Raw genomic sequence first — 144,179 nt, forward strand, 5'->3', positions numbered from 1 at the left:
TATTGAGCGGATTAGTTTGGTGTTGGCACGAGGTCTCTTCCATGCACATATTGTGGTGTTGTGGCACAAGGTCTTTGCCGTGCAACTATAATGATAGTGTTACTGTTTTGCATGAGTATATTATATTGTGCAACGTGTGGATTTGGATCCACCCCTAGGTTTGCCCTCTTATGTTTCTTTCTTAATGGCGTACACGAAGATTATGGTAAATTGACTAATGTTGGTGGATTCTAATATAGAATCCGATGATGGAGAATTTTAAGCATAAATGTGGAAGCTTTGACCATGCAAGTGAATCCTTTATGCCTTATTAGGCATTTTGTGAGCTTTTATGTTGAATTTTAACATGCTACTATATGCCTCTATTATTTGTAGATGACTCGATTGTCAAGGTTGATTTATCTATAATGAGTTGATATCTCTTGGTTTGGTAGTGATGCTATTACATCTTGTTATATTCTTGTTGTGAGTATTATAATTGCACAGATTCTTGATTAGTGAGTATAACGTGATTTTAACCTCGTCACTACTCCACCAAAGTTGGTCTTGATACTTACTAAGTACACGTTATCCCGTACTCATATTACGCTTCTGCACATTTTGTGTAGATTCGGACGTTGGCAGTAGCGGATCTTAGGAGTGAGCATTGTTTGCTAATAGAGAGGATTTAAGGTAGTGTTGCATGATCATTGCAAACCCTTAGAGTCACCTTCCTTTATCTTCATACTATTATTCATATATTTAGACAATATTTTACTATTGAGACATCTCCTTATATTCGGTTGTAAAGCTCATGACTCTATACTACCTGGTTTTGAGAATTTGATATTATGGTATTTGTGTATTAGCTATTGTTGAAGATTTATTTCGCTATTTATGTTATTTTGGCCATGTTATATCTTGTTTCGCTGTTTTGCATCTTTATTTCATGTTGGCTTACCTAGTCCAAGTCTTATATTGGGGGTAATATATATGCGAGGTGACGAGCGTATATGTGTGCACCGTGGTTATTTATGATCCCAGTAGATCTCAGGTTATTATATGCCTTCTTTAGCTATCGTGCTTCTTTGATATCGCATTTTCTCAATTTGTATGACTACGTGAGTTGTTATTCATGCTAGAGATCATATCTAGGCTATTTGCTTATTTGTTGAGGCGTGATAGGGCTATTTTTGCTATGTTGAGCTATTTGCCTTAGCCATAGTCATACTTTTCAGTCATGATATTATATCCATGTGTTATATCTCTATCTCTATATAGTTTTTATATATTATCTCACATGTTGTTGGTATCCTTGTGCGGGACACGAGTTTGAGTTGAAAGGTAACACGTTGGTATATTTCGTGTGGTATATTGAATTATATTTCTGTGAGATGTTGGCATACCGAGACTTGAGCAGATTGATAACTGATCTTGAGTAATAAAGTCGTGTTGATATTGATAGTGAGGTGACATGTACGCTAGTCCCCATAAGAGGTGACGCGTATACTAGGCCCCATATTGGGCTGAGTGATATTGACCGTTGACTTAGATCTGATCAATACTTGGACTAGGATCTGCCTCTCTAGAGTCAGGTGATAACCCATGTTACTTTGCCCCCGGAGTAATATGTGCTTAGTGAAGGGCTTATGCCTCGTACAGTGCTGATTGTGTGTGTGTGTGTATGATACAATCCAAGGGCAATTTGCCAGGCATCGTGAGAGTGCTAAGAGTATGATTAAGGGATACTTGTGTTAGACACTATGAATGTGCTGAGTTTGTGTCTATGTGATGATTTAACCGTGGAATTATTGATTTGGCATGTATATTTGATATGCAGGTATAAAGTTATGTTTTTCTCATGCTATTTGGTGTTTGATGTCTCCACTTGATGTTTAAGCTTGAAAACCATAGTTTATCTTGATAAATCTCTGTCTGAGTGTTTTATATGGAAAAAGCTGATGCCTTAACTGATATTCCTGAAAAGCATGTCTATTTCTCTTTTATTGTTTTAGAGTTGAAGATGTTATTATCTGAGCTACTTCTCCCTTATATGCTTTTATTCTGCTGTTATTGTTGTTGTTGGCTGTGGAAAGTAAGCAACGGACCTTGGCAGGATTGTCACTACTTTCATCCCGATGTTAGGTTTGCTGCTTATTGAATGCATGGGGTCGCTTGTACTTATACTATACTCTACACTTCATATGTAGATCATTGATCGTGGTAGTTGCCCGTGAACCGGATCCGGACTAGTTGGAGATTTCGAGGTAGCACTTCTATTTCGTTCGCAGGCCTTGAAGTTCCTTTCTTTATTTCATGTTATCACTGTTTAGTCTTTTCGGACAATGTTATATTTGACTCAGACTTTGTATTTACTTATTCTATAGAGCTCATGTACTTGGTGACCCAGATTTTGGGACGATTTTCAGTTATATCGCTATTTTGACTTCATTTATTTACATTAATCTGTAGTTGAGACTACTTAATACTGTTATTGAAATTTATTTATACGTATTGGTTGTTGGTTTGTCTAGCAAGCAGTGTTAGGCGCCATCGCGACTCCGATAGAATTTCGAGTCGTGACAACTTTATATTGTCCCTTACCATTTTTTTTGGTAGGAGCTATAAGGCCAATCACTTCATTACCAAATATCTAAAAAATCAAAATATTAAAATCTTAAATTTGTGTTATTTAACAAATCGTAATAAAAGTATTTGGTGTTATGTTTTATTTATTTTTAGTATTAGGTTATAAGGATCTATGGGGCATGATTTCTTTCTTTGTTGAACTAGCAAAATGGGATTAATATTGATCGTTTTTGGAAACTTATTTTTTTTAAATTTATATTAAAACCCAAACACATTGTTTCAATGCATAACAATTATGTGATTTTTTTAACGGCAAAGGGCTAAATATATCCCTTTACTTTCAAATATTGTTTGTTTGTACCCTTCGTTATACTACTGGGTTATCCATACCCCTACCATCATACTTTGGAACAAAAATACCTCTATTGTCATACTTTGAAACAAAAATACCCCATATTGTCATACTTTGAAACAAAAATACCCCTATTTTGGATGGAGTGCCACGTGACAACACTAGATTAAAACGACCCATTTCTTTTTTTTACCCGATCCGTTTTTAAAAAAACCCACAACCCAACCCCTATTTTCATTTTTTTCCATTTTTTTTTTTAAATTTCATTTTTTTAAAAACGAAAATATTTTGTTAAAAAACAAAACAAAATAAATTCTGTTTTTACAAATTTGTTTTTCCAGTTTTTACAATACAAAATTCTTTAAAAAAACTGAAAAAATGAAAAAAAAATTCAAAAACGAAAATATTTTGTTGAAAATAATGTTTTCAGTTTTTAAAAAACGAAAATATTTTGTTATAAATAAAGGATTTTTTTATAAGGTATATGAAATTTTATTTAACATATGAAATGAAAAAGAAGGTAGAGAGTGGTGTGTGTGTGTGTGGGGGGGGGGGGGTAATTTTGGGTAATATAGCAAAATTAATGTGTATAAATATGGGGATAAAAAGAGATAAAACAAAAAAAAATATTTTCGTTTTATAACAAAATATTTTCGTTTTTTAAAAACTGAAAACATTATTTTTTCAGTTTTTTAAAAGAATTTTGTATTGTAAAAACTGGAAAAACAAATTTGTAAAAACAGATTTTTTTGTTTTGTTTCTTAACAAAATATTTTCGTTTTTTAAACACTGAAATTTAAAAAAAAAAAACTAGAAAAAAATGAAAATAGGGGTCGGGTTGTGGGTTTTTTAAAAATGGATCGGGTAAAAAAATGGGTCGTTTTAATCTGGTGTTGCCACGTGACACTCCATCCAAAACAGGGGTATTTTTGTTTCAAAGTATGACAATAGGGGTATTTTTGTTCCAAAGTATGACGGTAGAGGTATGGATAACCCAATAGTATAACGAAGGGTACAAGTAAATAATATTTGAAAGTAGAGTGGGTATATTTAGCCCTTTTCCGTTTTTTTAATAATTGTATACTCATTAAAGTAAATAGAAAAAGTTCAAAAAGGGAAAGAAAAAGAGGAAAAAAAGAAGGATAATTTGCAAAAAAGAGGAGAAGAATGGAGGGGGAAGAAAAAATATGAGCACCCTTTTGCTGTAATCCCCAATTAACTTTGCTCGCCGGCTCTTTCTCTGGTTAAAACCCCAGCGGTCTTATCCTTCTTCTTCAACTTTCTCAGAAATGGTACTACTCTCCCAATTTCATGCGCTATAACACCAACGTCTTAGCCTTCATCACCGCCCTATTATGTATACTACTGCTACTACTACTCCATTCTTCACTTCCCCTACTCCTCAAAATCCATTCTTCTATCGCCCTAATAACCGAATCCGCTTGAAAAAATTTCCTATTAAATCTTCCTGTGAAGGAGATAAACCCAAAAATTCTCTTCCACTTCCTATAACTTCAGCTCCAGCTAGACTTCTTCTAGAGTGTTCTATCACCAAAAAAGACACAATTATACCAGATAGGTATAATGATGACCAAAATCCTCTGAAACCCATTGTAAAGCCTTTAGTCTACACATTATTCTCTATTGCTTTTGCATTCTGCCCCATTCTAGGATTTCAATTGCCTCCTGCTATCGCTGCTCCGCCCGCCGCAGCTGAGCTGATTAACAAAACAAAAAAGAAAGGTAGTAGTAAAGGGGAAGAGAAGGATGGCACTAGACATGTATATTCACATTGTACTAAGAGATTGTTAGAGACGGTCTCGGGTTTGCTTAAAGTGATAGAGAAGGTGAAGTCCGGTAAAGAGGATGTAAAATGTGTGGAGGGAAAGCTAAAAGATGTGAAGATGAAGAGGAAGGAGTTGCAAGAGGAGATCATGAACGGTCTCTATGTGGAACTGAGATTATTAAATGGAGAAAAAGGCGTGTTGGTCAAGCGTTCAGAGGAGATTATTGATGTAGTGCTGAAGATTAAGAGGGAGGAGGAAAGTTTATTGAAGAAGGCTAAGGGCAATGAAGATGCAGTAGTAAAGGGAAAAGCTGCGATATTGGATGAGGACGTGAGACAGAGTGAGGAGGAATATAATGGATTGTGGGAAAGGATTGCTGAGATAGATGATGAGATTATGAGGAGAGAAACACTTGCATTGAGCATTGCTGCGAGGGAGCTTGCATCTATTGAGAGGGAGTGTGAAATCTTGGTCAAGGAGTTTCTAAGGAAAATGAGGCTGGAAAGTATCACGAGGTAAGACAATATTGAAATTTTAGGTCTTTGCTACAAGTAATGATAGCAAAGCAGCTGTGCTTCTTTTAATCTAACACCTGATATTGGCATGAATTTGGCATGGAGCTCTTTTGTTTTATCTGTGCACTCAGGTTCAGGGAAAATCTGGGATGCAACTGCCCCTGTGCACGTACTAATTTAGTTGGCACCTAAAACATATAGCTCTGTTGTGAACTGATTGTTTTTTCTTTCTTTTGAGGATTTAACCTTGTAAATTGTTCTGGTGTTTTCCTGGAATACCTCATCTAGACATTTTATTGCTTAGTTTGCTATTATATTAGCTAGAATTTAAGTCCATCTCCAATTTTACTTGTTCCCTGGTCAGCTATTCTACTTTATGCTGGTGACTAAATAGTTGACATTTAGCACGTTATTCTTGTAGGCTGTAGATATCCTTTTGTTCTTTAGAAGAGGTTAGTTTTGTCTAATACTATTTGTAACAAAACTTGCTATCTGATATTGTTTGTGAACTATATTGTTCCAATCATTTAATATACTTGTGTTCTATGTGTTTGCAGTGTGCCTAAAAACTCTCTCACCAAGCTTTCTAGATCTGAGATAAAAGAAGAGCTGCAAACTGCCCAAAGACAATTATTAGAGCAGATAACTCTACCCAGTGTTTTGGAAAATGAAGAGAATGTACTCCTTTTTGATCAAGACTCTATGGTATTTGCTCAGCGAATAGAACAAACACTTAAGAACTCCAGAGAGATGCAACAGAGTCTCGACAGTCGTATTAAGAAAAAATTGAACAGATATGGTGATGAAAAACGTTTTGTTGTAAACACGCCAGTGGATGAAGTTGTTAAGGGTTTCCCTGAGATTGAATTAAAGTGGATGTTTGGAAACAGGGAGGTCGTAGTTCCAAAGGCCGTTAGCCTCCATTTGCATCATGGTTGGAAGAAATGGCGTGAGGATGTTAAAGTAGAGCTCAAGAGGGATTTGCTGGAGAATGTTGAGCATGGTAAAAAGTACATGGCTGAAAAACAGGTAAGTTTTGCTGAAATGCTTAGATATGCCTGCTTATGTTAGGTAGTGCAATCATCCGCTTCTACTTTTGCCTTTCTATTACTATCAGTTTGATAATTTATCATTAAATTGATCATCTTGGAATTCCTCTTGTGGCTCATCGCAATCCATAGCTTATCTTTTCCTCTGTAGTAAGAGTTACTTTGTATCTAATTAGCTAGTGTTTCTCAGTAACTGTTTGTCTCATATCTTGGCTTCGATTTTGTGATCTTGAAGTGTGAGACTCTACATAAGTGAGGGGTTGGTACATTATAGATTGTGGGGTTGTGGTCTCATGTCTAAATAGGTGCCTGTTAGGTTGGATGATTTTCCCTAATAAAGTTCACTTCTACTCTAGGGATAGCTGTTTTTCCTGCCAAAACTGCTGTATTGGGTATCAGCAATCAGGAGAGAACATGAAATACTGCACCTTTAGAACTTGTATTAACCGATTTCATGGTCTAATCTTGAATGCTCCATTATGTGCCCCAATGAGGATAGACAGAAGAGCAGTCTAAAAAAAATAAGGATAGGCAGAAGAGAATCACATCACCAGTTATTTTTATGCTCTGGAGCAACTTATAATCAGGTTTCAGTGGTAGAATTAGCTGAATTTATGGATACTAACCTATGCCTATGCCATCCGGCCCTCTCCCCAGAGGAGAAATAAAACCTAGCTCATTAGGAATGCTTACAGGTTACAGTTGTCTTAGCATGAGATCCTTCTGTTTTTAATTTTCCTGTTTGTTGGGCTGAGGGTGGGGATTACCTTCTGTGAGATCATATAAATGTGCTCAGATTGTGACTGGTACATGCTGAGGATCAATCTATAGAATTTTCTAGTCCTTTTTAAAGATAAATGATGCTCCTGCAAAACACCAATTGACAGAACTAGAATTGCCGACGACAATAGTTCATTTTTTTTTTCATTTTGTTACAGGATTTTTGGGGCTTTTGTTCCTTTGATATTTCACTTAGATAACTCTACAAACCAGGTTTCTTCATTTTGACTAAGTTCACCCTCTAAACCATTGAAGAATCCGTTGTTGTGCGCTAAAAGGTACTTACAAATTTTTGCATCAAGAACCCTCTTTGTAGAGAACCATATTATTTTGTGGATTCGCTGCAATTCGGTGTACAGCTTGCCTATAGGGTTTCCCTAGTTATTTTATTTGCCTTATATGGAAAAAATGAACGTAGCTCAAGAAGGGGAAAAGAAACTTTGCTCTTTTGTTATGACGACTATTAAGTGTTTATGATTACTATTTAACTTGCAATAGACTTTGAACTGTTTATTTTTTAGTTTTTAAATCGGTAAAGATAACTTCTATTTTCTCTGTCCCAATTTATGTGTCATACTTTCTGTTTTAGTCTGTGCCGAAAAGAATGTCATACTTCCTTATTTAGAAATAATTTGACTTTAAAGTTTTTATTTACCCTTAATGAGATGATTTATAGCTGTACATATATCTATGGTTTTTTGATAAGGTAAATTGTATTAATCAAAAGGGAGAGAACTCCCGTATACAAGAAGTATACCAAAAAGTAGAGAATTTACATTAGATCATGATTCTCTACAAAAGACGCCCAATCTTCTATACAAATAGGGGCTATAAGAGTGCCTATGGCTTATTTTAAACCACAAGTTTAAAAAATTTTCACTTCTTTCTTAAACTTCGTGTCCAATCAAACACCACCACATAAATTGGGACAAATGGAGTATATTAAGAACCAACATTGTCATACGGGTACTACTAGGAAACATAAAAACAAGGCAAAATGAGCTCTTTACAAATTATGCAACGAGCAAATGAAGTTAAACATGGTGGTAGGGTCAGAGACATTTATATCAGCCATGTTACACCAAAAATTAAGCCCCCAAAAAATGTGTTTGACATGTATAATAGTTTTCTTTTTGTCGTCAAACAACCTTCTATTTCTTGCTTTCTAGATGCACCATAGCTGGAATAGTCTTCCATTTGTTGTTCGAAGAGCATTGTGTACCTTTCCCGTGCCATCACGGCAAAAATGATACGACTTTTTTGGGCATACACCAATCAATTCCCAAGATGTTAAGAATAAAATCCCAATTTTTTTTGGTAATTTGTAATGGAGGAAGAGATGGGTGTTCAATATGCTCTTCACATAAGAGACATCTGGTACAAAGCTGCAGCCCTTTTCTGCTGGTTGCTTTGCATGAGACAAGCCTCTTTGGCCACCAACCAAGAGAGGCACTTCACCTTGAAAGGCTAAACCTTTCCAAATGATCTTCTAAGGCCATATGACATTCTGAGGGGATGTATGAGTAGATATAGAGTACAAGAACTAATAGAGAAGTTGCTTTTTGGATGCCCATTAAAGATAATCAGAGTTGAAAGAAACCAGAGGATATATGCTTAAACTTAGAATGTCTAATAAGGATAGGTACCTGTATAATTCCCAATTATTTAGATTCCTTTCGACAAACCAGCCATTGCCAAATATCATGCCAAAATCTTGTGCTCCTACCATCGCTTACATTTAGAATAAAGTTCACAAAGGAAAATTCCCATTTGGCTCTAATTTTTGTTTCCCCATACCAAGTGGGGGAGGGGGAGGAACATATTTGGATATTCAGGGATTGAGAAGTCCATAATTAGTGCATATTACGACTCTCTAAAGAGCATTTTCTTCTTGATTGTACCTCTAAATCCACTTGCAGATCAAACTGTTGCGTTGTTAAGTGCCTTCAATTCTCTAACCCCCAACCTTCCTAGTTTCTTGCTTTTTGTGACGGTCTTCCACTCAGCCAAATTGTAAGCCTTCTTTTCTCGATAATCTGGCCATAGGAAATTTCTCTGTATTATATCTAACTCCCTAGAGGCCTTTTGAGGCATAAGAAATAAATCCGTGATACTACCATAATATATATGGGTATAGTATCTGACACACGGTAAATGAGAACTAAGTTACCTCCCAATGAAAGATATTAATGTTCCAGTTTGGCAATTTCTTATTCGAATGAATAGTTGGTAAGATTTAACAAACTACTTGCCATTACATTTCAAGCATTTTGAATGACCTGCTTGTGATATTCTTAGTGCTGGTGGGTATAGAAAGAGGTAGTAGTTAATTAATAGATATGTTGAGCTAGAAGGTTGTCTAGGTCCCATACAGGCTATTACAAGTTGTTGGCTCCTATCATCTTTGTCCCAATAAATACCATTGCCAGATTAGCCATGCAACTTCATCCTATTAATTGAAGATGCTCCATTTTAAAATTTCTCCGAGAAGGGATGGGGGAGCTATTTTAAAGAGGTCAGGAAAAGCCATGTTCTATTTACTTAATGGAGAAAGAAAATTGAATTTCAGGATATTTGGGGAGCTTTTGAGCCTCGAGATCCTTATTGGGTTTTTGCATCTAGTAATTGGTGTCATCAATTATTTCATGACTTATATAATGGAAGTTTGTTGCCGTAATCTTTTGGTTCTATTTGATACTTTTAAAACTTTGTATGAAGAACTGGAGGCCAAAGGTGGGGATAGGAAGTTGTACAGGTTGCTAAGGTGAGAGAAAGCAAATTCCGCGACCTGGACCAAGTGAAGTGCATCAAAGATGAGGACGGCAAAGTATTGGTGGAAGAGACACTTATAAGACGAAGATAGCAGGCATACTTCCATAAGCTCTTGTAGGAACATTGTGTTAGGTGATTTGGAGCACTTTGAGAGTCATCGAGATTTTGGATATTGTAGGCGTATTAAAGTTGAGGAGGTTGTGGGGGCTATACGCAAGATGAGCAGGGGTAGAGCAGACGAATTTCAGTGGAGTTTTGGAAGTACGCGGGCAAGGAAGGTGTGGAGTGACTTACTAGGTTGTTTAATGTCATTTTTAGGACGAAGAAGATGTCTGAAGAATAGAGGTGGAGTATGATATTTCCCTTCTACAGAACAAGGGCGATATCCAAAATTGCAATAACTATAGGGATAACAAGCTGCTAAACCATACTATGAAAGTTTGGGAGAGGATGGTGGAAGCGAGGGTGAGGATGAATGTGTCTATTTTCGAGAACCAGTTTAGATTTATGACTGGGAGTTCGACTATGGAAGCAATTCACCTCGTTAGGAGATTGGTGGAGCAGTATAGAGAGAGGAAGAGGGACCTTCATATGATGTTCATCGACCTAGAAAAAACATATGACAAAGTCCCGGGGAGGTCTTATAGAGATGTCTGGCCTCCAGACGTGTTCCTGTTACTTACATTAGGGTGATTAAGGACATGTATGATGAAGCCAAGACTCAGGTAAGAACGGTGGGTGGGGACTGAGAACACTTCCAAGTTGAGATGGGGTTACATCATGAATCAACTCTTAGTCCTTTTTATTTGCTTTGGCGATGGACGTTTTGACACATCACATTCAAGGGGAGGTGCTATGGTGGATGTTGTTTGCTGATGATATATTACTGATTGACGAGACGCGAGGTGGGGTTAACGCAAGGTTGGAGGTTTAGAGACAAACCCTAGAGTCAAAAGGATTCAAGTTGAGCAGGATCAAGATGGAATACTTGGAGTGCAAGTTCAACGACGTGACTCATGAGGCGAATGTGGACGTGAAGCTTGACTCACACGTCATCCCCATGAAAGCTAGTTTTATGTACCTTCAGTAATCTAAGATAATGAGGAGACTGATGATGACGTCACATATCATATTGGAGCGAGGTGGATGGAATGGAGGCTCGCATTCGGTGTTTTGTGTGACAAGAATTTACCTCTGAGACAAATGTAAGTTCTGCAGTACAATGATTAGATCGACTATGTTGTATGGGGTAGAGTGTTGGCGTGTAAAGAAATTCCACTTCTAGAAGATGAAAGTGGTAGAAATGAGAATGGTGAGATGGATGTGTGGGCATACTAGGAGAGATAAAATTAGGAAAGAAGATATTGAGGACAAGATGTGAGTGGTCTCCATGGAGGACAAGATGCGGGAAGTGAGGTTGAGATAGTTCAGGCATGTGAACAGAGGGGACACAACTGCCCTAGTTAGTAGATGCGAGAAGTTGGTCGTGGTGGGTATAAGCAGAGGTAGAGGTAGGCCAAATAAGTTGTGGGAGGAGGTGATTAGGTAGGACTTGGCGCAACTTCAGTTAACCGAGGACATGACCCTTGGTAGGAGGGTGTAAAGGTCGAGGATTAGGGCAGAAGGTTAGTAGATAGTTGAGCGTTTTTCTTTGCCATACCATTAGCATTATTGATCTTGTATTCCCTTATGCTTAGTTTTCTATTACCACATGTTCTGGTTTTTTAATACTATCCCTAGTCTTGCCTCTTTCGCTTCGATTTATCTATTATCATGTTGTTGGTATTGCTTGCTGATATTGCTTTTTTCTCATATTTTCTCGTGCGGAGGATCTATCGGAAACAACCTCTTTACCCTCACAAAGGTAGATGTAAGGTCTGCATGCACTCTACCCTTCCCAGATCCCACTTGTGGGATTTCACTGGGTTTGTTTGTTTTTTGTTGTTGTTGTTGCTCATTGCTTGTCTTAGTGCAAGATACCATGCCCTCTCGTAAGGTGGAATTTTTTTAATAATTATTTTCAAATGCTTATTATAGGAAAGGATCCTCCTGGATCGGGATAGAGTGGTGGCAAAATCATGGTACAATGAAGAAAGAAATAGGTGGGAGATGGATCCTGTGGCTGTTCCCTATGCTGTGTCCAAGAAGCTTCTTGAGAGTGCTAGAATCAGACATGACTGGGCTGCCATGTATGTTATGTTGAAGGGAGATGACAAAGAGTATTATGTTGATATCAAGGTATGATGCTCTATCTGCAGTGATTTCTCTTTCTGATGTAAATATCTGTCATTGGTTTTTAACCTCATCATTTTTATTCCAGGAATATGATATGATTTATGAAGATTTTGGAGGTTTTGATGCCTTGTACCTGAGAATGCTTGCTTCAGGTATCCCAACTGTGGTTCAGCTGATGTGGATTCCTTTCTCAGAACTGGACTTCCGCCAACAATTTCTCTTGGTCACAAGACTCTGTCTTCAATGTCTAAATGGATTGTGGACTCTGAGAATTGTTTCTCGCGGAAGAGACTGGATTGTGGAGAAAGTTAGAAACATAAATGATGACATCATGATGATGATTGTTTTCCCTACTGTGGAATTTGTCATCCCTTATCGGGTATTTATATAGCTTTCAACTTGACCCTGTTGATTGTTTAATCTTCCTTCTTGTTTATTAACCGTGTTTTCAAAGCAGTCTCTTGCTGTTGTGGTGTAGGTGAGGATGCGGCTGGGTATGGCTTGGCCAGAGTATGTCGATCAATCTGTTGCCTCAACTTGGTACTTGAAATGGCAATCTGAGGCTGAAATGAGTTTCAGATCAAGAAAAACAGATGAATTGCAGTGGTATCTCTGGTTCTTGATTAGAACTGCAATATATGGCTATGTATTGTATTATGTGATACGCTTTATGAAGAGGAAAATTCCGCAGCTTCTTGGTTATGGACCTTTAAGGAGAAACCCCAACTTACGGAAGCTGCAGAGAGTGGTATAATTACCTCCTCTACTCATTTATATATCTAGTGTCTAGACAAATGTATGTTTCTGTTTATGCATAGTACAACTTCTTTGCTATGTTTATCTTAGTTATTACTCCCCCATTGATCTCTCCAGTTTATGTGACCCTATTTCTCTTTAGTCTGTTTAAAGAACATGTCCACTTTTAATTTTCTCATTTTACCCGTAACGAGAATCTTTTATAGCCACACAAATGTTATGGCATGTTTAAAACCACAAGTTTCAAAAGCCTTATAGCCGCACAAATGTTTTGGCATGTTTAATACAACAAGTTTTAAAAGTCTTCATTTCTTTCTTAAACCCCGTGCCCAATCAATTAGGGTCATAAAATGAAACAGAAGGAGTAGTATCTTTACTGCAAAAACTGTCATTTCTGTGCTGCTTAGTACCCTCTCCAAACATCATGCTGTCAATGCCTTTCTGTTCTATTTTAGTGGTGCTTTGCAAAAACTTATAGGCAATGAACTTTACTTTATTATTTTATATATATGTATATGTATATGTATATGTGTATATATGTTGGTGGAAGAGGCATGTATTAGGCGCAGGTGACGGACATACTTCCATAGACTCCTGAACGAGGATGGGGACAAGAGCATTGTGCTCGGGGAGTTGGAGAACTCAGAAAGCCAGCGAGATTTAAGGTTTTGTAGGCGTATTAAGATTGGAGAAGTTGAGGAGGCCATGCGGAAGATGAGTAGGGGTTGGACGACCGGACCAGACGGGATTTTGGTGGAATTTTGGAAGGACGTAGGCCGGGCAGGCTTGGAGTGGCTTAGTGGCTTACTGGATTGTTTAATGTCATTTTTAGGACAAAGCGAATGCCTGAAGAATGGAGGTGGAGTGTGATGGTCCCACTGTACAAGAACAAGGGTGTTGTCCAGAATTGCACCAACTATAGGGGTATCAAGCTGCTGAGTCACACCATGACAATTTGGGAGAGGGTAGTGGAGAGGAGGGTGAGAAGGAGTGTGTCTATTTCGGAGAATCAGTTCGGATTCATGCTGGGGCGGTCGACTACAGAAGCCATCCATCTTGTGAGGAGGTTGGTGGAACAATATAGGGAGAGGAAGAAGGACTTGCATATGGTGTTCATTGAGTTAGAAAAAGCATGCGACAAAGTCCCTAAGGAGGTTCTATGGAGATGTTTGGAGGTTAGCGACGTTCCAATAATGTTCATTAGGGTGATTGAGGACATGTACGATAGAGCTAAGACTCGGGTGAGGACCGTGGGTGGTGATTCAGATTATTTTCAAGTGGAGGGATTGCATCTTGATCAAAGTAGCCCAATTTTATTTGCCCTAGCGATGGATGTGCTGACGTGTAACATCCGGGGGGGAATGCCATGTGTATGTTATTTGCATATGATATAGTGCTTATTGACGAGACGCGCGACGGGGTTAATGCTAAGCTGGTGTTGTGGCGACAGACCCTGGAGTCTAAATGTTTCAAGTTGAGCAGGACAAAAACAGAATACTTGGAGTGTAAGTTCCGTGTCAGGACGTGTTAGAGATAGCTATGTAATTGTCCCACATTGGAATATGAGTAGTATCCTCTTTGTATAGAGTAGCTATAAATAGCACCTCTTGTATTGCATCACATACAATATATCAACATATATCATATTTTCTCCCGTGCCTTCTCATACGGTATCAGAGCTATCGTGAGAGATTTATCGCTGTGCATAAATTCCAGCGATTCCGGGAAGTAAAATCAGTCACCAGAACCCTTTTTTCCGGCGACTTTCAAAGTTGTTTTGCGTCTGCTTTGTCTCGGTCAGTGTTGTGCACAAAATCCAACACTACCACAAGAGTAGTCACTGTCCGGCGACCAAGTCCCAGTGAAAATCTCCGGCGGTACTGTAGCTGTCCAAAGAAAATTTTCCGGCGAAGTTCCAACGTTGCGTGGGCCACCTTCCGGCCATTTTTTGGCGACGACTCTTCAGGACAGATTATTTCCCTTGCAATTCCGAGCCTACCCATCCAGGTTACACCAAATTCCGACCACTTTTTTATTTTTCGGCGTGAATAGTGATTTCAAAAAAAAAAATGGACTTCCGACCATTTTTTGAAAAAGTTCCTTCAGAACAGTTGGGTCTTCTGGTAATTCCGATCCTACCCCTACTGTTTTTATTTCATTCCGACCACTTTGAATATTTTCCGGCTGCAACAATAACTTTCCAACTGCTACAGTAGTTTCCTATTCTGGTTCAGTGTTCCTTACTCTATTTTCAGTGGATTACAGTTGATTATTTCTTTTATTTGGTAATAATTTACAAGATGTCTTTGGGAATTGATGTTTTTGGGTCTAAAAGCATGAGTTCTAGAAACTCTAATGTTATGATTACCTCGGAACCTTTAATGGGAGGTTCAAACTACTTAGCTTGGGCTTCATCTGTCGAGTTGTGGTGTAAAGGTCAAGGTGTGCAAGATCATCTGATTAAACAGTCTAGCGAAGGAGATGAAAAGGCGATAGCGCTTTGGGCAAAAATTGATGCTCAATTATGTAGCATTTTGTGGCGTTCTATTGATTCTAAGTTGATGCCTTTGTTTCGGCCATTCCAGACATGTTATTTGGTTTGGGCAAAGGCTCGTACGTTATACACTAATGATATATCTCGCTTCTATGATGTGATATCACGGATGACAAACTTAAAGAAGCAAGAATTAGATATGTCTACTTACTTGGGTCAGGTACAGGCAGTCATGGAGGAATTTGAGACATTGATGCCAGTTTCTGCTAGTGTGTCAAAACAACAAGAGCAGCGACAGAAAATGTTTCTAGTTCTTACACTCGCTGGACTTCCTCATGATCTTGATTCAGTACGAGACCAGATTTTGGCGAGCCCGACTGTCCCTACAGTTGATGAATTATTCTCTCGATTACTTCGCCTTGCTGCAGCACCAAGTCACCCAGTGATTTCATCACAGATACTTGATTCCTCTGTTCTTGCATCCCAGACAGTGGATGTTCGGGCATCTCAAGCTATGGAGAATAGACGAGGAGGCGGTCGTTTTGGGAGATCTAGACCCAAGTGTTCTTATTGTCACAAACTTGGACACACTCGCGAAATGTGTTATTCCTTAAATGGCCGTCCACCCAAAAATGCCTACGTTGCTCAGAGCGAGACTATAGGTAACCAGTGCTTTTCTGTATCTAAAGAAGAATATAATGAGCTCCTTCAGTATCGAGCAAGTAAGCAAACATCTCCACAAGTAGCCTCAGTTGCCCAGACTGATACTCCTATTGCTGGTAATTCTTTTGCTTGTGTTTCCCAGTCTAGTACTCTTGGACCATGGGTCATGGACTCAGGCGCTTCTGATCATATCTCTGGTAATAAATCACTTTTGTCGAATATTGTATATTCACAGTCTCTTCCTACTGTTACTTTAGCCGATGGATGTCAAACTAAGGCACAAGGAGTTGGACAAGCCAACCCATTGTCTTCTATCACCCTAGATTCCGTTCTTTATGTTCCTGGTTGTCCTTTTAGTCTTGCATCTGTTAGTTGTTTGACTCGTGCCCTCAATTGTGGTATATATTTTATTGATGATTCTTTTATTATGCAGGACCGTAGTACGGGACGAACAATTGGTACAAGTCGTGAATCAGAAGGTCTTTACTACCTTAACTCTCTCAGTCCTTTCACAACATGTCTAGTTTCAGATCCGGAAGATCTAATCCACAGACGTTTAGGACATCCGAGTTTATCCAAACTTCAAAAGATGGTGCCTAGTTTATCCAGTTTGTCTAGATTAGATTGTGAGTCGTGTCAGCTTGGGAAACATACCCGAGCTTCCTTTACGCGTAGTGTTGAGAGTCATGCAGAGTCTGTTTTCTCCTTGGTTCATTCTGATATATGGGGTCCTAGTAGAGTCAGTTCAACCTTGGGATTTCGTTATTTTGTTAGCTTTATTGATGATTACTCAAGATGTACTTGGCTTTTCTTAATGAAAGATCGTTCTGAGTTATTCTCTATATTCCAAAGTTTTTGTGCTGAAATCAAAAACCAATTTGGTGTCTCTATCCGCATTTTTCGCAGTGATAATGCCTTAGAATATGTATCTTCTCAGTTTCAGCAGTTTATGCCTTCTCATGGAATTATTCATCAGACATCTTGTCCTTATACCCCTCAGCAAAATGGGGTTGCAGAAAGAAAGAATAGGCACCTTATTGAGACTGCTCGCACACTTCTAATTGAGTCTCGTGTTCCGCTGTGTTTTTGGGGCGATGCAGTTCTCACAGCTTGTTATTTGATTAATAGGATGCCTTCATCTCCCATCAAGGGTCAGATTCCACATTCAATATTGTTTCCCCAGTTAGCCTTATACCCTCTTCCACCTCGGGTTTTTGGGAGCACATGTTTTGTTCATAACTTAGCCCCGGGGAAAGATAAGTTAGCTCCTCGTGCTCTCAAGTGTGTCTTCCTTGGTTATTCTCGTGTTCAGAAGGGATATCGTTGTTATTCACCTGATCTTCCTAGGTACCTTATGTCAGCTGACGTCATATTTTTCGAGTCTAAACCTTTCTTCACAACTGATGTCACTTCTGCTGACCACCATGACATATCTGAGGTCTTACCTATACCGACCTTTGAGGAGTTTAGTAATCCTCCTCCACCTTCAACCACAGAGGTTTCACCCATACCAACTTTTGAGGAGTCCAGTGTTATCCCTCCTAGTTCCCCAGCCACAGGAACACCACTCTTGACTTATCATCGTCGTTTGCGCCCTACATCAGGCCCATCTGGTTCTCGTCCTGCACCTGACACGGCCACTACTGCGGATCCTGCTCCTAGTACACCGATTGCACTTCGAAAGGTATACGGACCACACTAAACCCTAATCCTCATTATGTTGGTTTGAGTTATCATCGTCTGTCATCTCCCCATTATGCTTTTATATCTTCATTGTCCTCGGTTTCCATCCCTAAGTCTACAGGGGAAGCATTGTCTCATCCAGGATGGCGACAGGCTATGAGTGACGAGATGTCTGCTTTACATACAAGTGGTACATGGGAGCTTGTTCCTCTTCCTTCAGGTAAATCTACCGTTGGTTGTCGTTGGGTTTATGCAGTCAAAGTTGGTCCCGATGGCCAGATTGATCGACTTAAGGCACGTCTTGTTGCCAAAGGATACACTCAAATATTTGGGCTAGATTACAGTGATACCTTCTCTCCAGTGGCTAAAGTGGCATCAGTTCGCCTTTTTCTATCCATGGCTGCAGTTCGTCATTGGCCCCTCTATTAGTTGGACATTAAGAATGCCTTTCTTCATGGTGATCTTGAGGATGAGGTTTATATGGAGCAACCACCTGGTTTTATTGCTTAGGGGGAGTCTCGTGGCCTTGTATGTCGCTTGCGTCGGTCACTTTATGGTCTAAAGCAGTCTCCTCGAGCCTGGTTTGGTAAGTTCAGCACGGTTATCCAGGAGTTTGGCATGACTCATAGTGAAGCTGATCACTCTGTGTTTTATTGCCACTCTGCTTCAAGTCTATGTATTTATCTGGTAGTCTATGTTGATGATATTGTTATTACGGGCAATGATCAGGATGATATTACTAATCTGAAGCAGCATCTCTTCCAGCACTTTCAAACTAAGGATCTAGGCAGATTGAAGTACTTTCTAAGTATTGAGGTTGCTCAATCTAGCTCAGGTATTGTTATTTCTCAAAGGAAATATGTGTTAGACATTCTTGAGGAAACAGGGATGACAGGTTGCAGACCTGTTGACACGCCGATGGATCCGAATTCTAAACTTCTGCCTGGACAGGGGGAGCCGCTTAGCGATCCTGCAAGCTATAGGCGGCTGGTTGGTAAATTAAATTATCTCACAGTGACTAGGCCCGACATTTCTTATCCTGTGAGTGTTGTAAGTCAGTTTATGAATTCTCCTTGTGATAGTCATTGGGATGCAGTTGTCTGCATTATCCGGTATATAAAATCGGCTCCAGGTAAAGGATTACTGTTTGAGGATCGAGGTCATGAGCAGATCGTTGGGTACTCGGATGCTGATTGGGCAGGATCACCTTCTGATAGACGTTCTACGTCTGGATATTGTGTTTTAGTAGGAGGAAATTTGGTGTCCTGGAAAAGTAAAAAACAAAATGTAGTTGCTCGGTCTAGTGCAGAAGCAGAATACCGAGCAATGGCTATGACAACATGTGAACTAGTCTGGACCAAACAATTGCTCAAGGAGTTGAAATTTGGTGAAATCAGTCGGATGGAACTTGTGTGCGATAATCAAGCTGCACTTCATATTGCATCAAATCCGGTGTTTCATGAGAGAACTAAACACATTGAAATTGATTGTCACTTCGTCAGAGAAAAGATACTCTCAGGAGATATTACTACGAAGTTTGTGAGATCGAATGATCAACTTGCAGATATTTTCACCAAGTCCCTCACTAGTCCTCGCATTGATTATATATGTAACAAGCTCGGTACATATGATTTATATGCTCCGGCTTGAGCGGGAGTGTTAGAGATAGCTATGTAATTGTCCCACACCGGAATAGGAGTAGTATCCCCTTTGTATAGAGTAGCTATAAATAACACCTCTTGTATTGCATCACATACAATATCAATATATCATATTTTCTCCCGTGCCTTGTGGGGACGTAGAAAACAGAAGTAGAGGTGAAGCTTGATACACAAGTCATCCCCAAGAGAGATATTTTCAAATATCTTGGATCTGTTATTCAGGGGAACATGGAGATTGGCGAGGATGTTACGAATCATGTGAAATAGAGAGGGATGGTTGAAATGGAGGCTTGCTTCTAGTGTTTTGTGTGATAGGAATGTGCCACCTAGACTTAAGGGCAAGTTCTACAAAGTGGTAGTTAGACCGGCCATGTTGTATGGAGCCGAGTGTTGGCCAGTCAAGAAATCTCATGCCCAGAAGATGAAAGTAGCATAAATGAGGATGTTGCGATGGATGTGTGGGCGTACCACAAAAGATAAGATTAGGAATGAATATATTAGGGACAAAGTGGGTGTGGCTCCCGTGGGAATTAAGGCTGAGATGGTTTGGTCATGTGAAGAGAAGGGACGCTGATGCCCCGGTTAGGAGGTGCGAGAGGTTGCCCGTGGCGAGTCAGAGGAGGGGTAGAGGGAGGCCTAAGAAGAACTGAGGTGAGGTGATTAGGCAGGACATAGTTCTGCTCCAGCTTGTCGAGGATTTGACCCTCGATAGGAAGGTGTGGAGATCGAAAATTAGGGTGGTGGGTTGATAGACAGTCTAGAGTTTTGCCTTGTCTTACCAGTAGTAGTAGTACTAGTTGGGTACCTTCCTATTCCTAGTCCCTTGTTTCTATACGGTATGTCAGTATTAGCAGTAGGATTGGTACTATTCTTGTAGTTTCATATCCCTAGATCTCTATCATTATTCGTTGTATTATTTGCTTACACTCTCTTATTTCACTGTTGTTGCTATTTTTTCTCTATTGCTCCATTTTTTACGTTCTTGAATGGAGGGTCTTTCGGAAACAACCTCTCTACCTTCATAGGTAGGGGTAAGGTCTGCGTACACACTACCTTCCCCATACCCCACTTGTGAAATTTCACTGGGTTGTTGTTGTTGTTGCTGTATATATATACACACACATGTTTATATACATGTTTACAGTGCTTTTATCAAGGGATTTTGTTTGATCTTTCTTCATTAGATGTTACTTGGATGTTGTTGAAGCCTGAATTGAATTGTAAAATATGTTAGTTCCAAATTTCGGGCTCCAATGTGGAGAAAAACCTAGTTTGTGTAAATGACGTGCTGCTGATATATAGAGCCCGTTTGGATTGGCTTGTTTTAAGTGCTTTTAAGCTAAAATAGCTTTTAAGTCATTGTAGTGTTTGGATAAAGTAAAAAAGTGCTTTTAAGCACTTGGTTTTAAGCTAAAATGACAAAAACAAGTCAAAAGCAAGAAGTTAGAATTCCTAACTTATGGCTTAAAAGCTATTTTGGCTTAAAAGTCACTTAAAACAAGCCCATCCAAACGGGCTCATAGAGTGCTAAAAGAAAAGAAAGACGGTAGACAAGTTGTTTGGGGTCTTTTGTTTCAATGATAGGATAAGAGCCTATTATAGTCAAATAATTGAAATATAAGAATGTATTATGGATGCATGAAATGTGGTGGGACAAATAGGGATTTTGATAAAAGGTTTCCATACAGTGTTTTGTTCATGTGATTAAGGGCGAAATAGATGTGACATTGAGTTTTTGATGAGAAGCAATGCAGCAAATACTCTAGAATTTTGATTCTAAGGGCCTTTCTTTTTGTTTGGCTTATCAAAATCGTTTCTGAATATTAAAATTGATCTTTAGAGAATTTGGTTAAGATAATTAGTTTTGTTACTTTTAACGAAACTAAAAGTTGTAAATGACAGAAAGTATTCTGGATTTTGTTAGCTCCCTATACAGCTTATTGTGAAAATACTTTTGTATATTTGTAAACTGCACTTTCTTGGTGCAAATTTTGAATAAGATGAACCTGACTTTAAGAAAAACAAAGTAGCTTGATTGAAGTAATTTTTTGTTATTAGCTCTAAAAATTGATTTTTGGTATGATGTTTGTATATTTGTAGACTAGCTCAGATCTTTCTTTTTGCTGCTAAAGGTTTTACGATTCAGGATATTCTTGGTCCAAGGATAATTTCCTTGAAGGATTGTATGTGGTCAACTTATATGTTTCTGCATGAATCATTGCTAGATAACAGCTTACAAGTAATTGTTACTTCTTGCAATAATTTCGTATAAGTCAAGTTTATGCATAATAATTGTTATACTTTGCTGCAGAAAGCATATTTTAGATTTAGGACGAGGAGAATAAAGCTAAAGAAGAAGGCAGGTGTTGATCCAATCAGTACTGCTTTTGATCAGATGAAGGTTTGCACTTTTGTTCTTTAACCAAGACAATGCCTTGGTATACTTACTTTCGGTGATCAATTCTCCTTTTCTCTGTTTCCCAGAGGGTGAAGAATCCCCCTATACGTTTGAATGACTTTGCAAGCATTGATTCTATGAGAGAAGAAATTAATGAAGTCGTAGCATTTTTGCAAAACCCTCGTGCTTTTCAAGAAATGGGAGCTCGCGCCCCTCGGGTATGTTACTGCAACTCTGTTTGATTGAAGCAGAATTTCTTAGTTTAAGATAGGTGTGAATATGTTTTTCTTTAAGAGGTTTGATTCCTTACTGGTGCATTTTTGTTTAGATCAATGTGACTGATTAAAAAGGCACTTCCACTATGTGCCTACTACTTGACAGTTATACATGCATATACTAATAATTTAAGGGCCTTCGCTTTCCTATGAAGAATTCAGTCATATGGTTGTTTAAATATCTTATGCACCAATAAACGATAAACCTGTGTGAAAGAATGATGTTGATGGAGGAACTATTTTCTGGTGTTTAAAATGAACTAGTCTTATGATACGCGCGTTGTAACATAGGTAAAGGAGTAAAAAGTTTTTAGAATTTATATAAAAATATTATGTTTGAGTTATAAAATAAAAATATAAATTCATGTGGAATAAGGAATATTGGTTCGATATAGTCAACTCAATAAGGAATGAAACTGCCATAGTCCTCAATCATCAAAAGATAATTAAAAAATGAACAGACAAAATACAAATACTGGGGAAGGTTTAAAGAAAATCAAAAGATCATTTATAAAAAGGATATTTGTCCAAAGTGTTTGGTTGGGGTGGGCAATTAATTCTATATTTTGTGTTTTTTAAATCTTCACGGCAGAGAAAGCTGTCTAATAACACAAAATATTAAATTCCCAATATCTTAATTACCAACTGAAATATGTTATTGTGCTAAAAGTCACAAATAAATGATAGAATACAATTACTTGTATATACAATTACCATTTATTTATACTAATTTCAGTATATAATGTGAGTATTTATTATTACTTTAAATATAAGTATTACTATTATTTTCAAAACATTGGCATGTCATAGTAATCTTGTTTACAGATATTTTCTTACTCGTCCTAATATGTGTATTAGTTTGGTTTTACATTGTATAGTAATCTTCAATTTTGAAAGTATAAAATTAGATCTAAATTTTCATTAGTAATTTTGTAATGTATGTTTATGTACACTTTTTTTTTTGATAAGGTAAATTGTATTAATCAAAAGGGATAGAACTCCCATATACAGGAAGTATACCAAAAAGTAGAGAATTTACCTCAGAACATGATTCTCTACAAAAGACGCCCAATCTTCTATACAAGTAGGGGCTATATGAGTGCACCAAAAAGCGATTAAAGATAAAAAACTATTCTTAAGATGTGAAAAAATAGATTTAATCCCCTCAAAAGCTTTCCTATTTTTCTCCCCCCAAACTATCCACATAAGAGCTAACGGGGCGAACTTCCACGCCTTTTGCTTTCTTCTTCTACGGAAACCTACCCAACTATATAACATTTCTTTTACGGTGCTTGGCATCACCCATTGAACACCAAAAAGGTTCAGAATCGCCCTCCACAAAGCTGAGGACACAGGGCAATGCAACAAAAGATGATCAACTTCTTCCCCTGAGCTTTTACACATATAGCACCATCTAACAAGTGTAATTCCTCTCTTTCGCAGATTCTCAGCAGTCAAAATTACTCCTCTCGCTGCTAGCCATGCAAAAAAGCACATCTTCGTGGGCGCCTTAGGAATCCAGATCGAGGAGTGTGGAAAAGAGGCCTCCTCTCTCACCAACATACTCTGGTAAAAGGACTTTACGGTGAACAAACCATCGCCACGCAAACCCCATCTCCAAGAATCACAAGATGGCTGGGGCATGTCTTGCCCATATAGCAGTGTCAATAAATCTTGGAGCTCCGCAATCTCCCAATCTTGCATGTTCTTTCTAAATGAGAGGTCCCATACTACCCCCCCTTCATGCTCCTTACGAATCTGTTGGACCATCAATTCCTTCTGGTTTGGAACCCTGAAGACGTGGGGGAAGGAGACCCTCAGAGTTTCCTCTCCACACCACCTATGATTCCAAAAGCTGATTCTCCTTCCATCTCCCATCCTGTAAGTGATGTTACCACTGAAGGATTCATGATACTCCTCCACATGCCACACCCGAAAGGTGTTGTGATTGCCTTGGTCCTCCAACCCCCTCCCGTGGAATCGTACTTTTCTACTATGACCTCCCTCCATAGAGCATGTTCTTCTACCCCGAATCTCCACAGCCATTTCCCCAACAAAGCTCCGTTGAATACCCTAAGATCTTTTACTCTAAGTCCACCCCACTTCTTTGGGGAAGTGACTGTCTGCCAATTCACTAGATGATACTTTCTAGTTCCATCTGCCGCATCCCAAAGAAAATTCCTTTGAAGCCGCTCCAGTTTTTCCGTGATGCTCACAGGAGCTTGCAACAGGGACAGGTAATAGGTGCGCATACTCGATAAAGTGCTTTTGATAAGCACTTCCTTTCCGCCTTTTGACAACTACCGTTTCTGCCAGCTTGCTAATCTTTTTTCAACCCTTTCGATCACTGGATTCCAAACCATAGTATCCTTATGCGAAGCGCTCAATGGGAGACCCAGGTAAGTAGTGGGAAAGGAGCCCACCTTACATCTAAGAACATAAGGCAAAACATCAATGTTAGCAACCTCACCCACCGCGAAAATTTCACACTTGCCGAGGTTGATTTTGAGACCTGATACTATCTGAAACCACTGCAGGACCTGCTTCAGGTAGGTCAACTTATCCATATCGGTAACACAGAAAACCAGGGTGTCATCCGCAAAAAGCAAATTAGAGACTCTTCGGGCACTGGGCACTAGGCACCCCGATCGGAGCTGAGAATCCTCTCAAGAAGCCTCCGGCCGCCGCACGATCCATCATTTTACTCAGAGCATCCATCACTAGAATAAATAGCATGGGGGATAGGGGGTCTCCTTGCCTGAGACCCCTGGAGCTGCCAAAGAAACCACACGGACTACCATTAACCAGGACAGTGAATCTGACTAAGGAAATGCAGAACTTGATCCATCCCCTCCATCTTGCCCCAAACCCTATCCGCATCATAATGAAATCCAGGAACTCCCAATTGACATGGTCGAAAGCCTTCTCAAGGTCCAACTTGCATAGTAAGTCGGGATCTCTATTTTTCCTTCTAGTGTCTACAAGTTCATTTGCCACCAAAGCGGCATCCAGGATCTGCCTACCTTCCACAAACGCATTCTGGGAGGACGAAACGGACACGTCAAGAACCTTCTTGAGTCTGTTGGAAAGCACTTTAGAAATAATCTTTTAAAAACCCTCAGGGGTTGGCCTGGTGGCAATTGACTTGAGCCTTGGGGTTTGCTCCCCTTTCAGGTCTCAAGTTCGAAACCCACTGGGTGCAAACAATTTCTGCGGGCCATCGGACTGGGTAAAACTTGAATTAACCGTGGTGCACTTGCGGGAAACTCCTTGCCGAGGGCCTGTGCACCCCCGGGATTAGTCGGGTCTCTTAGAGACTCGGACACCCGGTGCAAATCAAAAAAAAAATCTTGTAAATGCTTCCCACGAGACTAATAGGCCTGTAGTCTCTGATACAAGATGCACCTTCTTTCTTAGGCACAATAGTAATAAAAGTAGCATTGATACTTCTCTCGAAAACACCATTCACATAGAAGTATTCAATGGTTTCCATCAACTCCCCCTTGATGGTGTCCCAACAGAGTTGGAAGAAGGCTAAGGAGAAACCATCAGGGCCGGGGGCCTTATCACCAGCACAACTCGACACAGCCTCGTGCACCTCCTCCTCCTCGAAAGCCCTTTCTAGCCACTCACTGTCTCCCTCCCCTCTATGTGGTTGAACTCTATTCCCCCCAAAGTCGACCTCCAACTAACTTCCTCTTTGTATAAGTTCTCATAAAACCCCACTATCGCCCCTTTTACCTCCTCTTCTCCCTCAATCCTCACCCTATCCACAACTAAGGACTCTATGAAGTTTCTCCTTCGACTTGCAACCGCCACTCTATGGAAAAATTTGGTATTCGAATCCCCCTCCTTTAACCAGAGCGCCCTCAATTTTTGCCGCCAACTAGTCTCCTGAGCTATTACTAACTCGACTATTTCCCTCTTAACCTCCCCCAATCTCGCTTTCTTAGATTCATCTAACTCCCTCGCCCCTTCCCCTCTCTCTAGTTCCCCCAATTCATGCATAAGCTCCCTCATTTTAACCTCTAACCTCCCAAAAACCTCCTTATTCCACCTAATAATATCTTCCTTGAGCAATTTAAGTTTCTGCGAAAGACGGAATGAAGGTGTCCCTGATACCCCGTAACTTGTCCACCATTCTTTCACCTTGTCACCAAATCCTGGCACCTTCAACCACATGTTCTCGAATCGGAAGGTACCACACACCCCCCTCCCTCTGCATCCATCTAGCAAGATAGGCAAATGATCCGAAGTCAGCCTAGGTAAAGGAATCTGCAGCACATTCGGCACCGGCTCATCCCAGGAGGGCGATATCAGAAATCTATCAAGTCTAGACCTTGAGTTGGAATCCTCCGCTCTGACCCAAGTAAACCTTTCCCCTGACAGAGGAAGATCAATGAGAAAGTGATCATTGATGAAGTCAGACAAGTCCTCCATGGCCCTCGAAATCAGACTACACCCTAATTTCTCCTTCAGGAATTTAATAGTGTTAAAGTTTCCCCCTAGAACCCATGGAATGTCCCATTCCCCCATCATATTGGCCAGTTCCTCCCAGAAGAATACCTTGGACCCTTCTCCTACCGGTCCGTACACTCCCCCAAATCCCCACTCCACCCCACTAACTCTATCTTTGACAAGAGTTGCTAAAGAAAAAACTCCCTTCTTAATTTCCTTTACCTCCAAGCTTCTATCATCCCACATTAGAAGAATGCCCTCGGCACTTTCCGCTGCTGAAACCCAGTCATATTTTACCCAACTACCTCTCCAGACACTCCTCACAATCACATCCGACACAACTTCTATTTTTGTCTCCTGAAAGCAAACTAGGTTAGCACCCCACTCTCTAACTCCCACTTTGATGATGGCCCTTTTGTTTGGGTCATTCATCCCCCTCACATTCCATGAAAGAATCTTAAGTTCCATAAGAAACAATATCCCCCTTCTCCCCACCCCCTCTAATCGAGCTCACTTCCTCCCTGTCACACACCCGACCCCTTCTCTGGTACACCGCTACATCCCCTAAATTATTTTGCTTAACACCTTGGCCCAACTCTCTCCCTGCACCATCATTAAAAGATTGTTGCTTAATCTCCCTCAACAGTTCTAACACCCCATCTTCCTTCCCTTCAAAAGAAACACCTAGAAACTTCCCAAAGTTTAGTAGTTTATCCTATGGGTGTTTATCGGGCGGGCTGGGACGGGCTGAACGGGAAAACCCCAGCCCGTTCGGTTAGCGGGCGGGCTGTTAGCGGGTTGGGGATACGGGCTCTTAGTGGGCTTTGTTTTTTCGGGGTTTTGTGGGGCCGTACTAGTTATGGCTCAAACGGGCTCGGGGCGGGCGGGGCTCTAGTTTTTTTCTTTTTTCTTTTTTAATTTAAATTTTCTTTTTCTTATTCAATGTTATTGATAGTTAAGTATTTGCAAACTTTTAAGGTTTAGAATTAAACTTTGAAGTTTAAAGTTTTAAATTTGAAATTTGTATTTTAAAATTATAAAATTGAAATTAGAAAGTAAGTGGCTACAAAAAATTATTTAATAAGAGTATAAGAATAGGCAATGTAAGGAACAAACTCCGAAGGCTTTCATTTATATTTTTAATACTTCAAATTAATTTGCAAGTTCTTTTTTTATTTTTTTATTTTTGAATTTTTGAACTTGCAAATTAAAACTTAAAAGTTTACAATAATTTATAAAAAATAAGAAATAGTACATCACATGCTTTGCATCATTTTTATAAGTTCTTCCATGTCAACATGAGGTTCTTGGTTTCCGGCATTGGTTGAATTGGAACCATAAACCATTATATCTCCAATTTCTTGGTCATCCTCTCCGTCTACCTCGTCACGCCCTTGATTTCGCCGTTCTGATCTTATCCAATCTCTGAAGCACACTAGAATTTCCAAAGCGTTGCTGCCCAATGAATGACGGGTATCTCCTAGCTGCTGCCTTGCTTGGCTAAATGCGCTCTCTGATGCGACTGTTGAAATCGGCACATTTAGCACGTCTCGAGCCATGGCCGAAAGAACAGGAAATTGATTTGAGTTGCTCCTCCACCAACCCAGCGGTAGAAAATCCTTTGTGAGGGCCCCTGGTGACTTTTGCAAGTAGAATTGTAGTTCATCAATATTCCTGCTACTGGTTTGTTGATGCTCTCCTAGTGTAGACCAAATCTGATAATCTTGAACACAATCATCATCATCCATAGTTGTTCCAGATGTTGAAGGATTAGTTGAAGGAATATTTGCATCTACAACCGAAGAAGCATCAACAATGTTAGCATAATAATTATATAAAGTTTGTAAATATGTGTGTAGCTCAGAAATACAAGTGTCAATATCAGGAGTTTCAGTTGGGCCAATATCCATATAAGTATATAAAGCTCTAATTAATTGGCGACACTTTATCATTTCGATAGTAGGGTTTAAAATAGCACCAATTAGGTAAATATAGGGAATTGGGTAGAAATACTTTTTAAACTTATCTAGCATAGATTCAACAACAGTAGCATATCCTTTTTTCTGCTTCATATTATGTAGTAAAAGAGAAATTTCAGCAATATGAACTAAACCATTTGAAATGGTAGGATAATAAGCTCCAGAAAACTCAAGTGTAGCCACATAAAATTTTTGTAAAAATTGTATAACATCATGAATGACTTCCCAAGTTCTAGATGTTATCAAACGGTTAGGATCAGTACAATGAGAATTAGCAACTTCAGTTATAGGCATTCTATATTTATAACATCTTAAGAACAAATAAGTATAATTCCACCTAGTAACTATTTCTTCAGGCATGAGTCTTTGGTTTTAGTCCATAGTGTACACATTTTTCCTTAAATGCATTTAATCTAGCACTTCTATTATTTCCTTGAATTACACCAACAGCTCTCCTAACTAAAGTAATTTCATCTCTAAATAATTCAAGGCCACTCTTCACAATCAAGTTATAAATATGACATGCACATCTAATATGAAATATTTCAGGAATTGGTGGGTGTAGATGCAATTTTAATATTGTAATAGCAGCAGTGTTGTTTGAAGCATTATCAAATGTCATACACAACTTTTTCTGCAAGATTATAAAATATAGCAACTTCATGTATAGTATTACTTATAAATGCACCAATATGACTTTGATCTTCATCATATTTAAAAGCAATAATACGTTTTTCATACAAAAATTATCATCTATCCAATGACATGTAACAGTCAAATAATCATTTCCATTCACAGCACGACCAATATCAGAAGTAAGAGAAACTTTACAAGGAAGACTTGCGAACAAATAACGTATATATGTCTGATATTGTCCAAAAAGCCTAAAGATATCAGCTCTATAAGTACTTCTAGGAATACTTTTAAACATAGGGTTATAAATTCTTTGAATATAAGTAACAAAATACGGTGAAGAAGCAAAACTAAAAGGTAAACAACCTAAAACAATCATTTTACTAATTCTTCCCGATCTTTCTTAATATCGTATTTCCCAAATAACCCACCAGTACTCAGGTTAAGTCTTTGTTGCCCAGATAACTCATCTACTCCCCAATCAAGAGGGTGTTTCTCTTCCATATGCCTACGAAGTTGACCCGTTCCTGCTCCTTTACCGGGCTCATGTTTATAATGTTCACTACAAATTTTACATTTTACATAATATTTTTGATCTTCTAGTCTTTCAAAAAACATCCAACACTTGCTTCTTAATCGTCGATTCTTCTTAATAGGGAGAGGAGGCCTACTTGTTGCACTCCTAACATTTTGAGTTTGACTAGCATTACCAGGTGTAGGTGGTGGTGTTTCAAGATTATCGGGTGATTGAATATCATCTAACAAAGCATCTAAATCATCATCTACACCATAATTTTCTTGCATTCGCTCATAATCTACATTTAAATTTTCAGGTGAACTTTCAGAAATATGTGTAAAGCTACTAGAAGAACCAACACCACCTCTTGTTCTTTTTGAAGTTTTCTTACTACCACCTCTACTAGTGCACGCTTTTTTGGCCGCTCTAAGTAAATCCATTATATAAATTAAAGTAAGAAATTAAATTAAGAAACTAAATTAATAATTCTAAATAATAAAATAAGTGTACACCAAATAAGAGAAAGAGATGGAACGAGTGTACCGGGATTCCTTATGCCGCACTAATTTTGAATTTTTGATATCAAAATTCAAACTTCAATTGATAGACCGAAACTTGATAGTTGATAATGCTTGAATACTTGATACCGCACTTCATTTGAATAATTGATATTTGATAATAATAATTTTGTAATGGCTAAACTAAATAATTGATGAACTTGAAATAATAAATAATTGGGAATTTGAGATTTGAGAATTTAAGAACTATAATATCAAGAGAGACTTGAGACTTGAGAGAGAATTAGAGTAGTAAGAGAGTGAATTGTGAGAAAAAATGAAGAAGAAGGGGCTATCTATAGATTTTAAAAGGTTTAAAAAGTATTTTGCAATTATTAGGGGTGGGAGGGCTATATTTTTAATGGAGGGATGGGGAGGGGCGAAATTGGCCATTTTTGCAAAATCTGGCCATTCCCCGGTCCAATTAAATTAAAAAAAATAAAATTCCAACGGTAACTGGGTTGCTAACGTGCTGCAACCCGTGTTCAGCCCGTTAAGACATTTCGGGTTCAACGGGTTAGGGCGACTGTTAAGCTAAACGTGAACGTCCACAACCCGTCCCCTAAACAACCTGTCCCAACCCGTCCAATGATGAAGAGTAGCGGGCTGATCCAGGTTGAAGCGGGCTGAAAAACGGGTCAGCGCGGCCCGATTAACACCCATAGTTTATCCTCTATCCAGAAAGACATATCCCCTCCTCCCATCCGTGACGAAATTGGACAGGCGTCTTATATATGAACCCTTTCCTTGCTCCTTCCGGAGGAATACATGACCATATCATTGCTAGCAATAGGAACTTTAGGTACCGAAAGGATCTCACCATTTCCTTGAGGGGTATCAACCTCTGAATTAAGCACCCCGCTGTTATAGGAATGACCAGAAACACCAGTAGGGTAGCCTGAAGGAGGAAAACATGGAACTCTTGGCGGCATCTTAACTGGGAGTACTGGTCCGACACTAACATCAGTTGGTGCATGCTCAACAATCTTCCCAGAAGAAGAAGAAGCTTGAAGTGTAGCCTCAATACAACTAAGCCCAGGAGCAACTGAGGGAGCGATCGAGTTGGGCCCATCAGAGGCAGGAGGCCGTGGAATAACATCACCATCTATAGCCGGTGCTGCCCCTGAAGCAGCGGCCATCGAAGAGGGGCGCAGGGCACTAGAGCTCGGTGAAGAAATACCACTGTGTGTAGCACCATTGACAGAAGAAGAAGGAAGAACGACTGTTCCCATATACTTAGGAGCCTTATCAGACGCAACTTGAAACAATCTGGGCCCCTTAGGATCAATTCTAATAGAATTGGGAAAAGTTACTGGGCCCATGTGAGGAGGCCAGGCCTATACTTGCTGAAATCTTGCCTGGCCCTAGGATAATTAGAAGAGGACCGGCCCATTCTGTCTTTCCAGCCCGCATCAATAACCCATTCACGTCTTTTCCTCCTGTTGAAATTTTGTCTTCTTCTCCCAAAATCAAACCTCCCGTCTCTTCTCGATCTAATGTCTGACTCCGGCTTAGTCCATTGATCCGGTGAGCCCTCCCCTCTCCTCAGAGACTAGTTTCCCCACCCCTCCATTCTATTTGACCTTCCCTTTTCTTCCGCCACTATCTCAGGCATAAAGATAGAGCGAAATTCAGGACTCAACCAAACCCTGTAACTCAAGTAGCCATCTTCCACCACAGTGGAGACAGGGATTTTGCCCCCTTTCCTCACCACAATACTCACTCGCGAGAGATCGTGTAAGCTGCAAGCGACATCAATAAAACCCCACAGATATCCCCAATCTTCTTGAATAATTCAAGACACCAAAGATGCACCGGGAGACCCACCATGTTGACCACCAATGATTCGCCGGTGAAACGAGGGTTTAGACACCCATCGTGCTCCACCCATCTGTCTAGCTTTAAGAAGTTCCCATCGAACCACCTATTTCCTCTTACAAGAATTTCGGAAGCTTGAGACTCGTCGACAAAGCGAAAGAGATATTGTGTGTCCCCCAGTTGCGATATTTTCAGCCCGTCCTTGACGTTCCATGCCCCTGCTGCCCAGTTCCTAACAGCCTCTGGAGAACCAACCCATTTGGAGAAAGACCCAATCAGACAAGATCTCAAGAAGCCCTTGCGCATGAGAGTGTGCTCCTCAGATAGCGAGAAATGCGGCTCTTGCCCTACGTCAAGCTTTTGATGGCATCTTCCCCCAAGTTCTAGGGTTGGCCAAGAGACAGCTTTGATGAAGGACATGTTTTACAATTTTCTAGATTCTAGAGAGAAGTAAGAGTTTCTCTCTGTAGAATCCATCATATTCTAGATGTGACTGTCCCAAAAAATGAGGTGAGAAACGACCGGAAAAACCTCAAAGGTTAGAAAAATCAATAGTCACAGTGGGTGGAAAACAGAACATAGGAAGGGAAGAGCTTTTCTGGTACTGAACAACGGAAACAGACGCCGGATTCTGGTGTTTAATGGCCGGAAAAAAGAAAAAGTCTTCAGATTTTGGTGAAGCTGAGACGGGAAGGCTCGGAAAAGCCTCGAGAAGAGGTTGTCAGAAGAAAGAAAATTGAAAAAGTCACTGGAAGATGCCACACGCGCCGGCGCGTGGCTAGATCTCGCCGGAAAATCCGGCGCGTTAACGGCGTGTGAGGGCGCGTGAGATGTCAGATGCCGACAGACTTTACTGGGGTTTGGACGCGGGAAGCATATCTTGGTGGGGGTGGTGGAGTCTTAGGAAGAAGAAGAGGGTTGGGAAGTCCATCATCTGTAGCAGTGTTAGAGTTGGGAAGTTCGAAACCCTTCAGATCATAACTACTCAGTTATATTGTAAGTAGTACACATAGCTGATAAGAAGATAAGAGAATGTTGTTTAAGATGGTTTTGCGATATCCTACATACACCTCCATATATCCACAGTAAGTTTATATGCTCTCTTCATGAAAATTAAGTTCGAGGAAGAAAGCAGAATACAAAGCTTTTGCATGTTCTTTTTATATACACTTTATCACATACATATAGGAAAAAGGTTAGTTACTTTATACAATCTAAATAAGGAAAAGTTTTATAAGTAAAAAATTTATTTTATTTTAAATTTCTAAATAAGAGTTTTTATAGCCAAAATTTTAGTAGATTTCAAAGTCCTAAATACTAGGAAAATAGTTACATTACAATTTTGTCTAATGTAAAGTCTATTTTCAAGGGGTAAAAAATGCGAATGACATTTCGCTAAGGGCTTCGTGGTTTTAATATATTATAGATGTTATGGTTCTCTCAACAATAATCATAATCTCTCTGGTCCTACAAGAATGGTTCTTGCTGTATTTTGAAGTCAATTTGTGTATTCAGTTAAGTTCAGTGGCTTTCTATGTGCAGAGTCAAAGTCACGTGTTAACTTGACATCAAGTTAACTGCAAATTGGTGTAGATCTCCGATATATCACTTTTTGACTCCAATTCATCCTTTAAGTCTTGATGTATTATGTTACAACTAATGCAATAGGCTCATAAGTGACATCAAAGACGAAACAAGAAGATGGATAGGTAAAATTCTTCCTTGGCCCAGTTGTTGGTTTTGGTTGTTCCTGACTGGTGTGGCTATCTCAGGCTCTCTTACGTTAGTAGTGTAATCACATACTGGAAAAGAGTAATTCCGATTTTAAGAGTAACAATGCATAGTCTCTCTGTCCTAATTTATGTGATGGTATTTCCTTTTTACTCCGTCCCGAAAAGAATGACACTGTGAAACAAGAAGAGAAGAGAATTTGGGAAATAGATTGCTTGATTATTCACTCAAACTATTGGGTTTAAATAATCTTTACAAGAAACAGAAAAAGCAAAGAAAATAATTATTTCCTACAAAATCTCCTAATAACTTAATTACAGGGATTTGGGATTCTTTCCATATTTACATTGTATCTGTATTTGACATATTTAACACTCTCTCAAGCTGGGGCTTACATATCGTATACTCCTAGGTTGCCACAAATGATGTTAATTCTGGACCCTCAGAGTGATTTTGTGAAAACATCTGCCAACTAGTCTTTTGTTGACAAACCTTGTGACAATGCATCCAGATTCAATTTTCTGTCCAATCAAATGAAGTGATGATCTTTTTTGGTTTTGTTTTGTTTTTTGCCGAGACTTTAAGGCTCAAAATAGGCTAAAGTTCTCAATTGCAGGAGTTGCGAGAAATGGCCCAATTGCATGCTCTAGCCAGCTTATTGCACACTCTAGCCATTGTTTAGTTATGTAGTGGCTAATTTTATAATTAGGAGCTAGCTACTATCATAGTAGCATAGCCATCATTTCTCCTTTAGACTTTGATGATGAGAGACATGATGTCTCTTTATTTCCTTTTATGTATTTCTGTATTTATGCATTTATATTTATCTTAATTGTTTCCTTCAATTTGAGCTTAATTAATGTGTAGATTGTGAGTGTTTAGTAGTGAATTAATGCACTGCTTGATTAACTTTGTCCAGGAATTTGCAAGAGTCCTGATCTCTTGAGGATTTCCATAGTTTAGGTGCTTCATTAATTGTTCTTTGAGTTGATTAGGCTTTCTTTCGTCTAATTAATTCTAGATCCTAATTAACTTCTATATTTGATTCCTTGTTGAATTTCCTTATCCATGTTTCCGTCCTTGTTTGTTATCATCTTGGTATCAAGATGATATGAATCTATGTCAAGAACATGGATATGAAAAACAGGAAAGAAAATAAGGATACAAGATCGACACAAGCAAGCAATGAAGTAACAGACAATGATTAGATGAGAAGATTCCTAATTATTTTCTATCAGAATCAAGAACAAACACCTAGGCAATTTGGATCCTGAAGAAAAATGCTTCCTCTTGCAAATCCAAGGGCAAGTCAAAAGGCAACATTGGGGTTTTCACCAATCACCATAAATCTCTCACAAAACTAATCGCTCACAAGCTAAAACTTAATATCCTCAAATTAAAGAAAGAAATTAAGATAAGCATAAATACGGAAAAGGAAATAAAGAGACATCATTTCTTTCATCATCCAATCTAAGGAGAAATGAGGGCTGAGCTACTCCTTATAATAGCTAGCTCCTAATTATAAAATTAGCCACTACTTAACTAAATTATGACTAAAGTGTGTAATTAAGCCGGCTAGAGCAAGCAATTGAGCCATTTCTTGCAAATCCACCACTTGAATCTCTAATTTAGCCTATTGTGAGCCTTCAAGTCTTCTTGGCAAGATCTTGTAAGCCTCCATAAGCTTGGCCATGTTACAGTTGTCATAAAATTGTTGACATTTGGTAACTTTTGCTACTTCTAGGACAAACAGAAAAAGGAGAGAACAAAAAGCATCTAATTTCAGAATTGAATTTGGTTATTGTGCACCAATTTTAGAGGACATTCTTTTGGCAATCCTCATTTTTAATAAAGTAAAAAGAATGAAAGAACTTGCAGAGTTTGTCAAAGTGATATAATCACGTCGATGAACGTCATGTTATTGTTATAGATATAATGGTAGAGTTGTACCAATCTTCTGTACGATTAACAATGGTTCTTGTAAAAGGTTACCACCATATCATGTTGTGGGATGTATTGATATAATTACCAGCACATCATCCCAATCACAAAAAACCACTGTAGCATTGTTTGTGTATGCGTGGGTGAATATGGATGCGTATCCACAACACATGTTAAAGCTAAAACGATGCTTTATGCTTGCACTAAGTTCTATTTCATGTGTGATATGACAGGGAGTTCTTATTGTAGGGGAGAGAGGAACTGGAAAGACATCCCTAGCACTAGCAATTGCAGCAGAAGCTAAGGTGCCTCTTGTTGAAGTTAAAGCCCAGCAGTTAGAGGCTGGTTTATGGGTTGGCCAAAGTGCATCAAATGTTAGAGAGCTGTTTCAAACAGCACGTGATCTGGTCAGTCTGGTTTCTTTGTGTATTGCCTCTCCTAACAATTTCCAAATACCTGGTTATGGTGTCCATCTGCAACTTCTTGCCGTTATTCTAAAAAAGAAAAAGAAAAGGGTCTTGTTGAAATTGGCTGCTGATATAGCACGGATAATGAATAAAGACACATCTCTCTTTGCACGAACTGACAAAAGCTGATTGATTTTGTTTGTGTGCATGTTTTCATTGAACGGAAATCAAGTAAAACATGGCTTATCTTGAACTGCAACTCATTATTAATATTATGCAAGAGATAATAAGAAAGTTTGCAAAAGCTTACCGGGGTGGAACCTTTTTGTGGCTTAATCTTATGATTTTTACTTGACTGACTGAGTGAAAAGCCAACACTGCTGGAGGAGTAATATAGAGTATGATTTCAAGGAACACATCTGGTGCATTCTTCAGAGCTGTTTTTCTGTGGTGATATCTGCTTACTTCATTATCCTGTTCAGGCCCCTGTAATCATATTTGTGGAGGATTTTGACCTCTTTGCTGGAGTCAGAGGGAAGTTTATCCACACTAAAAAGCAGGACCATGAAGCCTTCATCAATCAACTCTTGGTGGAACTTGATGGGTAAGTGTATTCTCATGTTTTTAAAAAGTTTAGATATTGCAGCAACAGACAAGCATCATGTTGATGTAAATCATACCTCAGGCAAATGGCATCATTTAGCTATTGTTGAGTTACCCAGCTCTTCTTATATAATAGTTATGTCTACTTTTGTTGTGGTTTTGTGGAGGGGAGAAGGTAGGGCTAATATGAGCACCCAGGGCTTTGATTCAGTGGTAAGACGCAATATTGTATGTGTGGATAGAGCACACGTTATCTTCACGAGGAGCCTAACATTCAAGTGGGAGCAGGGTAAGGGGAGCCATACTTCCTCGAGTTTTAAACTTGTGGGTCAACTGATGTTGGGGTAGCCGTCCATAGGAGATTTCTCGGCCGTCATACGGAAAATAGGGGTGGATATGATTTACTAGCTGTCAATTCTTCTAGGAAGAGCTTTTATTATTTTGTAATTGTTCTAAATTTTCAACTTTATCTTCTTTTACATTGTTGAGTTGTATCTACCATCTCATATAACATTTTAAAATATTAAAAAAATTAATTTGTTTATATTAGGCTTGCCATACGGTTTCTCATGTGCGAACCTTGTAGATTTTGAGAATAAGAAAATGTTTCTTGTATTTCTGTATGTGTTTATATCACATGAGCAAGTGAATTTATACAAAGCTCCTAATGCTTATTAAGGAAATAAAATAAATCTATACAATCAATGCAGCTATCAAATCAAATCTCCTGAAATCATGCTAATCAACAATCTTCGAAATATAATTAAATCTTCTTGAATCATGCTAATTAACACTCTCCCTCAAGTTGGTCCATGATGCAAGATCAAGAATGCTAAAAATTCATGAAATTCAAGAAGCGAAGAATCCATCCAAGATTAGGATTTCTTTTCCTTAAAGATTAAGATTTGTTATTTCTTATTTCCTAGTAATTTAATTCTTGTTTTAGTAGGATTATAGTTGTAGTTCTAGTCAAACTAGAATTGTTAGTTGGTATCCCATTCTTACTAGAATTCTTTTTCCTATTTTAGTTAGGATAGATTTTCTTAGCCTTATTCTTATACTAGTCTAATTAGGATTAGTTTTCCTTAACCTTACCAATTTTACTCATTGTAAGGCCTATTTAAAGGGCTTAATATGCTGAAAATAAACATTGGTGATTAGTTTTTCTAAGCTATAGCTTCAAAAACGTGATTTACTTTTTATTTCATTGTTCTTCCTTTATTCAACGCTTCTTGCAATCTTGCGGGATTGGGGAACGTGTGGGTGAGGTTTATTTCCATCTTACATTCTTCTAACGTGAGTTTGAAGAACGCTTTCGCTAGTTTTGTGAAAAACTTTAGCGGGGTGCTTTTGTTTTTCTCTTTTCTTTGTACTTGAGAGGTGCAAAACCTTGAAAGTACATCAATTTGGTATCAGAGCTCATGTTCCAGGTCCGAATTCTTGATTTGCTACTTTATTCATCGTGTCACCAAACAAGAAAATACCAAGTTCAGGATCCTTTTCAAGATCCTCTTCAATGGATCTTCAATTACAAGTTCATAAATTAAGAATTAGAATCCTTGAACGAGACAACGAAGAAATTAAAGTGCAGCTAAATAACTTGAAGGAATCAATAGAGAATCTGACTAAATTAGTTGAAGGTTTGGTGTTTCAATATCAACTACCAACTCCGCCACAACGCCTACAACCGCCACATCTACCACTTCTATATCCACCAATTCATTCACAAACAACTGAAGAGGTTGAAGCTGACCAAGGCACAAGAGAACCAAGGCACTATGCCCATTATGATAAATATTCAGATAATCAGGGGCGTGAAGAAGACAAAGCTGATAAAGACCAATATCAAAGAGACGAGGAATATGCATTAGATCCAAAACTTGAGGAATTACCACCAAAGTTTTATGACGATCCATTGGATTATCCAGCCATATGTGTTGTTGACTTTTCACCGTCCAGAGATGCTCAACACAATATTGACTTGATTGTTGACTCAATCAATCCAAACAAGGCAACATATTGCGTTAATTCTAAAGTTCATAGAAATATGCTAGAACAAGAGGAAAAATTACCTATAAAGGAGTGGGTAATGGAGAGTTTGAGACCAGATATTGGAGAGACAAGATGTCTTAACGTCATAAGTATATATGACTATCATCAAAGTGTCTGTTGGTGTATGAGCGATGCAATTGATGCATTCCCAAGAAGAGCGTTGATCTCCATGCTTAACTCAAAGCTAGACATGGAGTTAGTTAAGTCTATACCAATAACTTCATATCGTAAGTTGAAGTTTGAGAGTCCATATTGAAAGATTACATGGAGAAGACTTGGTAGAAAGTTGAAACATAGAAAGTGGGGTTTAGTTCGACCATATGCCAAATTTGCTTATAACGTGAAGAAGCTCTATGATAAACTAGCAAAATGTAACTTAAAACCTGGTGAGCATTGGGTCCCCATTTTTTCCCCTTGGGTCTCCGTTCTTACTATAGCAAATCTTGCGCCATCTATGGAAGCTGTTAGACTCGAGGACGAGTCTTTTTCAACCAGGGGAGAATGATGCAAGATCAAGAATGCTAAAAATTCATGAAATTCAAGAAGCGAAGAATCCATCCAAGATTAGGATTTCTTTTCCTTAAAGATTAAGATTTGTTATTTCTTATTTCCTAGTAATTTAATTCTTGTTTTAGTAGGATTATATTTGTAGTTCTAGTCAAACTAGAATTGTTAGTTGGTATCCCATTCTTACTAGAATTCTTTTTCCTATTTTAGTTAAGATAGATTTTCTTAGCCTTATTCTTATTCTAGTCTAATTAGGATTAGTTTTCCTTAACCTTACCAATTTTACTCATTGTAAGGCCTATTTAAAGGGCTTAATATGCTGAAAATAAACATTGGTGATTAGTTTTTCTAAGCTATTGCTTCAAAAACGTGATTTACTTTTTATTTCATTGTTCTTCCTTTATTCAACGCTTCTTGCAATCTTGCGGGATTGGGGAACGTGTGGGTGAGGTTTATTTCCATCTTACATTCTTCTAACGTGAGTTTGAAGAACGCTTTCGCTAGTTTTGTGAAAAACTTTAGCGGGGTGCTTTTGTTTTTCTCTCTTCTTTGTACTTGAGAGGTGCAAAACCTTGAAAGTACATCAGTCCAAATATGTCGCACATGCCCAACTTGCAACTCAATGTATGGAAAGTTCGCTTGTTGAGACCTTTGGTACTGTTTTTCCGATGACACATGAAACAAACTCAAGACACCAGTTATAACTTTTTCTTTGATGAAGTGTCAGTCAATTTTCACATGCTTTGTTCGGTCATACTGGACTAGGTTATGAGCTGATGGCAGCCTTATTGTTAGATTACAAGGAATGTTTTCCTTTTTCAGACAGTCTCAATTCCTCTAATAGCTTTTGTAGCCAAAGCAGTTCTCAAACACCCTAGGCCATTGCTCTGTATTCTGCCTCTGCACTTGATCTAGCAACTACATTTTGCTTCTTACTTCTCCAAGTAACCAAGTTTCCTCCTACAAGCATACAATAACCAGATTTAAATCTTCTGTCATCTAGAGATCCAGCCCAATCCACGTCTGTAAAGGTTTCTATTTGGAGGTGATCATGTCTGGAGAAAAGTAGACCTTTCCCGGGAGCCGACTTCAGATACTGCAAAATGTAAAAGACAACTTGCATGTGAGGATCTCAGGGATCATGCTTGAAGTGACTCACCAGGCTAACTGAATATGTTATGTCTGGTCTAGTGTGAGAGAGATAAATGAGTCTTCCAACCAACCTCTAATATCTTTCCTTATCAACTGACTCTCTAGCTCCGCTTTGTAACTTGTGATTGCTTTCGATGGGCGATTCCGCGGATCTGCAACTTGTCATAGCAGTTTCTTTCAAGAGATCCAGAATATACTTCCATTTGGGAAATAAAGATTCCTCTTTTTGATCTAGCAACCTCAATTCCCAAGAAAGACTACAATTTCCTTAACCCTTGATCTCAAATTCATGCCAAAAATTTCTTCAATTGGTCCATTTCCTCTTTGTCATTTTCTGTCATTATTATGCTATCAACATAAAATATGAGAAGAGTGAGTTTACCCGTTTGATGAAGTGATCAATATTGCTTTGTTGGTAACCGAAAGAGATCATTTTTTTTTGATGAAGTAAGGGAATTTCATTAAATGGCATCAAGGAGATGCATAGCAAAAATTACAACATAAAGGTAATGTCTGCTCATATACAAAAAAACTTACAAAAACTTACAGGACAACTAAGGAGCAGACAAAATCCAGAAATAGTTCAACACTAGTTACAGGGGCCTAATTGAATCAACTAAATAAGTTAATTAAACAAGTGGCTTTAAGAGTGTGGTTGGGAGTTGAAATCCCATCAAAACATCTACGGTTCCTTTCATTCCAAATACTCCACAAAATAGCACCAAGTACCATGGACCAAGTCTTTTTGATGGATTTCCCAACTCTCCAAGAACACCAACTCTTATAAGCTTCCTTGACACTATTTGGCATAACCCACGCAAGTCCAAAAACTGATAAAAACATACTCCAAATATCAGTTGCTACTGAACAATGCAAAAAAAGATGCCTCACACTCTCAGATTCCATCTGGCACATATAACATCTATTCACAATCGGTATACTCCTTCTGCTAAGATTGTCTTGAGTAAGACAAGCTTCATACAATGTTGTCCACATAAAGCCACCTACTTTTGTAGGTAGTTTGGTTTTCCATATAAGCTTCCAAGGCCATTTGTTGATCAATTCCTAGTTAGAGCATAGATTGTCATATCCTCTTTTGACAGTATAGGTTCTCTCTTTTGATTCACCCCATTCCAACCTATCCTGCACCTGGGAATTGACATTAGCACCTGATAATTTATTGAGCAAACCCAACAGATCATCCAACTCCCAATCTTGGATGTCCCTTTTGAAATGTGGAGCCCAAGCACTATTTTGCCAAACATGTGAGATAGTTGCATCTTTATTACTAGCAAGTAAAAATAAAGCTGGAAATTCATCTTTCAAGGTCTCTGTTCCTAGCCATTTATCTTTCCAGAAAGATATATGAGCCTCGTTCCCTAGCTTGAGTGATGACTTGGCTTGAATTCTCCCCAAAGCTTTGAAATGTGTTTCCGGGGCCTGAACCATGTGGAGCTCTCCCCTGCCTAGTGCACCAGTTGTTTGCCACCCCATACTTTGCTTGAATTACTGTTTTCCATAGCCCCGAACTTTCCATGTTGTACCTCCAATGCCATTTCATCAATAAACTCTTATTATGCAACGCAAGATCCTTTATTCCTAGCCCTCCATGGTTCTTAGGAAGAATAACTCTTGACCATTTAACTAGATGGAACTTGTGAGTGTTACTGTTGCCTTCCTATAAAATATCTCTTCTTAATTGATCAAGTTTCCTTTGTACCTTAGCTGGGATTGGGAATAAGGACATGAAATATGTTGGTATACTATCTAGCACATTATTGATGAGTGTAAGTCTGCCTCCAAATGATAGGTATTGCATTTTCCAGGAAGGCAGTTTCCTTTCAAATTTTCAATCACTCCATTCCAGATACCTTGAGACTTGTATCTAGCTCCCAATGGGAGCCCCAGATATGATGTAGGGAAAGATCCTACTTTACAGTACATAACCTCTGCAAGCTCATCCGGATTTGGGACTGTATTAACCGGATAGATGGTGCTTTTCAGCATGTTCATGTGTAGGCCTGAAATAGCTTCAAAGATCATCAGCGTGAGATTATGATATAGAACTTGTGATTTTTCAGCTCCGCAAAAAATCAGAGTGTCGTCTGCATATAGCAGATGCGACAGTATCACAGAATTGCCCTCTTCATTGCCCACCTTAAAACCCTCTAGCCAATGGAGCTGGTTAGCTTTGTCTAACATTTTGCTTAGGCCTTCCATAGCAAGAATGAACAAAAAAGGTGACAGTGGATCTCCCTGTCTGAGGCCTTTTTGGGGAGAGAAAAACCCAACAGGTCCACCATTGATTAGAATTGAGTACTTCACTGTGGTAATACAAAATTTAATCCATCTAATCCAGCGTTCTCCAAATCTCATCTTCCTGATATATTAATCAAGTACGCCCAATTGAGTTGGTCAAATGCCTTTTCAATGTCAAGTTTGAAAAGTAGACCAGGTTGCCCAAACTTCATCTTCCAACCTAATATTTCATTGGCTATTAGAGCTGCATTAGTGATCTTCCTTGATTTGATGAAAGCATTTTGATGTCCTGAAACTAGCTTCCCTATCACCCCGAAAGAGATCATTGCTTTGCTGAATCTGTCAAACCAAGCGATGGGGGATTGCTTCAGTCCGTATAAGACTTTCTTCAATCTGCATACCTTTCCTTGACTTTGGGCAATATCAAATCCAGGAGGAATCTCCATATACACTTCTTCTGCTAAGTCTTCATGAAGAAATGCATTTTTTACATCAAACTGTTGCAAGTCCCAATCAACATTAGCTGCACAAGACAAAAGAATTCTAATAATGTTGATCTTAGCAACAGGAGCAAATGTCTCTTGGTATTCCCCTCCATAAGTCTGAGTAAATCCCTTAGCCACCAATCTTGCTTTAAATCTTTCAATTGAGCCATCGGCTTTGGGTTTCACAATGAAGACCCATTTGCAGCAAACCAACTTCTTGTCTGGTGGTGAAGTGACAAGTTCCAAGTCTTATTTTTTGAGAAGGCCTTCATTATTTCAGTAATTGCTTGCTTCCATTTAGGATCTGCAAAAACTTCCCTCAAATTCTGGGGAATAGACACAGAAGAAATAGACAAGGCAAAATCTCTATAGAAGGGAGACAAAGAATTATAGGAGACAAAATTAGATAAAGGGTGTTTGGTGGTGCAATATCCGACTCCTTTTTTGTGAGCAATAGGCACATCTAACTCATTAGAAAATGTAAATAACTCTGAAGATTTTGAGAAGAAGAAAAGGCTTATTGTATTTATGTGTATGTTTACATCCCATGAGCAAGGTAATTTGTACAAAGCTCCTAATGCTAATTAATATACAATCAATCCAGCTATCAAATCAAATCAAATAAAATCAGAATAAAATTAGTTCTCCTAAATATAATCAAATCTCCTGAAATCATGCTAATCAACACTCCTAAATCAAGTCTCCTTGAATCATGCTAATCAACAAGCTCACCAGTAGAACAAGGTTCAGCTTCGGTAGATTGCATGATGGCTTATTCGGTTTTATTTCTCCTTGAGTAAGTTTTCAAATCAGGCCTATCCAAACACCCAATAGTCTCTGCCTGAATTCTTTCTCCAATTTCTCTTTCCCATGTGACAATGTCATCAAGAGATCCAATAATGGTACTAGGTAGAATCACCTCTTCCTCCTTGCTGCTCTCCCCCTGAAGAGGTGATGATGTAATACTTAAATAGGGCTCAGATTTTCGAAAGTTGTATCCATGCTAACGAAAGGTCTCCTAGAGAGAGGATGATAACATTTGTGTGTTGGGAGTGTACCCAATAAAAACACTTTATAGCTCTAGGATCAAGTTTCATAGAATTCCTAGTGTGGACAAAGCAAACACACCCAAACACCTTTGGAGGAAAAATATATTCATTCTTACTCTTTAAAGCTTCCAGAGAATTTTGAAAGTCGAGGGTTTTAAGTGGCATTCTGTTAATAAGATAGGCAACCACCAGAATAGCATCCTCCTAGTTAGATTTTGGTTGATGCATGGTGAACATAAGAGATCTTGCTACTTCTAATAAATGCCTATTTTTTCTTTCCGTGACTCCATTTTGTGCACTAGTATGAGGACAACTAGTCTGATGAATGATCCCATTGGATTCCAAATGAGCACCAAATCTTTTATCCATATATTCGTTGCCATTGTCAGTTCTGAAGATTTTTATTTTGGCATCTTACTGAGTTTTATGAAATGATTAAAAACAAGAGAAAACTTCATTTTTGGCTTTTAACAAATGTACCCAAGTCATCTTAGTGCAGCAATCAATGAAAGTAACAAACCTAATTCTCCTGAAATCATGTTAATCAACAATCTCCTAAAGATAATCAAATCTCCTTGAATTATGCTAATCGACAAACCTAATTCTTTTTCTTGAGCCCTGGTGAGACTCGAACGTAGGGCCTCTGCCACTTTGATACCAATTGAATTGTGGCTACCATATAATTTAAAGTTTAAACCATTACAGAAGGAACATGACAACCTATTTGGTTTAGGTTTGCAGCATACACCTACAATGAGGTATGTCCATTCTCTTGGGTGATTATCTTCGCCAATTTCATGCCAAAAAGTTAGATGGAGTTCAGATTTTGTATTCCAAGTAAGCAACCTACAATGATGAGCGAAACAATGCCTTGCCCTTGTAAAAGTAACTTTAATATTCATCTAGCTATGTGAAGTTCTCCATTGAATTTCCTTAAAACAAATTGTAATAAGAAGTAAACATTCTAATTCATATAACGAGTGTTCTTACATTGGTCATTACTCCCTTTTCTAGTCTTCTTATCATTACATCATATTAAGACATAATGTTCTTTTTCTTTTTTCATCATCATCCTGCTTTAGTGTCTTCCTTGTTTTCTCTGTGCCGGTGAAATGCATTCTTCATCACTTTTAGATATAATAATGCAGTTTATACTCAGGTCGAGTCTCACGTGGATTAATGGTGTTGTCTGTGGTCCCTCACCTCATGAGCTAGTTGGAAAATACATTCTGTGTCTTCCTTGTTTTCTCTGTGCCGGTGAAATGCATTCTGTGGCTTCCTTGATATTTTGGAATATCAGGCTAATCCACACTCATATTAGTAAATTCATGGCCCTGTTGGTGCTCAGAGGATTTTAAAAAAAATTCTATTCAATTGTCTGCAAAACTTGCAGGCCTGTAAGTGGTGCCACTATGATTTAAGGAAATACCAGCAGGAAATAAACTTGTCACACTTGATCTTGCTTAGGACAAACAAATTTTGATCTCCTTATTTGTTGTAGTAATAGTTTTTAAATAATATATCCAAAACGTTTATGCTGCAAGCAAGGACATAAGTTTTGTGGTTTATTTTGTTCTTCTAGGATTCTCACATATTGTAAATTGTAACTAGGACATACTTCAGGTCATTGTTACCTTGTAATTGGTCAAAGCATAATCTAAGTTGATTGAAATAAATAATAAATGCATCTTCATGTTTAGTTTCTTACTGTTCTCTCATACCATCTTATGTTGCAGGTTTGAAAAACAGGATGGTGTGGTCTTGATGGCTACTACTAGAAATCTCAAGCAAATCGATGAGGCGTTGCAACGCCCTGGTCGGATGGATAGGATATTCCGTCTTCAGCGGCCTACTCAAGCAGAAAGAGAAAAGATACTTACGATAGCTGCAAAAGGAACTATGGATGAAGAACTTATAGATTTTGTAGATTGGAGAAAGGTGCACTTATTTGGTCTGCAGACTCTACTCTTGTAGAGCTCATCAATTATCATTTTTGTCAGAGAATCATATAGGCCTGCCCTTCAAGTTTATTGAATTAAAGAGAAGCTCAGGCTACTTCAAACTCTGAAAGCAGTTTTTTCTTTTTTTTGATAAGTAAACTCTAGAAGCAATTCTTATACTCCTCCGTTCCAGTTTATGTGAACCTATTTCCTTTTTGGTTCGTTCAAAAAAGAATGACCCCTTTCTAAATTTGAAAATAATTTAGCTTAAACTTACAATTCTACCCTTAATGAGAAGCTTTTATAACCACATAAATACTCTGGGCCACTTTTTGACTTGTTTAGGACCACAAATTCCAAAAGTCTTTATTTTTTCTTAAACTCCGTGCCCGTTTAAACAGGTTCCACATAAATTGGAATGGAGGGAGTAGCTTGTTTGGCCAAGCTGGAAAAATTAGCTTATTTTGAGAAGCGTTTTTTCTCAAAAATGCTTTTTTCAAAAGTACTTTTGGTGAGAAGCAGTTTGTGTTTGGCTAATTAATTTGAAAATCAATTCTGAGCAACAACTAAGGTTTGGCCAAGCTTTTAAAAATTGCTTCTAAGTGTATTTTTCTCAAAAGTGCTATTGAATTGTCCGACATCGATGGGATTTGAGGTCCTTGGTCTCCTTATATGGTCTTGGATAATCCTCACCTCATAAGCTAGTTTTGGGATTGAGTTAGGCCCAAGGTTCATTTATCAGGTTCATCCCAATTATGTTACCGATGTTGAGCCCCCATTTATGTTGTCCACGCTCCAGTTTGCAGGCCTGAGCGTGAGGGGGAGGGGTGTTGAGTTGTCCCACATCGGTGGGATTTGAAGTTCTTGGTCTCCTTAGATGGTCTTGGGTAATCCTCATCTCATAAGCTGGCTTTTGGGGTTGAGTTAGGCTCAAGGTTCATTTATCAAGTGCTTTTCAAAAAAGTGTTTTTGGAGAGAACCTACTTTTTTCTGCTTCTACTTAAAAAACACTTTTTTTGTCTTCTAAAAGCTTGGCAAACACTTCAACTTTGAAAAAAACGCACTTCTTTTTATAAAAAAAAGTGCTTTTGGCTTTGGATAAGTTTGGCTAAACCGGCTATTAGACAGCTCCTTACTAATTTGAAAAGTTTCTTGATCATATGGGGCATGAGAATCAACCTAGATCATGTATGGGGATGAATGATGTGTATTCTAAATTCTGTTGACTTGGATACCTGATTATCTGAACTAGAAATGATTACAATTTTGTGGAAGTCTGTCAACAACGATAATTTAAACCTAGTTTGGTAGTTTTGCGTGATTTGTATTAAAAATTTCAGTGTCACAACTTAGTGATTGTGAGAATTAATAACTCCGAAAATTATATTATTGATATATTGACAATAATACATATAATACATATTCTACTGCATATGGGATTAAGGTTATTTACATATTGAACTAACAAACTACACTCCCCTCAAGCCGATGCATATAAATCATATGTACCGAGCTTGTTACATATATAACTAATACGAGAACCAGTGAGGGACTTGGTGAAAATATCAACAAGCTGATCACTCTACTTCACAAATTTTGTAGCAATATCTCCTGTGAGTATTTTTTCTCTGACAAAGTGACAGTCAGTCTCAATGTGTTTAGTCCTTTCATGGAACACCAGATTTGATGCAATATGAAGGGCAGCTTGGTTATCGCACACAAGTTCCATCTGACTGATTTCACCAAATTTCAACTCCTTGAGCAATTGTTTGATCCAAATTACCTCACAAGTTGCCATAGCCATTGCTCGATATTCTGCTTCTGCACTAGACCAAGCAACTACATTCTGTTTCTTGCTCTTCCAAGACACCAAATTGTCTCCTACTAAAACACAAATCCAGACGTAGAACGTCTATCATAAGGTGATCCTGCCCGATCAACATCTGAGTATCCAACGATCTGCTCATGACCTCGATCCTCAAACAATAACCCTTTGCCTGGAGCCGGTTTTATATACCCGAAGGATGCAGACAACTGCATCCCAATGACTATCACAGTGAGAATCCATAAACTGACTTACAACACTCACAGGAAAGGAAATGTCAGGTCTAGTCACTGTGAGATAATTTAATTTACCAACCAGCCGCCTATATCTTGTAGGGTCGCTAAGCGGCTCCCCCTGTCCTGGCAGAAGTATAGAATTCGGATCCATCGGAGTGTCAACAGGTCTACCGCCTGTGATTCCTGTCTCCTCAAGAATGTATAAGGCATACTTCCGCTGTGAGATCACAATACCTGAGCTAGACTGATAACTCCTAAAATTAACAGTGATAATTTGCAAATCTTATGTTGATTATGCTTTGCTTTCTTCTGCTGTTCTCAACTTGTTTAGAAGTTATTGTTGTTATATGTTAAATGCAGAGCAGAAGAGCTTTGTCAAATTTAGTACTGATATTTTATAAAACTGCTACTTTGCCTAACAGGTCGCAGAGAAAACAGCTCTTTTGCGTCCAAGTGAACTAAAACTTGTTCCCGTGGCCTTGGAAGGTAGTGCCTTTCGAAGCAAATTCCTGGACATAGATGAGCTTATGACCTACTGCAGCTGGTTTGCGGTAATTACTGCCAATACCAGCTAATTTACTGCACTGTATCAGCATGTACTTCAAGCTCCTTTCCTGCATATTTATCTGTGCACACTTCCTCTTCCACTATTGGTTGTTATGCTTCTGTAATTAGGATTTATCTTTTTCACTTTGGGGAGTCAAATGTTAGTCCACTGCATGTTTTACTATAACTTGCCTAGTACTGCCTCCATGGCATTTTGTTTTTGCTTTGCATGCCAATACAGTTTATAAATTACTCCTTATGTAACAAGGGTACATTAAGTGCACTAATTACTCCTTATGTAAAATAGGGCGTATTATGTGCACTTTAACGATGGGTAGGCATCAAGGGAAAAAGCTGAAATGCAATTGAATCATTTTTTTTAATCAAGAATGTAATTGGAATTTTTTTTTTTTGATAGATAAAATAATTTTATTAATGATGGGGAAACACCCATATAAAAGATTATACCAAAAAGTAAAATAGAATATAATGAAAAGATATGGTTGATTGGGGTCACTGGACTAGGGCTTCGGCAGTCGGAATTTGGATGTGGTGACAAGGAATCACTGGCCAACCTCCAAGGAGAAGAGATCTGCTTTGGAAGATGGACAGACAAGGCTTCACACATCCGACATGTGGATCTGATGCATCGACGGCGTTGGAACTTTGGGAGGCTACTTGACAACACATGGAGGTGAGTATCCTGAAGTGGTTTGTTGGGGTTTGCTCGCCGCAGGTCGAAAGGCATTGTGGTCATGTTGCTACCCTAACTCCATCCCTTTTCCCCTGCAACCCCCTATACCCACCTCATTACCCCCAGCTAAGTCCAACTGAAGCATCTCTTTCTAGTTTCTAACTCCAACATGGAGTTTGACAACTGCCCCCAGTTATTGCCCTTAAAGGCTGTCCTCGAAGCTCCTTCTTCATCCCTCCCTTTCTAGTTTCTACAATCCTAATACCTTCTTTCTCCTTGTATTTACCTGATTTTGTGACCCCATAAGGCACACCTCCCTATTAAGATTGCTAGCAAACACATTAGGAGCTTGCTGCCTAGGTTGTGGCCTGAAGGAAGAAGAACCCAGGTCTTACAACCTTCCCCTAGGGGTTCGCTGCCCTTCTTTCGCTTTCATATCTTGTTTATTCGAAGTTTTATCTCAAGCTTCAGGCAACTTGTGAAATTCTGTGGCTTCAGAAAAGCACGGGTTGTTCGTCCTTCCTCTAGGGGTTTGCTCCCCGTTGTTCCCTTTTCATTCGTGTTTTTTAGAAGTTTCCTGCTTTCTCGAGCTTCAGGCAGCTCTCTCATGGAGTTTTCTGGTGGTTTCAGCGTTCAAATCCTGTTGCCTGTCCTTTCTCATTCCCCTTCAGTTTAAAGTGTTTTGCCAGTCAGTTTTTATAGTTGTTAGCAGTATGACCCGTTTTTATTAGTGAAACGCCTGCATCGAGAAGTATTACTAAAGCCATTTTTATTATATCAGTATTAATTCAGCCATTTTCATTGGATCTTCAGATAATTAAGCTTTCTATACTTGAATGTGAAGGGATCCAGAAGTAGAGAGAACACGATTTTCCATTTTGAGGAAGTAAAGTACTTAAACATGAAATAAAAACAGCACTGCTTAGTGAAAGAACTTTCTAATATGAGACAGCTAACAGTTGGTGTATTTGGATTGAAAGAAATAGCAGTTGTTTTGATGGTATTTCAACTCCTAGAAGTCACCTGAAAGCTAAATGTTTGGTTAACCTTTTTAGTTGGGTGAAACTTTCCCCTGTAAATAACTCTAATATGTTACTGGATTTTGTCAGCTCCTTAGCCATATGATAGTTTTTTTGGTATTAGAGCTGACATTTTCCCTCTTTTGTAATCTGTGCATCTTAGTGATGCCTTTTAATGACATTTCACTTACCTTGTCCAAAAAAAAGGAGAGACCGCTAACAGTATCCTGAAATAGGCTGTGAGAGTATATTCCAGGTATGGTAGTTAAGTCATGGGATATGATTGTTGGAATCATGCAAATATTTCATTTGATTGGAGCTCCTGAACAAAATGCATACTCTTATTTGTTGTCCAAGACTACCCAGTAAAAGAGAATAAACTTGGCAAATTATGAGCATCTGTTTTCTATCCTAATAACCATGAAATACATAGTTTAGAGGACCAGTATATCTGAGTCTGGATAGAAACACATTATGCTTTGGGTCATTGCTTGAAAAAGTAATTTCTCCCATCTTCTTGCTTCGGGGGTGTGAATTGCATAGGTTGTTGCCTATTGTTTCTAAATCACGACATTATGTGTACTCTTGAATAATTTTGACTGGCTAAAATTTCAAATTTTGCAGCTATTGGACTGATTTATGAAAATATGCAATCTAGCCTAAAGGTTTTTGATAACCACGACATCCAGTGTATGGTATGGAGAAAACTATAAAAAGCATCTATAAAAGGATGTCAATTAGCTTCGCCTCCATATTCTAACGCACATTCCGTTAGACAAGACTGATTTTTGATCTAATGTTCACTCCCTATAATATGAGATACTTTATTCATTCATCTATTTGTTGTCCATTGTTCACTTTCCTGAGCAGCTCAGCTCTTTGCACATAGTGGTCATGGTAATACTTTGAATAATGTTGCAAATATAGGGCTTGAACTTCTTGTTAACACATTATCTCCAGTGAATAATTATTCTAAAAGCTGGTGACTAATTGGGCTTTTTACATCTTGAAATGAAATCTGATGGTGTCTATAAAGGTTGTGGTAGTAACATTCTCGCTTATCTAACGTATAAAGCCTGCTGCATCAGAATTGGCTCCAGCTGCCTAGGAGTCTCATGACATTATGTTAGAACTGAAAGCTCATAATTAAAGGCAAATAAGAAACGATGATATCCGCGTCTACTGAGAGAAATAGAAAAGGGGAAAGATGAGATTACCATGGATCTCGTTGCTCTTTTCTAGACTAGACGTGTATTTGAAGATTCTGAGAATTTCAAGAACATGGTCAAAGGGCACATCCATGACATCGTCATTCTGGTGATGATATACATCTAAAATCCCGAACTTCATGAGAACAAATCTCTTAAAATCAATTTCGTAAAAACCAATCTTATGATGAAAAAATCAATCACTGCTACATTGAGCGATTTACAAAGGATTGGGAAGCTGAACTTGATGAAGTTTCTCTGTAAAATATAGAGTTTCACCATGTTCAGTTACCATGGGCTGATTTTCAATACACTTGTTTTCTTCAATTGTTATGTATATACTGCATAACATCTCTCAAATGCTTCATCACTGAGATTCTCCGCATACAAAAAAGAAGAATTTTTTACTTTTGTCCTCTTCACTAGCCATTTTTCTCAACTGGATAATTGGGTTTGCTGTTCTGCAGACCTTCAGCAGCCTTGTCCCGAAATGGTTAAGGAAGACCAAAGCTGTAAAGCAATTAAGCAGAATGCTGGTGAATCATCTTGGATTGACATTAACGAAAGAGGATCTAGAAAATGTTGTTGATCTGATGGAGCCTTATGGTCAAATAAGCAATGGAATCGAATTGCTAAATCCACCTCTTGATGTAAGCATTCCCATTTTTATTTCCTTTATCAGTATGCATTTTTTGATGAATGATTAGACATCCTGTACGCTGCTACTGTATTTCCTTGACCCCAGTTAGGTGTAAAGCTATACTTATGCTTCCTGTTTATTGTCTTTTCATTTATAAGTTCAGTTTTTATATCATATATTTTTTGTTCGAGTGATGATTGTTCCTCTTGATATACTAGGAAATGAAACCTTTCCCTAGATCATAATATCCTTCCACTATATTGGAATTGCACAACCTTTTTTGTCATTACCGTTTCGTCTTTTCTAGATCATTAGGGCATTTCTCCTGGAATTATTTTTGTTGGATTCTCAGTTTCCGTCTGATCACGTAAGCTGATTATAAGAATGTAACAAGTAGAGAAGCCTCTAACAACGATCATATACGTAAAGTTTAATGAATCGTCTGTACAAGGCTGCTGTATCATGGGAAATCCATGAAAGTTAGGGCAAACAAGGAAAGGAAGAGCAAAGTTTCGCAAGGTGGAAGGGAAGCCTTCCAATTGCTCCTTAATGCCCATGCATGAGTACATGTTGGGCTATTTTCCTGGTGCTGCCCCCTTGGTTGCCACTCCCTTCACTTTCCAAAACTGGAGCAGCTGTTTTGCTGCAGCCAGCAGCACTATCCAAAAAGTGATTCAACGGCATATAAAACCGAGTTTTCTGTGCTGGTACATGTGATTTTGAGAACTCTTGATGTACTTTCAAGGTTTTGCACCTCTCAAGCACAAAGAAGAGAGAAAAACAAAAGCACCCCCCTAAAGTTTTTCACAAAACTAGCGGAAGCGTTCTTCAAACTCACGTTAGAAGAATATAAGATGAAAAGAAACCTCACACACACGTTCTTCAATCCCGCAAGATTGCAAGAAGCGTTGAATAAAGGAAGAACAACGAAATAAAAGCAAATCACATTTTTGAAGTAAGAGCTTAAAAAAACTAATCACCCATGTTTATTTTCAGCATATTAAGTCCTATAAATAGGTCTTACAATGAGTAAAATTGATAAGATGAAAAACTTATCCTAACTAAACTAGAATAAGAATAAAGTTAAGAAAAGCCTATTCTAACTAAAATAGGAAAAGGAATTTTAGTAGGAATAGAATACCAACTAATAATCCTAGTTTGACTAGAACTACAAATATAATCATACTAAAAGAGGAAATAAGAAATCCTAATCTTAATTGGATTCTTGGACTTCTTGAATTTCTTGGATTCTGCGCTTTCTTGATCTTGCATCTACTCTCCACCTTGATATTACAAAATTGTCAATTTTCTGTTCTCTTTATGATGCACATGATCTTGTCTTATTGATTTGTGAACATCAAAAGACACTCTTTATCATAGGTGATTTTATTGGAGCTCTAAAAAAGCTAGTGAATCATCTCTACATGATGGAATATCGTGTGTGCTATATGTATAAACATTAATCACTTCGTTAAGAAATGCAGAATTCTCTTTTCCTTCAAACACCAAGTAAGTCCTTTTAATGGACGACGTTACTTGAGGGACCAAACTCTATGCTCTTTGATTCACATTTCTCCTCCATCTCTATAGAAGATAATCATATTTTCTCTAGGTCCTCTATTGTTTTGTATATGCGGTTTCCCATAACATCAATAGAATTATGACAATCACAAAATGGTTGTTGAACACCCCTTGGCATCATCCTTTGATGAATTCCTTTGGCACTTTGCAGGGGTATACTGAATAGTAAAACTTAGAAAGATTTGAGAAATGATATTAACCTTCTAAGTCAATCACCTTTATACCAACCAAATGCTACTTTTTTGAACCTCTAGGTTCCAACCCTTCTGAAATTCTAGAGCAGATAAATTCTTTTGCCAGTGAAGCAAGAATACAGAAAGGGACATAGTAGGTAGGTAAACAAGTTAAGGTGCTTGTAAAATAGTGACAGCTTTACCTCCTTTGGACTTATATTTTTTCTGCCAGAAGTCCATTTATTCTTAAGTTTATGAAGTAATGGATTTCACACCTGAACATCTTTGAGGCAGCAAAGGAAGATCAAAATAGATGGGTGGGATTTAACTCAGCTTGAACCCATGGATTGTTTAAGTGGTTAAACTGCACTTCCCAACTTGGATGATGTCACATTCATTTTAGATTAACCAGCCTCAAGACTGTTTGCTACTAGCAGTATACTCTTATCTGTTCATTTTCAACAGCATCACACAACAAGTAAGGTATCATATTTGAGGAGGTGAGCTTTTGCTAGACTTAGCCTGCCCATGTCCTGGTTGGAGGCCCTTCAGATATTCACCTTCTGCTGCTTTATCTAGGGTTATGTTTCCCATCACAAAGACAGAGGCATAAGTGATATTTCATCATCACTAAAACCCCTAGAGTTTTCAAAGAAAAAGAGTAGACTATTAATGGAGATTGAGAATCTGACAATAGATATGCAGTACTAATCCAGCTTCTCCATTTTTCTTGGAACCCATCTTTCGATCAATGAACTCCGTTTGTGTGACACATTACCCTTTTTCCAAGTCTATTACCAGCACTTTCATTCAATTCTCTCGAACCAGTTAGTTCAGTAGCAATTAAAACTACATCAAGAATCTGCCTCTCATCAATAAAAGCATTTCAAGCGCCAGGGATTTCAAGTGCATGCTTCAGTCTCGTTGTTAGTAGTTCAGTAACTTTGTGAACTACTGGCAAAAAAGATTAACCAGCTCTATAATTTGTAGAGCTGAGTTATCTTTAGTTAATAGTGATTAACTAAAACTGCCTATACTGAAAGCATCTTTATTGTCTCTTCATGTGAGATACAACATGAAATTGACTGTTCATTTGATTTTTTGTAGTGGACAATGGAAACAAAGTTTCCGCATGCTGTTTGGGCTGCCGGTCGGAGTTTAATTGCTCTTCTTCTACCAAACTTCGATATTGTGGATAATCTGTGGCTCGAGCCTTTCTCGTGGGAGGTACCATATTCTGTTTCTTCGTTAGAAGTAGCTTTTTTAAAGTATGATTGTAGTTATATCTTTGTCATTTTTCTTAAAAGAGAAAGCAAGAGAAACTTATCGGACTGATGTTATTGATCTATGAGAGAAGTGATGGTTCTACAGAGTAAGACTGTAAGAGTCGCACTAAGTGTCACAAAAAGAAAATAAGTTATCAGTCAGCACTTGAATTATGGTGGCCAACCTTTTTTTTTGTTTGTTCTACACAAATTTTACTTTGGAACCAGATCGGAGATCACAGATTAATTAGGAGAGCTTTTTTTTTTTGTTTGTTTGACAAAAAGGTAACAGAAGTTATAAACTTCAGCACAAATGTAGTGCTGGAGGCTAAATTTACAAAACAAAGGACAGCTCCAGTTCATCATTGATTCTTCTTACAAGAATTCTAAAGCTTCTAAAATAGAGACTGAATCAGCTGTATAAGTTTCATTACACCAAAAATGAAAAAGTAAAATGCAATTCATCTTGTTCTTCTGGGTAGAACTATATCTATCTTCAAAACATGTTGGGTTTCTTTCCTCCCAGATAGTCCACCATGTGCATGCATGGATTAATTTCCATCTGTCTTGTGTCTGACACTGTTCTAACATGCCGACAACTCCCTCGTTGATCTTGGCATTATCCATGTAATGCCTATCACGTTTAGGAAAAGCTGCCTAAGTTGATCAGTTATTCCACAATGCAAAAACAAATGGCTGCCGTCTCTAGTTTCTTCCCACACAAATTACATTTTGAACATAGATTAATCCCCCTTCTCTTTAAATTTCCTGTGTCAGGCAAGCTTCTTTTGCTACCAGGCCACACATAACAGGCCACCTTATATGGAATTTTAGTTTTCCAGACATGTTTCTATGACCACCAATTAGCTTGCTGGCCATTATGGATCAAAGCATCATATGCAGATTTGTTATCAATTATCAATACCTGGTGATTCTAGTGATTAGAAAAATGTCATCTACATATGTAATATTTACTGCAATATCTGTTCATTGCCTGAAGATGTGGTTTGTTTCATCAGAATTAGTGCTAAGCTCTTACAAGAATATGTTCAATTGTTTGGTATAGGTTCTCTACTTTTTGGTATACTTGTATACATGAGTTTTCTTCTCCCAACTTTAATGAAATCATTTACTTTTCTTGTTAAAAGAACAAGGTTATTTACTTTATCAAAGAAAAAAAGGGGAGTACGTTCAGTTGCTCACTACTCAGTAACTACACTCCTATCAGCTGAGCATTTTATTCTCTTAACTTCTGCCTCCAAAAATAGAAGGAAAAGGGAATAGAAATTTTCTACTATTCTCTACATTTTTCTTAATTTACTGTTTATTTTTATTTTCGCCTTCGCATCAAGAAGCAATCCTTGAGCCTTTGAGTTCTAGTTGGGTGAATATGTTGTTATGTTGTGCTTTTCTTTAAGGTACATAATACTCCCTTTCTCTCATTTTATGTGACACACGATTTTCTAATAAGTCTTTCTTTATTTCTTGAACTTCGTGCATAGTCAAATACCGTCACATAAAATGGGACTGAGAGAGTGTAACTTGATGATTACGTTCTTGGACATTTTCCATACATGTGAGTTTCAATAATTGGTTTACTCGTTTGGATGAATATGGAGAGAGAGTTGTGATAAATTAATGAACTTAGAAGGATGAATATAAATTGTCAACTTAATGTTTATGTATTTTTGAATGTCCGGTTATACAAGATTAGATAAGATTAAAAATGATCACATTCGCCAGAAGCTTCAAGTAGCACGCATTGAGGATAAAATGAGAGAGGTCGCTGAGATGGTTTGGCCATATCTTTCTTTGATAAGGTAAATGGTATTACTAAAAAAAAATGGGAAAGCTCCCGTATACAAAAGGTATACCAAAAAATAGAGAATCTACAACAAAGTATGATTTTCTACGGAAAACACTCAATCATCTATACAAGTGGGAATTTCAAGGAGCACCAAAAAGCAATCAAAGACAAAGGCTATTCCTCGAGTGTACAAAATCATTTTCAATTCCCTCAAAGCTTTCTTATTTCTCTCTCCATACAACCTGTATAAGAGTTAACGGGGCAACCTTCCACGCCTTTAGTCTTCTTCTACTATGTCTACCAGCCTACATGTGCAATACATCTCTAACAGTACCTGACATCACCCATTGTGCAACAAAATAATTCAGGACCAACCTCCACAAACCTGATACCACTCTACAATGCACCACTAGATGATCAACTTCTTTATCCGAACGTTTGCACACGTAGCACCAAATGACATAGGTAATGCTTCTCTTATATATATTCTCAGCTGTTAGAATTGCTCCCGCCAACCATGCAAAAAAGCACACCTTCCTAGGTGCCCTAGCAATCCATATTGATAAATGTGGAAAGCGCGTCTCTTCTCACACCAGCAAACTCTGGTAGAAAGATTTGGCTGTGAACAAACCATCACTTCTTAGCGCCCATCTCCATGGGTCATTGTTAAAGTGAGGTCTGATTTGCTTGTGAAGTAACTCCACTAACCTTTGAAACTCTCCCAGCTCCCTGTCTTGCAGATTTCTCCTAAACGTGAGATCCCAAAGTACTTCCCCTTCATACTCCCTATGAATCTGATGGAATGTCATCTCCTTTTGGTTCGAAACTTCTGTACAAATTAGGGAATGAAATCCCCAAGGAGTCTTTCCCGCACCATTTGTGATTCCAAAAGTTAATTCTTCTCCCATCCCCAACCCTAAAGATGATCATTGATGTCCTCCCACCCCTTCATTATGCTCCTCCACATGCTACACCCAAATGGAACTGTAATAGTTCTAGTTCTCCATCGCCTTCCATAAAATTATACTTCTCAACTACTACCTCCCTCCATAAGGCGAGCTCCTCCATCCCAAGTCTCCATGATCATTTTTCCGATAGAGCTCTATTGAACACCCTAAGATCTTTCACCCTAGTCCACCCCACTTTGGTGTTGTAACAACCTCCCAATTTACCAGGTGGATCTTTTCGGTTTCCGGTGCCATCTGCCGCATCCCATATAAAATTTATTTGAAGCCTTCTCATTTTTCCTGTGAGAGTCACTGGTGCTTGCAACAAAGAACAATAGTAAGTGGGAATACTTGATAAATTGCTTTTAGTGAGTACATCTTTTCCTTCAACAAGTATCGTTTTGGCCCTGCTAATCTCCGTTCAACCCTTTCAATAACAGGATTCCACACTGCGAGATCCTTATTTGAAGCACACAGAGGCAAGCCCAAGTATGTAGTAGCCCAGTAGGTAAAGAAGAGTCCACCTTACCATTAATACTTGTGCTAGTTCTTCAATGTTGTCTACCTCGCCTACTAGGAAAATCTCACACTTGATGATGTTGATTTTGAGACCTGGCACGATCTGAAACCACTTAGGAACTTGTTTCAAGTATGTCAGCCGGTTAATATCTGCATCACAAAAAAATAGCCAATGTGTCATCTACAAAGAGCAAGTTTGAAACCCTTACAGTACTATGCTCCCTAGTCAAAGCCGTGAAACCCCTCAAATAACCACCACCCACTGCCCTATCCGTTATCTTACTTAGAGCTTCCATCACCAGAATAAATAGCATAAAGGATAAGGGGTCCCCTTGTCTGAGGCCCCTCGAGCTACCAAAAAGCCACACAGGCTACCATTGACAAGAACAAAGAATCTGACAGTGGAAATGCAAACCTTGATCCATCTTCTCCGTCTTTCACTGAATCCCATCTTCACCATTAAAAGATCCAGAAACTCCCAATTAACAAGATCAAAAGCCTTCTCAAGTTTTCCTTTTTTCCTTCTAGAGTCCACAACTTCATTTGCCATCAAAGCTGCATCCAAGATCTGTCTCTCTTCCACAAACACATTAGGTGAGGTTGACACCGATGCAGATATGGACCACATGACAAGGTAGACCTATAATTACATGGAAAGAAGTTGTTTAGACCTACAAATTCTTGGAACCAGTGTAGACTTAGCTAAAAATAGGAATAATGGAAGATAACGATCCATATAGGTGAAGCTTACTAGTTAGGGTCTTAGGGATACGCTTTAAATGTTACTATTTTTCTTTTATATAAAACTTATTTTCACTATTATTATTTTATTTTTGGCATGATGATGATACGAGTTGAGCTTGAAGAAAGAAGTGAGAATTCATATTGCCGACCTCGACTTTGTTTGGGACAGAGGCTTTGGTGCTTTTAGTTTGTAATTGTGAGAAGGCACGGGAGAAAATGTGTTATTGATATTGGATGAACAATACAATACAATACAAGAGGTCCTTATTTATAGCTATACTATACAAGGACATACTACTCCTATTCCAATGTAGGACAAGGCTACATTATGTACATATCTAACACTCTTCCTCAAGCCGGTGCATACACATCATATGTACCGAGCTTGTTACACATGTAACTAATACGAGAACCAGTAAGAGACTTAGTGAAAATATCTGCTAGTTGATCATTCGACTTTACAAACTTTGTAACAATATCTCCTGAAAGTATTTTTTCTCTGACAAAGTGACAGTCGATCTCAATGTGTTTAGTCCTCTCATGGAACACCGAATTTGACGTAATCTAAAGAGCAGCTTGGTTATCACACACTAGTTCCATCCTGCTGATTTCTCCAAACTTTAACTCCTTGAGCAACTGCTTGACCCAAACTAACTCACACGTTGCCATAGCCATGGCCCGATATTCTGCTTCGGCGCTAGATCGAGCAACTACATTTTGTTTCTTGCTCTTCCACGAGAACAAATTACTTCCTACTAGAACACAATATCCAGATGTAGATCGTCTATCAGAAGGTGATCTTGCCCAATCAGCATCTGTGTACCCAATAATTTGCTCGTGGCCTCGATCCTCGAATAGTAATCCTTTGCCTGGAGCTGACTTCTGACTTTATATACCAAAGAATACGAACAACTGCATCCCAGTGACTATTATAGGGAGAATCCATAAACTGACTTACAACACTCACCGGAAAAGAAATGTCAGGTCTAGTCACAGAGGTAATTCAATTTTCCAACCAACCTCCTATATCTCGTAGGGTCTCTAAGAGGCTCCCCCTACCCAGGCAGAAGCATAGCATTCGGATCCATATGAGAGTCAATAGGTCTGCAACCCATCATTCCAGTCTCCTCAAGAATGTCTAAGGCATACTTCCGCTGTGAAATAACAGTACCTGAGCTAGACTGAGCGACCTCAATACCTAGAAAATACTTCAGTTTGCCCAGATCCTTAGTTTGGAAGTACTGAAAGAGATCTCGCTTTAGATTAGTAATACCATCCTGATCGTTGCCAGTAATAACAATATCATCAAGATAAACCACCAGATAAATACATAGATTCGGAGCAGAATGCTGATAAAGCACAGAGTGATTAGCCTCACTACTAGTCATGCCGAACTCCTGAATAATTGTGCTGAACTTACCAAACCAGGCTCGAGGAGACTGTTTCAAACCATATAGTGACCTGCGCAATCTGCATACACAACCACTAAACTCCCCCTGAGCAACAAAACCAGGTGGTTGCTCCATATAAACTTCCTCGTCAAGATCACCGTGGAGAAAAGCATTCTTAATGTCTAACTGATAAAGAGGCCAATGACGTACAACAACCATGGACAAAAAAAGACGAACAAATGCTACTTTAGCCACGGGAGAGAAAGTATCACTATAATCAAGCCCAAAAATTCTGAGTATATCCTTTTGGAACAAGATGAGCCTTAAGCCGATCAGCCTGGCCATCTGGGCCGACTTTGACTTCATAAACCCAACGACAACCAACAGTAGACTTACCTACAGGAAGAGGAACAAGCTCCCAAGTGTCGCTCGCATGTAAAGCAGACATCTCGTCAATCATAGCCTGTCGCCATCCAGGATGAGATAGTGCCTCACCTGTAGACTTAGGAATAGAAACAGTGGATAAAGAAAATATAAAAGCATAATGAGGTGACGACAGACGATGATAACTTAGACCAACATTAGTGGGGATTAGGATTAAGTATGAACTGTACACCTTTGCGGAGTGCAATTGGTTGACTATGAGGAGACAAGTCTGCAGTAGGTGCAGAATCTGATGCAGGACGTGAATCACCTAGGCCTGATGCTGGATGTGGACAGCGATGATAAGCCAAGAGTGGCAGAGCTGCAGAAGGTTGAACTGGATTATGTGGAGGAACTGGAGCTATAGATGGTGGAACGGGAGCTATATAGGTGGTGGAGCTGGAGATGTAGAGGAAGATGGATGGGAGATAGTGACTGAATCTCCAAAAGAAGAGATTGGTAGTACCTCAGAAATATCTAAGTGATTACCTGGACCTATGAAGTATGATTGAGTTTCAAAGAAGGTAACATCAACGGACATAAGGTACCGCTGGAGGTCAGGAGAATAGCATCGATACCCCTTTTGCGTTCTCGAGAAACCAAGAAATACGCACTTAAGAGCACGAGGAGCTAACTTATCTGTTCCTGGAGTAGGTTATGGACAAAACAAGTGCTTCTAAAGACACAGGATGGAAGAGAGAACAAAGGTAAATGGGGAAACATAACAGAGAATGGAACTTGGTTCTAGATAGCTGAAGATGGCATACGATTAATAAGATAGCAGGATGTAAGAAATGCATCCCCAAAAACGCAACGGAGCATGAGATTGTATGAGTAGGGTACGAGCAGTTTCAATAAGATGTCTATTCTTTCTTTCAGCTACCCCATTTTGTTGAGATGTGTACGGACAAGATGTTTGATGAATAATCCCATGAGATTTCATAAACTGCTGAAATGGGAAAGACAAATGCTCTCGGGCATTATCACTACGAAATGTGCGAATAGAAACCCCAAATTGATTTTGAATTTCAGCGTGAAAGGTTTGGAAAATAGAAAACAACTCTGATCGATTTTTTATCAAAAATATCCAGGTGCACCTAGAATGAAATTAACAAAGTAGCGGAATCCTAAGGTAGAACTGACCCGACTAGGACCCCAAACATCTGAATGGACTAAAGTAAAAGGTGACTGCTCGATTATCAATACGTCGAGGGAAATGAGAGCGAGTGTGCTTACCAAGCTGACAAGACTCACACTCTAGAGCTGACAAGTGAGATAAACCAAGTACCATTTTCTGAAGTTTTGACAAAATAGGATGTCCCAACCGTTTATGTAATAAATCTGGTGAATCATTAACAGGACAAGTTGTTGAAGGAAGACAAGATGTGAGTCCATGTGATTTAGCAAGAATAAGGTAATAAAGTCCATTTGATTCACGCCCGGTACCAATGATCCGCCCTGTACTGCGTTCCTGTATAAAAACATGGTCATCAAGAAATAAAACGGCACATTTAAGTGATTTGGCTAGGCGACTAACAACTATGAGATTAAAAGGACTATTAGGCACATAAAGAACTGAATTTAAAGGTAAAGAAGGAATTGGGCTTGCTTGACCTATTGCAGTTGCCATAGTTTGAGACCCATTGGCCATTGTGACTCTTGGAAGAGATTGAGAATACGAAATAGTAGTGAAAAGAGATTTGTTACCAGAAATATGATCTGATGCACTTGAATCAATGACCCAAGGCTCAGAGGATGAAGATTGAGAGACACAAGTCATGCTATTACCTGTTTGAACAACGGAAGCTATCTCAGAAGATGTCTGCTTACCTGCTATTGTACTAAAGAAACTCAAAATAATCCGCTAAAGAAACCATCCGACTATTCGAAGTATCGGTTCCCATGTCGCTACAACTAATAGTAGTAGGGTTAACTTGAAATAGTGAAAATTAGTAACTCCTTTGGGAAAACTGAAGAAATCGCTAAGAAAACACTCTTTACAGCAGGAAAACAGAACACTGTTCTGTGCCGGAAAACACTGTTCAGCCAGAAATACTGTAGCTCTCGGAATATTCCTGTAGCAGCCGGAAAAAATTCAAAGTGGTCGGAATGAAATAAAAACAATGGGGTAGGATCGGAATTACCAGACGACCCAATTGTTCAGAAGAAACTTTTTCAAAAAATGGCCGGAAGTTCACTTTTGAAATCACTGTTCACGCCGGAAAAATATAAATGTGGTCGGAATTTGATTTAACCTGGATGGGTAGGCTCAGAATTGCAAGGGGAACAATCTGTCCTGAAGAATCGTCACCAAAAAATGGCCGCAAGGTGGCCCACGCGACGTCGGAACTTCGCCGGAAAATTTTCTTCCGACTGCTACACTACCGCCGGAGATTTTCACTGGGGTTTGGTCGCCAGACTGTGACTACTCTTGTGGTAGTGTTGGATTTTGCACAACACTAACCGAGACAAAGCAGACGCAAAATAACTTTGAAAAGTCGCCGGAAAAAAGGGTTTCGGTGACTGATTTTACTTCCAGGAATCGCTGGAATTTATGCACAGCGATAAATCTCTCACGATAGCTCTGATACCATGTGAGAAGGCACGGGAAAAAATATGATATATTGATATTGTGTGTTCAATACAATACAAGAGGTCCTTATTTATAGCTATACTATACAAGGACATGCTACTCCTATTCTAATGTGGGACAGGACTATATTATGTACATATCTAACAGTAATGCTTATGTACTTTCTTTTTACCCTTGTAAGACTGGAGCATATTTAGTACTGAAACCCTCTTTGGGGGTTTATCTATCCGCATTATCCTCCCTGCTTTTTCAAGTAACAAATCTCCTTTGCTGCCCCTGTGGTTTGATCAGTCTTCCATAAGGTTGGGTGAGTTGTACGCTGACACTCCCATTAACTCCTTATGTATTTTTTCCCTATACCTTTTGGTGATTTCTCATTGTGACACATAGAGGTGTGCTTACAGCTAATGTTCCTACCTAAACCCATGAAAGATTGCCTCATTGGATGTGTGTTTGGTCTGTCCCGAAGATGTTGACTTTTACAAAGTTTGGGCCTGCTGATTTCAGGGAATTGGGTGTACTAAGATCACCAAAGCTAAAAATGAAGGTTCTATCAGTGGGAATGTTGAATCAAGATCATATCTTGAAAAAAGACTAGTTTTTTGCTTTGGTTCTTATGTTGCGGCGCAGCTATTGCTTCCATTTGGGGAAGAAAACATTCTTTCTTCATCAGAGCTGAAGCAGGCACAAGAGGTTGTAACATTCTCTTCTTGCCCTCTTGAACTGTAATTCTCTCATATACTCTGCTGTGGATACTGGGACCTAATAATTCATAGTATTTTGTGACAGATAGCTACAAGGATGGTGATTCAATATGGTTGGGGCCCCGATGATAGTCTTACGATTTACCATCATGGCAATTCGGTATTTACCTTTGTTTTCCCCATCTTATTCTTGACTGCATGATCTTTTATTTCATTCAAAGATATTTCCCCTTTGTATCTTCACTAAAGTTTGATATCCCATAGTTTTCATGAACCATTTCTCTTTCCTAAGACATTAACATATTAATTGAATGTTACAAGTTAGTTTGTGAGCCACATCACTTTGTTTGCTATAATGACCTTGGCTGCAAACAGTTAGGGGTGGAACCAAACCATAAGATAATTCACCTCGACGCTAATGGGTGAACCACATCTCTGCCACGAAAATATCTTGCCAAAAAGATTTTCACATGGAAATGGGAGCCCAAATGTATATATATGTGTGCATGTTAAAATATTTGTCAAACATAAGTAACTGATTAACGCTGTATATCTTGGTGCGTGACTAATTTGCTCTTTTTTCATTGATATATTTTTGTCTCATTGTCTTCTTTTTCGTGTTGCTGCTCTGAATAGGTCACAGCTTTGAGTATGGGAAACCATTTTGAATATGAGATGGCTGCAAAAGTGGAAAAGGTATAAAGCCACCTATTGAGTATTCTCCTTGATCGTTTTGATTGATGATATGAAACATTATTTTCTTGTTATCTGAGAATTCTATGTGCAAATTTTTCTTGCTTCAATGGAACTGTGGGCCAGAAATGGTACTTAATCTTTGTAATAAATACAAATATCCAGAGTCAGTTTTTTGAAGAACTATATTTTTGGCCTCTTCTTGTAGCTCCCACCATCTGGCTTGACTTTAGCTAAACTTTACATGTAGTAGTCTTAGTGTGTGCTTGGGCTTATTATCAGAAGGGTTTAACATCTTTGATAAGAAATAAGAGAAAAGGGAGAACGTGTGAAAACAAAGGTTAAGTTCAGGTATTTGGATAAATGTATATGTAGGACACTCATATCACACTATTGTATTTGCACGTTTATCTAGGTAGAAGTTTAACCAAGTACACCCATAACACTATTCCTTGTTTGGTTGCATGCGTGTTATATGCATCAGGCTTGTTGCTTATGCAGCTAATCCAGTGGCTTATAAGTGACTTGTTGATTATTTTTGTCAGTTGATCATTTGGTTTAGCCAGTTGGTTTTTTGGTTTTACAATTTTATTTTGTATAGTGTTGGCCTAAGATGAATTTAAATGGAGATACATGATATTTGGGGATCCATATGGCCAACCCTAACTTGTTTGGGATTGAGGCATACTTGTTATTGTTGGTCATTTGTTTTATGAATCTAGGGTCAATGTTTTCTTTTCTCTACCAAAATGACAGTTGATTTTGATATGTTTGGTTCTCTAAAAACATCTTTATATAGCATTTGTCGCAAATATGCAGTGCAACTTGATTACCACTAAGAAATTATCAGGGTATTTCGTGGATCTCTATTCTTCGAGTAGTTGAATATATTGGAGTATTACTTGGTTTATTAGACATGCTCAAGCTACCAGGGTGTACAACCGTAGAGGCAAGGATGATTTATAGCCTGAATGTAATTGTGTTTGTTTGTTACTCTTTTCGTTTCAATTTATGTGTCTTAGTTTAACTAGGCACGAAGTTTAAGGAAGTAAAGAATACTTTTAAACCTTGTGATCTTAAACTAAAGATGTGTATAATGTACCAAAATATCCTTGAATCTTGTGGTATTAATAATGTCACGTAGAAAGTTGGAGTTAAAGAGTTACTAAATATAGTAAGAGACATTCTTTTTGAAACACTCAAAAAAGAAAAGTAAGACACATAAATTGAAAAGAAGGGAGTAATTACTATGTTTATGTATTTACATTACTGTCCCTAGTAATTATAGAATGGTTATTTTGTGTTATTTATATTAGAAAGAAAGAAGGAAGGGGTTCAATGGTTTAGTCAACTAGAAATCACATTATAAAAGCAAGAGATGTCATTTGTGTATAGGGCACGAGCCTTTTCCCAAACTAAAAAGCAGGTCTAGGATGGATGAAACAAAGGCATCATTTTAGAATCAATAGTGTTCCATAAGAGGCTAGACAATTGAGCATCGATCATTTCCCATTCTGCTCGAACTTTCTCTTCAATATACATAGCTTGTTTAATTAGGTGATCTTGAATGCCTTGTCTTTTGCACTATATGAAATCAAAGGAGTTCTTTTGCACTATCTTGAATGCCTTGTCTTTTGCATCTGATCCAAGCGACATTTTCGATGAATCAAAGGAGTTCTTTCACCAAAATATGAAATCAGGGGAAAGCACCATCGTAGCTCGGTATGTCCAAGGGTTAATAAGCGGATTGAGTCAGCTTTTGAGTTAGTTCATCCTGATGTTTGAGGACAATGTCTCGTTATTTCCAAAACTGGCATAAGTATTTTGTTACCTTTGTGAATGATTTCTCTCGAATGACTTGCATTTATTTTATGAAGAGCCGCTCTGAAGTGTTTACTCACTTTTTTGCCTTTTATGCTGAAGTCAACTCAATTTAATGCTTCAGTACGGATTCTCTAGAGTGATAACGCTAAAGAATACATGTCAAAACTATTTTAGTCCTACTGAGACAACATGTTATTCTCCATCAGTCTACATGTGTTGATGCACAGTCTTAAAATGGAGATGCTGAGAGGAAGAATAGGCATCTACTTGAGACAGCTCGGTTACTTTTGTCTCAAATGAAGGTCCCTAAACGGTTTTGGGCCGATGCGATCTCTACTGCTTGTCTTCTGATTAATCACCTGCCATCTACAGTGCTTGTTGGTAATACGCCTTACAATGTTCTTTTTCTAAATAAGTCACTATTTCCAGCGGAACCTATGGTATTTGGAAGCACATGTTATGTTCGAGATGTTCAACTATTTGTTACCAAATTGGATCCGAAGGCATTGAAATGTGTCTTCTTGGGCTATTCTCGCCTTCAGAAGGGATATTTGTGTTATTCTACTGAACTTGGCAAGTATCTAGTGTCAACTGATGTGGTATTTTCGGAGATTACACCATTGCTCTATGCACCTCCAATTTGTACAAGTCAAGGGAGAAAGATGAATGGCTAGTCTATCAGGTTACCCATGCTTTGACACAACAATCAGATGATGTTCCTCCATCACTTAGTTCTTCTATTGAGCATCAATCGACTATTATACGGTCACCACCTACTCCGTCTGCATTAGCAAGATCGCCAATTGTTCAAGTTTACTCGAGGAGGCGAGACCAATAATACATGTCCTGCACCAGTTCCTTCATCATCAGATCCCCCTTCGCCTGAACCTTCAGAGAACGTTGACCTTCCTATTGCTCTTAGCAAATATACATGAAATTGCAAATCCACATATTTCATTGCTAATTTTGTTTCCTATGACCACTTATCCTCTACGTCTAGATCTGTGATTGCTTCTCTAGACTCCATCTCTATACCCAAAACAGTGAATGAGGCTTTGAATCATCCTGTATGGTCGATACAATGCTTGAGGAAATACATGCCTTAGAGGATAATCACACGTGGGATTTGGTGAATTTACCCAAGGGAAAGAAACCAGTGGGATGTTAGTGGGTCTTTATAGTTAAAGAATCCAGATGGTTCTGTGCCAAGACTTGAGGCCAGACTTGTGGCTAAAGGGTATGCTCAGACTTATGGGGTGGATTATTCAGACACTTTCTCCCAGTTGCCAAACTCACTTCTGTCTGCTTGTTTATTTCTTTAGTCGCTTCTCAAAATTGGCCTTTACATCAGTTGGATATCAATAATGCTTTCCTTCATGGTGATCTTCAAGAGGAAGTGTATATGGAGCAACCACCAGGTTTTGTTGCCCAGGGGGAGTGTGGGAAAGTCTATCATTTGAAGAAGTCCTTATATGGCTTGAAGTAGAGTCCTCGGGCTTGGTTTGGCAAGTTCAGTGAGGCAGTTCAGGAGTTTGGGATGAAACTGAGCAAATGTGATCATTCAGTCTTCTACTAGCCTCGTTGTATATGTTGATGACATTGTCATCACAGGAAGTGATTATGCGGGAATCTCTTCCGTTAAGTTTATCCTACATGCTAGGTTTCGTACAAAGGATTTGGGCCAGTTGAAATACTTTTTAGGAGTAGAAGTAAATAGAAGAAAGAAGGGAATTTTTTTGTCTCAAAGAAAGTATATTCTTGACCTACTTTCAGAAACTAGAAAGTTGACAGCCAAACCGTGCACTACTCCAATGGTTCCCAATGTGCATCTAATGAAAGATGATGGTGATCCTTTTAATGATCCAGAGAGATATAGGAGGTTAGTTGGAAAGTTAAACTACCTCACGGTGACTTGTCCAGATATTTCTTTTGCGGTGAGTGTTGTTAGCCAGTTCATGTCCGCGCCTACGGTCAAACATTGGGAAGCTTTGGAACATATTCTATGTTATTTGAAAGGAGCTCCTGGACTTAAGCATATTGTACTAGCAATCTCGGCCATACTCGTGTTGAGTGTTTTGCTGATGCTGCTTGGGCTGGATCTAAAATTGATAGAAGATCTACTACAGGATGTTGTGTTTTTGTTGGCGGTAATCTGATATCATGGAGGAGAAAGAAGCAAAATGGTGTATCTCGATCCAGTGCAGAATCTGAGTATAGAGCTATGTTACAGTCTATGTCTGAGATTATGTGGATACATCACCTTTTAACTGAAATTGGGTTGAACTATTATACTCCAGCAAAATTCAGGTGTGATAATCAAGATGCTCTTCATATTGCCTCAAATCCGGTGTATCATAAAGAAACTAAACGCCTTGAGGTTGACTGTCATTTCATTCGTGAGAAGATTCAAGAAAACTTGATTTCCACCGGCTATGTGAAGACGGGGGAGCAACTAGCTGATTTGTTCACCAAGGCGTTGAGTGGAACTCGAATTGATTACCTTTGTAGCAAGCTCGGCATGATCAATATCTATGCTCCAGCTTGAGGGGGAGTGTTAAAGATTGAATGTAGTCATATTCGTTGTTATATACATGATAGCATAACTAAGGGATTTGATAGCATATCTGTAAAATTTTCCTTTTTTGATTCTTTCCATAGTTAGGATTCTGTACATGTATATATACTGATTACTTCATGGAATAAGACATAAACTATTTTCCCATACCTTGTTCGATAACAAGGTCCTTAATTCAATAATTGTCTGCCTTGATTTTTTGGCGCAGATATACTATATGGCTTATGATAAAGCAAAACAAATGCTACAGAGAAATCGAGAAGTGCTAGAGAAGATTGTAGAGGACCTGCTCAAGTATGAAATCTTGACAAGAAAGGTAAGTTGATGCAGATATATGTGTTTGAAATTGCAAACACTAAGTTAAAATAAAATCATCTGAAATTCCTCCTTTTTTAAACTTAGTTCTTCATGGTGCCTCTGGGTCTTAATAGTTTGAGGTTTTTGGTTGGGATAGCACTTTGGCATTCTATTTTGCATGAACAAGGTTTTCTGTAATTCTTGTGATCTTGCTTTGCCCTTTGCAAATCACAAAATCTAAGTGAGTCCTCAGTGATTAAATAAAACCAGACCTGCTTAAATTCCTAAACTTATAATTCCTGGATAAAGCTGTAGAAATAGAAGAAGAGAAGACAAATATCTTATTGCATTGGTAGTTAACAGCATACAAGGAGGCTCCTCAGCTAGGAGCTTTGATTTGGAATTCCAAATTATTCTGTTAAAATCACTAAAACGATTCTATACAAATATACAAATTTTCACTGATTCTCTTAACTTTAAATATGCCCCTTCAAATTGTTGACGAGTCGCCCAAATTGTTTCACGAAATAGTGAGCAATCACAGGAAGAAAAATGGTGCTGATGTTTTACCCCTCCAAAATTGCTGGTAATTGCATAGTTAAGGAAAATGTTTCTTGTAGCACACACAGAAGGGAATTAATCTGAGACACCAAAAAGTGGTACGGTAATATAATTAGTGTAGTTTGCATTGGTGTGTAAATCGTAACGAGAATGTTTCCGGAGCATCAACACAAAAAGATCCTGGAGAAGTCGTCAGAAGAATAACGTCTTACGATCACTCACACAAAGGAGTGGTTCCATTGGAATGGTTACCAGAAAGAGGCAACAATATTAAAATATATAATGAATTATAAGCTCTGGTCAAGTAAGAATGCAGCACATTGAAAATTGTGACTTTCCCCATTGAAATTCAGTATTGTGTAAAAATTCTTGGGAAGTATCTATATTTCAAGTTTGCCTCAATTGTTTCACAGGAGTACTAGCTTTCGTCCATTTTCAGTGGCTATTGGAGAGTAGGATTAATACATTGCCCTTTCACTATGACATTTTGAGTGATGTCGTACCAACCCTAAGTCCTCAACATATCTTCATACATTATTCATAATTCGTGTTTTCTCCCTGTATACTTTCTCCATATGATTTTTTTTCCAATATCAACTAGGGTAGGATTATCCCAAGGGTCTTTTACAATATATTCTGAGAGGAGTTGTACCAAGTAGCAACCCTCAGTACTTTACTCAATTTTGTGTTCATTTCTTGTTTACTGACTTTCTCTACGTGATGTTTCTTTTAATTGTCACTATTCTTCTTTAACTTGCAGGATCTGGAGAGAATTCTTGCTGACAGTGATGGGCTGCGTGAAAAAGAACCATTCTTTCTTTCGAAAGCAAATAATGAGGTACTGATTCTCAATCCTATGGGACAAGGGATGTATAAATTTGGGGCCCGTTTGGGTTAGCTGAATAAGAGCAGCAAGGGCTTAAAAACACTTTTTAAGTGCGGGAGCTGTTTTTATGAATATGTAGTTACGTGTTTGGATAAAAATACTGAATCTGAAAACAAGCAGTGATGCGTTTGGCGAAAAAGTGTCGTTAAGCGCTTTTTCTGTTAAAATTACTGAAATGTCCTTAAATCTGTTAATATTAAAAATATTGTTTTTAAAGAATTTTCTCTAAAAGTTTTAGAAATGTTTGTGTTTAGATTTTTTTTTTTTGATAATTAGTGTTTGTTATTCTTTACTACTAACAAGTTTGTTTTTTGTTTGGTAAAAGGAAATAGAGTCTCTAACTCCCAAAAAAAAAAAAAAAAAAAGATTTTCAAGAAAACTAAAAGAAAAATTATTTGTGAAACTTGCTACTAACAAAGGAGGATTTTTTTTTTTTAAAAAAAAGGGACTCAATCCTGAATCCGTGTCCCTTTGAAGACCATCTGAAATTGCATTGAACGATCGTAATTTCAAAAGCTCCACCAAATCTCAACTAGCACAATTATCTTTTTTGATTGCATAAATAAAATGAGATCCTTATAGAAGCTTTAACTTTTTGAGAGTTTCAAGAATATCAACGAAAAGACGAATACTCTATATGATGGTTGCTTTCTAACTAATGCACAGAAAACAAAAACAGGGGGAAGATAGGTTACACACACCACTGGTTTATGCCATAGAGATAGCCATGGAAGTCCAAGATGAAAACCTGTGGAGGAATGAAGAAGAAACGAAACTAGTAGAGTTGGGGCCTTTTGTTATGTAGGGTTCTTTTGGAAATTACGGAAAAGTGTAAGGGATAAAAAAGGTAAAATCATTGGTCAAACAAAAATAACTTTTAAGCCAAAAAGCGTTGGGGTTGCCCAGCTTATGGCTTTTGGCTTGTTTTAAGCACTTTTACAACTTGCCAAACACTGAAAAGAGCTTAAGTGATAGAGATTACACGGAGTTAACCTCGGGCTGACCTAACCACAAACAAAAAGAGACTCCCTGGACTGGCTAGATTTCCTAAATAAATGTGGAGAAATTGCCATCAGACATGCTTGAAGAAACAGCTGAATGATGCTAGGTTAATTTCTGACTAAGTTGCTAATAAATGTCTATTAATGGACTAAATAAACCTGAGAAGTAGTTCAATGAAGAAATATCATCTATTATACTTGAGCAATCCAGATGCTTGCTTTGATGTAAAATACCTAGAGGACACTATTGAAATAAAGTAATTGTTGAAGACATAATTAAGTAAATAAAAGTGTGTTCTCCCTTACGGCTTAAGCTTTTAGATGAGATGGTCACACACTTCAACATGGTATCAGAACCAGGAAGAGTTTCTGGGTTCGAGTCTCTCCACCACCAAATATCAAAAAGAATTTTTACGTGTTTGGCTCGTAAAAAAGATTCAAGCCTGCACGTGAGGAGGTGTGTTGAAGACATAATTAAGTAAATAAAAGTATGTTCTCTGTAACAGCTTAAGCTTTTAGATGAGATGGTCACCCACTTTGACAGTAATACTAGTTAGTTTGAGATCCTATGTTATAGGTTAACGCAATAAGAGATAGTGATATACAATGAGCTTAAAGACATCTCTGATCTGCATACAACAAACAATGGTGGATTGCAAAGTTAAGCAAAATTTCTTGAAAGAGAAAAGACAAATCTTCTACTCACTAAGCCTAAGTTACTGCCAAAAATATTCTTGATAAGTATTGTGCAAGGCTTCCAGTGTTCGGTGAATATCTTTTGCTGGTTCCTCCATAACTTCTTATCCTATTTTTGGAGAATGCTGAAATTTTGTTCTTTTTGCAATTTGGATTACCATGCTGGAAGAGCATTCCTGCTTTAACCTGACAGCTGGCAGTTATGCTTCTCTTTTCTGTATACCAATTATCTTCAGCTTATAAGAAAACTATAGCGTAAACTTACGGTCATGTACATTGTTTCTTTCCCAAGTGTGGGAGCTGAGAGAATTTAAGTTGAGATAATTGGCCACCACAAAGCATTAGTTGGTGCTTGATGATAATTGATAAGTTCTGAACCTGTAGAGTTAGGCATGAGAAAATAGTGCTAAACAGTTCATCTACAAATTTCAAGGCCAATGGATGAGCTGAAGGTTGAGAGTTGCCTCATCATTTGAGAGCCACAAGATACTGAAGATTTGTGACTGTTTGGTCTGTTAATGGATATGTTCTCTGCTTCTTTTCACTTGAGGCACAATTTCTTTAGTACCTGTGAGCTGATCAAGAATTGAGCTACCCATTGAAAAACTAAACTAACCTACAGAGCTTTTCTATGCTTGGTGTACACAATCTAGATGTCTCAGAAACTTCAGCTCGGAATTTCCTTCATCTATGTGCATGATTTCGCTGCTTATAACCAATCCTTCTCTTTTGTATGCCAAATTTACAGAAAGCTTTTACCTGTGCAGCCTGTGCTAGATAATTTCCTCGAAGAAAACGGGAAAGCTTCATCAATGGCATTTCTAACAGCTGCAAATTAAATAGGAATGCCACATATCACCTTCTGGCACGCTCATGCTTGCAGTTGTCCACCGTCTGATTTGGATATTTTAGCACATGCATTTCTTTAGCCATTTATCAATGTAAGATGTTTTTTTCCCTCCTTTTTAGTTTTTTTTTTTAATCTCTTTATTTGTTCATTTATGTTTTCTTTCTTTTTATTTTATTTATCTTTTGCTCTGCCTCTTCATGAGGAATAAGAAGAGGGTTTGGAGAAAAAGTAAATAGGGGTATGTACTGGATCGGGCAGTACTACAGTTTGTAGATTCAGGTTGAGAAGAGATGGCATCCATTTTTCCTTCTCATCTTGGATGAGATTTTGTTTATTTTCTTAATATATATTTTGCTAATTTTATTCTAGGAAAAGTTTTTTAGTACTAGTAAGAATCTTTTTGCCTTGCTCTGTACACAATTACTTGAGCTGATAAATTACTGTCAGTTTCTAGGGTTTGGAAAGCAATGTCACCAGAATTCTATTGAAATGCATTGATTTTTAGAAAATCTGTCAGTTGTTTACTAATTCTTTCATAGTGATCTGAATACAAGTTTTGAACCTTTGAAATCGAATTTTCATTTTAAGCATTGACCAAACAATAAAGCCCCAAGAAATCCAAAAACTCCAACAATAGTTCTAATCTTTCATACGAATGTGAAAACATTCTCTGGTATGCCTTTGAACAAGCTCTTCCACCAATCACATTTGTTTTGCTTAATAAAAAGAATTGAAATTTCATTTCTGATCTTCTAAACTCCAATAACACTCATCACCTTTCACTGATTCTTGAAGAATATTAAACATTTCTTTTAAGAAGATGAGAGGAGAAGTGATCACGTCCAACAATGCCTCCTAAGAAGTTTGGCGGTCCTTACAAATATAATCTGGTTTACAAGTCCGGAGTCGAATCCCATAGGGAATTAACCTACTAATCTTAACCACTAGTTCCGCAAGAATTCAAGTACTCAACCTTTAGAAATGGTAAATAATGTTTTGAGTGTTTACTAAAGGCAAGGTAATTAAAAAGCTGTAATTTTAATACTATCAAGGCAAATGTTGTAGACAAGATTGGAAAGGTCTAGGGTTACGATTTCCCCTCTCGTCGGAATCCTCCCTGCCACGTCTCATATAAATTCGCCTAGATATTCTCTATCGATCGTGAACACTTTAGGTGTCGTAATTCTTTTTCGAGCAAATACAACAATTTACTAGACGTATTCTTTCGAACTACGCTAGCTGGCACTAGTTTACCACTCACTAAGATCGCACCAAGGTTTCGTTATTCTTAATCTCACCTTTAAACCCTCCGTATTGATTATTCATATACGTTAGGAGTGATGTTGGTCAACAACTACATAAATGGGTACCCTTTTTTAAGCAATACACACTAATTAGGCACAATCAATTGTGGGCCCTTCAATCAACAACAACGAAAATATAGTTGAACAAGTAGAGAAATCAAGGCAAATTTATATTAAACGTAGTGGAAAATCATCCTCCAATAGGTTCCATCAAACCTTCGATTAGAAAGTTTAGCTACTTATAACCATACTAACAATCATGATAATAATTGAAGGCATTAAAATACAGATTAAGGAAGAACGAAACAGAAAATTCTTGTGATTCGTCGCCTCCAAGTATTGTCGTAGCCTTCTTGTCTCTTCAATAATGTCTAACCCCCAAGAAATAGGTTTAGAACCCCTTTTATACATGTTGGGGGCGTGTAGGGTCGAAACTGCCATGTCCTTGCTGAATTAGGATGAAATTCGCCGTTAGCCATCTCGCTTGGCGCCTGGCGCCAACCTGGACACTGAATTTTTCCACTTCTGTGATATTTTGCCATTGGCGTTTTAGTTGGTGCCTGGTGCCAACCTGGGTACCAAAATTATACTCCCTCCAAATGCTTCTGTTTTTACTTCACTTTGCATGCAAGCTTACCAAATCACTTCAAATTGACTCCTACATATATAAACACCATTATTAAGCTCGTGTCACAAATATTTACACCAAAGTTAACAAGATTGAGGTACAATGCAAGGCAAATTACATGCAAAATATGGATCTTTAGCCTAACATCACCACCCCACACTTAAGCTCTTGCTTGTCCTCGAGCAACCTAAAACCTTGCTAACCGAACAATGCATGCAAGACATCATACAATGGAGGAACCTTTGGTAATTCAACACACTACACTTATGACTAGGGTTGATATCAACAATTAAGCCCTTGCATACGCATTCATACCTTTCCCAACTTTCACATGCCGGAATATAAATGACAAATTAAAAATACTCAAACAATCTACCCATAATCATCCAACCTCAAAGACCGACTCATCGCCAATAAGCACTCTCAACTCATGCACTCACCCAACCAAAGATGTTTAATAACGTCACTTATCCGCACGGAATCATGTGCCTCACCAAAGAATAAGAGGATATTTCGTCCACACATTCAAATATGCATTCGAATATAATTTAAGGACATCACATATATGAATAAAGAACCACTCACTCTAACAAAGAAATTCATGTGCATTCCATAGTTGTACATAGGCTTGCCCGTAGTGTATATCCTCACTAATCTAAGCTCGTAAAGTCTAAGATCAATTAGGCCTTTACGGGTTGTAATGTAGGCTAAGGGACGTGTAAGATATATTTAGGTATAGTGACTAACCCTCCTAAGCACTTTAATACACTACACTTAACTTTCAAATACAGACTTTTCATGACCAAATCTAGTAATGCCACGAAACCATATACAACTTGGCCCTTCTTCTTTAAGCACAACTATGCATTCACTATCCCAGATCACGATGAATAGGAGGTGTATTTTCTATATATATTTTTTTTCTCTTTTTTTTCAACACTCTCCATAAATTTAGGTTGCCCGACTAATGATCTTCCAAACATCCATGCACCTTTTGGTCTTTCCACTCAAAAGCTACCCAACTCTCACCTTACTCTTCTAGCGACTTAAGTGCTTTCGGACGTAAAGGTTCGAAAAGATTTAATTAAGAACAAAATGGGAATCAACTTGTAATGTGGGTGCCAAAGAAAAAGCTTATAGGCTCAAATAGGCTATCTAAGGATAATTTTATTTATGGTGGAATAATAGCTCAATGGACAATCAAAGAAACGCCTACCTCATCTCCTAGACTCAAAAGCTTACTTATGTCGCTTCGACTAACACACATGACAAGTTCTAGACAAACACAAGATAGCACAGAATATGATCAAAACCTCACATCACATGATGCACATGACTCCAGTCGGGACGGTTTCATTCCAACTCTCAAATTTAAGCAAAGTAATCACAAAGTCAAAAAGTATTAAGCAATAAAGCACTACATGAATAATGAGTCAACTAACTGAGAGAAAGCGTTACAGACAGGCTATTCATTCTTTCACGTCATCAATTTCCATCAAAACATGTTAGGAAGATAATTTGCATGCTAAGGCCTAAGTATGCTGATATCAAACAGGTCAAAGGCACATAAGAGCACTCAAGTTTTCTTCCCTCGGTTTCCTAAAACATGAAAAAAATAAAAACTACCTAATTCAAGTTACATCCCTTGGAAAAGAACCGGTGCCAAAAGAAAAATCAAGAGGGATTATTACTACGACTAACTAAAAAAACTATTTTTGGAATTATTTTTTTATTGTACTTTAATCCCTCAAGAAAACTGTACAAGAGATCAATCGTCAGGAAAAGTCTAATTTTTTTATTTTGTTAAAATAACATATTAAAATATCTTAGAAAATCACTCAGACAATCTCCTCACCCCACACTTAAAATTATGCATTGTCCCCAATGCACACCATAAATAACAAGAGGGTGAAAGAAACTCCCTGGTAGGCCAAAGGCCGAAGCATCAGCAACTCATGGGATATTCAGACTCCTCCCAAGCCTGATTCTTCATGTGGGTACCTCACACTTAGTTCAAACCATTTTGTTTGTTTTTGCTTTCTTCCAATGGATTTATGTTCCATGTTCATACACCTACAAAATAAATAAATAAACAAAACAAAATGACATTACAAGAATAATAAATTAAAAAATATAAAGAAATTAAAAAAAAAAAAAAAAGCAGTAAAGTTGGGTTGCCTCCCAACAAACGTCCGATTTAACGTTGCGACACGACGTGAATCAATTTTACCACTTTTCTCTCCACTTGGAAGATATGTATTGGGCACCTACCTTGGAATCAAGCTTGTGACCACGAGCGACGGGGGGTGATAAGTAAATGCTCAAGCCAAACATCATTTTCTTCGCTTTGCATTTCTTGGCTCTCTTTGGAGGGATGTCATTTTGCGTTTGTAAATATGCAAATTGTAGGATGTATGGCTCTTGTCTTTATTCTTTACACTCCCATATGGACTCACACAGCTTACTTCCCATATCACCATGAAATTTCAAAGTTGAAAAATGCTTAGAATGTGCAATCAAGCCTTCAAATGGCCACTTTTTCCGGATTTTGACATCCTCTTTTTCCCTCTAACTAGAGTCATTTTCGACCATCTTTCCAACTACATCGGTTGACTCTAATTTCATATTTTCTTGTCATCCCCAACTCCAATTCCAACTCAGCTTTCGACCTTCCGCATTTACGGCCTCACCCTCGCACCTGCGGACCCGCCTCTGCAGAAACCTCATCACAGAAGCGCTTCTGCTTTTGCGAAAAATTCTCTACATCTGCAAACCGAGCACAACCTGCCTAGATTCGCTATTGCAGCTCCATGTAAGCATTTGCGGACCTACACATGCGGCCATCCCTTCGCAGGTGCGAAAGCGCCACAGATCAGAAAAACAGCAATAATGTACTAAGTCCGAAAATGAATCCGAAAACTATCCAAAACACACCCCGGACCCCGTCCAATCATTCCAACCAATCCCAAGACATAATACGAATCTACTCAAAGCCTCAAATCAAATAAAACAATTTCAAAATCACGAATCGCACTACGATTCAAGCCTAAGGAACTAATGTATTTTCAACTTCTAAAACTCATGCCGAACCATATCAAATCAACCCGAAATGACCTTAAATTTTACATGCAAGTCTCAAGTGACACAACGGACCTATTCTAACTCCCGGAACCACAATCCAAACTTGATATCAATAAAGTCAACTCCTGGTCAAACCTACAAACTTCCAAAACTTCAACTTTCTAACTTTCGCGAAAAGCACTAAATCAACCTACGAACCACCAAATCCACAATTGGACTTAAGCCCAAGTCAAAATCACCATACGAGCTATTGGAACCATCAAAACTTTATTTCGAAGTTGTCTACATAAAAGTCAAACTCCGATCAACTCTTTCAACTTAAGTTTCCAACCTTCAGACTATGTGTCCCAATTTACTCCGAAACTTCCTCGCAACCAAATCAACCATCCCGGCAAGTCACGTAACCAGAATTGCACATATATAAAACATTAAATAGGGAAAACATGCCTAAAAATACTCAAAACGACCGGCCGGATCATTAGACTAATAGTGCTTATATTGGTGCAACAGATATAATAGTTGTACTTTGAGTATGAACTGGTCTCACAAATATATGGTGTTCCTGATATATTAGGATACATAAACACGTAAAGTGATTTGAAACTGACTTTTTTTTATTTCTAAAGAAAATCTAATAATTTTGATTTCATCAATAAATATAATTAACTTTATATGTTAATTTTTATCTCATCCAACTCAATAAATTTATAAACAAATCATTTATACATTCATTTTACATATACAATACCGCGTGAAGCGTGGCTAAATTTAGTACTCTTTTCGCTATTTTTATTTGTCTACTATTGACTTTGCATATTTCTTAAAAATAATATTTTATCATAATACCCATATTAATTACGGGATAATCTTAATAGATTGGGACACCTAGTCTGAAGTTTACTACAAGAAATGATAGTGCCGTAGCCATAATCGTTTAAGTAACATCTAATGTTTTGATTTTCACGATGCAGTTGCCGTTTGAATAAAGAACTAAAGTTGCGAGACAAAAATAACATGAGAACTTGCTTTCACACCAGCAATAGCGAAGCCAATTGTCGACACCGAGTATATAAAAGAAGTTGAAAAAGCTAGTCGAGATTTCGGCGCTCTGATCTCCAACAAAAATTGTGCCCTTATCATTCGATTAGCGTACACACACTTTCTCTCCCTCCTCCATTCTTTGAATAAAATTATTTGGGTTCAACTTTTAAAATTTTAGCGTTCAATCAATTATATTTTTTAAAATTATAAGTTCATAGCTATTTTTGCATTTTCACATATAAATTTTTACTCCGCATCCAAAATTATGAGTTTAATTCAACCTGTTATTCGCACATTCCATCCACCTCTGCTTCTAAATATATTTTTCATTTTTCCTTGTCTATTTTAGCAAATCAATAGAATTTTTTTTTCTTATTTTACCCTTGTCATTAATTATTTATTTCCCAAGTTATTTCTCAATACTTTTTGAAATGATATCATTATTATGTGTAAAGTTGTAAAATATATATTTTATTTGTTTTTCTTAAAGGAATTGTAAAGTCAAAAGTAAACAACTAAAAATGAACACATGGAGTAGAAATTAATTTTAATTTGCAACTAAGAACTCCGGGAACACTCCATGAATTTCTCCTAGAGTTCGAACGACACATTTCAAACTGTGTTTCTGTATTTTAGATAAAGATATTTTTGTCCAAATTTTATTTTCGCATTAAAAATGTGCAACAATTCTCAATATATATATATATATATATATATTTTTTGCAATCGACTGAAACTGTATTAAATCAATCATCTATCTATATTATATTAAAAGTGGGAAGCCCTTAAGACAAAAGTTGAATTACTAAGATACCCTTCTAATTAACTTAAATACCCTATTAATAAAAATTTAAAAATAACTAAGGGCAAATAGCCTACGTACCCCTTCATGAAGGGTCACAAGCCACAATTATTAGATGCATAACCCCTTTTAAATGCAATGTTAAAATATTTTTTTGTTTACCCTAAGAGTCCCAATTAATAACCTAAGGCCTTGTCCGAACAATCGCAACGCTTCACATTCAAAAGAAGCACGTATGGAGGCTCTTCACAGGATTTCAACTTTTCCTCACTACTTACAAATTTAGATCCTTTTTAAAGCACAACCATAAAATTCTGATTCATCCATTATTTTTTTATAATTTCTTCCACTATTCTTTCATCTTCCGTAAAGATAATCTTTTAATGAGTGTCTTCAACATTGAATATATGAAAACTAATTATCATGTCTGCCAGATGATAACTCTTCAATAATGCAAGACTAACTTGGATATCCTATTGTGAAATTAAAACGTGAGCAATGAGTCAGTGGCATAAACTTTCAAGCAACCAAAGGAATTGACAAAAATTTGGTTACGTAATATCATCAATCTACCTTCCAAATGGTCGCCGTTTCGAATATAATAGGTAATCATTTTAATTTAATTATTTTTCTTTTCATATAGATATTTCAATATGAGACTTTATAGATTTTTCTTTCAAAAGTTTTTGTCGTTATACCATAGATAAAACATGAGTACTCTTAACCAATAATGCATCCTTTTTAGTAATATATGAAAAAATCCTTGATAGGGAACGCTTCCCGAATGAGGCCCTACGCGGCGCGAATCCAGATATAGTTTGACTCCAATGCAAGTATCGGAAACCGGGTGGGAAACCAAAAAAAAAACTTTTTTTATGTATTTTTTATTTTTTCTCACTTGTGTTACATATCCTTCTCTTTTAACTTTCAAACCTAGAATGATATGCTTTGTCCACAAAAAAAATTGGCATCGATGTAATAAATTTTTTCTTCTGCAGGAGGATAGATTATCCTCTAAAGTTTATTATTTTTCCTCTCATCTATTAGTTTTAAAACACAACACAAACACACACACTATTATACTCCTACAACTTTTATTTTAGCTTAATTTTCCTCTAAAGTAAAGTTTATTATTTAATTAATTTCATGTTAATCACCATTTATATTTTGATACATAAAATTATTACGCATATTGGAACTTAAAATATTTTAGTATTACTTTGAATTTAAGCACAATTCTTTAGTGTGTACTATGTAAAAAATTAAACGTGCTACAGAAATTGTTTGCTCTTTAATCACTTAATGATTCATTGCAATTCAAAGTTGAAAGTAATTTTCACCAGTAAGCTTTCCTCTTTTATAGAAGGACCTATAATATTATAAAGTTGATAATGCTTCTTTTGTAAAAGACCTAAAAAAAACTTTTATTTTTCCTCTAAAGTAAAGTTGGATATGGTAAGTTTATTATTTCCAACAAATACACATTATTATGCTTCTACTCATGAGTTGCCCGTCTTAATATATTTGTTATAACTTTAAACCTCATCATTTTTTCTTAATTAGTTGAAGAGGGAATCTTTCAATCAAAAGGTGCGACTTACATTGTACAATTACTTTCTTTTTGTTTAGTCTTAGATGATAGTATGGAGTAAGGAACACCGCACGTAAAATTCTAATCAGTTTTTAATTAATGTTGATATTTTATTTTGTATTTATTGTTGAGGTTTTGGTACGGAATTTGAACAAATTATTTTTTAGATCTTTATTCCTTATATGGTCACTCAATTTATGAGAACACCCTATCAAAGTCAGTTTTGTTTCTTTTAGAACAACAAAATCATTCAACAATTGCATTTTGGCTCAGCAAATAAATACTATATATTTTGACATGCCATGTATATTAAAATTTTATTTTTATTGATACAACTCATTTAATCCATAACCCAAATTTCTAATAAACTTATATAGTGACTTCTTTTTGTAAATCTATATGAGTAATTTATATTCAAGTTATCTATATAACTAATTCAGTAAATCAGACAATATACCTTTGGGGGTGGGGTGGGGGTGGGTGAGTTGAGTTTTAATATGGCACGACATGTCAAAATGTATAGTTTTTATTTTCTGAGCCAAAATGCAATAGTTGGTTTTGTAGTCCTAAAAAAAGTAAAGTAACTTTGATAGGATGTTCCCATAAGTTGGCTGACCATCCAAAGAATTTACTCATTAAATATTTTAATTTTGTAAAAATATTTTGGGTGAATTATGATTAGATGCATGGTCATTTTATTTTGATTAAATGATTAATTTATTTGAGAAGCATCTAGATGATTAGAGCACATCAATATGGGGGATAACTTTTCACAATTTTAATGGTATCATTAGATTTATCTTTATATTTGGGAGGATTGTAATGTTGGATTGGCGAGATAGCATATTTGTATTACCTATTTTACTTTGACTTCTCCTTCTAGATCGAAAATACTTTTTGAACTCTTGAAAATAAGTACTTGATTACACACTTTAGGTAAGTGAATATATTTTTTATTTTAAAATTGTAATAGTAGATCTAAACCCACAATTTTAGAAATCTAATATATAGACTCAACGCGAAGAATCTTAAAAGGTTAAGCTATATAGTTTAAATCATGAATTCGTCTTTACTTAATTATAAGCTGGCCAAACTGTCTTATAAGCAGATTTTGACTTATTTACACTTTGGTAAAAAACTAAAGTGCTTATAAGCCAAATCTTTATAACCTTATATCAGCCAAAAGTCATAATAAACTATGTTATCCTTTTATTTCTTTTAAATTCTCAAATTACCTTTCAACAAATAAAACTTCCTCTCCGATCCATATTTATCATTCTTTTTTTTTCTTAATATACTTTTAAATGTATAATTTTCGTAAAAAAATTAAGGGTATTTCAATTATTTTAATAAAAGGAACAACTTATAAGTAATTATCTTACTAAATACATCAATTGTGTATTACCCGTTTTAATATTTCTATCCAAGCAAGTAGCTACTTATTATAAGTGAATTTCAACACATAAAAAAATTTCAGGCATCTAAAGCTTATCTATGTACAATTATCAGCTAATCTAAATAGGCTCTAAGTAAGTGGTTCACGTGCAACGCACGTATCGAGAAACTAGTTATTATAAAAGTGAGAACCTCAAAAGTTAAAAGTTAAATTACTAAAATTTCCTTCAAAATAACATATTTAGGTATGGAATAATAATATTTAAATAACATTTAAATAAAAGAATAAAAATCTAATAAAGTGCCTCCTTTAAAAGTTGTGTTCTTTCAAAGGGTGATTACAAGTATTGTAGTAAAAATAGCACGGTGTAGCCAGTTTTCGGACTAGTCATTCAAAAATAGTCAGCGTTTACGAAGTCAATGAAAAATAGCCACTATTTTGCTGCAACAGAGACCGGTCCAGCATAATATACTGGAGTTCGGTGCACCTGTGTATGAACTCCAGCATATTATGCTGGACCGGTATACTTTGCTGACTCCAATATAATATACTGGAGACTGGAGCACCGGTGCTCCAAACTCCAGTATATTATACTGGACAATTATACTTGCTGGAACTCCAGTATATTATGCTGGAGTTCTAGTGTACTTATGCTGGAACTCCATCATATTATGCTAGTGTATTTTTCAGGTTTTGAACAGTGTTTTCGCTCAGATTTATCTTTACATGAAAAGTGGCTAAATTTCGATTACTTTTAAAATTGGGCTATTTTTGAACGACCGGTTGTAAATCTGGCTATTTTTGAATTTCTCCCAATATTGTACCCCTTCTTTTGTAACTAACCTTTCATGAACTATCCCTTCGTACGCTTCTTGTAAAACTTAAAAGGAATGAAATCTAGAGTATATTTTTGGCCTCCCTACCTGACTCCAAATAATTAATTGGTGGCATTGGCATTGCAAATCTTCAATAATGCTTCTTGATAAAACATTTTGGTAGTCTTTGTTTAATTACTACCTGTCCAAATGACTTCAATAACTAGCGTTGAAGAGAAGTGATGGCTAATTTATCCCTTTCAACATTTTCTTGCACTATTTTAAATTTTCATTATTTGTGGTCCATTCTAACCCAAGAATAATCTTCTTTTCCTTTTCTCATCACTTTAATTCATGCATCAGCCATCACAAGTTGATGCCCAAATATACATGATTTATAGTTGCTGTAAAGGCATTTTTCCTTGTGTAGCATAAGTCATCTAAGATTTCTTTAGAAAAAATACTTACTTGGAGTCTTTGATACAACAGAATCATATAATTACCATGGTAGTAGCGACTCTAATTTTTATCCATCTATTTATATAAGAATTTTTTTTATCGTTATACGGTACGGATTCGTTGAAATATAATTTTGGAGTACAAAGGAATTCTATAAATATTCTATAATATACTTCTTGGGTTATTAATTTGGCTTTAAAAAGAAAGGCAAAATTATTTAAATATTTTGATTCCAACAATCAACCTGATTTACAAAAGCAATTAATTATTTTCATAATCATGCTCATGCTGCCACATGACTTTTTTACGTATTCCCGTTGATTTTTTTTTTTACTACACTGTCAATTCATATAGTGAGTATGAATGAAACACTATTTATTTTCTTTTATTCAGCCTTGTCGTGACTTTCTTATTTTATCTTCGGCACATATATTATCTATATGTTGTTGCTTATTGATTTGTTGGATTATTTTGGCATTGTATGTGGTTAAAAAAGATACAAGTGTATTTCTTTTTTTGTGCATGTCTGTAATTAATTTTATTTATGAGCATTAGCTACTTTTTATGTGTTAAATGAAAGTAACTTACATTATTTGGTATCCGCGGAAGTATAATTTTGGTTTTTCCTTTGCATATGCTTATTTAGTTAGCGTCCATAATTACATCCACATAAGTTTCTTGTTTAATTAATTTATTTTCTTGGTCTATTTTGAAGATTAAAAAAATATATATGTATGATCTTTGTATGATTATTTTCATGCATTTGTTCACGTGAAAGAAAAAGATATCAAAATAATCATTAGTATTAAATATGTAAAGGAATGCAAATATACAAAAAAAAAAAATTTAAAAAAAGTATATGAACAAGTTACAAACTCTAGAACGACATGTCCAACTCTCATAATTTTTAAGGTAACGGTCGGATCAAGCACCTTGATTAATAGTATGTGTGTGTCGTTATTAATTATCAAATAATTCTTACTTTTGTAATTATAAAGCACAAGAAGATGTTTATAGGTGGAACAAAATATAGGAGCGGACCGAAGTTCTTTATTTATTGAATTAGCTAAATAGATTTAACAACCATCATTTTCATTACTTGTACATTTGTCATTATCTTTTTTTTTTCCTTGTCTCAAATACATTTTTAAAAGCTATAGTAATATTTATGCCTTTTTTGAAGAAAAAAAAATACATTCATTGAGTTGCGATACACGCTGTGCCGAGAAAGTAGTTACATTTCAAATTGGAGCTAAATATTAAGAAGCATTCCAACAACTAAGGATCCCACCCACTTTTAACTATTCTCTTTCATCATTCATTTAAGAGAGTTGACCTTTTATTGATACATAGAGAAGAATATTACATTTGACCTTTTCTTTGTATGACCTGGCCATTTTTCAAAGGTTGAAGAAATATCTCACCATATGAAATGGAATTACTGAAAAAAGAAAACAAGGAGAATGATTGTTGCATAATTTTTCCTTATAACAGCAACTTTTCTCTTTTAAAAAAACAACGTTGCAGCAAGGAAAATTCTTGGTGCCGGGTACTGAGACTTACATATTTTTTAAGTCAGAATCGTCCCCAGTCAAGTCTTGTTATTTTTTCAAGTCCGCACACTTTGACAACAACTTGGTCTCAGCGGAAAAATAATTGCATTTAGTCATCTAATAACCCCATGAGCTAAGGCAAAGATTAGATTTTAATTGAATTCTGAAAAGTAGAAGCACAAGAAGCAATGGAAGCCATAAATATTCATTTCTTCTTGTTTTTCATATTGATTCTTTATGGTGCTGCAGATACCATACCAGTAGATCAGCCTTTAACAGATGGAAACACCATTATTTCATCAGGTGGAAAGTTTGAGTTGGGATTTTTCTCCCCTGGCACATCCAGGAAAAGGTACATCGGAATATGGTTCAGCAAAGTTTCTATACAGACAGTGGTATGGGTTGCTAATGGAGACAGTCCACTCAATGACAGAAATGGTATGCTGAATTTTACTAGGCAAGGAATTCTTACTCTTCTTAATGGTTCTGGCCATGTCATTTGGTCCTCCAATGCTACCAGGTATGCGCAAAATTCAACAGCGCAGCTTCTTGATTCAGGTAATCTTGTTGTTCGAGATGCAACTGTGAATTACTTGTGGCAGAGTTTTGATTATCCCACTGACACATCTTTGCCTGGAATGGAGGTTGGAATCGATCTTAAGACTGGTTTTCGTCGTTCCCTCTGGTCATGGAAGAGCACAAATGACCCTTCCAGGGGTGAGTTTACTTGGACATTCGATCCTCATGGATTCCCACAGCCATTTATCATGAACGGTTCCATTGAACGCCACAGGTTTGGACCATGGAATGGTCTAGGATTTGCTAGTGCACCATCTCGGCTACCAAGTCCTGGTTATAAATATACATATGTATCCAATCCTGAGAAAATATCTATCATGTATGAGCTCACAGACAGCTCTATCTTTGCAAGGGTAGTAATGCAACTAGATGGGGTTCTACAGCTTTCATTATGGAATAATCAAACACAGAATTGGGATAATTACTTTGGTAGCGCACCAGCAGATGACTGTGACATTTACAGTCGGTGTCACGGATATAGTTTGTGCAATAATGGCAACTCTTCAATCTGCAGCTGTTTGGATCAGTTTGAACCCAAAAACCCAACAGAATGGGCAAGGGAAAATTGGTCAAGTGGCTGTGTTAGAAAGACAACATTGAATTGTCAAAAGAAAGTTAAATTCTTGAAGTATCCAGGCATCAAATTGCCAGACACTCGTTTTTCCTGGTACAATCAAGGAGTGAATCTTAGTACATGCGAGGAATTGTGCTTGAGAAACTGTTCGTGTGCCGCATATGCAAATCCAGACATAACAGGGACAAATGAAGGCTGCTTGCTTTGGTTTGATGAGCTGATCGACATCAGAGATCTTGGTGCTAGTGGGCAAGATATCTATATAAAGTTGGACTCTTCCCAGTCAGGTACAAGTCTCTGCTACTTTACTTGTGCATGTAAGGCTGTAAAGAAAGCTACATAAATATCATAAAATGTGCAAGCTGAGGCCTGAGGTTTTTCAACGTCATTTAAAATTAACAAAAAACAATAAATATTTCCTACTTATGAAACTCAGATGAATTTATTTGAATCCTCAGAGAACTCCAGCGTAGAGAAAGTAAAGAAATTGAGGATCAGCTTGCCGTTGGCAGCATCGATTCTTCTCTTGGCATTATGTTTGATCTTGTACATAAAGCAAAAGAAGAAGAAGAAGAAGAAGAAGAAGAAGAAGAAGGATCAGGATCAGGATCAGGATCAGATACGCTTTGGCGAAGGTACAGACATTTTTCTACTTCGAAATTTGTGTTATGTGGCTTGAGTAAATGTGCTTTAATTTCTGGATTCATTTAGTCTCAGGAATTTTCTGTTTACGTCCAGTTAAGTCCTTATTTTCATCAGGAAAAGGAAGAAAGATCTCTGAAATGTTCTACACCAATGAAAGTAAAGATGAAGTTCCAGATGTACCATTGTTTGATTTTGCAACCATCTTGGATGCTACCGATAACTTTTCATTGAACAACAAACTTGGAGAGGGTGGTTTTGGTCCTGTTTATAAGGTAACAAAGTTAGGGGCAATTCTTTCTTTTTCCTTCAAAAAAATGCCCAACTACTGCAGGACATTATCTTATGATGGAACATTGACTATCTTAACTTCAAAACATAAGTTTTGGTTAGAAAATTTGTCTCCAATTCTCCTATTCCCTTAAACAACAATGTGATATTAAGTAACCAACATTCTGGAGAAGCTCTTTCATCTAATTGCATGATGATATCTAGGGTATGCTGAAAGAGGGACCAGAAATTGCAGTCAAGAGACTTTCAAGATACTCGACCCAAGGGACTGATGAGTTCATGAATGAAGTTATCTTCATTGCCAAACTCCAGCATCGGAATCTTGTTAAGCTTCTTGGTTGCTGTATTCAAGCAGAAGAAACAATGTTGATTTATGAATACATGCCTAACAGTAGTTTGGATTGGTTCCTTTTTGGTTGGTTCTCACTTTTTTTTATTCCTGTAGCACATTTAGCTTTCATGAATTATCTAGTAAAGAAGTAAAATCATAAGCTTTCGATTTCTGCAGATAGAGATCGGAGCTTACTACTTGATTGGCCTAAGTGCTTCCATATTATTAATGGAATTGTGCGAGGACTTCTCTATCTTCATCAAGACTCAAGATTGCGGATAATCCACAGAGATCTTAAACCTAGCAATGTGTTGTTAGATATTGATATGAACCCAAAGATATCTGACTTTGGAACGGCAAGAAGTTTCGGAGGAAATGAGACTGGAGCAAGGACAACCAGAGTGGTTGGAACATAGTAAAGATCTTTAGACCAATAATGAGCAAATTCCTCTTCACTAAAAAGCTACTCACTTTCTTTTGTTTAATATTGTCCTGCAGTGGCTACATGTCTCCAGAGTATGCAGCAGAAGGAAAATTTTCAGTGAAATCAGATGTATATAGCTTTGGAGTTCTGGTACTGGAGATTTTAAGCGGGAAGAGAAATAGAGGGTTCTTCCATCCAGACCATCACCATAATCTTTTGGGACATGTATAAACTCTTCCTGTCTATCTTAAAACTCATGTTGGTAAAACTTATAGCATCTAACCGCATGATATCAAATGTTCAGGTGTGGATCCTCTTCAGAGAAGGCAGGAGTTTGGAACTAATAAATGCACATCTAAGGGAGTCAAGCAACCTGTCTCAAGTGCAAAGATCATTCCATGTAGGTCTATTGTGCGTGCAGCACTGTCCAGAAGATAGGCCTACTATGGCATCAGTTCTGCTGATGTTGTCTAGTGACATTCCATTGCCCTTACCTAAAGAGCCAGGTTTTTTTACTAAAGCTTACAGTTCATCTAGCACACAAGGCGAAAGTTCTGTAAATGAAATAAGCATCACAATGTTGGATGCTAGATAGGAGATCACTGTTTGCTTCCAGAGGCGTTATTTACTCAAGAGCATCCGGTTGGTCAACTTAATAAAGAATTTTGTGTCCAATAGCAATGTGTCCTTTGTCCAGTATAGTGTTTCACGGGGGGAATCCATCGTCTGTAGGATTCTTTCATAAAAATTGCAAAAGGGATATGTTGCTGCCATTTTGAAAGGATTAAGAAGCACCCAAGTAAAAGTAATGTCTAAACCTCCTGCTCTGATTGGCACAAAGCACAAGAGAGATGGTCAAATGTGAACAAGTTCTTTTTTAGTCTATTCTGCACTCAAGGAAAAAATCTATATATTTCCTTTTCGCTCAGACCTGCCTGATTTTGAAATCTGTTAGTGCTGTAGTTAACTTTGCATCTGATTTCTTGATACTAAACATTCAAGTTAGTCCCCTACCTCTTCGGGAAGGTTATGTTATTCCATGAAATTTGAAAGGTTGTGTGACTTTTCATGAAAGGATTTATCTGCTGAAAGACAACCTTAATAAAGATAAGACTGGACATGAGTGGATGTCTTTGTTGGTCCATAAATAATATGACTTATCCATCTTTCAATGAGAAGAAGTTTACCAGATATTATTTTCAGAATTACAAAAGGAATTCCAAACTTTAGAAAAGAACTTGTGAATTGTTGATAACAACTTTTGAAGGGAAAAGATTATTAAACCAGACTGTGAAATGTGGCTGGAAAGTGAAAACTAGTGCTTCCAAGTTCTTTGTAACAACATGGATAAAGAAAAGTTTAGTTTCTTGGAGTCTAGGAAATTCGTTCTGGCTCCTTTTTTTCATTCGAAAAACAATTTATAGAATTAACGAAACCCAGCACAATCCCACACAGTGGAGTCTGGGGAGAGTAATGTGTACGCAGACCTTACCCCTACCTTACGAAGGAAGAGAGGTTGTTTCCAACTGGAAAATTTTACTAAGCATGTATATATAATTAAAATGCAAAAACAGAAACTGGTTAACTATAGTAAAAGTGACACCACTTGACACTAATAGCTATGTGGCACATTTGGTCAAGCGCTGCTTCCTCTTTTAGAGATGTCATGGGATCGAAACTAGGCAGCTTCACTTCATGTCATAAAATTTTTAATGCATCATATTCCAAGTTGTTTGGCTATTTTTTCTTCTTTATTTCTCCTTTCATTTTATCTCTCGGCATAAAATTGATTAAGAATGATTTGTGGAATCAAATGAATGATGAATTTTTTGTGTGATTTTCTGGTTCTTTATGAAAAGAATATTTAATATTATTCTTAATGAGGTTAGTTTGAATACATTTCTAATTAAAAATGAAAATTCATCGATAAGAGTTGTAGTAATATACATGAGTTGTGTTCTATTTATACGATTTGAATGATATTTTTTTTAATATGGTGTTGCTACAAGTGCATTGTTATTTGCTCACTATTTAAAATTGTGACAGCGCTTACGAAAAATCTTGCATACACCACTGCCCACCATTAGAGTCAACGGAGAGGTAGGAAACAGGGGTAATATGATCACATCGATTGGACGTAGGAGGGTTTACGATTTTACACAGTGATGAAGTTTGTGAAGATATGAAGGCTTTATTGAGGAGGTATAAAGAAGGGTGGATAATGGCAGTGCGGAGATTTCTCCATAATGTTCTTATCATGGAAGGAACAGCCAGTGGTGTAGGCTAATATATAGTAGCCTTAGATCACCAATGGGTTGTATTGTGTAACTACCAGATATGTTGTTTTGAGTACTAACCCCATTTTCTGTATTTCAAGACTTTTCATAGCTCAATTTAATGATTTATGACTTGCGTGCATGGTCAGTATTGATTTTCGGAAAGTTTATTTGTGAATTTTGAATAAAATGTGATTTTTGACTTTAAAAAAGACTAGAGTTGACCACGGTCAATATTTTTGGTAAACGACCTCGAATTGATATTTTGACATTCTGGTAGGTTCGTATGATGATTTTTGACTTGTACGCATGTTTGGTTGGGGTCCCGGGGTGATCTAAGGTCATTTCAGTGTGTTATGTGAAAAATTGAAAAAATGGGTTTTGAACTTGAAAATCTTGAGTTTTAATTATCGATTCTTGCCTTTTGATGTTATTTTGATCATTTGAGCTAGTGAGCAAGTTTGTATGATGTTATTACACTTGTTTAGATGTTTGAATTGGAGCCCGAGGGGCTCGGGTGAGTTTCGGATACGTTGCAGATAGTTTTGGCTTAGTTGAGAAATTGATGGTGTTTAGGGTCTGCAGGTCTTGCATTTGCGATGACCTGTTCGCAAATGCGAGCTTCGCTTTTGCGAAGTCAGACTAGCATTTTTTATGTGGGATTGGCACTGGGAACTTCACTTTTGCGAAGGTGGGGTTCACGTATTTGCGACTAATGTGTCGCATTTGCGACACTAGGATGTAGGAAGGCAGCTTCGCAAATGTGAAGCTTGGTTCGCTTTTTTGAGGCAGGGGACATTTGCAATTGTGAAGGTGTTGTCACATTTGCAACATCTGCTGGCTCAGAAATTGTTCGCTTTTGTAAAAATTGCAATTGCGATGTCTGTAGCTGAGTAAAAGTTGGGGATTTCGAAACTTAGCTCATTTTACACCATTTTTTAAACTTAGACTTCATAGAGGCGGTTTTTAGAAACCAATTTCTTCCAAACTTCATAGGTTAGTAACTTTAACTTATTTTCATTCAATTTTCATTACTTTTTCATGAATTTTATTATCAAATCTAAGGTGTCAAGAGTAGAAATTGAATTTTTTTAGATAGAATTTAGGGATTTTATAAAATTAATGTCAAATTTTGAAACAAATCACATATCCGGGCTCGCGGATGAATGAGTAATCGAGATTTGGCCTTAATTTCAGATTTCGATTAGGTGGGCCCGGGTTGACTTCTTATTGACTTTTTCAATTATGTTAAAGATTGCACCTTTATCGTACGAGGTTAGTTTCTAAATCTTGTTTTGACTTGTTTGAACAATAATTAACTAGATTCGAGTGGTTTGAAGGCTTCTTCCAAAGGAAAATCCGTGTTTGATTGTTGATTGAGTTCCGAAAAGAGTTAAGTGTCGTAGTTACATGTCTTCAATTGTTACTTGCTCCCACTTAATCATGCCTTTATTTATTGTCCGTATTTTCTTGTTATATGCTCTTATATGTTATTAGATAGATGTTTTTACCTGTCTCATTTTTTTGTTTACTTATTCGTCTTCACTTGCTTCCAACTCACTCTACTATGTTATATTGGATTATCTTAGAGGATTTATGCATTTTAGTTCCCTTTTTAAGTTACGTTGTGATGTTAGTCGTAGTTGGTTGTTATATGTGTGTGTGTGTGAATGGAGTTGTACGCCGTAACAGTGTTATTTATATGTGGATCGGGTGATACATCATAACAGTATTATTATATATGTGGATCGAGTTACACGCTGCAACGGTATTGGTATTGATATGTGGATCGAGATGCGTGCCGCAACGATAAGGATGAATTATGATCATTCTTGGTTGTTTTATCCCGCTACCGTATTGTTGTGTAAGACTGTGATTTGGATGATATTCTGGGGCCCTCTGTCATTTATTTTTCGGAAAAGGGTCAAATATATTCATGTACTATCGAAAATAATTTAAATATACCCTTCGTTTGAGTATCTGGTCAATTATATCCTTACCGTTATACTATTGCACTAATTTACCCCTAATTTAGATGGAGAGACACGTGACAACCTAAAAAATAAATAACACACCCCCAATTTTGAATATCTGATTCTCTTTACAAACACATCCTTAATTGGAACCATACCCGACCCATTTTCCTCTAAATTCTCTTTAATTTTTCTTTCTTTTTTTTTCTTTACATCCTTGTCTTTCTTCTACACTTCCAAATCAATGCTTTCAATCGATGTTAAACCCTGAGTACTTTCAGTCACAAATCAATTAATCTCCCAAACTAGTTCCTTCCACCAGTTCGAATCTCAGGAGCTATAGTGATAGAGCTCCAAAATTTCTTTTCTCAATTTTCAAATCAGTAGTCGCTTTCAATTTTATCAGTACAGTAACCAAATTGTAGCTCAAGCAGACAATTCCAATTTCAAACCCAAATGAGTTTCAAGTTCAAGTGTGATTCCCATATTGTCAATCACGGGTACAAATTTTGGGTGCAAACTCCCAACAGCAACGGCCCAATGGATTAAATAATCAAGCAATTAAAAATTTTCTATGCGCTACATATATGTTGCTTGCGTACATAAAACCCCCAACTTTAGCTCCTAATCACCCATGGACATGAAAGGCAAATTGGAGTTGAAATTGGCTTTAAAAACGCCACTGTTTCCATGAAGCCTACAAACTTTACCCCAAATGCACTAATAGTGTGTGAGTTATTCTTTTTTATCTTTTCCTTGTAAATGTTTGCCATTCGCTTCCCGATGTACCATTTTACTTCTTTCTTAATGTTCACTTTCCAAATCTTAATCAAGGAAGTGTTTGGATACAGGCGTGATTTCGACCTCTATCCTTCCGTCTAAATTAGGGGCAAATCAGTCAAATAGTATAACGGTAAGGATATAATTGACCACATACTCAAACAAAGGATATGTTTAAACTATTTTAAATAGTATAAGGGTATATTTGACTCTTTTTCGTTAATTTTTTATTTTGTTTATCATGTAGTTATTCATTTCCCTATTTCATTATTGCTTTCCTGCTTATTATTCATACAGGTTTTTAGTGAGTGACTTGTCATAGCCTCATCACTACCTCATCGAGGTTAGGCTCAGCACTTATTAAGTATATAGGGTCAGTTGTACTTATACTATACTTTTGCATTTTTAGTGCAGATTCCGATGTTGGTCTCAGCGGTGTTCGATGGTGATTGCTCGGACTCTTCTTCCAGAAGACTTGAGATAGTACTACATGGCGTTCGCAGATCCTTAAGTCCCCTTTCCTATCTTTATTACTATTTACTTTGTATCAGACATTTTTGTATTTCATTTCAGACCTTATCTGTAGTATTCTAGTTGCTCATGTACTTGTGATACCAGTTTTTGGGAATAGTCTTAGACATCGATAGTTTCAGATTTATGACACAATTCAGGATGTTTTAGTCTTAATTTCTTATTATCGTGTTTCTAAATTGTTAAACTTCTTAATTATTGTGCTAATATTGGCTTGCTAGCAAGCAGATGTTAGGCACCATCACGGTCCCATGATTGAGATTTTGGATCGTGATAAGTTGGTATTAGAGCTCTAGGTTGCGTAGGTCTCATGAATCATGAGCAAGCTTAGTAGAGTCTTGAGGATCGGTACACAAACGTCTGTACTTATCTTCTAGAGGCTATAAGGCTTTAGGAAACTTCACTTTCTTTCTTTCTCTATCGTGTGACTTTGTTCTATCATAAGTATGAATGTTTTCTTCTCTTATTCTCTCATATATAGTGAGGACGTGTATGTCATCCGCAATGGATCAGGAGTCGGATCCCAAATTGCAACCACTACCAGGGGTAGGGGTAGGGGGTCAGAGCTAGAGGTAGGGGTAGATCTCAGCCTAAAGCACATGCAGCGGCACCCATTGTGGAGCCTCGGACAGAGTAGGATGAGGAGATCCCAGCTCCGATAGAGTCAGTAAGACCAGCTTAGGTCCAAGAGGGTTTTATTGCTATCCCAGTGCTTCAGGACACCTTAGTCCGCATGGTTGGCCTCATGGAGAGTATGGCTCAAGGCGGTGTGTTTTTTGTGGCACTAGCCATTTCTAAGGACAGGGAAGAGCTCAATCTCCCACTACTCATACTCCAGAGCAGATGACTCCTGATTATCAGACCCCAGCAGTGCTACCAATTAGGGTGGTTTGACCTATTGTTGCTACATAGCCCGGGATGAGACCTGCGATGTCGGCTAATGAGTTGAAGAGGTTGGATAGGTTCACCAAGTTGTATTCTCCTCACTTTAGCGGTGCACATTTAGAGGACCCCTAGGACTTCTTGGACCGCCATGAGATTTTGTTCAACATGGGGATAGTGGGGTCCAACAGAGTTGATTTCACTGTATTTCAAATGCATGGTCCTGCCAAAGGTGGTGGCAGGTGTATGAGTAGGGAAGGCCAACGGGAACACCTCCTCTCAAATGGGCTCAGTTCTCACAGTTGTTCTTAGAGAAGTTTATTCCTTTAGCTCAGAGAGAGGAGTTGCGCAGTCGGTTGGAGCGTCTACAGTAGGGTAGCATGGCCGTCACTCAATATAATACAAGATTTGTGGATTTGTCTCACCATGCAGCTATCTTAATCCCAAATGAAAGGGAGAAGGTGCGGAGGTTCATCGAGGGTCTTAAATATAGCATCAGACTTTAGATATTCAAAGAGACCGAGTCTAAGATTTCTTTCAATCAGGTAGTGGAGATAACCATGAGGATTGAGAGCATTAGAGGCCATGCAAAAAAGACGACCTCTAACAAGAGGCCCCGTCATTTTGGAGGATTCAGTGGTGTCTCGTCTAGAGTCAGAGGTTCCTTTGGTAGAGGCCATCCTATTAGGCCAGTTCAGTCAGCCCTGCAGGTCACACATGGTACTTCTGGCAGTCGTGGTTCTTATGGACCTTATTCCGAGCAGCTAGCATTTATTTCACCTTTAGCTCTCATTAGTGCACCGCCGATTCAGAGCTATTACAATAATTGATCGAGTCGTCAGGGTCGGTCTCAGATTTAGCAACCACATCAGCTGAGAGGATGTTTTGAGTGTGCAGGTCATCTCAGGAAGTATTGTCCAAGGTTTCAGGGCAACATGTCACAGCAGGGTACCCGTGCCATGATTCTGGAACCAGTTACTTTACCAACCGCTCTGCTAGCTAGAGGCGGGGGTTAGGTAACCCGAGGTGGAGGCCAATCAGTTAGAGGTGGAGGCCAGCTAGTTAGAGTTCGTCCTAGGGGTGGAGGACAGGTCGGTGGGGCTCAGCCCCGATGTTATGCATTTCTGACTAGACCCAAGGCGGAGTTGTCTGATGCAATTATTACTGGTATTATCTCAGTTTGTTATAGATATACTTCCGTGTTGTTTGATCCGTGTTCTACATATTCTTATGTGTCTTCATATTTTGCTTCACATTTGAGTATGCCTCGTGATTCTCTTGATGTTTCTATTTCTATGTCTACACCAATTAAAGATTCTATAGTAGTTGATCATGTATACCGATCTTGCATTGTCGCTATTAATGGTTTTATATTTTAATTGATCTTCTGTTGCTGAATATGGTTGATTTTTAGGTCATTCTTGGTATGGATTGGTTGTCCCTAGGGGTGGCAAAATGGTTAAAAAAATAGTTAACCACCCATATTATCTACTAAAAAATGGGTTGGATAATGAACTTTTTAAAAACGGGTCAAATATGGATAAGAACCATATTATCCATTTAGAAAATGGATAACCAATGAGTAATCAATGGATAATCAATGAGTCTAACTTTTATATTTGTAAAGCCTCAAATTGGGGGTTCCTCAAGTTAGGGAGACTAAGAATTCTCCCAAAAGTAATCATATACAAGAAGCCATGGATAATATGGGTAACTAATATTATCCGCCGGTTAACCCATTTTTTATCCGTATTAAATATGGGTCGGGTGGGATAATTGATCCATTTTTTCATTACCCATTTTCGACCCGAACCATATCCGACCCGACCCGCCCATTTGCCACTCCTAGTTGTCCCCGTATCATGTTATCCTGGATTGTCATGCTAAAATTGTGACTTTAGCCATGTCGAGGTTGCCTAGATTAGATGGAGGGACTCTCAGTCACTCCACTAGCAGAGTGATTTTATATTTGAAGGCTCGGTGTATGGTCGAGAAGGGGTATTTGGCGTATTTTGCTTATGTACGGGATTCTCGCGTAAAGGTTCCTTCTATAGATTCAGTATCAGTTGTGAAGGAGTTTCTGGAGATGTTTCCTACAGATTTATCGGGTATGCCTCCCAACAGGGATATTGACTTTTGCATTGATTTGGTTTCGGGCACTCAGTCTATCTCTATTTCACCATACCGTATGGCTCTAATTGAGTTGAAAGAATTGAAAGATCGGTTGCAGGATTTGCTTGACAAGGGAGGGATTCATTATACCTATTTTTCACCTTAGGCTACTGGTGTTATTTGTTAAAAATAAGGACGGGTCTATGAGGATGTACATTGATTATTGGCAGTTGAACAAGGTCATTATCAAGAACAAGTATTCATTGCCCAGGATTGATGTATTTATTTGACCAGCTTCAGGACGCTAAGGTGTTTTCCAAAATTGATTTGAGATCTGGCTATCATCAGGTAAGGATTAGGGCATCAAACATCCCTAAGACGGTTTTTAGGACTCAATATGGTCATTACGAATTCTTAATGATGTCATTTGAAGAACCGAGTGTTCAAGCCTTACTTGTATTCCTTCGTGATCGTCTTTATTGATGATATTCTAGTTTACTCCCATAGTAGGGACAAGCATGAGTAGCATCTATGGATTGTACTTCAGACTTTGAAGGATCGTCAGCTTTATGTTATGTTTTTGAAGTGTGAGTTCTTGTTAGACTCAGTTGCCTTTTAGGGGTCATGTTGTGTCTTCTGAGGGTATCGAGGTAGATCCTAAGAAGATAGAGGCAGTTCAGCATTGGCCTAGACCTAATTTAGCTACAGAGATTCAGAGCTTCTTGGGTTTGGTGGGCTACTATTGTCGGTTTGTGGAAGGGGTTTCATCTATCTCAGCCCTATTGACCAAGTTGACCTAGAAGGGTGCTCTTTTCAGATGGTCTGATGAGTGTGAAGAGAGCTTTCAGAAGCTCAAGACTGCCTTGACTACAGCCCCAGTATTGGTGTTGCCCACAGGTTCGGGATCTTACATTGTGTAGATGCATCACATATTGGAATTAGTGTTGTATTGATGAGGGATGGTAGGGTGATTGCCTACATGTATCGTCAGTTGAAGGTCCATGAGAAGAATTACCCTATGTATGATTTGGAATTAGCAGCCATTGTTCACACGCTCAAGATTTAGAGGCACTATCTCTACAGTGTGCCATGTGATGTCTATACCATGGAGTCTCCAGCATCTATTCAAGCAGAATGTTCTTAATTTAAGGCAGCAGATATGGTTAGAGTTATTGAAAGACTATGATATCACCATATTATATCATCTGGGGAAGGCCAATATGGTATCTGATGCCTTGAGTAGGAAGGCGAAGAGCATGGGTAATTTGGCATTTTTACCATTTATGGAGAGGCAATTAGCCATGGATGTTCAGGCTTTGGTTAACCGGTTCATGAGGTTGGACATTTCGGAGCCTGGTAGGATTCTTGCTTGTGTTGGAGCGCATCGAGGCTCGCCAGTTTGATGATCCTCACTTATTGGCATTGAAAGAGACAATCCAGCAGGGTGGTGCTAAGAAGGTGGTCATTGGGGATAATGGTGTTATGTGGATTCAAGGTCGGGTTTGTGTTCCGAACGTTGATGGGTTAAGAAAGTTTATCGTTGAGGAGGCTCAAAGTTCACGGTATTCCATTCACCCAGGTGTCACGAATATTTAATGTGACTTGAAGCAACATTATTGGTGGGGAATATGAAGAAATATAATATTGGACATGTCTCTCGGTGTTTGAATTGTCAACAGGTGAAGTGTGAACCTAAGAAACCAGGTGGGTTGACACAGAAATTGGTGATACTGGAGTAAAAATAGGAGCACATCACTATGGACTTTGTGGTAGGCGTATCACGGACCTTAAGGAAGTATGATGATGTTTGGGACATTGTGGAATGGTTGACTAAGTCTGCACACTTCATTCCGGTGATGACATCGTATTATTCAAAGCAGTTGGCTCAGATTTACATTCGGGAGATTATTCGCCTGGACGGTGAGCCCATTTCTATCATTTCATATTGGGGCATGTAGATCACTTCACATTTTTGGAGAGCTGTGCAGCGTGAGTTGGGCACGTTGGTCGAGCTGAGTATTGCATTTCATCCTCAGATGGACGGGCAGTCCGAGCGGACCATTTAGATTCTAAAGGCATATTGACAGCATGCTCTATGGAATTTAGGGGTCAGTGGGACCAGTTTCTGTATGCAGCAGAGTTTTCATACAACAACAACAACAAGTCGAGTATCCAAATGGCTTTATACGAGGCCTTATATGAGAGGCGATATCGTTCTCCAAATGGTTAGTTTGAGCTCGGTGAGGCTCGATTATTGGGCACATACTTGGCTCATGATTCTTTGAAAAAGGTGAAGTGATTCAGGAGCAGCTTCGTACAGCTCAGTCCAGGCAAAAGAGTTATGCAGACCGAAAGGTCCGAGATGTGGCTTACATGGAAAATGAGAAGGTTCTCTCTGAGTTTCGCCTATGAAGGGCGTGATGCGATTTGGAAAGAAGGGCAAGTTAAGCCCGAGGTTTATTGGCCTATTTGAGATCTTGGAGAGAGTTGGGGAGGTTACTTATAGGCTTGCATTGCCTCCTAGCCTAGCGGGGGTACATCCGACATTTCACGTTTCCATGCTCTGTAAGTACCATTAAGATAGGTCACATGTTTTGGACTTCAGCAAGGTGCAGCTTGATGAGAATCTAACCTTTGAGGAAGAGCTGGTAGTTATTCTATATTGGCAGGTTCGGAAATTGAGATCCAAAGATATTCCTTCTATGAAAGTGCATTGGAGAGGTCAGCCGATTGAGGAGGCTACATGGGACTCCAATTCCTATATGAGGAGTAGATACCCATATCTTTTTACTAGTCCAGGTATATTTCTATATTCATTCGAGGACCAACGTTTCTTTTAGAGATGGAGAATGTAACGACCTGATAGGTCATTTTGAGTACTAGCTCCCTTTTCTATGTTTTGAGAATTCCATAGCTCAATATGACAATTTATGACTCACATGTGTGGTCCGTGTCGATTTCCGAAAAATGTGAATTTTGAAGGAAAAAAATATGGTTTTTGACTTTAAAAAATTACTAGAGTTGACCACGGTTAATGTATTTGGTAAACAGCCTGTTTTGATAATTTTGGTAGATTCGTATGATGATTTTGGACTTGTACGCATATTTGGTTGGGGTCCCGGTCGATCCGAGGTCATATCGGTGCATTATGTAAAATGTTGGAAAAGGGAGTTTTGAACTTGAAAATCTTGAGTTTTAATAATCGATTCTTGAATTTTGATGTTGTTTTGATTATTTGATCTAGCGAGCTAGTTTGAATGATGTTATTACACTTGAGTGGATGTTTGGATAAGAGACTGAGGGGCTTGGGAAAGTTTCGGATGCATCGCGGATAGTTTTGGCTTTGCTGAGAAATTGTGGTGTGCATGGTCTGTAGGTCTCGCATTTGCGATGACCTGTTCACAAATGCGAGCTTCGCTTTTGCGAAGTCAGGCTCGCATTTGCAGTGTGGGACTGGGACTGGGAACTTCACTTTTGTAATGACAGAGTTGCTTTTGTGAAGGTGGGGTTCACGCATTTGCGACTAATGTGTCGCATGTGCGACATTGGGCAGTAGGAAGAGCTTCGCAGATGCGAAACTTGGTTAGCTTTTGCGAGGCAAGGGACCTTCGCAATAGCGAAGGTGTTGTCGCATTTGCGACATCTATGAGCTCAGACATTGTTTGCTTTTGCAAACAGTGGTTCGTGTTTGCGAACATCGCATATACGATCAAGAGTTCGCAATTGCGATATCTACAACTGGTAAAAGTTCGAGATTTCGAGACTTACTCATTTTACACCATTGTTGAAACGTAGATTTCATGGAGGCAGTTTTTGGAAAGAAATTTTTTCCCAACATCATAGGTTAGTAACTTTAACTTATTTTTTTTAATTTTCATTACTTTTTCATGAATTGTATCATCAAATCTAAGATTTTTAGGGTAAAAATTTGGGGGGGGGGGGGGGGTTTGTAGAATTTAGGAATTTAATAAAATTAAAATTTAGACCTCAAATTGTGGTCGAGTTTCGAAATAAATTACATATCCAGGTTCGGAGGTGAATGAATCGGAATTTGATCTTAATTTCATATTTCGACCACGTGGCTCGGGTTGACTTTTTGTTAACATTTTTAATTATGTTAAAGATTGAACCTTTATCGTATGGGATTAGTTTCTAAAGCTTGTTTTGACTTGTTTGAACAACAATTGACTAGATTCAGGTAGTTTGGAAGTTTGTTCCAAAGGAAAAGTTGTGTTGGGTTGTTGATTGTGTTCCGGAAAGAGGTAAGCATCGTAGTTAACCTTGATTTGAGAGAATTAGGACTTGATTGGTCTATGTGTTGCGTGATTTATGTGTGGGGATGTCATATATGTAAGGTGACCGGTGTATATACGTTATCATGGGTTCAAGCATGCGGGGTGTACTTCTTAATTACATGTCTTCAATTATACCATGTCTTCATTAATTTTATATTTTTACTTGTTATGTGCTTTACTTGTCACATGTTCTTACTTGTTAAATATATGCCTTCACTTATTACATGTCTTTAATTGTTACATGCTCCCACTTAACCATGCCTTTATTTATTATTTGCATTTACTTGTTATATGTTCTTACATGTTATTAGATAGTTGTTTTTACATGTCTCATGCTTTTACTTGCTTATTCGTCTTTACTTCCTTCTATTTCATTCTAGTATGTTATATTGGATTGTTTTAGAGGATTTATGTGTATTAGGGTTTAGGGTTTAGTTCCTTTTTTATGTTGCGTTGTGAGATTCGTCTTAATAGGTTTATATATATAGTAGGCATCCTAGAATATATATTACTGAATTTAGACGTAGTAATCCTAGAATAAATTAGTAGGCATTTATTTTTTAGACTTTGTTTGGTCAGATTATTTTTTTTTGAGATTATTTTATTTTGGTCAAGATTTTCATATTTATGTTATCCTGTAAAAATTTATGTTTATGTATCTGTATATTTGTTAAAACCTGAACCTGTGTGTGTGGGAGGGGGGGATCGGGCTGCGCGCCGTAACGGAAATAATGAATCATGGTCATTCTTGGTTGTTTTATCCCGCTATCGTGTTATTGTGTGAGATTGTGGTTGAGATGATATTTTGGGGCCTTCTGTCATTTATTTGTTGTTCTGTCAATCGTGTTGGTATTCTTTTCCCTATTTTGTTATTGTTTTCCTACTTATTACTCGTACAAGTTTTTAGTGAGTATCTTATCATAGTCTGTCATTAGCACGTCGAGATTAGGCTCGGTACTTACGAAATACATGATTTCGGTTGTACTCATACTATACATATGCACTTCTTGTGCAGATCCCAGTATTGGTCCCAGCGGCGTTCAGTGGTGATCCTCAGACTCTTCCTTCGAGAAGATTTGAGGTAGTGTTGCACGGCGTTTGTAGACCCTGAAGTCCCTTTCCTATCTTTATTGTTGTTTACTTTGCATCAGACAGTTTTGTATTTTAGTTCAAACCTTATATGTAGTATTCTAGTTGCTCATGTACTTGCGACACCAATTTCTGGGAATAATCTTAGACGACGAGAGTTTCGGATTTATTACGCATTTCAGGATATTTCAATCTTAATTTCTTATTATTGTGTTTTTAAATTGTTAAGCTGCTTAATTATTATGCTAATATTGGTTTGTTAGCAAGCATATGTTAGGTGTCATCACGGCCCAGTAATTGGGATTTTACGTCGTGACATGTTGGGTGGTGAGTCACCAATCTAGCTAGCTACACCCCAAGACAAAAGCTCACCCAACACCTAAGCGTACGACCCAGTTGCATTTTTACTATGCCCCGAAAGTCACACTAGAAACACCTTTTAAAAAATTTAGTTCAATCATACAACGAGTCTAGCTATTGTTGTTCAAATCTTGACTATATCTAGGGTTCCTGAGTTCTATGTTGTTTGCTATGCAAGAGTTTTACTACCTTAATTGACTATATTTAAGCCTTTGGAGTACTCTAGCACCTTGATGCAAATGTTTAAAGAAATTTCAAAACGCTTACCCAAAAGAGAAAAAAATTAGTAATAAATATTTATCTGCACCTAATGTTTAAATCAATCCAATATGATACATGTCTTTACACATTATTATCACCAAACCTTGGGTAATTATACTCATTCTCAGTGTAATTTATTGCTTAACCAAGGTAAATTAGTAAACATTGTGTGCAAATAAAGTAATACTTTTTTTAAGCGAGAAAATGAAGACGTCAACATATTAACAGCAAAAAAGGTAAAAGGCACTCAAGCATGTTGTACCATATGCCATTGAGCCGGCTGCGTGCTCTTAAAGGCTCTGCTCTATTTGTTTGCACATGCAGATACAATATAAATGTAAACAAAAAACAAAAGGTTCAAAGTGATAAATTGTACATTTAAGCTCTTTCGATTTTACGAATTACAAGGATCAAGGTGTTGAAAAGGAGAATAAGTGGATCCATTACAGTCAAAATCAAATTAATTAATACGATAGAATGAGAAAACACAATTTAGTTAACCTTTTAACAACTATAAGTATATCGTCTTGATAACAAGAAAGCAGTTGTATATATACATGCTGCCGACATAGTATAACAAAATATCAGGAACCAAATTAAAAACCTTGACAGGAGAATGGAAAAATAGGAAGAAGCAGCAAAACCATATCCGAATTTCCATTTACTGCAAGAACGTTCCAAGATAGGCTTCCTGCAGCAATGAATTATGCGTGCTAGTCAGCAATTTTAGTAGCCTAATAAGGCAGCAGATACAATAGAAAGAGACCTTTGAAAACTTTCATCAATGTATGTCCAGAAACCTCAAAAAGATTTCATCACTATATCTAAGAACAAAATTCTGAACATCCACGCTATTTTCCTTGATCTCAGTGTTGAACGTATGCTGAAAATGACTCGTGTAGATCAGTGTAAACCACACAGAGCATAATCAATAAAGCATAATTTGTTCAACTTAAGGATCAACCTTCACAAAAATGGAAGCAACCCTACCTCCAAAACATCTTCAACAGTCATTCCCCATGTTATTAGATACATCATGGAAGTATTGCAAAATCGTTATTCCACTTCACAGGATAATTTTTCAGGAAAAGACACAAGATCATCATTCTCCGAATAGATTGCTGAACAGTTGCCAACCAAAAGCATGCACTAAATGAAAGCCGATTACGAAAGAAGTTAGCTACTTTATCCCCACCCTACACACACACACAAAAACCCAACAAAAAAAACGGCAAAAGGTGGATCGCAAACAAAGTTACCAGACATAGCTACTATATACATGAGGATATCATACAATAATTATTCTTAGCGGTTCTGGTCAAGCAATGACTAATACATACCTAGAAGAATCACTTCTTAGTGGCAAACTCTTGCGGCAGTAGCATTCCGAAAGAGATGTTTGCATAGCAGCTTATAGTTGCCATTCAATGGGAGGTATTCCCATCTTCTCCAAAAGTTGGTTTGTCTGTGAAAAATGCCTGCAGAAGTAATTACCATAGGAGGCATGAAAAACAGTTTTGATATTAGCTTCTAGTCAATTTAAGCACGAAACTTCATAATGTAAGCAGAGAACTAAACATGCCACATCAAGACCATCTCCAGGCTCCAAGGCACATCTGGATATATTTCATATCTGCGAAATGAACAGCTGAAAAGGAAAAAAAAGGGGGGGGGGGGGGGAGATTGTAAAGGACCTTATTCATACTCTAGTTACCACAACGTATCAGTCAACAATTAAAGAAAACTAAGGCACGCTTGGGAACGTTAAAGCATGTCATTACAGAAAAACCGCAGAAATCTCATGTTAGAAGATGGCATCTCCCCAAGTAATGAGTAAATGGCTGGATATTGGCCACTGTGACACCATATGCAACTGCACTCTAGCAAAAGAAATTCATCCAATCACATTACTATTTCTGGGCATCATGTGAGCTGCCTGCCCCATGCAAACAAGAGCAAAAAATATCATATCATTTTACAGAGGAAGATTCTGACGATAAGCTGATCCATAATTTTTTCTTTTTTCTTACACAACAAATAAAGAATAAATCAGAAGGAGCGGAGACAGGAGAAGGAAATCATGGATGACGAAGAAAATAACCTATTTTTTGACTGATCGCCGTGATATAAATTCCCTGTCTTTTTTGTGGGTGGGAGAGAAAAGAAGTTGTGATTTCAGAGGAAACCAGGCTCTTGAAACAAATAAAAAGGCAGATTGGTTGCTCTTATGCATCATTCATGTTGTCGTCCCTCCCCCTTCCATGAGCATATTTTTTATTACATAATGAGGAATGTTTAGAAAGTAAATATTTAATGCAACAGTAACAAGTAAACCGATATAACATGATTACAGCACTCGGATTTACAAAAAGCATGAAATGCTTAGAGATTTCTGTTGGAATGAGTTTCTATTGTCAAGGAAACACACCGACATCCAAAGAAGCCTCTGTTTGCAGACAAACCAGAAGGGTGTGCTGATTTGAGAACATGATGCCTTGTTTCATCAACTAACCTGTAAAAAGGTTTGAAAATGATTAATTAGGAGGGAAAAGGAATGGTTTGTGACTTCCCATTTGAACCTCATCAGCAGAATTTCCAATCAATTTCAAGAAAGTAGAAACGAACAGCCCAATTCCATTCCAGTGCTTCTAAATTTAAATTTGAGCTTTTGATAGAAACTAAAAGACATTTTGAGAAATCTTCATTAAGCATCCAAATCAATTACCTGAATCATAAACTTTAACCTTTTCAGAATAAAAATGGAAAATCAATACCTAACATCTAAAGTTGTACCAGGTATAACTCAATGGGGTGTCACCTCAACTAGCTGCAGGTAATCTGCAGCATGTTATTTCTAAGACAAGGAAAGGAAAAATCAGAAAGGATTATAGGGAGTGAAATAGGTCTACTAATCCGGTGTTGATGGTGTAACCGTTTCTCTTAAAAAAGAAAAAACATAACATAACAAAATTGTTCCAACTCAAGAAGAATATGAACTACAACAACAAGCTCAGTGTAACCCACAAGTGGGGTTTGGGGGATAAGAATGACCAGCTATTTTTTCTGAAATTTCGAGCAGGTTAGAAGAAACTATACAAGTGCAATATGTTTTTCTCTTCAAAAAGTATGACCTGAACAAAAAGAGCACCAGTTCGGATGATATTCTGGTGCACCTTCTCTATAGAGTTCCTCATGCACCCTTCAATAAGAGCACTGATTTGGATGATGGCATTCTACATTTAATCTAAAACTGCGAATTTGAGTAAGACTGGTGAGAAGAAGAATATTCAGTGAAATATTCAAGATGCCATCACTTTAGGGATATATAACACGTTTGACCCAAGGTGCAACCACTCTGATGATACTGAAGAATTAACGGAAAACTTATAAACAAAATCCTTGGCAGGGGGTAATTTTAAGATTTGGAGATCTAAGCTTGAGTGAAGAATTTCAGTCATAAAACTTCTGAAAGCAAATGATAAATACATGCTCTACTTCTACTTCTCTTCAAGGTCCACCAGTTAAGAATCAATGCACATAATATTTAGTTAAACTAGATGCTAATGGTTAAATCAAATGGCTCTCCTCAAGTACCAGCAAGAAGCTGAAGATGGAAGCAAAGCAAAGAGATTTATTCACAGGAAATTCTAAAATTTAACCTGAAGTCTACTATTAGACATTCAAAAATGTTTACAGATCATTTCCCTATCCTTGTACTGAACACACTGAACATCTAAAGTTGCAGATATAGTTCCATCAAAGGCAAAGACTACAAGTGATGCCCATAATACAACTAAGTCATCTTGAGACTAACTATTATAAAGTAGGGATTATCGATCAGATTTTTAACATACATAATAGAGTATTAGCAGGCTTGTGATGAACTACCTGACTTTTGCTTGGGCATAGTTTCCCCACAGAATGAAAACAACTCCTTCTTTCTTTTGAGAAATTGTTTTGATGACAGCATCTGTAAATTGCTCCCAGCCTTTATTTGCATGAGAATTTGCCTGGTGATGCCTAACTGAAAGTATATCAGGAAAAAGAAAAGGCTCAAAATGCTAGTGATTAGTAGAAGACAAGAAGCAGTATCACTACTTCTCTTCCACTTAAAAAGAAAAGCAAATAACGTGATAAAGCATAAATCCAGCAACTTCTTGCTGGTTTTAGAATATATAAAATGCTACTCTTTACCAACAAACAACAACAACAAAATACCTAGTGCAATCTCACATAGTGGGGTCTGGGGAGAATAGTGTGTAAGGCGGACCTTACCCCTACTCGTTGAGATAGAGAGGTTGTTTCCATAGACCCTCGGCTCGGTGAAACATAAGCACAACAGTAATGAAAAAAAACAGCCAGAAACAACAATGAGGAGCCATGGAAAAGAAGCATTAATAACTATACCGATCAAAAGAAATAATAATTATGATAAAGCATTCAAGAGCAAATGAGAAGGAGAATGAAGGGAGAAAAAAGGGAGTTCTCCTTTCCGAAATACGTGTCAGAAATCTTAATTTTTAAAAATATCAAAATGTAGCTGACAGCATTAACTTGTGAATTAAGGTAGATATAACAACCACATTAGATTGGAAAACAAAGGAGACAAATATTATCTATGTAAAATGTTGAAAATTTGGATTGGAATCAAACTATGATGCAAGATTTTCCTTCTTTTTTTTTTGTGGAACAGCAAACTCTGGTGTAAGTGATCTGTCCATATAATGTCCAGCATCTGTATAAATGTACAAATAGAAACCTATCTCATTACTAGTGATTTTGAAGCGCAAAAAAGTGACAAGGCCTTGCTTCGCTTAAAGCGTGAAGTGAAGCCCTCGCTTCATTTAAGTGAAGCACAATTTTTTTTAAAAGACCAAAATAAACCTCGCAAAGAGACAATATAAATAAGCAAATGTTCAATTCAAAAACTACAAAGTAGATTGGGCAAAATCCTCCATAGGACAAGCAAAATCAAAACTAAAGGACAAATGGATCAACATAAAATTCTACAAGATTGTCAAAATCTCTAATTCCATCATCATCATTGTATTGCTCATCATCTTCACCAACTATGGGATAGACTTGTAGCTACTTCATTTTCCCTCCTACGTAAGCTTGAAGTACTCTCCCTTAAACCATAATGTTCTCCTCACCTCCACTTGCCTCCGCAACATCACCCCAAGTGAAATTAGAATCTCCATCAAATACTTCTTTATGATTTTTTGAGACTCCAATTAGTCATTCATTAACCTCATCAATATTGTCCAAACAAATTGGATCAATTACATTGCGAGCATCGTACAAATGCCTCAATTTTCTATTGTGTTTAATGAACACTAGATCATTGAGACACTTTAGGGTTAGTCTACTACTAGTTAACTTAATTATCTTATGTTGTTCATTTTCATTAGCGACCAACTACAATTATAGAATCCCTTTCACACTTATACATCTAGTAAATCCTTCTCACATCATAAAAGATGTTCCGGCTTTAACACATACCCAACTGCATGCAAAGGTCGATGAAGTTGATCAGACCACCTTTTATCGATGGTCTCAAAGACTTTTTTATATTTTTTCTCGTCATTAAATGATGCTAGAATAGCCTCCTTAGCCTATAGATAGCTTCATAAAGGTAGACAATTCGTGGTTTTTGCTCCCCATCCACCAAACGAAGTACTTTAATCAAAGGACCATCGACTTTCAAAGCATGAACAACATTATTCCAAAAGTTAGGAAAAACAATAATGTTTGCAGTTTCTTTCCATATTTACTAGTGGTGTATTCTTATGAAGTGAACAACCTTATCAAATTGTTCTTTTGCAAGGGCATCATATGCAAGGTCAAAAAAGCAGTAGCAAATCTTGTCTTGGCAGGTATCACGAAACTTCTTTGTTGTGTGAATCTCCTCATCATATTTAATAATAAAAGTTTACTAACTTAAGAATGCATTGTAACTGCCTAAGCAAAAATTGTAGTGAAGGGTCTTTCTTTGAAAATGTCTCAAATTTATACCATGCGCTGCACATGGAGTCCAAGGTGCGGATACACTCCCTACAACTCATCACTCGCTTTAATATTTTCACTAACAGTGTCCATAACAACTTGAACAACCTTATCTGCTCTAATTTTTTCTATAATGTTCTCAAACAAGGAGAACATTTTGATGGAATCAGTAGATGAATCACTAGTATGAACGGATTCAAGAAACAAGCTTCCTTCAGAGAATTCATCAACACATTGATGATCATTTTTCCATTTCTTGTTGTCCATTTATACATCATAATGGAACATCCATACTTGTTCCATTCTCCTTTATGATCCTCCACAATGTTTTTGTCTCTTCCACCTCTTTAATTAGATAAGGACCTCTAATTTCATCAATTTATTCTCCAAAAGTAAGTTTGTTTCTTGAATCCATTGATGCTAGCGACTCTTCTACTAATTCCATCAAAATATTCTCCTTGTTTAGGAATATTATAGAGAACATTGAACCAACTAAGGTTGTTCAAGTTGTTATGAATGATGCTAGTGAAAATATTAAAGCGGGTAATAGTTGAAAAGGGTGTACCCGCACCTTTAGTGGACTCCGTATGCAACGCATTGTATAGTTTGATATCCCGTGATATTTTCAAGGAAAGACCCTCCATTACAATTTTTGTTCAGGTTGTTAGGGTGCATTCTTATATTAGTCAAAGGCTTTTATTGAATATAATGAGGAGATTCACGCAACAAAGAAGTTTGATACCTACCAAGATAAGTTTTGCTATAGCTTTCTTAATCTTCCGTAGAATGCACTTGCAAAAGAACATTATGAGAAGGTCGTTCGCTTCATCAAAATACACAACTAGTGCATTTGGAAAGAAAGCTGGAAACATTATTGTTTCTCCTACCTTTTGGAATAATATTATTCATGCTTAAAAATTGGTGGTCCTTTGTTTAAAGTACTATGATTGGTGGATAGGAGCAAAAATCATCAATGAGCTACCTTTATGAAGTTATGGACAGGGCTAAGGAGGTTATTCAAGCGTCATTTAGTGATGAAAAGAAATATAAAAGTCTTTAAGATCATTGATATAAGGTGTCGGGGCAACTTTATCGACCTATGCATGCAGCTGGGTATGTTTAGAACCCGAGACTCTTTTATGACAACTGTGAGAAGGATTTACTAAATGCAGAAGTGTGAAAGTGATTCTACGACTTTGTTGGTAAGTTGGTCTTGATGAATATGAGCAACATAAGATAACGGAGCAGATTAGTACTTACAAGAATGTTAAGGGACTTTTTGGATATCTAATGGTTGTTAGACAAAGAAAGAAGAGGTCACCAAGTGAGTGAGTGCTTCTATGTTTCTTTATAGCTTTAAATTTTAAGTTATTTCTTTATATTAACTTTTGAATATTTGTTCTACTTCGACAGTTGAACTATGAAAGCAATATGGTTCTCCCACTCCAGAGTTAAAAAAGTTTGTTGTCAAAGTTTTAGGTCTAACTTGTAGCTCATCTGGATGTGAAAGGAATTAGAGCATGTTTGAATATGTACGAAGAACGATTGAGTATATTGAATAACTAAATTGTATCTCAATTGTCCTAACTCTTACTAATTATTTGTCATAACTTATTCGTAGATTCATACTACGAAGAGAACTAGACTAACCCTAAAGAATCTCATGATCTAGTGTTCACTAAATACAATAGAATATTGAGGCGTTTGTTACAACGCTTGCAAAAAATAAATCCAATGTGTTTGGATAATACTAATAAGACTAATGAAGAGCTAACAGGAGTCTCTGAAAATCATGAAGAAGTATTTGACGGAGATTCTAACTTCACTTGGGGTGATGTTGCAGAGGCAAGCGAAGGAGAACATTTATGGTTTAAGGGTAGTACTTCAAGCTTAAATAGGAGGGGAAAAGATGTAGCTACAAGTCTATCCCTAATTGATGAAAATGAAGATGAAAACGAAGAAGATGATGAGCAATATAATGATGATATGGACTTAGAGATTTTGACAATCTTGTAAAAAAAATAAGATGATGATCCATTTTATACTTTAGTTTTGATTTTGTTTGTCCTTTGTAGGATTTTGTGTTGTCTATTATTTAGTCTTTTAATTAAACATTTGCTTATATATATCGTCCATGTGCAAGGTTTATTTTGTTCTTTTTTCTTTAAAATTGCGGAGCGCTTCATTCACACTTCACGCTTTAAGCGAAGCAAGGCCCCGTTGCTTTTTGTTCTCTTGCTTGTGGCATGTCCTGGCGTTAAATATTGATAGTTGGTTGTTGAAGGCGTACGACAGGCTTGTTTGTGGCATGCACATGGGCGGCCACTAATAGGTGGGCCGATGGCACAAGAGTGCTTGTAAGTTAGTGCAGCTAAGACCAAGGCGCCCCATAGTACAAGGAATTGAAGGACTTCCAACAGTATTATGGAGCACCGCCAACGCATCATGGGACAAGACAGAAAGCAATTCATGACAATATAATGCAAATTCTTTATCATAGGCTTCACGTCTGTAAATCTTTATGTTTCAGTCATGTGCATGCAATCTAAAAAGAAGGAAATAAAATTGAGCATAAATAAAGCCTGAAATATGACAGATAGTCTAACAATACGATTACAAAATACAGCGAATTTGATACGGTAGGCACAGATGTTTCAAGTTTCAACCTAGTACAAACATCTAAATTTATGCTGAAAGTAGTTCTGAATCACTCTTCTACCTACTTGACGATGACTTTCTTATTTTTTCCCCAAATCAAATTCTCAGATCTTATAATCACCCCTAACTGATTTATTTAGAGAGGAAGAGACAGAGAGAAATACAGAGATATTACTTCAGTTAATCTTTTTTTTACTTCATTTGAAATTAATCTTCTCAAGTACATTTGTGGCAATAGGCAATAGTTATAAAATATAGTCTCAAAAAGCAATGAGAAGAAAAAAATCCAAAAGGAATGCGTGCGGACCAATATATAAAACCATTGAAGAGGTGGAAGTTTTACCTGTAAGAACAGCATTAAGAAGCAGAACACCCTATAAAGCAAAATGGTGTATGTCAGAGAATTACTTAAAGGAAGAAAAAAATGGAAGGCTATGACATCAGTTTTTTATTTTTTGGGCCATAAAAGGCTATGAAAGTGGTTTATAAATTTATTGCTGCTGAGAAGAATAAACAGGCAGGAAGCATCAGTTTAATTTTACAGAAATTTAATAATGAATCATGAACAACTCAAATTTCCTGCTTAAATTAAGTACTAATCTAGGCTAAGTATGCTCTAAATAGAAATCTTGGTACCTTAACAAGAAGCAAGCATGCTTTCAAGTATGCAAGTAAGCCGGAACATCTCTTCCTAATACCAGAGCTACGCGGGAGTGGTGTAAGTTGAGGATTTCTACGATATACGGCTTTGTGTGACAGTTTAGCACTGAATATGCCACCAGTCTTTGTAAACCCAGGGTGTACCATGTACTGTATTGTCTTGGTTTACCAAAACTCACAAGTTTCAAATTTTAAACTACTTATTGTCATTTCTATCAAATAAGCTTACATAAATATCAACTTAGAGATAAGAACCACCACTATAGCACTATCATGTAAAGAAACGATAGTATCACCATGTACTCGATAGTTGGCCCCAACTCTTAAAAAACGATGAGGTCTTGATACAGAACAAATTGAGGATCTTTGATAAGTTTATCTTGAAAGTTAAAGTTGAAACCATTTGCAGACTGTTACACAGTTAATAACCAGGAATTGTAACGATCTCATTTATCAGTGGCAATATTAGGTTCAGTAAACAAAACAGAGTAAATATCATGCTGTCACTTTTTTGCTTAAATATCAACGATAAATTTCCATGAGTTAAAGTGAAAGAGATCAGAAGTGGATAGTGGTAGAATTATGACCATGGTTCATAAATTATCACCTGCCTCTCTACCTCTACACACTACCCTCCCGAGACCCCACTCTGAGATTACACTGTGTATGTTGTTGTTGCTTCAAATATCACACCATGTATAAAATATGTCAAAGGACTAATAGTGAAAACTGTCAAGGTAACAACCAGTGTTTTAAAAGGCGTGGGCGTAAGGCGAGGCGTTCTACATATGCCTCAGTGAGGCGTAAGCCCCGAGGCACGAGGCGTAAGCCCCATGAACATTTAATTTTTAATATTTCATAAAATAATATAATGACAATAAATGTTTTTAAATAGGTAAAATTGCATAAAAATTGAAGAAAGCAATAAATAAGTGAAAAATATATATAGAGGTGCACCATCCCCACAAAAAACTAGTCAAAATAATCCATTATATTCTACTTACAAGCACAAGTAATTTGAGTTGACAAGAATAAAGTTTTCTACATGGAGGAACAAAAAGGATGACTAATATGCAATTTGGACTTTGAACTTGTTGCTATGGAGGAGAACGGAGTTTTCTTTGTATTTGCAAAAAAAATGACCGTTTGTTGCTTTTGGGAGATAGTAGCAGACTAGCGGACAAGATAAAGAGTTGGGAAAACCATAAATTAGGGCTTCTGGCAACTTAAAAAAGGTCTTGACTTTTAAACTTAATGTTTCAGTTCCTTTTTAAAACTTTTGAGTAATTACAAGCTGACTTTTGAGAATTTGGGTATTATATTAAGAATTTATTCAGCAAATTTTATTTTAATTTGAAAAAGTCTCTTGGGCTTATGCCTCAATGCAAAAACGCACCTCAACGCGAGGGCGTACGCCCCGAATTGCAAAGCGTACGCCTCTTGAGACTTTCGCCCCCCACAATCACCTCGGGGTATTTTTGGTTTGCCTCGCCCCGGGGCTCGCCCAGAAAACGCCTTTTAACATACTGGTAACAACTCGTTGCTTTTGACCGAACAAACTGATAAGTAAAGCACAGTAGAAAAAACCAAATTAATATGATACTCATAAAGTAGATGAAAAGTTCCAGCAAGAAGTTCAGAAGCACCTGTAAAGCCCATTGTTCCAAATTTCCATGGAGTGGTATTGAACAACCCAAATCTTGCTTAAGTTCTTTATATATGTTCACCAGACTTGAAGGGACTTTCACACCTCTAGGCACCGAGAAAGAGAGGCCCATTGCCTGACCTGGCCCATGATACGGATCCTGAAATCACATTGAAAAAGGATCATGCTGCTGTAAGTTAGAAAAATGATTCTAGAAGGCTAAAATATCTCCAAATATCAGTGTAGCTTCATTACCGAATTCTTGAAGATGAAAAAACAAATCGCTAATGGAGATTTGCTAAGAGAACCAAAGCAACTTTTGTATTTTATTTTTAGTTAAGAGAACTTTGGTGTTTTAAATGATCAAATGCATTAAATGGAGGAACTTAATAACATCTTGATATTTCAGATGGTTGCATTTCAAAAACTAAAAACAAATTATCACATGTGCATTGTGCTGTGTAATAGTTTACTGTCTCTTTTTGGGTAAGGTTGTAAAGTTTGCATTCAATTCAAACCAATGTCTATACAGGTTGTCATTCCTTGAGATCATACTATTAGTAACATGTGAATGCTACCTTCAAACTAGAACCTCTACCTGTCCAATGATGACAGCCTTTACCCTGTCGAATGAAGTAGTATTAAGAGCATTAAAAATCAGATGCTGTGGGGGGTAAATTGGGACACCACCACTAATTTCCTTTTCAACAAATCTGCACAAGTGTTTTGCATAGGGCTTCTGAAATTCCCCTGGCAGTGCTTCCAACCATGTCTCCTCAACCAACAGTTCCTCTAACTTCACATATCCTACGCCATCACCTAACAGTTGGTACACAAGAGATGCCTTTTCAGTGCCTAGCAAGGAATAAGCAGTTTAACCAAAGGATATGAAACAGAAAATAGAGCGACATCTTAAAACAAAGAGTGAATATAACAAATTGGTCTGCAAGTAGCTATCTTACTATTGATACTGAAGGCCTACTTTGCTCTTTCACAAGAAAAATCAAATATCAAGTATAAGAAGAAAATGTTCAATTTGTACATTGATCTCACAAGTAGTTAATAAATACTGCAGAAAAAATATGTTTTCTTTTGTCAAGCTACAGCACAAGAGCCTAAACTATCTTGTGGCTTGGTTTGCTGTCGTAATTTTGAAATTCATCCAATTCAATGATGTGTTTTTCTTTCTGCTAACAACATGAACATCTAAACATTAAAGAAAAAAGAACATGTACCACAAATATATGTCCAAACATCAAAAACTTTTAAATCAGCTACTCTTTCGCACTCAGTTTGCTTGCCCACTTCAATATTTATAACCAGAATAGGCAGCGTGAAAATATAATCTATTCAATATTTCTTGAGAAAGAAGTCAGATTCTTATTTGAAAATTGCTTTTCTAGAGGAGTAAAATAGTGGATGAAGTTAAAATGTGGTCGTTCAAACCTTTCGTGGCATTGAAAATGCATCACAATCTACCAAGTAACTGAAAAAACAACACAAAATAGAAAGTGGAACAAGCTTTTTCAAGTGAAAATAAGGACCAAGTTAGTAAATACACAATCTTAATGGAACCAAATATAATTTTTCAAGAAAAGTGAAAGGAGCAATATTTAACAGACCATTTGCGTTTAACTTGGAGATTTTATCAGAGCATAGTTTGAGGTTCATTTTGGCCTTTGCAAGCGATTTATTGAACTCCATTCTCGACTTTTGCTCGGACGTGAGCATTGTATTTTTGGGGTCTTTGTTGCCGCCGTCTTCACCCGACAATGAAGATGAGAAGGAGTTGTCAGCGGAAGATGGCGAGGAGACCCGTTTTAGCCGCTTTGCTGCAGGTTGCTTGAATAGATCCATTAGGGTTTTGGAAGAGGAAGACGCCATTTTTGTTTGGGTTTCTCTTCAGAAGGAAGTAGTGGTGAGAAGAGGAAATGGCGCCTAAAATCACCCTAAGGAGACTATTCTCTGGATTGGAAAAAAAATACTCTAGTCTACGTAGGGTCAATGAATATTTAAAAACTTACTAAACGACACCAAATGGATTTTTAGGTTTTTTAAAATAAAATCGTAGGTTTCTAGGACCATACCGATAAATAGAATAATTTTTTTATTTTATTAAAGTACACCCAAAAAATATTGAACCATACCGAATAAATTTACATATGTAAAGTATATTTATATATTAAGTTTAAAAATAATAAAGCATTAAATTTTTCCTTCGGCCTTAGAATTATAAAAAAGGGTTACAAGCCAACAAGTAATTAAAATCAAAATTCTAATTCTCAAACCTATTATGCTACTCCTGCCGAAACAAAATTATTTCCTGCATATTCACTAGCAAGACACAAAGTATTCTAGCGATTATGAGTAGCAAACTACAATATATTGAATATATTTCCTTTCGTGCTATTTAGATTTATCTTTTTTAATATTTAATCTTCTATAGATTTTATTCTTGAGTCTCAGCTTGGTTAATATCATTCTACTCGTGTGATTTTTTTTTTTTTTGTCTTTGTTTAGTTTCTTTTATGTTATCGTAGAATAGCTGATGGATCTATACTCTAGACATCTTTCATGTTTTCTTAATTCATCATCATTTAAACGCTAAAATTATTTAGAGAGTTTTGCTAAGTCCTATAAAAGTATGTATATTGTTGCATTCTTCTTTTACTAGTGAATTTTACATGACATTTAAAGAAATACCGGAAAAAAACCAATATGATTGGGACGATATTATAAATAATAAAATAATCAAAAAATTGATATGGTACAAATTTTATAAAATAGTCGGTTGAACCAAACTATTAACACCCTTTAACTCTAGCGGGAATAGAACCCGAGGACAACTCATTTCCCATTTAGAATTTTTTACCTATAGCTAAATATTATCATTATTAGTAAGGTTTTCATTTAATTACCTAACAAACACATATTTATCAATTATAGACAAAATAATAAATTAGATTCCGATCTTCCTTCGTGATCTCTCTCTTTCTTCCACTCACGTTACACTTCATATGCCTGGACTCGCTAACCTTAAGAATCATCTAATTTTAAAGTACGGACCGAAATTTCAAGTAAAAATATCTGTCATAATAGGTTTACTTCCAAAAGATAACAATACTAATTGTCCAAGATGCTGAACTGGATGCGCTCCAGAAGTTGGGGTGTTGTCGGCAAAAGTTCAAGAGGATGAAATCGGCAGGGAATAGTTAACAACTTACCATTGCTATTAAATAGAGAGATCTATACACCTTAGACTGTACGTAAACTTCGTTAATAAATTCGTTGACAGTCATTAAAAAGCTTTCAAGCTTTGAATTCAAAATTTTAATTTTACAAAATTATTATTTCTTTAGATTGGAGATTGTTGCAAATGATTAGTAATATCCTTTGGAGTTTATATATCAATATTGAGGGAGTTTGACGAAGATTCGAGTTAGTTCTATTTGAAATTTCAGACTAAAACTCGAAGAGGAAGATATAAAAATTATATATATCGGACGTACGAACTACATATAAAATACATAAAAGTAACATAATTGTAAGTAAGTTACATGTGAGTTGTATGTGCTTGACCGGATTTGTATAACAAAAAGTTATATACAAGTTGTGAGTAGTATGTTTTAGTAGAATTCTGTACTAACATAATTGTATGTGAGTTGTATGTGCTTGACCGGATATGTATAATATATATATATTGTAAGAAAACTCTAGTTACTTTTGTAAATAAGAAAACCTAGCTAAAGCGTGTAAATATTGTCCTAATTTTGTATGTATATGAAAATATTCCTTGCATATACTTGGGTAAAAGTATATTATATTATATTAAAACTAAAAGTTTATAAAGTGTTTTTAAATATATTATTAATTAAAATAAACTATTAAATAAATAAGGCCTCCCATATAAGGTCTCGTACAGAGCCATATGGATGCTCGACTGATAGCTGTTGTTGTAGGCAAACTCCGCTAAAGGTAAAAGTTGGTCCATCTAATCCCCGAAATCCATATAGCATGCTCGGAACATGTCCTCCAAAATCTGAATAATTCGCTCGGACTGTCCGTCCGTTTGAGGATGAAATTCGATACTCAACTCGACCCGCATGCCTGACTTCCACTGCACGGTTCTCCAAAAATATGAATTGAACTACGTGCCTCGATAATAAATGAAGGAAATAAGCACACTGTGCAGGCAGATAATCTTTCGGATGTAAATCTGAGCCAACCTCTCTAAAGATAGGATGTCATCACAAGAATGAAGTGTGCTGACTTAGTCAACCGGTCCACATTAACCCAAAAAGCGTCATATTTCCTCGAGGTCCGTGGTAAGACCACCACAAAGTCTATGGTGATCTTCTCTCACTTCCACTCCGATATCTCCAATTTCTGAGTCAACCCACCTGATTTTTTATGCTCATACTTCACATGTTGACAATTTAAACACTAAGAGACATGCCCAACAATGTCTTTATTCATCTTCCGCCACCAATACATCTTCGTGACACGTGGGTGAATGGAATACCGTAATATGTGAGCCTCCCTAAAGATACAACTCTCTCAACCCATCAACATTCGGAGCACAAATATGGCCCTGAAGCTGCATAACACCATCTTCTCAAATCTTAACCCCCTTGGCACCACCCTGTTATACCTTGTCTTTCAACACAAACAAGCCTTGATACACTCTAATAACGATGATTGTGCGAAACACAAGCAAGAACCTTACCAGGCTCTGAAACATCCAACCTCACGAACCGATTGGCCAAAACCTGAACATCCATGGCTAATGGCCTCTCCACTGTCGGTAAATATGCCAAACAGCCCATGTTCTATGCCTTCCTAAGCAAGGGATATGCCACCACATTCGCCTTCCCTGGATAATATAACATGGTGATATCATAGTCCTTCAGTAACTCTAACCTCTCCATTGCCACAAATTAAGGTCGTTCTCTGTGACGACCCGGCCAGTCGTCTCATGAGTTACCGCTCCGTTTCCCCCATTTCTACTTCTATATGCTTTGTTTATCCGTGTTATGTGGTCTCGGGTTGGTCGGATCGAATCCGAAATGATTTTGGTAAGGTTTGAGACACTTAGTCCCTTTTGAGGAAGTTTGAGTTGGAAAATCAACCGGATGTTGACTTATGTGTTAGAGGCCTCGGATATGAGTTCCGATGGTTCGGTTATCTTCGGGGGGATTTGGGACTTAGGAGTGTAATCAGAATGAGTTTCTGAGGTTCTGAGTAGATTTAGGCTTGAATTGGCGAAGTTGATATTTTGACGATTTCCGGTTGGTAGGCGAGATTTTGATATAGGGGTCAGAATGGAATTCCGAGAGTTGCAGTAGTTTCGCTTCAAGAGAAAGTAAGAAAACTATTGCACACGCCCCCCATTCGCCCTTTACTAATATAATAGAAGGTAAGGCAAAAGCAAGAGTGAAATTACGAGCTAAAAGCAGGCGTGTCTCTCTTATAAGAGAATATGATACCATCCCCCACTTTTGGCGCACTTGTTTGATGAGCTAAGCCTAAGCGCCATATAAGTCAAAAGCTAGCCTGAGACCTAAAAAAGCAAGGTCGAAATCCATCCCTCTTTTTCCTGTATTTGACTAGTAGGGCTAATGAACGACCCTTTGATCTATTAAGTGGAAAGTTCAGCCAGGTCTGATTAGAAGTTAAAAAATGAGTGGAGCGAGGGACTTTAGAGGGGAAAAAGGGGGGCGAGCTTTAATTGAAGTAGGGGTGGAGCTCCTCTCCTTACAGTCAAGTGGCTTTCACTCCTCATAGAGAGTTAGAAAGCTGGTGTCATTTGGGATGTGTGTGAAAAATTTCAGGTCATTCGGAAGTGGTTTGGTTGGGTTTTTGATCAAAAGCAGAATTCGGAAGATTTTGAAAACTTAGGCTTGAATACGATGTGTTTTGATTGATTTGATGTTGTTTGAGGTGTTTGGAAGATTGGTACAAGTTTGAATAAGGTTTTGGGATATGTTGGTGCCTTTGGTTGAGGTCCCGGGGGCCTCGGGGTGATTTCGGATGGTTGACGGGGAGTTTGAAACTTTGTTGCAGCTGCTGAATTTGCTGCTTCTGGTATTTCCGCACATGTGAATTAGGGACTGCAGGTGCGATGTCGCAGGTGCAATAAGGGAGGTCGCAGAAGCGGAAATGGCTGGGAAGGCAGGGACCGCAGATGCGGTTGATGGACCGCACCTACGAAGGCGCAGGTGCGGAATGTTGATCGCATGAGCGGTTTTGGCCGTTAAGTGAGGAACCGCAGAAGCGGTTAGTTGGCCGCATATGTGGTACCGCAAAAGCGGTGAATAGGGCCGCAAATGCGAAAATTCCTGGGCATAAGGTATAAATTGTGCCCTTCGCGATTTTTAGCTATTTTCACCATTTCTATCTCGGCTTTGGAGCTTTTTTGACGATTTGAAAGAGGGATTTCAAGGGAACTTCATTGAGGTAAGGAATTTGGACCTAAAACTCGTTCCTATGCTATTATTTTACGGATTAGAGCGATGATTAATGGAATTTAAGGGCTAAAATTGGGAAAACTAGGGCTTGGAAACTTAGACCATTGCTTGAGGATTTGAATGACCATTTGAGGTCGGATTTCAAAACTTTTGATATGTATGAACTCGTGGGGAAATGAGGAATCTATTGATGTAAAAATTATCGAATTTCAAGGTGTGGGTGTCGCGTCCCCTTTTTCCCTCTTTGCATCGGAAAATCGGGTTTATGACATTTTGGGTGTGGGACAACTCATTCCTTTTGGGAACTGGGTTTGCATTTGAAGAGTCGTCACCTAATGATTTAAAGTGCATTAAGACACCTATAGGGTTCATTTCTAAGTTTGTTTCATAACCAGAGATAGGGTAAGGGCTTGAAATTATCCTAAGGAGAAGGTGTTAGGCACCCCTCAGGATCCACTAGTGTGGAATCCTAAGGGGAAGGTGTTAGGCACCCCTCAGGATCCACTAGTGTGGTTCCCGGCCAAACAGTTCTTGTGAATTTTGTACAATTAGCAGACAGGCAAATATAGGCTCAAATAGTAGGGGATTTAAGTTTGAACACATAAGAGTTTGAAAACAATTAAAAGGCGAATTTTGAAAATGAGTTATAGTTCTACAAATATTTGAGAATATAAAAGGAGGGGGGGTCCTAGGTTTACTTATAATATAGATCACATCAATGCGATACCCGGTATGACACTTCTCAGAAGAGGGGATACACGTGGTATTAGTGCACCGGTCATCATATCCATATCTACCCTTCCCACCCCGTTAAGGTATTAAAGTTCCCACCCCGTTAAGGTATTAAAGTGCGGATTGGTCTCGACCTCTATCACATGCTATTACCCGTCCCATTCTTATCAATCCCGGAGGAATTTAGGACTGCTATTCCTATAAGAGGGAGGATTTTAGGTTGACTCTTGTGTTTTAAAGGTAAAAAGGCTAAGGCGACATATAAAATACGTAGGACTACATATTAGGGGAAAACATATAAACAAATAAGAAGCTCATATATGCCTCCGCAGACAATGCACATAAATAGCATGACTTAAATACAATTAGGGTCAGAATTTAAAGTACTAAGGCAGGGGGTGTTTTAATTGTTGAAGCAAACCCAAATTTATTACATAATTCAGATAAGAAGTCCGAATCAGGCCTGCCTGCTGGTTGTAGCAGTGCTAATTAAGCAAAGGCGAGTTCAGTTTTATCATAACTATCTAAGGCTTGCCTAAGTGTGTATTGGCGATGTACTATAAGCATGATGTCTATTATTGATTAGGAATGCAGTAAAGCAGTGGTTAATTTTAAAAAGGCGATTTGGATCCTATAGGCATGCTTTCTAAACCGTATTAATTAACACGAAGAGAGTGAACTATTTAATCTGATTCAGACAGGCATGAGTCAAAATGATTTTAACTAGACTGATTTAGATCCTATAGGCATGATCTCTATTATAGCTGATTTTAATTCCTATAGACATGGTATCTACGTATTAAAAGCTGATTTTGGTCCTATAGGCATGATATCTATTTGAACATGCAGTGAAGTAGGCATAATTTATTTGATTAAAGAGAAATTCCTATAGGCATGATTTCTATTAAAATAAATTTTAATCCTATGGGCATGATCTCTATTTGTGTGAAAGTAAAGCATGAAGAACTTGAGTTAAAACATAGCAGATCCTATAGGCATGTTCTCTCCCTATTTGCGTGAATGTAAAGCATGCAGAACTTGAATTAAAATAGAACAGATCCTATAGGCATGTTCTCTACCCTTCTAATAGCTAAAACATGCATAATTACCACATCCCTTTTCACTAGCCAACCCCAATATTTGTTACAAATTATTACAGACCAAATACTGAATTACATCATAAAAGTGTAAAATAAGAAGTTACAACCATAAGAAGCCTGATTCTGACTTCCTCTCTGAGTAAACCACCTCAAATGCCACTTGTTTCAAAGCCTTTCTCAGATGTGGGTGTGTCAAAATTCCCTAAGGGTCTCAAGGAACCCCGGGCAGTGCTTACACCCAGGTTTGCATAACCAGATAGAGATGAGTGCAGTGTGGAAGGGTCAGCCCTTATGTATCTAAGTTCAGAGGGAGCTCAAGGGTCCCAAGGCAAGGCTCACACAAGAGGGGCAGAACCTATATTCTAAGAATATAGTGAAAATGCAGAAACAGAGATTTATTTAAAACTGGGTTGAGAATAGTAAGTGGTAAGGGTGATTTGAAAACAGTAGTAATAAAAGTCAAACTACAAAGAATCAACAGTTACACAAAGGGTTCAGGGGTTTTGGGATTATATTGCATGAAGCATATGACCCCAGAAAGGGTCACGTTTGGTCATGTACATCAATAGATGATGTTGGCATGCCCACAAACCAGTTAGAGAACATAAACACATAGGGGGATATGGGGGTTTGGGATTCATAAGTCAGCAAATCACATAACAAGTGACTGACAGAGTACATACATATGGGAAAACATTAATTTAGAAGGGGAGGGAGCGGATTACAACATGCTTAGTAATGTAACTTGACTACATAAACATAAGTAGAAGCAGACAAGAGTGAAGGAAAACTGAAACATCTAAAAAAACATGTTGTTGTTGATGCTTGAAGATTAACTAGGACATACCAGTAGAGAAGCAAAGCGCAGAAAGAAAGGAATAAGCAAGATTCCACAGTCTAGCTTTGGCTTTCAGCCGGCTAGACAAAGTAGTAGCACAAGTAGTAGTAGAGAAAAGAGAGAAAGTTTTGAGTGTAAGTGTGTGTTCTTGAACTCAATTGTTCGTGTGTTTGAAAGAAAAAGATTGCAGGGTATTTATAGCTTCTGAAAACAAGTGAAAGGTAAGGTAATAAGTAAAGTCTTAACACAAACATGGAAACAATCACAAGTCAGAATCAATTAACACAAGTGATTCCCTTTAATTAAGGAATCACTGCTTAACAGATACTAACAGTGATTAATTAAGGAAAGAAATCAGCTTGATACAAATTGATTATTGCCATATAAGGGGCAGTAAAAGCATGAAGTAAACAATCAAGTCTAAGTACAAAATATGCTTATTTTGGGAAAAGATTCAGTAAGGTAAAACATCACAGTAAAGGGAAAGAAATTAATTAATTTTAAACAGTCGAGTGAAATTAGGGTTCATAAAAGAAAAGCTTTTGTAATCAGTCACAAGATCAAGATCAAACAAGGAAGAAACTTCAGTATATAAATAGAGTGAACAGAAGCATCAGACATGCAAGGCTAAACACATTGACAAAAGAGATAACACAAACATACAGTAGTGACAGAAATAAGCTAGGATTCAGTAGTAAGGAAAATATTTGAAGCACGGTAGTCAAGTAGGTCAAGTAGTCACATAGAATCAACAGTGAAGAAGAATATAGTAACAGGTAAAGAGAGTCAGAAAAAGGTAAAGGTCTCACACTAGTAATAAGTGAGAAAAATCCCTTTTAAGAAATTAGGGCTTCGACGGTAGTCGAGTTTGAGAGATGAAAAGAACTCAAATCAGATAAGTCAAACAAGGAGAAGAGAGTCCGAAATAAAGAACTTAAAATAAGCATACGTTTAGGAAACAATTTCAGAACTCGGATAGGACAAAGAGGGAACTAGGGTTTTCAGCATGTTGAAATAGATAGAAGAACAACATGAACAAGTCGTTTTAAACATAGCAAAATCACAAACAACATTAAAATCAGAGAAGAAATCTTTTTGAAAAACTTAAGGGAAAACCTTAATCGTCGGAAAATGAAGAGTCGTTTTGAAAATAAGTTGAAGAACCTTCGAGAAAACACTTAAGAAATTCATAGCAAGTACGGATCTATGGTAGATCTAAAAAAATGAAAGATCTTAAAGATTAGAGTTTCAGAAAACCTAAAAAAGGTGAGAAATACCTTGAAAGCCACCGATCTAACCAGGAGAGTCAAGGATCTGCTTTGAAAGGCCATGAATGGCCGGAGAAAGGTCATCGATAGCCGGAGAAAGGCCATGAATAGAAGTCGAGCAAGGACTGGACCAGATCCCTTCGAGGTCTGGACATGAAACCACATAAACAAATACCCAAGAGTCATAGAAGGCTGATACACATCTCCAATGGCCACGAGAGGCCATAGATTAAGCAGGGGTTGAGGTAGATTATGGTGAAATTAGATGGCGGTGGGTAGGGTTCCTGAGGGCTTTAGAGAGAGTTGAGAGAAGAGGGATTCAAGGTCGGCGTTTGGTGAAGAATGAGGTAGGTTAGGGGTCTTTTGGGTTTAATTATGGAAGGGCGAATGGTGGCCGTTGATCTAAATGATCAACGACCTGAATTCAAAAGGGTAGGTAGGGGAATCCGGGTTGGGTCGTTTAATTGGGTTAGGGGTCGAGTTTAAATGAATTTGGGCCGGGGAAATAGGGTTTAATTTAGGGTCGAATTTAGGCTAAAATTGAAATTTAGTTGGGCTATTATTTAAATAGCCAATGTTCCCCTTTAAAATTATAAAAAAAATAGTAAATTAATTTCTGAAAATAAATTGAAAGTAGTAAAATGATTTTTAATATGTAATTAACAATTTAAAAATAGTGAACTTAATTTTATGGATATAAAATACAATTGAATCTTAAAAGGGCTAATATTGCAATTATATGCAATTTAGCTTTAAAATACTAAATAAATCTGTAAAATATGCAAAAAATTACCTTAGCTATATTTTAGCATAAATATAAAAGTCCAACAAATGAATTACCAAAATAATAATTTTGGAAATAATTATTGAGTTTTTTATGGATAAAAGAGGGAAATAAATTGATTTGAAAACCTTTAAAAATTATGGAAAAATAATAAAACACTTGGATATGCTTACATATTCATATATATGCTATCTTGAAAGTATTTTTCATATTGAAAATATATAGGGAAAAATTGAGTATCAACAACTGCCTCTCTTTACTCGGGAAGGATGAAAGAGTTGTCGGGTAAAGATATGATGGACAATTTTGATCGAGCAAAACAGTTTGAAGAGGTTTGGGCCATATCCTAGCTTTTGAGCTGCCTACATATCCCTGATTTTACAAGAATCAGGCCATATGTAGTTCAGGATCCGTCGACGGAGTATGCCGATGGAGACTTTTCAAGAACGAACACAATATCTAGGGCCGGGTGGGTGAAAGGTTTACGAGAATGGTTAAGGTTTGATATGGCTATGGGAACTGGAGTGGGGCCGCTCCTGCTGGGATGGCCGTTGCTCGCTGGTTTACCTGCAATTAGAAACAATACAAGCATATATCGCGCATAAATCTAAACATGATGCAAATTCCCATCGGACCATGAATGTTGTCTTCGGACAGTTAGGATGACGTCCTTAGACCATGACGTCCTGGGCTATAAAGCGTATGATAAAGGATTCACAGGCCATGAAATGATGCTCTCGGGCTATGAGGATGGTGCCTCCGAACTATGGTGCCTTTGAATAATAATATGTAAAAGATTGAAAAGGATCCTCAGGTCATGACATGGTGTTCTCAGGCTATGAAGATGGTGTCTCTGAACGATGGTGCCTTTGGATAATTTGGCGATCTTTCAGCCCATGAGATGTAGTATGAGGCGATCTTTTTAGCCTATGAGATGTAGTAGCATGATGCGGACAAGATAGAGCTTAGTCTTGCGAATTGAGGGGCAGATCTTAACCCGTAAGAGAAACGAAATAAATAATGCTTGAGATAGTGCTTAGCTTCGAAGAAAATTGGCGGCAGAGCATAGCCTCGGAAGGCAGAATGATAGCCTTATGAAAAAATGCAAATACGGAGAGAGGTAGAGCTTAACCTCGGAAGGCAGAATGGTAGCCTTATGCAAGAATGCAGATGGAGACAGCATTTAGTCTCAGAAGACAGAACGGTAGCCTTATGCAAGAGTGCAGATGGAGACAATATTTAGTTTCGGAAGGCATAATGGTAGCCTTATGTAAGTTGGAAGGCAGAATAGTAGCCTTATGCAATGCAAATGCAGATGGAGGTAGAGCTTAACCCCGGAAGGCAGAATGGTAGCCTTATGCAAGAATGCAGATGGAGACAACGTTTAGTCTCGAAAGGCAGAATGGTAGCCTTATGCAAGTTGGAAGGCAGAATAATAGCTTTATGCAATGCAAATGCAGATGGAGGTAGAGCTTAACCTCGGAAGGCAGAATGGTAGCCTTATGCAGGAATGCAGATGGAGACAGCGTTTAGTCTCAGAAGGCAGAACAGTAGCCTTATGCAGGAGTGCAGATGGAGACAACATTTAGTTTCGGAAGGCAGAATGGTAGCCTTATGTAAGTTGGAAGGCAGAATAGTAGCCTTATGCAATGCAAATGCAGATGGAGGTAGAGCTTAACCCCGGAAGGCAGAATGGTAGCCTTATGCAAGAATGCAGATGGAGACAACGTTTAGTCTCGAAAGGCAGAATGGTAGCCTTATGCAAGTTGGAAGGCAGAATAATAGCTTTATGCAATGCAAATGCAGATGGAGGTAGAGCTTAACCTCGGAAGGCAGAATGGTAGCCTTATGCAGGAATGCAGATGGAGACAGCGTTTAGTCTCGGAAGGCAGAATAGTAGCCTTATGCAAGAAATAAAATGGCAAATGGTAGTAGAGCTTTCTTAGCTGATAGCAAATTGCAGTATTGCGATTGCTGGGATCATTGTGACATACGGGACATCACTAGTGGACAGCAAATGCTGGCGAGTGCAATGGTTTGGAAAGTCATATTCCTTGAACAGTGTTCGTCCCACGAGTGTATAGTATGTTTGATGATTTTGCAATCCAAGTGCCTGCATCCAAAGAAAAATTGTGAGTTTTGTAGAGGGGGGAGGTTAGTTCATATCCCTGCTGGCTTTGCTTGACCTGCTCGGCTTTGGAGCTGGTGATACTATACGTATTATTTTGCTAAACAAAGCGATTTCAGTAATAAATATGCATGATTTCGTAAAGATATGACATAAGTGTATAGTAAAAAAATAGCTTTTAGATGAACCGACGACTATGACGCGGTTCGAGACATTGCAACCTCTCTTGCTACGGAATTTTGAGGGTCCCCCTTAAAATTCTGCCCTAGTTTAATGGGTTGATGCTTCTGACTTTTGCTTGTGCGACGATCGACTGAAGTTTCTTCGAAATTTTGAGGGTCCTCCTCAAAATTCTACCCCAGTTTCCAATTGCGGGGGAAATAAAATTTTTATTGAATTGTTACCAAAACCATAGGGCTGCCTACATATCACCTCTTAAACAAGAATCAGAACAAGTGTAGTTCAATTTACATCATATAAGGAAAGCATAAAAATCACACATAGTAACGCTTGACTGCATCTGAGTTAATCAGCTTCGGCCAGACTTCTCCATCCATTTCTGCAAGTATGAGGGCTCCTCCTATCAGAAACCGGTGGACCATGTATGGACCCTGCCAGTTGGGAGAGAATTTCCCCTTGGCTTCATCTTGATGCGGAAAAATTTTCTTTAACACCACTGCTCTGGTGTGAACTGTCTTGGCTTTACTCTTTTGTTAAAGGCTCTAGATATTCTGTTCTGATAGAGTTGACCATGGAAAACTACATTCATTCTCTTTCCTTCTATAAGGGCTAGTTGTTCATAATGACTTTTTACCCACTCTGCGTCATCGAGCTCAGCTTCCTGTATGATCCTTAGGGAAAGAATTTCTACCTCAGCGGGAATAACAGCCTCCGTATTGTAAACCAACATATAGGGGGTTGCCCCAGTTGACATGCAGACTATGGTGCGATACCCTAATAGAGCAAATGATAACTTTTCATGCCACCGTTTATGCTTTTCTATCATTTTCCTCAATATCTTCTTGATATTCTTGTTGGCGGCTTCTACATCTCCATTCATTTGAGGTCTATAGGATGTGGAATTCTTGTGTTTGATCTTGAAGGTTTCACACATAACTTTCATCAAGTCACTGTTGAGGTTGGAGCCATTATCAGTAATGATCGACTTTGGAATCCCGAATCGACAAAAAATGCGGTCGCGAGCAAAGTCTGCCACGACTTTCTTAGTTACTACTCTGTAAGATGCTGCTTCGACCCATTTGGTGAAATAATTGATTGCTACTAGGATAAACCTGCGCCCGTTGGAAGCGGTAGTCTCGATTGGTCCAATAACATCCATTCCCCAAGCGGCGAAAGGTCATGGTGAGCTTGTTGCATTAAGCTTATTTGGAGGTACCTTTATAATGTCTACATATATCTGACATTAGTGGCATTTCCGGACATACTGGATGCAGTCCGTTTCCATAGCCATCCAAAAGTAACTAGCTCGGAGTACCTTCTTTGCTAAGACAAAACCGTTCATATGCGGACCGCAGGTCCCAACATGAACTTCCTCTATGCCTAGATGCTTCCTTTGCGTTGACACACCTTAATAATCCTAAATCAGGAGTCCTCCTATACAAGATTCCTCCACTGTGAAAGAAATTGTTGGACAATCTCCGAAGTGTGCGTTTCTGAGTAGGATTTGCAAGTTCTGGGTACTCTCCTTTTGCCAAATATTCCTTGATATCATGAAACCGAGGCTTTTCGTCTGCTTCTTCTTCAACATGGGCACAATAAGCTGGCTGATCATGGATCTTTACTGGAACGGGATTAATGAAAGTTTTGTCTGGATGTTGTATCATATATGACAAAGTAGCCAATGCATCGGCAAACTCATTCTGGACTCTAGGAACATGTTGGAACTCTGTCTTCGTGAATCTTTTCCTCAGTTCCTGTACATGATGTAGATACGGGAGTATCTTGGAGTTCTTGGTTGCCCATTCTTCTCGCACCCGATGTATAAGTAGGTCCGAATCTCCAATCATTAGCAACTTTTGAATGTTCATGTCAATGGCCATTTTGAGCCCTAGGATGCAAGCTTCATACTCAGCCATGTTGTTGGTGCACGGGAATCTGAGTTTGGTAGACACCGGATAATGCTAACCGATTGCTGATACTAGGACTACTCCTATGCCAACCCCTTTGAAATTTTCTGTTCCATCGAAAAACATTCTCCAAGCGTCATAGGATTCTGCAATGTCCTCTCCTTCGAATGATACCTCTTCATCAGGAAAATACATTTTCAGGGGTTTGTATTCTCCATCCATGGGATTTTCAGCTAGGTGATCTGCTAGTGCCTGTCCCTTGATTGCTTTCTGAGTTACATAGACAATGTTAAACTCACTCAACAGGATTTGCCACTTGGCCAGCTTGCTAGTGGGCATGGGCTTCTGAAAGATGTACTTCAAAGGATCCATCCTTGATAAGAGATATGTAGTATAGGCACATAAGTAATGTCTTAGCTTCTGGGCTACCCAAGTCAAAGCACAACAGGTGCGCTCTAATAGAGAATACCAGGCCTCGTACGGAGTGAACTTCTGATTGAGGTAATAAATGGACTGCTCCTTCCTTCTTGTTTCATCATGCTGTCCCAGAACGCAACCGAAAGCTCCATCCAATACTGCAAGGTATAGTAATAAAGGTCTTCCTGGCTCGGGCGGGACTAAAACTGGTGGTGTTGACAGGTACTCCTTGATTCTGTCGAAGGCCTTCTAGCAGTCATCGGTCCATTTGGTAGTGGTGTCCTTCTTCAACATCTTAAAGATTGGCTCACAAATAACTGTAGATTGTGCTATGAACCAGCTGATGTAGTTGAGTCTCCCTAAGAAACTCATCACATCCTTCTTGTTCTTTGGCGGTGGTAGTTCTTGAATAGCTTTGACTTTCGATGGATCCACCTCAATCCCTTGGCAGCTCACAATAAACCCAAGCAATTTCCCAGCAGGAACCCCAAATGCGCACTTCGCGGGGTTCAGTTTCAGGTTGTACCTCCGCAATTTATTGAAGAACTTCCTCAAATATTCCATGTGGTCAGTGGCCATCTTGGACTTGATGATAACGTCATGTACATATACCTCTATCTCCTTGTGTATCATATCATGGAAAATGGTAGTCATGGCCCTCATGTAGGTGGCCCCTACATTCTTTAGGCCGAACGACATCATCTTGTAATAGTACATTCCCCACGGCGTAATGAAAGCCGTTTTCTCAGCATCTTCTTCATCCAACCAGATCTGATGATAACCAGCGAAGCAATCTACAAAGGAGTGTAGCTCATGCTTAGCGCAATTGTCAATTAGGATGTGTATGTTCAGCAAAAGGAAGTTGTCTTTCGGACTGTCCTGGTTGAGATCCCGATAGTCGACACAGACTTTGACCTTCCCGTCCTTCTTTGGCACTGACACGATGTTGGCTAACCATTTCGGGTATTCTACTACCCTGAGAACCTTAGCTTTGACTTGCTTAGTAACTTCTTTCTTAATTTTCCAACTCATACCCAGCTCGAACTTTCTGAGCTTTTGCTTTACCGGCTGTCCTGGTTGAGATCCCGATAGTCGACACAGACTTTGACCTTCCCGTCCTTCTTTGGCACTGACACGATGTTGGCTAACCATTTCGGGTATTCTACTACCCTGAGAACCTTAGCTTTGACTTGCTTAGTAACTTCTTTCTTAATTTTCCAACTCATACCCAGCTCGAACTTTCTGAGCTTTTGCTTTACCGGCGGACACGTTGGATCGGTTGGCAGTCATTCTCTATTTTCTGATGGCGATAGGTGAATGCTGATTCGTGTTCCCTTGATGTTTTCTACATCTCCTAGGTTAACAATTTCGGTCTCGTCCAGGTTGGACTTAGGTCAATTCTCAACTTCTTTGACAATCTCGTCAGGTATGTCATCCTCCTCTGAATCATTGTCTGTTTGTTGCATTGTCTCATTGCATGTCACAGTTATTGGTTCATCAAGATAAGTAATAGTAATGTTGTATATGTAAAGTAATGATAGAAAACTAATAATGAGTGTTGATTCATAAGAAAAGTCAAAATGCTTTAATAAATTGCATAACTGTTTTGAACATTGGAGATCTTATTGCGGGTATTAAAAAATATGAAAAGAAAATCATTTAGTATATAAAATAATGAATAATGCTTGTTTTAGCCTTGCTACCCCGAGGCTCGTCGGGTTCTGGTTGTCCTGATGGTCCAGTTATTGAGGCATGCCCCTCTGCTCACAGCCTGTATGGAAGGTCTTTCCTCCCCTCCTCTTCGAGAACAACATAACAGTCCATGTCATTGTCTTCTAGGAACAAATTCTTCACCACTGCAAGTGCTTCTTCTTCGTCTGACCCATAAATAATGTCGGCCTGTTGGAAAGTCTACTCTAGATACAGTATTGACTGCTCCAGGGGATAGTAAGGACCACGCCATGGCAGCGACCATTGTTGAATTCTTCCCAGGTATAGTCATATCCCAAAGCGAAGGTAGTGCCATGCTTCTTGAGTTTTATAGGCTTAGCGATTCCTTGGAGGTTCTTGTCGAGCCCCTTGCCAGGTTCGTACCCACTCCAATTCAGTATACTCTCGATTTTGTTATCCCACTATTTGTCTTTGTCAACAGCATTTACCCATTCAATGTGGTGGTAAGTCTCTCCACCCAACTTCCTTCTTCCTTCGATCGCCGGAATGGTCTGACGACTATATATAGGGTTGCTACCATCACCGTGAATGATTACTTCCTGGTGATTCCATTCGAATTTTACTGCCTGATGCAGTGTTGATGCTACGGACCCAGCAACATAAATCCATGGCCATCCCAACAGTAGGTTGTAAGATGATGGCACGTCTATCACTTGGAAATCGACATCGAACCATGTTGGCCCATCTGCAGGCATAGACTAATCTCACTAATGATGGACCTTTGAGAACCATCGAAAGCTTTCACATTGATTGCTCCATCTTTTATCTCGTGTAGTCCCTTACCCAACTTCTTGAGTGTTACCAGTGGACAAATAGTAAGACTGGAACCTCCATCAATCAGGATCCTGGTGATAAAATAGTCTTCGCATTGCATGGTGATGTGCAACGCCTTGTTATGCCCCAACCCTTCAGGTGGCAACTCGTCCTAATGAAAGGTGATATTATGGCTCTCCAACACTTGTCCCACCATGTTAGCCATTTCCCCGCTAGTGATGTTGCTTGGTACGTATACTTCATTCAGCACCTTTAGTAGAGCATTCTTGTGTGCCTCAAAATTTTGTAGTAAAGCAAGGATGGAGATTTATGCTGGTTTTTTGTTCAACTGGTCGATGACCGAGTATTCCTTGGCCTGTATTTTCCGCCAAAGGTCATCTAGTCCTGTCTCAATGATGGTCAGCCGGTTGGAGGCCTGCTTGCTAGACTCAACTAGATGTTCGGGGGTATAGACTCTACCAGTTCTTGTCATACCCTGTGTTGCAACGGTCTTTTCGAACCTGACCTTGCCTTTTCTCCTCGCCTCAGCTGTATAATCCCAGGGTACAACCTTTGTATGGAATGGTGTCATGGTCGACATTGCCACTGGGATTGGCATGGCTAACCTCACTCCAAATGGAGCATGTACCTTGGGTGGTAAAACTGCAACCTCAAATGGCGCGGGTGCATCTGCCAGAGACACGAATTCAACCTCAATTGGTGCTTGTGTCTTTGCGGATAATGTTGCTTCAAATTCAAGTGGTACAGACAATTTCACCTCAGCATCATCAGACGGTTGTATCTGGACTATGATTGGATTGAGAGTAACTATCGACTTCTTTGGGTCATCACCTTCCGTGATTAACCCGATTGATCCCTCGGGATCCCAATCATCCTCTATTTCAATCATGTGTATACCTCCACCCTTATGGTCTGGCAGGGGGTTGTTGTGGACATTTAGAGCAGGTTCCTTTGCCATAATAATCTTGTTATCAATTAAAGACTGGATCTTGTCTTTCAAGGAACGACATTCATCGATGGTGTGCCCTTTCGTGCCGGAGTGCTATGCACAGGATTTGTTTAGGTTAACCCACTGAGAAGGGTTCTCAAGGGTTGCAGCAGGGATTGGGGTGACATAACCAGCAACTTTGAGTCTCTCGTACAACTGGTCAATGGGTTCAGCAATGGCTATATATTGTTTTGAAGGTCTGCGGTCAAAATTAGGTCGGGGTCTAGGGAAGTTTTGGCATACAGGAGGTGATTGATAGTGGGATGGTTGAGCATTGCAGGTTTGGTAGAATGAGCAGGTTGGGAGTATCTGGGTGAGGTAGGTTGATATGTGGGAGGTGGAGGCGATTGATAAGTAGGTGGTGGAGCTTGGTATGAGGGTGAAGGTTCTTGGTAATTTGGAGTTGGCTGATATATGAGTGGAGGTGTTGGGTAAGTTTGGTATTTGAGGGGAGATTTGGTCCTTTGTGCAACCATCACATCCCTACGTCCCTTTTCTTGGACACACCACTGGACTATAAGGCCTTATTTGTAGCTTGCAAGGCCTCGAAATTTGTAACCATTCCACTTTTGATACCCTCTTCAATTCTTTCACCCAGTTTGATAATGTCGGAGAATTTGTGGCTCTCGATCATCATCAGTCGTTCATAATACTGCGGGTCCTGATCCTGGACAAAGAGTTTGTTCATTTGTTCCTCTTCTAAGGCAGGTCTGACCTTAGCAGCTTCAAACCTCCAGCGAGTAGCATACTCGTGAAACGTTTCTGTAGGATTCTTCTTTAGATTCTGAATATAGAACACATCCGGCATATTCTTTGTGTTAAACCTGAACCTGTCCATAAAGTCAGACGCCATGCCTACCCAACTTGACCACTTTTTTGGATCTTGGCTGATGTACCAAGACAACACATCGCCTTTCAAACTCCTCATGAACAGCTTTATGCGGATTCTCTCGTCTTTCCCTACTCCAACTAACTTGTCATAGTACGTTCTCAAATGGACCCTTAGACCCCCTGTACCATTAAACATTTCGAACTTCGGAGGTTTGTACCCCTCGGGCAGTTCGACATCGGCCTGTATGCAAAGATCTTCATAGTTCAGCCCCCCGATTCCTTTACTTCCTTCAACACCCTGAATCCGGCTAGTCAATTTCTTAAGTTCCTCAACCAGGTTTCTAATGAGCAGGTCTTTTTCATCAGACTCGGGTGTGCTTAAGATAGGTTGGGTGAAGTGTGGCATGGTCTCCACGTAGATAGGGGTGTTATGGTGGGTGTAAAAGTGGTCCTTTGTGGAGTTTTAGGGTTCTGGGATGAGTAGCGGAGTATTGTTTGGGGTATGGCAGGTGTTGCATTGGGTCTTTCGTGGAACAATGTGATGGTGAGGAGTGAGATGATTTTGTTGCTTTGGTATGTTTTGAGGCGGTGTAGGGTTTTGAGTATTGGGGAAATTGATATCTGGGGTGCTGAGGGAAAATGACAGGCTTGCCAGATTTTGAACCTGCTCGAGCTCTTCTTGGAATTTCGACAGTTTTTGTTCAAGTTGGGATACATTCTCCCCATGAACGTGAGTACCATGGCCATTAGTGGCCTCTACCCGTTCAGTTGGATTCTCCTTTCTGACGTTGTTCAAATCTTCCATCTTGCCTTTGTTCTTGTTTTTGACAAGACTAAGAGGAGGAGTGGGTGGAGGGCCCCTGGATCTCGTGGAATAGGATGATGATGCCAGGGTGCACAAACTAACCTCTAGGGAAGGGAATAATAAAAAGAAAAAACAAAGAATAAAACAAAAAAGGTAACCAAGTTAGTGAGGATCATAAAAAGTACTGTAATATTTAAACACATAATGAGGGAATGTAAAACGCGTCCTAATTTGGGGACCTCTTTGTACCCGAGGTAGGCCTAGCAACAAATTGATTTGGAGAACTTAGGATGCTAAATGCCTCATTTTATTGATAAAAATAGACGAATCCCAAATTGACACTAAATAACAGGAAATAAAAAGTCACTAATGGCCATTGGACTTATTATAATTTATAAAGCGAAAAGATAAACTCCTATCTACTTGGTCTCAGAAGGACCTTCCTCAGATTCGGCATCCTTGGCTCCGTCGAACATCTTCCCCAACTCGTGAAGTCCCAACAACAGGTATGCTCTGGCTAGGTGTCCGCCTTCTGTCCCTTCAGCATTTTGGCAATCTTCGACCCTTTTGAGAAATTTTCTTTCCAATTCCACTATGCCTTGCTCCAATTATCCTAGTCGCTTGTTGGCACTGACAGCCATGTCCTTCCATTCCTTAATCAGCTTTTGGTTGGACTCTTGTATCTTGCAGTGTTCGCTTTCGTACTCCCGGATCCTTTTGCGCAGTTGGTTGTATTTGACCTATGCCTCGGCCCTTTCATCTATAATCCTGTGACCTCGAGCAAACCCTGGCTGGCCCAGACCATCATGATTGTCTTCCAACCAACCGGAGCAGAAAGGAGCGCAACCAGCATGATACCTCTCTGGCTCGATGGTATCTCTCCCCATTATGATCTTGTAGTGCCACATATGCTGAGCTTGGCACTTGTAAGGACTATCATCATTCTAGAAGTCAGCCCGGAAATGACTCATCTTGTCGACCCTGGGTATAACCTGCTTCCTACCAGCTTGTCTCATAACTCGGAGAGGGACATAAGGATATGTTCCCCTCAAACCAATCAGTATTAGAAAAGGTGCATCTCTAGATCGGGCGATGAATTCCACGCTCGGAAACCACTCAAACATCCATTGAACCTATTCTTCTGCCAGATTATCAAATAGCTCGACCCATCCTTTAGCATCCTCCGGTTGAGCGAACATATTGGGGACGTAATTCATTCGCTTTGGATGATGGAAAGCGATGTGATCATCCCAGTCCCTTCGCTGAATTTCTTGTCGGTATTCGCCCCTTTGGAGATGCTCCATGAGCCAGAGTTAAAGTAATCAATTGCAGCCTTCAAAGTGCTTTGCTCCTCGTTGACACTTCTCCAAGGCTCGGTATATGTCCGCAATGATCATGGGCGCGATGCTAAATGGCTGCCCACCAATTCCTTCCATTAAGGTCTTAGTTATAGTAGCCAGCCTGGTATGGATTCTTGCTTTCTTCATAGGAAACACGATCAGACCCATGAAACAAAACATGAAGACGAAAACCCTACGATGAATGTGCCCCAAGGATGTGATGGCGAATTCGTCAGGGTAGGTACGGTAGGATTTGCTGTGACCGTACCTTTCATACAAGTAGTCGAAAGGGATGTATGATTCCTTCAGACATGTCAATTCTGGGTTCTTCTTTAAACCCATCATTTTGAGGAAACCCCTGCCCTTGCGGTTCTCAGGCATTAAGCAACCCAGATTTTCCCACACCAGACCGGCCAATCCTCCTATCTCCTCTAGCAAGGGTGTCATTTCAATGTCCCCAAAGCGGAATACAACCCTTTCATAATCCCAAAATAGTGTGGCAACTTCTATGATCTTGTTGTTAGGTTGGATCTCTAGAAGGGATGGTAGATTTCCCAGATATTTTTAGACGAGAGTTTGATCACTAGAGTGAAGATCTTTCCACCAGCTTAGCAACCTTGGGTGGATGTTGGTGACCATGCCGAATCTAGGGACTTCGTGCCTCATATTTCTGCAAAACAAATAAGGTTAGGCCCTTACCCCCACTGGACTCGACTATTTAATAACAACAATTAGCATGAAGCATTTAGTTCTTCAAATAAATGCACAGAACGTGATGATGTCCGTTTGGGTTTAGGGAAACCCAGTGGACTTTGGACAAGGCTATCTTAAAGGATTATTATGTGGACAACATAACTGACCCAGCTAGGTTTGACCATGATGCATGCACAATTTAAACAGAGTAAGGTTTCTATGCGGTTTTAGACTGGGACCCCTGAGCGGACAACTCAAGAGGGAAGGCACAGAACTATCGACTGCACCGCTGATCGACTAATTTTACCGCAAATATGACTTTATGAATTTGGGGGGTAATGATATAAGAAGAGCGCAACCACTCATTATAAGTGTTGCTATGATATTTGTTTGGCACGAGTTGAGTATGATGTTGAGAATGATTATGCAATAATTAAAAACATGTTGACATGTATTTGCATGTTAAGAAAGCGATAAATACAGCAATTTCATAATTTAAAGTAGCAATAATGAAGGAAACAAAGAAGACATGTCAGTTTCGCATCTTGAAAAAGAAATTAAATGCGAAAAGAAATTTAAACAAGTAATTGCACATAAGGGAGGCACAAATTTACAAGAAAAGTTTGAAATGGTAAAAGCCTAAATATCCCCAGCAGAGTCGCCATGCTGTCACGCCCCCTTTTCCCCTCATTGCATCGAAAAATCGGGTTTATGACATTTTGGGTATGGACAACTCATTCCTTTTGGAAACTGAGTTTGCATTTGAAGAGTCACCACCTAATGATTTAAGGTGCATTAGGACACCTATAGGGTTCATTTCTAAGTTTATTTGATAACCAGAGATAGGGTAAGGACTTGAAATTATCCTAAGGGGAAGGTGTTAGGCACCCCTCAAGATCCACTAGTGTGGTTTCCGGCTAAACAGTTCTTGTGAATTTTTGTACAATTAGCAGATAGACAAATATAGGCTCAAATAGTAGGGGATTTAAGTTTGAACACATGAGTTTGAAAACAATTAAAAGGTGAATTTTGAAAATGAGTTATAATTCTACAAATACTTGAGAATATAAAAGGAGGGGGTCCTAGGTTTATTTATAATATGGATCACATCAATGCGATACCCGGTAGGACACTCCTCAAAAGAGGGTATACACGTGGTATTAGCGCACCAGTCATCATATACATATCTACCTTTCCCACCCCGTTAAGGTATTAAAGCGTGGATTGGTCTCGACCTCTATCACATGCTATTACCCGTCCTATTCCTATTAGTCCCGGAGGAATTTAGGACTATTATTCCTATAAGAGGGAAGATTTTAGGCTGACTCTTATGTTTTAAAGGTAAAAAGGCTAAGGCAACATACAAAACACGTAGGACTGCATATTAGGAGAAAACATATAAACAAATAAGAGGCTCAGGTATACCTCCACAGACAATGCACATAAATAGCATGACTTAAACACAATTAGGGTCAGAATTTAAAGTACTAAGGCAAGGGTGTTTTAATTGTTGAAGCAGACCCAAATTTATTACATAACTCAGATAAGAAGTCCGAATCAGGCCTGCATACTGGTTGTAGCAGTGCTAATGAAACAAAGGCGAGTTCAGTTTTATCATTACTACCTAAGGCTTGCCTAAGTGTGTATTGGTGATGTCCTATAAGCATGATGTCTATTACTGATTAGGAATGCAGTAAAGCAGTGGTTAATTTTAAAAAGGCGATGTGGATCCTATTGACATGCTTTCTAAACCGTATTAATTAACACGAAGAGAGTGAACTATTTAATCTGATTCAGACAGACATGAGTCAAACTGATTTTAACTAGACTGATTTAGATCCTATAGGCATGATCTCTATTATAGTTGATTTTAATTCCTATAGACATGGTATCTACGTATTAAAAGCTGATTTTGGTCCTATAGGCATGGTATCTAATTGAACATGCAGTGAAGTAGGTAGGATTTATTTGATTAAAGCGAAATTCCTATAGGCATGATTTCTATTAAAATGAATTTTAATCCTATGGGCATGATCTCTATTAGTGTGAAAGTAAAGCATGCAGAACTTGAGTTAAAACAGAGCAGATCCTATAGGTATCTTCTCTATTTTTGCGTGAAAGTAAAACATGCAGAACTTGAATTAAAACAGAACAGATCCTATAGGCATGTTCTATACCCTTCTAATAACTAAAACATGCATAATTACCCCCATCCCATTTCACTAGCCAACCCCAATATTTTTTACAAATTATTACAGACCAAATACTGAACTACATCAAAAAAGTGTAAAATAAGAAGTTACAACCATAGGAAGCCTGATTCTGACTTCTTTTCTGAGTTATGGAATAAACCACCTCAGATGCCCCTTGTTTCAAAGCCTTTCTCAGACCTGGGTGTGTCAAAGTTCCCTAAGGGTCTCAAGGGATCCCGAGCAATGCTTACACCTAGGTTTTCATAACCAGATAGAGATGAGTACAGTGTGGAAGGGCTAGCCCTTTTGTATCCAAGTTCAGAGGGAGCTCAAGGGTCCCAAGGCAAGGCTCACACAAGAGGGGCAGAACCTAGGTTCTAAGAATATAGTGGAAGTGCAGAAATAGAGATTTATTTAAAATTGGGTTGAGAATAGTAAGTGGTAAGGGTGATTTGAAAACAGTAGTAATAAAACTCAAACTACACAGAATCAACAGATACACAAAGGGATTAGGGGTTTTGGGATTATATTGCATGAAGCATATGACCCCAAAAAGGGTCAGGTTTGGTCATGTATAGCAATAGATAATGCTGGCATGCCCACAAACCAGCCAGAGAACACAAATACATAGGGGGATATGGGGGTTTTGGATTCATAAGTCAGCAAATCACATATCAAGTGACTGACAGAGTACATACATAAGGGAAAACATTAATTTAGAAAGGGGGGGGGGGAGCAGATTATAGCATGCTTAGTAATGTAACTTGATTGCATAAACATCAGCAGAAGCAGACAAGAGGGAAGGAAAATAGAAACAGTTAAAGAAACATGTTGTTGTTGATGCTTGAAGATTAACTAGGACATACCAGTAGAGAAGCAAAGTGCAGAAAGAAAGAAATAAGCAAGATTCCACAGTCTAGCTTTGGCTTTCAGCCGGCTAGACAAAGAAGTAACACAAGTAGTAGTAGAGAAAAAAGAGAAAGTTTTGAGTGTAAGTGTGTGTTCTTGAACTCAATTGTTCGTGTGTTTGAAAGAAAAAGGTTGCATGGTATTTATAGCTTCTGAAAACGAGTGAAAAGTAAGGTAATAAGTAAAGTCTTAACACAAACATGGAAACAATCACAAGTCAGAATCAATTAACACAAGTGATTCCCTTTAATTAAGAAATTACTGCTTAACGGATACTAACAGTGATTAATTAAGGAAAGAAATCAGCTTGATACAGATTGATTATTGCCATATAAGGGGCAGTAAAAGCATGAAGTAAACAATCAAGTCTAAGTACAAAATATGCTTATTTTGGGAAAAGATTCAATAAGGTAAAACATCACAGTAAAGGAAAAGGAATCAATTAATTTTAAACAAGCGAGTGAAATTAGGGTTCATAAAAGAAAAGCTTTTGTCATCAGTCACAAGATCAAGATCAAACAAGGAAGAAACTTCAGTATATAAATAGAGTGAGCAGAAGCATCAGACATGCGAGACCAAACACATTGGCAAAAGAGATAACACAAACATACAGTAGTGACAGAAATAAAATAGGATTCAGTAGTAAGGAAAATATTCGAAGCACAGTAGTCAAGTAGGTCAAGTAGTCACATAGAATCAACAGTGAAGAAGAACATAGTAACAGGTAAAGAGAGTCAGAAAAGGTAAAGGTCTCACAGTAGTAATAGGTGAGAAAAGCCCCTTTTAAGAAATTAGGGCTTCGATAGTAGTCGAGTTTGAGAGATGAAAAGAACTCAAATCAGATAAGTCAAACAAGGAGAAGAGAGTCAGAAATAAAGAACTTAAAATAAGCATACATTTAGGCAAACAATTTCAGAACTCGGATAGGACAAAGAGGGAACTAGGGTTTTTAACATGCTGAAATAGATAGAAGAACAACATGAGCAAGTCATTTTAAACATAGCAAAATCACAAACAACATTAAAATCAGAGAAGAGATCTTTTTGAAAAACTTAAGGGAAAACCTTAATCGTCGGAAAATGAAGAGTCATTTTGAAGGAAAAGTTAAAGAACCTTCGAGAAAACACTTAAGAAATTCATAGCAAGCACAAATCTATGGTAGTTACAAAAAAAATGAAAGATCTTAAAGATTAGGGTTTCGGAAAACCCAGAAAAGGTGAGAAAGACCTTGAAAGTCATCGATCTAACCAGGAGAGTCAATGATTTGCCTTGAAAGGCCATGAATGGCCGGAGAAAGGTCATGGATGGCCGGAAAAAGACCATGAACAGAAGTCGAGCAAGGAATGGACCAGATCTCTTCGAGGTCTAGCCTTGAAACCATAGAAACAAACACCCAGGAGCCATATGAGGCTGATACACATCTCCAATGGCCACAAAAGGCCATGGATTAGGCAGGGGTTGAGGTAGATTAGGGTGAAATTAGATGGCGACGACTAGGGTTTCTGAGGGGTTTCAGAGAGAGTTGAGAAAAGAGGGATTCAAGGGTGGTGTTTGGTGAAGAATGAGGTAGGTTTAGGGGTCTTTTGGGTTTAATAATGGAAGGGCGAATGGTGGCCGTTGATCTGAATGATCAACGGCCTGGATTCAAAAGGGGAGAATCTGGGTTGGGTCATTTAATTGGGTTAGGGGTCGGGTTTAAATGAAATTGGGCCGGGGAAATTGGGTTTAATTTGGGGTCGAATTTAGGTTAAATTGAAATGTAATTGGGCTATTATTTAAATAGCCAATTTTCCCTTTTTAAAATTATAAAAAAATAGTAAATTAATTTCTGAAAATAAATTGAAAGCACTAAAATGATTTATAATATATAATTAATAATTTAAAAATACTGGACTTAATTTTATGAATATAAAATACAATTGAATCTTAAAAGGGCTAATATTGCAATTATATGCAATTTAGCTTAAAAATACTAAATAAATTTGTACACATATACAAAAAATTACCTTAGCTATATTTTAGCATAAATATAAAAGTCCAATAAATGAATTACCAAAATAATAACTTTTGGAAATAATTATTGGATTTTTTATGGATAAAAGAGGGAAATAAATTGATATGAAAACCTTTAAAAATTATGGAAAAATACTAAAACACTTGGATATGCTTACATATGTATATATATGCTATTTTGAAGGTATTTTGCATATTGAAAATATATAGGAAAAAATTGGGTATCAATAGTGGGCCCGGGGGTCGGGTTTGGCCAATTTCGGGATTTTTGGTATTATTTGATTGTTTTAGCTTGGGCTTCGCTCCCTTAGCATATTTTGATGCCGTGATTCTGATTTTAGATAGATTCGACGCAAGTGGAGGCCGATTCGAGGGGCAAAGGTGTCGCAGAGTAGTATTTTCACCAGTTTGAGGTAAGTAACCATTGTAAATCTGGAACTAAGGGTACAAACCCCGGTATTTGACTTGTTTTGATAAATGCAGTGATGCACATGCTAGGTGACGAGCGTGTGGGAGTGCACCGGTAGGGATTATGACTTGGTCCGTCCCGTAACGACTATTAAGCCGCATATTTGATTTGGAACCCTATGGTATTCCGTACTTTAGCTATTTTTACTATGTTATGGGCTGTATGCGATATTTGGGGCCTTGTGCCGACCTGTTGAGACCCTTAGGGGCATTTTTACTATTTTTCCTCACTCTACTTGTTGAAAGCATATCCTCAATCGTGTTTTACCTGTTTAAATGTTTAAAACTGGTTTTATCACCCTACTTTTAAATGTGAGGACTATTTAGGCTGAGTTCCCTGATTTCTATTGTTGTGCCCGAGAGACTGTGAGGTTAATGACTGAGAGAAGTTGAACCTAATAGTGAGGATATTATATGTATATATTATGGATCGGGTTGCATGCCGTAGTGATACTTATATGGATCGGGTTGCACACCGCATCGATATATATATATTGGATCGGGCTGCGCGTCACAGCGATATGACGTTTGGGCTGTAGGAGCCCCTCCGGAGTCTGTACACCCCCAGTGAGTGTAGTCGACTATAAATTATGGATCGGGCTGCACGCCGCAGAGGTTACTATGATTTCTATTACTATGAGATATTAATGAGCCTGAGTGCTGAGAGTGAGTATTGAGTGACGAGAGTTGAGTCATGAGTGACTGAGAGGCTGCCCGAGAGGCCATATTCTGGGTGATACCTTGCCCGAGGGGCCCAGTTATGATATTTCTACTGATTTCACTCTTCTTTTAAAATAAGCC

At 37.9% G+C, this 144,179-nt stretch overlaps 3 protein-coding genes and 1 long non-coding RNA gene across 11 annotated transcripts; 3 read left to right on the forward strand and 1 right to left on the reverse strand.

Annotated features, from left to right (window-relative positions):
• Positions 1-4,048: 4,048 nt before the first annotated feature.
• On the forward strand, positions 4,049-74,283 carry LOC107814019 (putative inactive ATP-dependent zinc metalloprotease FTSHI 5, chloroplastic). Its single transcript, XM_075233093.1, has 19 exons — positions 4,049-5,222; positions 5,780-6,251; positions 11,861-12,061; positions 12,144-12,437; positions 12,537-12,806; positions 21,627-21,716; positions 21,800-21,931; positions 35,856-36,029; positions 36,512-36,633; positions 45,873-46,074; positions 48,560-48,688; positions 52,072-52,254; positions 55,106-55,225; positions 64,195-64,380; positions 64,477-64,551; positions 65,028-65,087; positions 69,692-69,799; positions 71,102-71,179; positions 73,692-74,283. The coding sequence occupies exons 1-19, from the start codon at positions 4,276-4,278 to the stop codon at positions 73,761-73,763; spliced, it is 3,915 nt and encodes a 1,304-aa protein (XP_075089194.1). The 5' UTR covers positions 4,049-4,275; the 3' UTR covers positions 73,764-74,283.
• Positions 74,284-86,356: 12,073 nt separating this feature from the next.
• Positions 86,357-90,359, forward strand: LOC107779664 (G-type lectin S-receptor-like serine/threonine-protein kinase At4g27290). Of its 4 annotated transcripts, none has more exons than XR_012700177.1 (7): positions 86,357-87,884; positions 88,056-88,232; positions 88,309-88,514; positions 88,735-88,945; positions 89,039-89,265; positions 89,360-89,510; positions 89,590-89,728. XR_012700177.1 is itself a non-coding variant. In XM_075233091.1 (7 exons), exons 1-7 carry the CDS (start codon positions 86,633-86,635, stop codon positions 89,878-89,880), a joined length of 2,526 nt encoding a protein of 841 aa, XP_075089192.1. In that variant the 5' UTR covers positions 86,372-86,632; the 3' UTR covers positions 89,881-90,359. The 4 variants fall into 4 exon arrangements, 3 of the variants coding, with proteins under 3 accessions (XP_075089192.1, XP_075089193.1, XP_016455620.1); XM_075233091.1 differs by having other exon boundaries at positions 86,372-87,884; positions 89,039-89,276; positions 89,590-90,359; XM_075233092.1 differs by having other exon boundaries at positions 86,372-87,884; positions 88,336-88,514; positions 89,039-89,276; positions 89,590-90,359.
• Positions 90,360-93,681: 3,322 nt separating this feature from the next.
• On the forward strand, positions 93,682-94,996 carry LOC107779665 (uncharacterized). The gene is made up of 3 exons (XR_001646661.2): positions 93,682-94,264; positions 94,386-94,447; positions 94,724-94,996. It is a non-coding gene; the product is annotated as an uncharacterized LOC107779665 (long non-coding RNA).
• Positions 94,997-104,335: 9,339 nt separating this feature from the next.
• On the reverse strand, positions 104,336-116,789 carry LOC107779662 (uracil-DNA glycosylase, mitochondrial-like). Of its 5 annotated transcripts, XM_016600130.2 has the most exons (9): positions 116,436-116,789; positions 115,412-115,668; positions 114,815-114,973; positions 112,852-112,882; positions 107,733-107,868; positions 106,273-106,356; positions 105,185-105,322; positions 104,835-104,993; positions 104,611-104,727 (listed from the first exon to the last, which is right to left on the reverse strand). In XM_016600130.2, exons 1-7 carry the CDS (start codon positions 116,695-116,697, stop codon positions 105,256-105,258), a joined length of 996 nt encoding a protein of 331 aa, XP_016455616.1. In that variant the 5' UTR covers positions 116,698-116,789; the 3' UTR covers positions 104,611-104,727; positions 104,835-104,993; positions 105,185-105,255. The 5 variants fall into 5 exon arrangements, with proteins under 5 accessions (XP_016455617.1, XP_016455614.1, XP_016455616.1 ...); XM_016600131.2 differs by lacking the exons at positions 104,611-104,727; positions 104,835-104,993 and adding an exon at positions 104,336-104,535 and having other exon boundaries at positions 115,412-115,632; XM_016600128.2 differs by lacking the exons at positions 104,611-104,727; positions 104,835-104,993 and adding an exon at positions 104,336-104,535.
• Positions 116,790-144,179: the final 27,390 nt, after the last annotated feature.

This window comes from Nicotiana tabacum, chromosome 16 (assembly GCF_000715075.1).
Source record: "Nicotiana tabacum cultivar K326 chromosome 16, ASM71507v2, whole genome shotgun sequence".
Lineage (NCBI taxonomy): Eukaryota > Viridiplantae > Streptophyta > Magnoliopsida > Solanales > Solanaceae > Nicotiana > Nicotiana tabacum.

Bases quoted from the DNA above. Each gene is read 5' to 3' on its own strand.
- LOC107779664 (XM_075233091.1), top strand. From the start codon at position 86,633: ATGGAAGCCATAAATATTCATTTCTTCTTGTTTTTCATATTGATTCTT. The intron at 88,946-89,038 runs GTTGGTTCTCAC...CGATTTCTGCAG, and splicing joins TTTGGATTGGTTCCTTTTTG to ATAGAGATCGGAGCTTACTA. The intron at 89,277-89,359 runs GTAAAGATCTTT...ATTGTCCTGCAG, and splicing joins ACCAGAGTGGTTGGAACATA to TGGCTACATGTCTCCAGAGT.
- LOC107779662 (XM_016600128.2), bottom strand. From the start codon at position 116,697: ATGGCGTCTTCCTCTTCCAAAACCCTAATGGATCTATTCAAGCAACCT. The intron at 115,669-116,435 runs GTCTGTTAAATA...ATTCCTTGCTAG, and splicing joins CTCCAAGTTAAACGCAAATG to GCACTGAAAAGGCATCTCTT. The intron at 112,883-114,814 runs GTGCTTCTGAAC...TTTGCTTTATAG, and splicing joins TGGAACAATGGGCTTTACAG to GGTGTTCTGCTTCTTAATGC.
- LOC107814019 (XM_075233093.1), top strand. From the start codon at position 4,276: ATGTATACTACTGCTACTACTACTCCATTCTTCACTTCCCCTACTCCT. The intron at 21,717-21,799 runs GTTTGCACTTTT...TCTGTTTCCCAG, and splicing joins CTGCTTTTGATCAGATGAAG to AGGGTGAAGAATCCCCCTAT. The intron at 64,552-65,027 runs GTATTTACCTTT...TGCTCTGAATAG, and splicing joins TTTACCATCATGGCAATTCG to GTCACAGCTTTGAGTATGGG.